Source organism: Sminthopsis crassicaudata, chromosome 3, assembly GCF_048593235.1.
Source record: "Sminthopsis crassicaudata isolate SCR6 chromosome 3, ASM4859323v1, whole genome shotgun sequence".
Classification (NCBI taxonomy): Eukaryota; Metazoa; Chordata; class Mammalia; order Dasyuromorphia; family Dasyuridae; genus Sminthopsis; species Sminthopsis crassicaudata.
The window spans coordinates 608,914,969-609,059,147 of record NC_133619.1 but is presented as its reverse complement, the minus strand read 5'-3'; the positions used below and the strand labels follow the sequence as shown (position 1 = coordinate 609,059,147).

Here is a 144,179-nt window from a genome sequence, read left to right as displayed (position 1 = left end):
GAGGGGGGACTGAACTTGGAACCTAAGGAGCAAAAGGAAGCGTGTGAACTTCCAAGGCAGACAGCTCCTCCACGCCTTCCTGACTGGGAGTCCCGGCAGCAAAGAACTTGACACAAGGTGGCGCCCTTGGAAAGTGAATGCATCAGAGCCCACCAGCTTCTCTGGAAGACCTAAGAGCCGGGAGTTTTCCAGCGAGTTAACTCTGAGAAAGGCTGTCTCTGAATAATCTCTCCCTCTCCCTCTCCTTTTCCCATCCCCTTACCCCCCCCACCTCCCGTGTCTCTGTCTCTCTTTTTGCATATCTCTCTTTGTCTCTGCGTCTCTTTTTTCTGTCTCTGTGTCTTTGTCTCTATGCATCTGTTTCTGTGGGTCTTTGTATCTCCCTTTTTCTGCCCATCTCTGTTTCTGTGTCTCTGTCTCTCTCCTTCACTGTCTCTGTCTGTCTGTCTCTCCCCCCACCTATGTGTGTGTGTCTTTCTGTCTGTCTGTCTCATCTCTCCCTCTCTATGTATCTGCCTCTGTCTCTCAATCTCTCTCTCCATATCTCACTTATCTCAGTGTCTTTTTTCTGTTTCTCTTTGTTTCTGTGTTTTTCTCTCTCTCTTTCTCTCCCTCTCTTTCTTTGTCTCTCTTCTTCTAAATATCTCCTTGCCTCTCCATGTCTCTTTCTCTCTTTATATATTTGTCTCTCTCACACCACTTAACCCAACCTCGACTTTTTTTTGAAAATGAAATGATTGAGATCCAAGAGTCAGAAGGGACTTGGAGACTATCTAGACTTACATCTTAATTTTTCAGATGAGGAAACTGAGACCTAGGGAACTTAAGGACCTTGCTCTGGATCATAGTAAGATCCAGCAGTGGGATATGATCAGTGATCCTCTGATTCCGGAGCCAGTGTTCTTCCCATATGCAAGATTGCCGTGGCATCATAGTCATAGTGCAAAATTCAATGGGATGTGGAGTTAAAAAGAACTGAAGATAAGCCTTGACTCAGCCACATCTCCTCATTGGTTCTCTGAACCTCTCGAAAGACTGTTTCCTTCTTTATAAAAGAGAGGCTTAGACCAAAGAATGTGTTCTAAGCCTCTGACCTCCTGGGTTCTAAGGGCCCTCCCAGCTCTGACCTCCTGGGCTCTAAGGGCCCTCCCAGCTCTGACATCCTGGGCTCTAAGGGCCCTCCCAGCTCTGACCTCCTGGGTTCTAAGGGCTCTCCCAGCTCTGACCTCCTGGGCTCTAAGGGCCCTCCCAGCTCTGACATCCTGGGCTCTAAGGGCCCTCCCAGCTCTGACCTCCTGGGTTCTAAGGGCCCTCCCAGCTCTGACCTCCCGGGTTCTAAGGGCCCTCCCAGCTCTGACCTCCTGGGTTCTAAGGGCCCTCCCAGCTCTGACCTCCCGGGTTCTAAGGGCCCTCCCAGCTCTGACCTCCTGGGTTCTAAGGGCCCTCCCAGCTCTGACCTCCTGGGTTCTAAGAACCTCCCAGCTTTGACATCCTGGGTTCTAAGGGCCCTCCCAGCTCTGACCTCCCGGGTTCTAAGGGCCCTCCCAGCTCTGACCTCCCGGGTTCTAAGGGCCCTCCCAGCTCTGACCTCCTGGATTCTAAGGGGCCTCCCAGCTCTGACCTCCTGGGTTCTAAGGGCCCTCCCAGCTCTGACCTCCTGGGTTCTAAGGGCCCTCCCAGCCCTGACCTCCCGGGTTCTAAGGGCCCCCCCAGCTCTGACATCCTGGGTTCTAAGGGCCCTCCCAGCTCTGACCTCCCATATCATGCCCAACACTTCTTCAGGTCAAACATTCTGCATTCTAAGGCTCTTTCCAGCTCTCACAGTCCAAGTGTATAGGGCCAAGGCAAGAGTGGTGGACTTAGAATCTCAGGACCTGAGTTCCAATCTTATCCTTACCTGTCCTTGACTGAGTAGATCCCCAGTGTCTCAGCGGAAGCTGATTGCCCACTTGTCAGGGATGTTGTAGAGGAGATATTTATTCAGGGGAAGGTTGAAATAGAATGACTTCTGAGATCCCTTCTGATGGAAATCTTGTGAAGCCTTTGGTCAGTGTAGACTCACAAAATCTCAGTGTGGGGATCGGTCCATCCATCTTCTCTTGCCTTTGAGCTAGAAGTGTTCCCTCCCCTGCTTCATAGCATTCCTCTCAGGGCATAGCTCAAGCACATACATGAAAACTTTCTTGATTCTCCCATGTGCTAAAATCCTCCTTTCCTAGCTTGCATTTGACCACCTATATACTTATTTCTACTGATTCATTTTACATTTTATAATTTCATTTAAATGAAGTTGAATTTTGTTTTCATCCACATTGACTTTAAGCTTTTGAAAGTGGTATCAGATACGTGCATAAATAACCAGCATGGCAGCTTGTTTGAGGAATCTTCATCCTCACTGCATTTCCTAAACAAACACACTCAGATTCAGTGGGGGACGTTCCTTTTTCCTTTGTTGAGCCTAGTGTCAATGTCTATGTCTAAAAGTCCCATTTCTTCCATGGCAAATATGAAGATTTTCTTCATAGCTTGAGAAACTTTTTTTGGAAGCTTTCTCCAAGGATTTGTGTGAATATTCATGGTATACTCTGAGCACCATTCACTGATGGAAGAATGTCTCTTTTTCTCTCCACATTTCTTTGTGGGAGCCATCTTTTCCTGGAATTGGGCCAGAAAGGAAGATTGATTCTCTTTATATTTATGTCTTTATATATCTATTTCCATATCTATATCTATCTATACTTTATAAATATATATGTCATTATTTTTTATATTTTTATATATCCATAAATATACTGCATATGTCTTTATATATCCTTATATAGCTACATCTTTCTATATCATATATATATATATATGGTCTTACTTATATTTTTATATCTTAATATATCCATATATATGTATATATATATGGTCTTATTTATATCTTTACATATGTTTATATATATATAAAGATGGGTGCTACAGATTATGAGAGATTATCTCTACCTGTTGGTCATATACTTAGAACCTGCATAGTGGGTTGGTGGGAACTAGTCTAGCAGCCTCTCCAATGCTAACTGGACTCTTCAGCCCAGCTCAAAAAGTCATCCAAAATCACAATCCAAAAGAAAACAAGACAAATGACTTGCAAGACCCGGACAGCTTGCTTTCATGTCACCCCTCAGTCTATTGACTCTGGCTCTGCAGCCAATCAGGGAGCTCCATCACCAGATGGTTGTATTTGAGTTGAGGTGTCCAAGTGGGCAGAAGTCAGGAGGGTCTACCATTAGGAAGGGCAAATCTGCGTACATCTTGTCCCTGGTCAAACTTTTAAAACAAAACTTTTTATTTTTTTTTTTTTTTGTCTTCCCTGTTAGAATAGAAGCTCCCTAAGAGTGGCAAATATTTCCTTCGTTCTTTTTCTTTTTCTTTTTCTTTTTTCTTTTTTCTATTCCCCAAAGCCTAACACAATGCCTGGCACAGAGTAATCACAATAAATGATGGCTAATTCATTAATTCCAACTCTGAAAGGCTATGAATCCACTTTGTGTCAAAAGCTTCATAAGATTTTCACTTATCAGGGCAGGTAGGTGGCCAGTGGATAGAGCACCAGCCCTGAAGTCAGGAGGACTGAGTTCAAATGTGACCTCAGACACTTAACACTTGGGCAAGTCACTTAACTCCAATTGCCTCAGCAAAGATAAAAAATAAACATTCATTTATAGCATCCCTTTGTTTAAATCCTTTAAAAAAGGAACAAAGACAATGTCTTGTCCACCTAGCAGAAGTGAACAGAAACTTAAGGGAGAAAATGAAAAGACCTTAACAGGAAGCTAGCTAGAGACCCAGCTTACTGGTTATGTGATCCTGAGCCCAGAGATCCCACTCTCACCCTCAATCTCCCCATCTACGAAATGGGGTCAAGCATTTCTATGCTTATCTCCCTCCCAAACTATAGAAATTCAAGCTAATTTTTTTGCCACAATAATAATAAATTCACACATGTATATTTTTTTTCCTTTTCCATTCATGTGCCTTCTTTCCTACTAATTAATCTTCTAACCAGTAATAGGCACCCTGAACACAGCCTCGTTTTACCCTGGGTCCAGAGAGAACAGAAATAATGAAGCTGATAGAGGCTCAGGCTTGATCTTGTGTCTTTATCAGTTTCATCTCAGAAAAGCCGATGGAGGTGCTGGCAGAAGAATTCTAATTGCTACCAAGGCGTCCCTGGACGTGCCGCCTTGTTTGTTTGAAGTAGGCTGCGGCGGGCGGCGGCACTGATGCCGGAGCTGGGGGGCGTCTCCAAAACCCTCCAACAGGCCCCAGAAATCTGCTCTGAAGGTCGCCGCCAAGGTCACCGAAATCTTGGGAGCCTTTACTGGTTTGCAGCCGCTCGGTGGATGACATTTTCTTCAGTTTTCTTGGTACAGAAAAGAAATCCCAGTTGTCAGAGCTCTCAGCATTTCTAAAATGCCTGCTCTGCAGAATCTGCAGTGACAACCAAGTCACGGCAAGGGCAGGCCCTAGCTCCTCTTTAAATTGGCATGCTTTTTTTTCTCCTTAGGTAAAGAGATAGAGAGATATATTTAGTATCCTAAAATGTCAGGGGTGGGATGGACCCTGAGGGGGTAGAACATTACAACTAGAAGCAAGCTTAGAGCTTATCTAGGTCTGTCTTTTCATTTTATAGGTGGGGAAACTGAGGCCAAGGGAAGGGAAGTGACTTCACACAGGTCATAGAGGTTTTTAGTGACAGAGGAGGGAGAAACCTAGAACCCAGGAGGTCAGAGCTGGGAGGGCTCTTAGAACAGAGGATGTCAGAGCTGGGAGGCCCTTAGAACAGAGGATGTCAGAGCTGGGAGGGCCCTTAGAACACAGGGTGTCAGAGCTGGGAGGGTCCTTAGAACCCAGGAGGTCAGAGCTGGGAGGGCCCTTAGAACCCAGGAGGTCAGAGCTGGGAGGGCCCTTAGAACCTGGGAGGTCAGAGCTGGGAGGGCCCTTAGAACCCGGGAGGTCAGAGCTGGGAGGGCCCTTAGAACCCAGGAGGTCAGAGCTGGGAGGGCCCTTAGAACCCACGATGTCAGAGCTGGGAGGGCCCTTAGAACCCAGGAGGTCAGAGCTGGGAGGGGCCTTAGAACCCAGGAAGTCAGAGCTGGGAGGACCCTTAAAACACAGAATCTTAAAATTTGATGCACAGCAAATGACCATAACAGTTGGGGCTAGAAAAGATCTCAGAGATCATCAAGTCCAACCTGGTCATATTACATAAGAAACCTAGATTTATGATAGATCTAAAGTCACAAAACTAGTAAGGACGGAGACAGCAATTCAACCCCCAAACTTTGGGCTGCAACTACAATTCTCCTTTTTCTATATCATACACCATCATAGAATATGGAATGTTAGATCTTAAAGGGACTTTTTCCTTGATATTTTTCTTTTTATCTCACTCTGATTCTCAACTATTTCTCTCCTCTCTACACTCATAGCAAATCTTCACTTCAACAAATCATTAAAAAAAGAAAAAAAAAACAGTTTTGCAAAATCAACCATCACTTGACTGGGTTAGCAATGCAACATTCTGCATCCACCATCGCCCACCTCTTCCAATTGAAAAAAGGAAGCTGCGTTTTCTCAGTTCATGAAACCATGGCCAAATTTGGTCATTATAATAACTGCACAGCATTCATGTGTTTTTTTTCTCCTTTAAAATTTATCATTTCTTATTATCTGCATCATTACCTGATTCTTCTTTCTTGAGCTGCCATCAGTTCATGTGAGTCTTCCCAAATTTCTCTCTCAATTCTTCACACTTATTATTTCTCATGATCCCATAATGCTCCATTACATCCTTGCCCCACAATTTGTTTGGCCATTTCCCTCAACTGATTGGTATCTAAATCGTTTTTAGTTCTCTGCTACCACAAACATTTTAAGATTTATAGGACTTTTCTTGTTATCTGATCTAATTGGGGTATACTCCAGCAGTAAAATCTCTGGGTCAAAGAGTGTGGACTTATAGGTACTTTTTAAAGAGAATTCCAAATTGCTTTCCCAAAATGAGTGAACGAATTTGCAGTTTCACCAACAGTGTGTTAATGTGTTTATCTCCCCACAAACCCTCCACCATTAATTCTATTCTATTCTAATTCATTTTTTCATCTTTGCCATTTTTTGGGTGGAAAAGTAAACTGTGGAGTTATTTGGATGTATATTTCTCTTGTCGTTAGTGATATAAAGCAACTTTTAATGTGGCAATTCTTCTTTAGGAACTGATCATTTCCTTTGACTGTTTAATATCTGGGGAATGGTTGTAGGTCTTAACTGGTTGTATTAATTTGATTTATACCATGTATAGCAGAGACTTAGCAGAAATATTTGATGCAAAGATTTTTTTTCTTCAAATAACATTTCTGGAAGGGAATTTAGGAAGCCATATAATCCAGTTCCCTTTCCTTACTAAAGAACATGACATTACGAGAGATTAAGGAATGAACCCAAGTTCACAATGCAGGTGAGCAGTGGAAAGAGGTGGCAAGAGTGTAGAGTGGGGGGATGCAGAACTGCTGACTCCAAGATTTTATACAATTTCTCTTTGGTATCAGGTCTCCTGGCAGCTACTTTGAGGTCCATAGCATCCTTTTCATGGTGGTGGTGAGACTCCTTCCAAATCATGTGCCCTTTCAAATATGGTCACATGTTGCTGAAAGAGTTTAAGCAAATCAGAACAAGAAGGGATCAAATCTAAGTTATAGATTTGGCAGCTAGGTGGTGCAATGGATAGCGTGCTGAGTTTGGAATAAGGAAGACTTTTGTCTTCTCTCTCCCATTGAATTATAAGACCCTTGAGGTAGGAATTGTCTTTTGTCTCTTCATGAGTTCAAGTTCAACCTCTGACACTTACTGCTGTGTGATCTTGAGCTAGTCGCTTAACCCTGTTTGCCTCAGTTTCCTCATCTGTAAAATGAGCTGGAGAAGGAAATGACAAACTACTCCAATGTCTTGTCTAAGAAAACCTCAATGCGGTTATGAAGAGTTGACTCCAACTGAAATAACTAAACATATATTTGCAGCATGTATTAGTTTTCCTCCCAAACTCACTTCCAGGGTTCTAGTGACAACATATAAACATATTGTCTTCCCAGTTAAAATATAACCTCCATTGCTTAGCACAGTGTCTGACTCATTGTAGGCAATTAATAAATGTTTATTAATTGAATGAATGACACTAGTATTCTAAAATGGCACTTCCAACCAAGCTCTAACTTTCTCATCTACTCCCACCCCAAGCTACAACTTAATTGCCTCTCTGACTTTTTTTGTCTTTTTTTTTCTGAATTTGTCCATTGGTCTTGTCAACTTTAATCGCTCTATCCCCATTCTGTCCTTCTCTTTTTGAGTTTGACTTACTTCCTAATTTAACAGTCATTCTTATTTTTCTTTTTTATTCCCTCATTGCACTTCCCTTAAATATAATTCTTATTGCTGCCACATACATATCCTATGCCTAAGCCCAAGTGGACACTATTTCCCAAAGAGACTACATTTTCCTGACTCTCAAATTTTACTTATGCTCTTTAATCTGATTTCTATCTATTGCCATAGAATAAATACAGTCATTTCCAGTCATTTTTTTAGTCACTGACCTTTTGTGACTTTTTTGAGATTTTCTTGGCAGAGATACCAGAGTTTGTCATTTCCTTTTTTCAGCTCATTTTACAAATGAGGAAACTGAGGCAGAGTTACATGACTTGTCCAAAGTCACACAACTAGTAAGTGTTTGAAACCAGACTGGAAACCAGTAAGATGAGCTTTCCTCTAACAGTCACTCTGAATGACTTCCTCCCTTCCTACTCTAGGAAGAAATATACCTCACATTGGCTTTGATGATTTAGTTTCTCTTTTAAGACAACTAGCCCAACAATTATTTGTCAAGTGCCTACTGTGCACCAGGAGCTATGCAAGGCATATAAAGAGACAAAAGAAAATCCCTACCTCAAGGACCTTATAATTTAATGGGGGAGAGAGGACAATTTGCAAACAAATATATGTATGTGTGTGTATATATATATATATATATAAAAACACACAGAGACTGAGAGAGACAAAGACAGATACAGAGAGAAGCAGAGATACAGAGACAGAAAGAGAAGAGACACACACAAAAAGAGATAGAGAGACAAAAACAGAGACAAAGATAGTGACACACAGAGACACACAAAGAGAGAGAGAGACAGAGAGACACATAGAGACAGAGACACAGAGAGCGAGCTATCTACAGATTACATAGGAAATAATTAACAGGAAAAAAACAATGAAATTAAGAGGGTTTGGGGAAGACTTCCTGCAGAAGCTGGGGTTTCAGTTGGAACTTAAAGGCAGACAGACGGATGTCAATAGAGGGAGAGTATTAGCATTAAGGGGATTAAAGGAAGCTTTTCTTGTGGAAGGTGAGATTTTTACCTGGGACAAAAGAAGTCAGAGAAACCAGAGATGGAGGTTACAAGGAATGAATTCCAGGCATGGGGAAACAGCCAATGAAAATACACAGAAATGGCACGTGCTGTTTCCTGTAAATATCTTATTTGGGAAACAATGTGTCACTGGATCTTAGAGTATATAGAAGGGAATAAGATAGAAGAAGACTGGAAACGCAGGAAGAAACCAGTTTATGAAGAACTTTAAAAACCAAATGGAAGGTTTTACATTTAATTGTAGGGGTAATAGGGAGCTACTCGAGTTTATTGAAGGGCAGATAGGTGGAGCCATAGTACATAGGGTGCCAGGCTTGGAATCAGGAGGACTCATCTTCCCGAGTTCAAATCCAGCCTCAGACACTTACTAGCTGTGTGATCCTGGACATGTCACTTTACTTCACTCTGTCTGCCTCAGTTTCCTCACCTGTAAAAGGAATTGAAGAAGGAAAAGGCAAACCACTGTAGTATCTTTGCCAAGAAAACCCCAAATGAGATCATGAAGAGTCAGACATGACTGAACAACAACACAGAGTTTACTGAAAAGAAAAGTGACATGATCAGATCTACCCTTTATGAAAAGCAATTTGACAGTGTTGAAACTGGATGGCACTTTTGAGATAATAGCTAGTTTAAACCCTTCATTTTACAGAGGAGGTAGCTAAGGCACAAAATGGGGAAACAACTCGGCAAACGTCATCTCGCTAGTTGATGGCAGAGCTGGGATTAAAACCTAAATCTTATAACACCAGATGAAGAACTTCCACTATTATCCATTCCCGATGTTCTAAATGGCCCACTCATGAGAAAAATTTTCCACAAACAATTCAATAAACATTTAGCAAGTTGGTGCTAAGTGCTAAACCCCAAGACAGATAAAAAAAAATAAAAACATGAATACTTTGACAACATAAATCTCATTTCAATCCATATAGGAACTTAACATTCAACAAAAACAAGTGAACAAACAGTAGTTAAGCCCCTTGTGTTTTCCAGATACTGTACTAAAAATTGGAGATAAAAAGATGAAAAGAGACACAGTCCCTGTCCTTGAGGACCTTATAGTATGAGTAGAAGGAAGTGGGATTTTTAGAAACAAGTAGGTAAAAAGACAGCTACATAACTAATCCTGATACAAGTTTGAATATGACTGGGCAGCAGAGATCTATATTTGAATGCCCTAGGAAAATAACAGGGCAGCCAGGTGGCAGCAGTGGATAGAACTGGGCCTGGAATCAGGAAGACTCATTTTCCTAAGTTCAAATCTGGCCTCAGTAGCTGTATGACACTGGATATATCACTTAACCCTAGCTGCCTTGGTTTCCTTATCTGTAAAACGATTTGGAGAAGAAAATGGCAAACTACTACAGTATCTCTGCCAAGAAAGCTCCAAATGGGATCATGGAGAGTTGGCCAAACTGAACAACAAGGAAAATAAAAGAGAATGCTTTCATTTGGGAGATAAACATAGAAGGCTTCATGGCAAAAGCCTTCAATTGACCCAAAAGGAAGAGAAGGAATCAATAGGCAGAAGGGAGGGCTTTAGAGGCATGGGAATAGGATTGTGTGATTACACAAGTGGGAGAGAACAGGACCAAAACTGAGCAATAGCTTGCAGTCAGGTTTGGTTATGGGCTTCTCACACATGCCCTCATATTTCTGTGTCTCCTCACTACTTCTCAAGTTGAAAGTGCTTTGGGTAATCTTGCAATGAAGAGAGCCATCTCCACCCAGCGAGAGGACTGTGGGAACAGAGTGTGGGTCACAACATAGCATTTTCACTCTTTCTGTTATTTGCTGGCATTTTGTTTTCTTTCTTAATATTTTTTTCCTTCTTAATCTGATTTTCCTTTATATAGTAAGATAAATGTATACATATATTAGATTTAACATATACTTTAACATATTTAACATGTATTGAATTATCTGCCATCTAGGGGAGAGGGTGGGGAAAAGGAGGGGGAAATTTGGAACACAAAGTTTTTCAAGAGTCAATATTGAAAAATTATCCATGCATATGTTTTGTAAATAAAAAGCTTTCATAAAAAAATAAAAAAGGAATCCCTAACTAAAAAAAAGAATGAATATTGAAAACTCTCTTTGCATGTATTTCAGAAATAAAAAGCTACTATTATTTTTTTAAAGTGCTTTGGGGGAATGATTTATTCAAAATTATACCCTGAGCCCCCACTGATATAGCTCCATGCCAGGTCAGACAAAAGATACATGATTCTGAAAAAAAAAAAAAAAGCATTTTATTAAGATAAAATAGAAAGATAAATAACAAGGAATAGAATAAAATAGCAAACATACTCTTATATCCATGAAGAAAATTACTGCCATCTTCCAGGACCTCAGGGCAAGATTATTCATAATCTTTTTTTTAATCCCTTTGCTTCTCCATTTTAGGAGGGGGAAAGGGCACAGTCATGAAACTTAGCAACTCCATGATGAAGCTTAGATTCTCAAATTTCCTATTTCTTGAGATTCTTTCTGTGAAGTTTTAATGGGCAAACTAAGGGAGTGTTAAAGCTCGTTTAGTACTCAGGGTTACAAAGGACTGTGTTTCCTCTCCCAACACAGACATAGAAGCTCTCCACACTTACTACATGAGCTTTGTAAATTGTTGTACCTAAAACAAGTCATCTGCTCATAGCTCATTCTCTGGCCATGGATCTCATCTGCCATGAATTGGATTGCTCCAAAGAGGTCCTTTGCACAATCTGTCACCAGACTCCCATTGGAAGCTTTTCCAACATGGAGCTTCCGCCTTCAGGAAGCTAAGGTGCTCTCCCTGTACTGTCACCCCTGCTTGATGGAATTCTTCTTTCCTCTGTATTTTCCTTCCATCTTCAGGTACAAGAAATGGGGAAGGAAGATGAACTAAATTATTTTTATAGCTTTTTATTCACAGGATATACACATGGGTAATTTTTCAGCATTGACAATTGCCAAATCTTTTGTTCCAATTTTTCCCCCTCCTTCCCCCCACCCCAGACAGCAGATCGACCAATACATGTTAAATATGTTAAAGTATAAGTTAAATACCATATATATATATAATATATATATATATATATATTATATATATATACATGTACAAACAGTTGTTTAGCTGTGCAAAAAGAATCAGAAATTGAAACAGTGTACAATTAGCCTGTGAAGGAAATCCAAAATGCAGGCGGACAAAATTAGAGGGATTGGTAGTGGTTCATAGTCATCTCCCAGAGTTCTTTCGCTGGGTGTAGCTGAGATGAACTAAATTATTTTGATATTTAGCATTAAAGCAGATGTCCAAGGTTTGGGTGTTCATTTAAAAAGCCAGTCACTGGCTCTCCCTCATATCATTTCTCCTCCTCAGCCAAACTGAAAAGACAATATACCCAACAGGTGGTGATCTAGTTACTATTTGAAGAACTCCAGCAACAAGAAGCAACCCCCTCCCAAAGTAGTCTGTTCCATTTTGGAAAAGGTAGGTAGCATGATGGACAGAGTACTGGTTCTGGAGTCAGAAAGGTCTGAGTTCAAATCTAGCCTTAGATGCTTACTTCCTATGTGACCCTCAGCAAGTCACTTCACTCTGTTTTGAAACTGAGGTAAAAATGGGGATTTTTACAGATTTTTCCACTAGGTTGAATTAGTGAGAATCAAATGAGATAATAATTGCAAAGCACTTAGCACAATGCTTGGCACATAGTAGGAAGTATGTAAATTATTTTTGTTATATTATCTCTGTCTCCTGGCTTTAACTTACTTCAATTCCAAGCTAAAATCCCACGTTCTGCAAAAAGCCTTTCCCAATGCTATTTCATTTTAGTGTCTTCTCTCTAAGGTTATCTATAATTTGACCTATCTCTATGTTATACATACTTAGACTATGGACTCCTTGAGAGAGAACCTATCTTTTACTTTTCTTTATATCCCCAGCACTTATAGTATCTGCCACATAGTAGGGACTTAATAATTGGTTGTTGATTTGACCTGACTCCATCCTTCAATCAACCACCAAAGTCATTTTCCTAAAGCACAGATCTGACCATGTCACTTTTCCCCTACTCAATAAACCTCAGTGGCTCCCTATTGTCTTCAGGATCAAATTCAAAATGTCTTGTTTCACATTCAATGCCTTTCATAACCTAGCTCCTGCCTACCTTTCCAGTCATCTTACTGCTCATTCTTATCTCCTAAGTCACAGGTCGTTTGGGAGATGAGTTGATGGAAGAGGTTCTATAGCAACATAATCACAAATTCTTAATATACTCCCAGAACCCAGACTTGTCAAGTTACAGAGTCCACAGATATCCCCAAACTAGCCAAAGAAATTAGCCTAGAAAACATTCTCTGCTCATCTCTATGAATTGAAATCCTTCCCTTGCTTCAAGGACCTGTTCAAGGACTATCTTCTCTCCTTCCCTGGACTGAAATGGTCTCTCCCTTCTCAAATTTTCTTGGATAAATTTTTCTGCATCTTTCCTTTTTCCCTAATATACTACAATAAATTATGCTTTTGGTAGAGAATATATATTTTCCATCCTTCCGAAGACAGAAGTGGAAGATGGAGTAATGGTTCCTCCCGTATATGCAAAAAAAATCCTCCTATGGAAGTCATGAGAAGCAATCTCAGATAATTTGAATAACTTATCCTTATTAGCCCCAGAGAAATTCCATCCCTGGAGTGAAAATTGGTGTATATTCTTAAGCTTTTAGAGCAGGGGTTCTTAACTTGGGATCTGTAAACTTGGTTCTTTTTTTAAAAATGAATTTTGAGGGGCAGCTAGATGGTGCAGTGGGTAGAGTATCAAATCTGAAGTCAGAAGGACTTGAGTTCAAATGTGACCTCAGACACTTAACATTCCTAGTTGTATGACCTTAGGCAAGTCATTTAACCCCAATTGCCTCAACAACAACAAAATTTTAAAAATAAAATATATATTTTGATAACTATATTTCAGTGTTATAACTCTAAGTATTTTATTTTTTGCACTTAAACTTTTTAGTCTGAAAAGTGATCTTTAGGATTCACCAGATTGCCAAAGGGATCTATGACACTCCCTTCCTCAAAGTTAAGAACTATTCCAAGACCCTGAGAAATTTCCATTCTTGGTGCCATATTTTGCAAAGCCTATCGACCAGCCAGAAACCTTCCATAGAGAAACCAGAATAGTGAGGGGTCTACAGAGCACGCCACATGGGGATCATTTAAATAAACTGAGGATGTTTGTTTTATAAACTTGGCAAAGGGAAGGCTGGGGAGGAAGAAGCAGGGACATGATAACAGTTATCCTGTATTTGAAGAGCTATAATGTGAAAGAAGGATAAACAGACCCAAACCAAACCACACACATGACAATGTAAATGGAAAGGCTAAAGAAACAAAATTGAACACTATGTAATTAAAATGAACAAGAAACTTGGCCTTAGAAAGAGATGGAAAAAAGCACCTCACTCATTCTTTTCAGAGATGGGGGAACGGAGTGTAGAACATTGCACACACTGTCAGACTTTGTTGGTTAGTATTGTTAAATTGATTTTTTCCTGCTTTCTTTTTCCTTTGTTCACAAAGGATGGTTCCCTTGGTAAGGAAGGGGAGAAGGATCTATGCAGAAAGGAGAATCGTGTAAAAATAAAAAGCATCAATAAAATGTTTTAAAAAGAAAATCAATGAGGGAAGTCCCTCACCAATTCATGCTTATATTAACACAATAGCTTCTTATTTATTTTTGAACTTCAATTCTCTTCCCAGTCCAATGCCTCTTCCACTCAACTGCCAAGGTGATTTTCCTGAAGCTCAGGTCTCATCCCCCTACTCAATAAACTCTACAAATACCTGAAGATTGCTATAACATCCCTCCCAACCCAACCCTCTTCTCTAGGCTGAATAGCTTCAGTTCAGAATCACATCATCACAGAATTTGAAGGTACATTAGCAGCCACCTAATCCAATCCATATCTGAAAGGAATCCCTATTATAACAAAGGGAGAAGAAAGGAAACAAGTCAGGCACTATGCTAAGCACCTTGTAACAATTGGGTCCTAGGTGTTGTTATAATCCCCATTTTACAATTGAGGAAACTGAGGCAGACAGCGGTTGTATGATTTATCCAGGGCCACATAGCTAGTGAGAGTCAGAAGTCATATTTGAACTCAAGCCTTCCTGACTCCAGGCCCAGCACACTATCCACTGCCCCATTTAGTAGCCTCCATATATAATAAGTCCAAGTCAGACTAGATAGCAGCTGAGGTCCCTTCTAACTTTCAGAAAAATGAATCAAGAAGATACATTTCCATCTACTTTGCTGCTATACCCCAAGGACCTCTCTAAGCTTTCTGTCTGACACATAACTAAAACATGCATATGTGCTATATCTCCCTACAAAATGTGAGCACCTGGAGAACAAGGCTGTCTTGCTATCTATTTGTATCCATAGTCCTTTGCATGTAGAAAAGTGCTTCATAAATGCTTTGTCATGCATTCCTTTATTTTTCCCTCTATTCAATGTTCCAAAAGTCAGGCTCTTATGAAGAGAAGAAGAAGTTTTGATTTCCTGGAAAGAGCCAGTTTTGACAATTGCCTTGTGGGTAACCCCGAGTTCTACATTTCCTGAGTTTGAGAATTGAAAGGCGGGATAGTACAAGGAGAAAGGTACTAGTCTTGTAGCCAGGACAACCTGGAGTCAGATCCCACTTTAGACTCTTCCTTGATGTTCAATATTGGGCTTAAACTCTCTGTATTTCTATTACATCATCTTTAAAATGAGGAAATTGGATATACTAGCCTCTAAGGGCCCTTAGATGGAATTCATGATGTAGTATGTTCTTGAAGGGGAAAAAAGAATCACTTCTATGGTTCCTGAGACCTATCCTTTAGAGCAAACTCAGTGAATTATCCAGTTCTAGTCCAGTAGGAAGGAGATCACTTGTTCAGAAATCCAAAATGTGTCGGTAAGAAAAATCAAACTAGAAGGTGATAACACAAGTTTGGGGACACTGTGAGAAGCATAGACACTCACCAGAATGTCATAGAGTTGCCCCCTGGATCTCCCAAGCTCATTTCCTCTCAAGGGAAGTGGATGGATAATTTGGTTATTCTCTCTGTGTGTTTCCATGTAAGGGCCCTTTAAATGGGCGGACACAGTGCATCAGGAGATTGAGGCCCAGAAGTAATTTCTGTGGATATTAGGACTGCCTTGTAGGTGGGATCCTGTCCATTTTGAGATAGCTTCGTAATGGGTGACTCTCTCACTGATTGGCTGTGTGTGTGACCTCACAGGCCCTTTATAAGCCCACTGCAGGCAGCAGTCGTTCTCTTTAACCTGGCGCTCTTTACCCTGGCTTCCTAGCCTGGGTGGCCAAGCCAAGATGGATAGCAGAAAGAGGTAAGGATTTTGGTAGTGAACACATGGGTCTTCTGACCAGGTGTTCACTAGGGAACCAACAAGTCAGGGCATCAGTCAGGGCATTATGTGAGTAGGTATAATAAAGGTTTTTAAGATTACACGTGGCTGTTCTTGAGTGTGCTACCGGTTATTAAGCTATAGATTCAAGAGATTGTGGCCAGAGACTTTTGAAGGCTTCAGAGGAGGCGAGCCAGGTAGAGTTGACACTGCAAAGGACAGTGGTCAAAGGTACTCTGTTGGGCCTAGGACAGACTAGTAATTGTAACTGCCAGGAGAGCATATTACAAATGGCGCCCAACGTGGGGCATCAGGAATTATCAGGTTTTGAAAATATTTAATATTCAGAATTAAGATTCTGAAAGATCCAGTAGAAACGCCACTTAGGAGGAAAGGCAGAGAAGTAATATGGACCCAGGTAACTCTGGGATCGGGCTCAAGGACACAGCTGAACATAATGCTTATATAAAGAGGTTAAAGAGCCAGATGGAAGATCTTTTAACAGAGATCACCACTGAAGAACAGCAGGAAGCTTGTAATCAAGCTCCCAGAAGGCTATCCCCACACCCAGTAAATATAGCTTAGAGAGGGAGCAACCTAGAGCTAATGCGTATGTATGACAGTATAGAGTATAAAATGCCACACAGCAAGAGTTGCTGGAATTGCAGGTTAAACTACAGATTGAGATAGAGAAAGAAGAAAAAGCTAGGTTACTACAGATAGAACAGGAAGAGTTCAAACCAGTGGCTGAGGCCAAGGATTTACCTAACATCTGCCCCATCTCAGCTATTAGAGATTGCTGGTTTAGTCTTTAACAAGGTAAGTTCTTTATTTCTATTAGAATACTCACCTAATCTCCTTATCACCAGAAGACTTCGGTGGAAATAAGGTGTCAGCCACACGTTGGACGCCAAATGCTGGAACTCTATCTTCCCAGAAATCAGCAGGAGTCAGGATCACTAAACGTCTTTATTCTAGATCTTTACTGTCGCCTCCAACGCCAGGTCACGAGTGCGAGAGAGCGTGAGTTCCATCACCCAAGTTTCTCCTACTCCTCCCACACAAGTCACTTCCCCCTCTTTGTCCCACCAATCAAGTCAGCCAGAACAGCTGGGGAGGATCAACCTTCAAACAAGTTAATAGGGAACTATCCAATTGGCAATTAGTCTCACATGCTTCATTATCCAAGTGCATTGCTCAGTTCTAGCCCTTTACATTTCCATGCATGTTCATGGGCTCCTCAAAATCATTTGCATTTTCACTGTTGGAAAAATTACCCATGCATATACTTTGTAAATAAATAATTTTTTTTAAAATCATTTGCATTTTCTGCATTATTTTAGGAATGAAATAAAAACTGCCCTATCCAGGTACATTACTGTCATATGGAAGCCAAAGGACCCTATAACCCATGTATATTAAATGTAGAGATTTTCCTAGAATAACTTCAGGGAGTGAAGGAAATAAAGTAAAATAGAGAAAATGAGCTTCTTGGGGTCAGCTTTCAAGATTAGACCTAGTGTGTGGATGATCCCAGAGTCATGGGGACAAAGGAGAGGTGGGAAGGAATATATAACAATGGGCAATGAGGCATGTGTCTATATACAAAATTACACTTAGACACATATCATTTTAACAAAACTAGATAAAAACCTGGGCAATGAGGCATGTGCCTATATACAAAATTACACTTAGACACATATTATTTTAACAAAACTAGATAAAAAGCACCCTAGTTTTTGATCTGGGTTCATCCTTTCCCAGAAACACTCTTTCCTTCACTCTGTCTGTGCACAAATCCCTCAAAGCTCTGAAGATAAGCCCTGCCTCCCTCACTATCTCAGATCATTCTATCCTTTCCTTTTTGACAGATAAGAAAAAAAGGCAACGCCAAGTCTTTAGCCCTCACCCATTTCCCAATTGGTTTCTACAAAACCCAATTTTTATTTCTCCTAAAGAGGTGGTAAGTACCGGACAATGGGCAAACAAACAAATGAAAAACAGCAATGAAGACAGAGGAGGCCTTTAAAGTTCCTTCTGGATCTCTATTGATAATACACTGATGCTAAGACCTGAATTCAAATCCCAGCTCTGCCACCAGTTAGGGGACTCAGTGAATAGAATGCTGGACCCAGTATCAGGAAAACCTAAATTTAGATACTTACTAGCTATGTAACCTTGGGCAGAACACTTAATTTGTTTGCCTCAGTTTCCTCAGTTGTAAAAAGGGGATAATAATAGCACCTACTCAGAAAGATTATTGTTAGAATCAAATAAGACATTTAAGACAATGCTTGGCACATAGTAGGTGCTATATAAGTGATGGCTATAATTATTAATATTATTATTTCTTTCCTGAGTATAGGTGACTAAATAGCAATCCCTAAAAGGAGCAAAATTTAATCAGGACTGAGAGAGTCCCAAACTAGAGTTTATTAAGTTGGGGGGAGGGGAGGAAAGAAGGGGTTATGTGGCCCCAGGTGAGAATTCAAGGATTCATCATGTTAAAAGCTACCACCTGGGAAGCTAGATGATGCAGTGGATAGAGCACCAGCCCTGAAATCATGAGGACCAGAGTTCAAATGTGACCTCAGACACTTAACACTTTCTAGCTGTGTGATCCTAGGCAAGTCACTTAACCTCAATTGCTTCAGCAAAAAATAAAAAACAAACAAACAAACAAAAAACTACCATCCTTCTCCTTAAGGACTAGCCCTCTCTACCTCCACACAGCACACAAAAGCTTATTATCAGCCACCTTCATTAGATTTTCTGGGCAGCCAGGGGGATATTATTCTTTGTGCACGAGGGAAAATGTGTTTTCCGGCAGAAGTCATTCTGAAAGTCTCTGTTTTCCCCAGACTTCTAAGCTTCTAGATGTGTGACAGGCTGAATCTATAGTCTTAAATAGAGGGTCTGCCAGAGAAAACAGGAGAGGTCTCCTTGAACCGAAGCAATGAAGCGAGCAAAACTAAGAGAACGAGTTATGCAATAATAACAACATGACACAGAAAAACAACTTGGAGAGACTTTAGAACTCTGATCAATATAACGATCAACCTTAATTCCATGGGACTAAAGGTACTATGTCCCCCCACCTCCTGCTGGAGAGATGATGCTCTTCAAATAAAGAAAGTAGCATGCATTTCTGTCATGGCCAATGTGGGAATTTGGTTTTTGCTAGACTATATGAATTTATTATGAGATTTCTTCTTTTCATTAGGTTCAGCTGGGATACGGAGAGGAGGAAATAGAGAAAATAATATTTATAAAAATTAAATTAAAATGAAGCAAAAAATAAAATAAAAACCACAAGTTTCCGATCAAAGGATTAGCCATCATGGAAGAGAAAGTGTGAAATAGTGAAGGTTGATTTTTCTTGATGTTATAGCCTTCCTTCTGTAAGGTGACCATAGGGCCTTAGCCCCCCAGATTAAACAATCTACCCCTACTTTATCAGAGCATGAGAAGGAAAAAAAAAATCCCATTATTATAGATCGTATTATAGATCCATCTCCCCACTCTCCCTCCCCTGCAAGGAATGCTGCCCAATTCCCAACTATGCAGCTACCAAGCCTCTTGGTTGAAAGTCAGCACACAGAAGGTTGCCTTGGGGAGAAGCACATGGAAGAAGACCAGACACCATGAGAGGGAGTGCCATGATGAGCCTTTGTCTGGGTTTGACTCCTTTCATCCTGAGCCATATCCCCTCAGATCAATACCGGGCAGTGGCCAAACCAGACTTGTTTTCCTCACCATAACACAATGCTGCTAAGTCCTCACCCTGTGGAAATTAGAGAACAAAGAATGAGAGCTGGAAGAGAAGGAATGTAAGTGCTGGGAAAGGACCTCAGGGGTCCAGTATTCCAACCCTGTCATTACAAAGGGAGTGGAAGCTCAAAGAAAAACAGCAATATGCCTTCAGTTTACCCAGTGAGTTAGCAGCAGAGCCAGAGCCAAAGCTCAGTTCTCTCCATTCCTGATGCAACATCAGATGAATCACTTCTTCTCCCACTCCCACTCTCCAAGTGCTTGGAAACTAGAGTTGATTTTCTCTAGACTTATAACTAGATATTTCTGAGCCAATTGCTTACCTTGTCTCCCCCCGCCCAAAACATCTATCTAGGGTTCAATCCTAGGTTTCTACCCCGGGGAAGGGGGTAGGGCATTCTATCTGATCAAATAATTTACTCCTAGGCTTTAGAGATTCCTTGTATTGCTCTTATCAGAACATTTGTATTTTAAAGAATGCATTAAAAGTATGGTTTTTAATAGGGATAAATATAAATAAATGTAAATAGGATCCAAAAAATCAATTCCACAAAAAAGAAACAGGAAATGTATGGTTAGATAGAAGTTTGGTCTAAAAACCAATGGGATTTAGTAGATTGCAAGCTCAATATGAATAAAAAATCAGATGGTTGCACCACCCCAAAGTAAAAAAAAAAAAAAAAAAAAAGCAACATGATTTGAGGCTTTATTAAAAAAAGCTGAATGTCCAAGACACAAAAGATGTTCACCACCTTGGAAGAGAAGATCCAGCCCAGAAGCTTAATTGAAGGTAGAAAGTTAGGACCTCTTGATGCTCTTGTTTGCACATGGCATTGTACTGCTGCAAAGCCTCATAAATGACTCAATCACTAAAAAGAGTTTTGCCTCACTGTACTGCAAAATTCAAGTGGATGAAGAATTTCTATTGCAGTTAGCTGGACAACCCATAAAGATAACCTCATAGGGCTGTTAATGAAAAATGAGGTAGGTCCAGAACAAACAGAAAAAGGAGAGTTAACTGAGTGGCCTTCCCATTTTCTTCAGAAATGAAAGCCCAATATTCTTCCAGTGATGTTATATGGTTCAGATTCAAGGGAATGCCATAATCTTTGAGTAAGGATTACTCAAAAACCAATGTGGGTGTGAGAAAGCTGTTGTTCAGTCATTTAGATTGTGCTTGACCTAGTTTGGGATTTTCTTGGCAAATACACTGGGGTGGTTTGCTATTTCCTTCTCCAACTCATTTGACAGGTGAAGAAACTGAGGCAAATGGGATGAAGTGACTTGCCCAGAATTACACAGCTAATCAGAGGCTAGCTTTGAAGTCAGGTCAGATCTTTCTGATTTCAGGCCCAGCTCAATTTCCATTGAGCCACCTAGCTGTCCTTAATGTCTCCTAGACTAACAATATTTGGGGAGAGGAAGGGGGAAAATAGAGATCATTCAAATGTGGTACCCTTTCTCCGAGGAGACCAAAGTGGCCAGCCTCTAACACTGATCTCCTGGTTCTCTCTAGATAAAAATCTGAGTTTTCCTTTGAGAACAGCGAGTGGATTTATTATGGGTCTAGTGCCAAATTGAATAGTCCTGGTCCTGATTTGCTATGCAATTGGCATGCATTGCTTAATAAACTGATCTCCTTGGGAGCCCAGGGAAAAAAGAAGGGTAAGTGGAGGAGAATCTAGATTGATTCCTGTCTCCTTCAGTCCACATCTAAACAAAACCAAGTGGCATCTCACCTACGTGGGTAACATGTACATCCTTACTGATAAGAGATCCCATCAAAAGGAGAGAATGATTTAAAAAAAAAGCTGACCAGTTCATGTGGTGATAGTGAGATATTATCTTTGGAAAGTCCATATGTCTCGCAATGTCAAGAGAACAAGAGGAAGGCTACTCACCATGTTGGGTGCATCATGGGAGGATATGAATAGGAATTAAACAGGATGGGCAGGCAATCTGGATCGCAGATGGATTGCAATCTAAATTATTGGAAGGAATACCCATTCTGATAAGAGCACAAATCTCCTATGATTTTAGAGCAATCAAGTCTAGGGACATGACTGTTTTGTATTCTGTCCTCATGATACTATACACAATCTTGGATTCATTTTCTGGGTATCATCTTTCAGAAAGGTCATTGAAAAAATTAGACTTCATCTAGAGGGGGAAGACCCAGATGGTAAAGAGCCTCAGGAGATGGAGATGTGTAACTGAGAGAGAGGAAGACTTAGAAGGGACATGAAATTTGCCTGCAAGTATTTGAAGAGCTGTCACAGAGGAAGAAGGAATAGACTCACTCTGCTTGGCAGAACTAGCATAGACTTAGCAATGATGTGTGGAAACTGCCAAGGCAGTTTCTGTTTAATGCAAGGAAAAATTTCCTCACAATTAAATCTGTCCTTAAGTGAAATAAGCTGTGTTATGAAGTTAAAATTGTGTTTTTTTGTAAAAACAGCTCACATTAATATGGGTTCTTTAAGATTTGCAAAGCATTTTACAGATATTATGTCATTTTTATTCCTATTTTTATCCCTGTTTTACTTGAGGCAGATAGATTAAAGGACTTATCCAGAGTCACATAGATTCAGTTTTTTTTGTCATCAGTAAAATGGCAATATTAAGAGCATAGCTCCCCATATGTGAGGACCAAAAGGGATAATATTTGCAAAGTGTTTTGTAAACTTTAATGTGATACATAAACACAAACTATTTTTATTATTCAGGCCCAAGTTTCCAGGTTCCAGGTCCAATTTCTTTTTCTTATATTATATTGCCTCTCCATGTCCATTAAACAATTTAATGTCTCTAGAATGGCCAATTCTGCCTAAATCTTTGCTTAGGAAAAAAAGCATCCCTTTCCCATATCCCATTGGGGGCCATCTCATTGTCATCTGAGAACAAGACACACTATTTTAAATGTGGAGAGGCTCACCAGAGAGTTGGTTAACAGGAGACTGGTTCAGAAGAACTAGAATCACTCATATAATGATCTCCTAAGGCATTGAAGGTCTTGGCATTGCATGGGCAGAAAGAATGCTCACACAAATCCAATCATCATAGTCTTCAAAGTGGGAAGTTCTGTGGACTCACTCTACCAGAGAGAGTTGGGTTACATCTCCTTCCTAGTATTCAAGGGGTACTCTTTTTGTGGTGAAATTTTTAATTTTTTTCCAAATTACACATAAAAATTATTTTTAACTTTCCCCCAATTTTGAGTACCAAATTCTTTTCCTCCCTCCCCTCTCTCTTCCCTGAGATAGTAAGCAATTAGATAATAGATTATACATATGTAGTCATCCAAAACATATTTCTAGTTAGCCATGTTATAAAGGAAAACAGACTCTCACCAAAAAAACCCCACAATATAAAGTTTTTTTTTTAAATACTTTGATCTATATTCAGACTCCATCAGTTCTTTCTCCAGAGGTGAGTAGCATTTTTTTTAACTTATCTTATTGTCAACAGTAATCCATCAACAACTATTTATTAATTGCCTAATACATACTAGGCACTGAGAATAGAAATACAAGGAATGAAAAAGTCTACTTTCTTTTTTCCAATAGTATTTTATTTTTCTAAATACACGTAAAGATAGTTTTCAACATTCATTTTTGTAGGAACATGTTCTAAATTTTTCTCCCACCCTCCTTCATTGAAACACATCCCAAAGCTGCAAGCAATCTGATAAAGGTCATATATGTATAATCTTTTTAGATATATTTCCATATTCATCATATTGTGCAAGAAAATCAGACCAAAAGGGGAAAGAAAACCATGAGAAAAATGCTACCCACCTCCAGAGAAAGAACTGATGGAGTCTGAATATAGATCAAAGTTTGTTTTTTAAAAACTTTTATCTTGTGGATTTTTTTTTGTGGGAAGGGATATGAATTTTCTTTTGCCATATGGCTAATTGGAAATATTTTTTTAATTTCTGCATATATATAAATCATTTATTGCTTTCTGTCTCAGAGAAGGGGAGGGGAAGGAGTATTTGGAACTCAAAATTGGGAGGGAGAAGTAAAATTGTTTTTACTGTAATTTGAAAAAAAAAAAGGTGAAAATACTATACTTCTAGCCATATTCAGTTTAGAATTCTCTCTCTGGACGTGATTGGTATTTTTCTTCCCAACTCCACTGGAATTGCCTTGAATCACCACATTGTTAAGAAGAGCCAAGTGCAACACAGTTGATCACCTCATAATCTCTCTGATACTGTATAAAATGTTCTCCTGCTTCTACCCACTTCACTCAGCATCAGTTCATGTGAGTCTCTCCAGACTTTTCTGAAATCAACCTTCTCATCATTTCTTATAGAGCAATAATATTCCATTCCATTCATATGTCATAACTTTATTCAGCCAGTTTTCAACCGATGGCCATTAATTCAATTTCCAGTTCCTTGACACTACAAAAATTAAAAAAAAAAAAAAAAGCTACTACACTTTTACATGGGATACAGACCCAGTAGGAGCACTGCTGGATCAAAGGGTATGCACAGTTTTATAGCCCTTTGGGTATTATTTCAAATTGCTCTCCAGAATGGCTGGATCATTTTTTAATTCCCCAAATAAAGCATTAGTTTCCCACATTGAACATGGCATTTTTTTTTATTACAAGTCCTTTGGAGTTGTCTTGGATCAGTTTATCTAATAACACTTTGACAGCTTTTTATCACTCCTTTTCTTTCCTGATCTTTCCCAGGATTATGAGACTGTCAACCAGGCAAATGGTCTTCCTAAGAATGGGACAATGATACTGGCTCAAGCTCTCAAAATTATGGGCTATCTTTTAATCAGCCAGACTTAATGTTGTTTTTGTTGTTGTTATTCAGCCGTGTCTGACTTTTTCTGAACCCATTTGGGATTTACTTATCAATAATACTGGAGTGGTTTGTTCTTTCCTTCTCCAGCTCATTTTACAGATGAGGAAACTGAGGCAAACAGGGGAAAGTGACAAGCACAGGATCACATACATTACAACTCTACTGCAGAGAGCTCAGCTCTGTGGGGCTGACCACATTGTCTGAATGCCAAATGTACACTTGCCAAAAAGATCCTTTTATGGAGAACTCACACAGAGGCATTCAGAAAAAGCAATACAAGGAGACTCTCAAGATCTCTCTTAAGAACTTTAGAATCTCTTACGAGATACTGGCATGGGACCATTCAGCAAGGCGTGCTCTCATCAGAGAAGATGCTAGGCTCTATGAACAAAGCAGAATTGAATTAGCCCAAAGGAAATGAGAGATGCACTAAGTTAGAGAATCCACCCCAGATGTCCCTAGGGATTATTTGTGTCTGACCTGTGGCAGGGCATTCTGAGCTCGTATTGGTCTGATCAGCCACAGTTAGACTCATGGCAACTGGACTCTAACATAACGATGTCCTTTTGGTTCTCTTCAAGAACAATAAGGTGGACACAGTGCATCGGGAGATTGAGGCCCAGAAGTAATTTCTGTGGATATTAGGACTGCCCTTGGGCGGGATCCTGGCCATATTGAGATAGTTTTGTAATGGGTGACTCTCTCGCTGATTGGCTGTGTGTGTGACCTCACAGGCCCTATGTAAGCCCACTGCAGGCAGCAACCGCCCTCTTTAACCTCGTGCTCTTGACCCTGGCTCCCTAGCCTGGGTGGCCAAGCCAAGATGGGTAGCCAAAAGAGGTAAGGGTTTTGGTAGTGAACACATGGGTCTTCTGACCAGGTGTTCACCAGGGAACCAACAAGTCAGGGCATCAGTCAGGGCATTATGTGAGTAGGTATAATAAAGGCTTTTAAGATTACACGTGGTTGTTCTTGAGTGCGCTACCGGTTACTAAGCTATAGATTCAAGAGATTGTGGCCAGAGACCTTAGAAGGCCTCAGAGGAGGCGAGCCGGGTAGAGCTCACACTGCAAAGGACAGTGGTCAAAGGTGCTCTGGTGGGTCTAGGACAGACTAGTAATTGTAACTGCCAGGAGAGCACGTTACAATTTTCCAACAAGTAGATTAAGTGTCTAGAGGAAAGAGGGCCTAGACTAATATAACAAAGGGTTAACTCATGACTTTTGGTTACTAGGAGCCCTTTAACTATTATCTGTGACATAGTACCTGAATTCAGATCTTTACTATCAAGTCTCTTAATCTTGCTCAGTCTCAGTTTCCTCATCTGCAAAATGGAGATAAAAATAGCACCCACCTCCCAAAGTTGTTGTGAGGATCAAATAAGATAATAATTATATGAGAGCTCTATAAGTGTTTATTGTTGTTGTTATTATCTCCTTTATGGTAAACTCAAAAGTTTAATGTAAAGTTTAATTTAAAAGTATAATTTCCTTCTCTCCAGTCTGTCCTTTGCTTCCATTGCCGATTCTATTTTCAGATGACCCGGGGAGGATAGTAGGAGTCTGACGGGGAAGACATGAAATCTGAAATCCTCTGGTTCACAGGGTCTTCTCTGGTCAAAGCCATGGGGGCAATGAGGACCTAGGCCTCTCCTTTTCAGTGGTGTGAGCTGGAGTATTGCACTTGCTCCAAAGTCGGGAATGACCCCAGCGCTAACCTAGCTTGATAATTTAGAGTTGAGTGCTAGGACACGACCAAGTTTCCTCCTCTCAGCCCCATCTAATGTTCCAAATGCTTTTTATATTTCCTTTGTAATGTTCCAAATACTTTTTATATTTAATCTAAAGCCTATGATTATTCCAAAGGACTCATGATGAAAAAGGCTATCCACCTCTAGAGAGAAAACTAATGAACTCAGAGTGCAAACTGAAGTATAATTCTTTCACTTTTTTCATGCTTTTTTGTGATGTGGCCAATATGGAAGTATATTTTGCATAATTTCACATGTATAATTAATGTCATATTCCTTGCCTTCTTAATGGGTGGGGGAAGGGCAGGAGGGAGGAAGAGAATTTAGAACTCAAAATTTAAGGAAAAAATGTTAACAAATAAATAATAATTCTTTTAAAAAGTAAAACTTGAGATTACTTGAAATTTATGCTATAACTGAGGTAGGTTGAGATTTGCCCTTATCTTGTTAAGCTATTAGGGTAGCTTATCACTTTAAGTCAGATAAGGTAACAAGTAAATCATCCAACCCCATCATTCTATTAGCAATGATAAAGAAGCTGTTTGGAGAGGTGAGAAAGTAGCAGATTGTGGAATCCAAATGTTTGGGCTCCAAGTTAGATAGTGCTTTGATTAGAGGACTTTGGCCCTCTCCTAGTTCCATCCCAGCTTGGCTATTTCTGGTAATAAAGAATGCCATCTCCACATGAGCATCTGTCACCCAGCTCTGCAGTGGCTGGAAGGATCTGGGAATTCCTGGGAAGCCACTGATATTCCTTGACTCTTTCTCTGGCCACCAGTCTAGATCAAATCCCTCCAGGAGAGCCCCTCTCTTAGATACTGCTCAATAATTTATGCTCATTATAGAAATCTAGGTTCTTTTTATCCCCAAAACAATTGAGAATGTGGTAGTAGTTATTGTTTGTCCTTTATTCTCAGGAGGACCAATGACATCAGTAAGGTGACGCCGTGACATGCAAGTGAATTGGATTGAAATGAGGGAGGGCTGTGCAAGGTCATCTGCCTCACTTTCCCCTCCAGAGCCATCTGGGTCCAATGGCAAAATATAGATCAGGATAACTGGAGGTGTCCCTAAATGCAATGGGAGTCTTGGCCTTTTTTAAGATCAGATCTTTCTTGGGGAAGGGAAGGGGGGTGTTCAGGAAAAGATTCAGGAAAGGGCTTGAAAAGGAAGATCTGCTACATCTTATCTGTGTGACTTTGAACAAGTCTCACTCTGGCTCTAAATGTCCTTATCTGTAATTTGAAAAAATTTCTGGTTGTTCAGTAGTGTTTGACTCTTTATTATCCCATCTGGGATTTTCTTGACAAAGAAATTGGAGTAGATGACTCTTCCGGATTCCAGGAAACTGGGAGCTCTATCCATTACACCATTTAGCTACTCTACCTGACTTTAAGGCACATCTAAAAGTGAATGGGCCAAATAAGAGAATTTTATGGGCTTCCCACCAATTGTCCAAGATGTTGGAGAGGAGATCTCTGTTCAACTCAGTATTGGACCATTGTTTCCTGAGTTTCCTTCCAAATCTAACTGATTCTGGGACCTGTGAGAAGTCAAGTAGCAATCCTTTATCAAGAAATTGGGGGGGGGGAGATACAGACAGACAGAAAAAGAGACAGACAGATGGACAGAGAGAAGAGACAGAGAGAAGAGACAGAGAGACAAAGAGACAGAAAGATAGAGATAAAGATAGACACAGAGAGAAAGAGAGGAGGGAGAGACAGAGAGACAGAGAGAGAAAGAGGAGGGAGACAGAGAGAGAAGGAGGAGGGAGAGACAGACAGAGAGAGAGAGACATAGAGAGACAGACAGACAGACATAGAGAGAAAGAGGAGGGAGAGACAGACAGAGACATAGAGAGAGACAGACAGATAGACAGACATAGAGAGAAAGAGGAGGGAGAGAGAGACAGTCAGAGGACATAGACAGACAGAAAGACAGAGGGAGAGAGAGATAAGAGCCAGAAACAGAGAGATAGCTCATCAATATCAGTATCAATGGGTATGGATAAGACAAAGGAGACAAAGGAGCAATCAGATAGTAGAACCAGGAGAGAATGGTATGATAAAAACAAAGGAAAGAAAATACTTAGGAGGAAGTCAGCTAGGGAACAAACATTTATTAAATGCATACATTCTAGTGGTAGAAGACAACACATGAAAAAGAGTCAGGGACCAGAGTGAAGTACTCAGTCACAGAGAAAGACCCAAATGGAGTCTGGAGAAGGATAAAGACAAGGCTGGCTTGGGTGTACTCTTCTTAACCTGAGGTCCTGAGAGAAGCCCTCCAATGAGCCTTGCCACAAGCAGCCCAAAAGTCAAAGGGGATAAAAGAACAATTTCATTAGAGAGATTCAGTCATGAGAATGTAAAGAGTTGAGAAGTGAGTGAGTAGTGAGGAAATGAGGGCAGAGAGGAGAGACAGACATTTTTTTCCCTAGAAGTTTGGCAATGAAAGGCAGGAAAAATATAGGACAATGGCTTCAGGGGATGGTAGGGACAAGTGAAGGGTGTGTGTGCATGTGTGTGTGTTGTGTGTATGGGGAGAGCTGGACGTGCTTGGAGACAGCAGGGGAAGATGTCAGTAAAAATGAAAAATCCTGAAGATGAGAGAGAGGGAATGATCAAAAGGCTGAGCTACCTGAGGAGACAGGTGGGGAAGGGAGAGGAGGGGAGAGGGATCAAGGGCCCACCCAGGCAAAGAGGCTGATTCTGACCAGGTGAAAGGCCACCTCATCCTTGGGGATGGCAGCAAAGATTTAGAAGAGAGGCCAAAGCAAAGGAGGTGGATTAGGAGAACAGAGAAAGATAGGATTGGATATCGAGATAAAGAAGAAAAAATAATTAAGGAAGGATGAGGCAAAGGGAACATGGGAAAGCCAGGAAAATATGATTAGGGAAGAAGTTCAGTACCATGAAAGTGGTGCAGTTATGGAGGATGGTGAGATTTAAGCTATGCTGACCCTTGTGAGTGGTGTAGTGAAGGCGAAGAGAGCCGAAGTTAACCATGGGGAGACCAGGGTGGAAGAGGGAGAGCAAATGATGAGGTAGAAGATGTGAACCAGGTGAACTCCTTGAGAAAGGAAGCAGCAGGGTGGTGTAGTGGATGGAGAAGAGACTTGGGTTGACGAAGGGTGAATCCACCTGTGTGACCCTTAGCAAATTGCTCTCCTTCTCTGGACTTCAGGTTCTTCAACCAGAGTGGGGGTTAGACTTGACCTCCATCTGATTGTGGTGCTAGTATCTTATGACCTAATGCAATTGATAGATGACATTGGGAACAAATGATAGAGATTTAATTTAATACACATTAATTAAGAAAGGTGCTGTATGGGAATGAGACTTCAGGAATAGTAGCAAGGAGAAGGGATTTGGTCTCAATACAAAGCACCTCTGAATCACAGAGATTAAGGTGGCAGCAGAAAGTGTCACTTTGTTTTCTTTCTATCGATGAACTACATTATCAGAGTGGCAACACACTGGGAAACTGTAGTGACTGAGGGCACATGAATCAGTCAGCCAGTCAATAAACACTTATGAAGAACCTAATAGGTGCCAGGCACCATAGTACAGTCCCTCCCCTCAAGGAGCTTACAATCTAATGGATAAGACAAGAAGAAAAAGAAAAAAATATATAAGGCACAGTCAGATTGAATAGGAAAAGATGGGAGCAATAGTTTTGTGTCTTTATCTAGCCCTCAGGGAGCGAGGGATCAAGCTGTCAAAGGAAGGGACAGATTGAGTGTGCAGGATAGTAAACACCTGGCAACAAGATTTCTGGCTCAGGATGCTGAATTCACACTCAGCATCGGTTCCAGGATGAAACCCACCCAGAAGACCCATTCATAGAGAATGCACTAGGCTCAGGATAGGGTCAGGAGTCTCTGAAGTGGTTGGGGAACTTGGTAGCAGATCCCCCTCTCTGGGGAAATGACCTTTTACTGCTCCCAGAGCCATATTCAGGTTCGTAAGTAATCCCAGGAGTTAGTTACTTCAATAATACCTAGCAGAAATCCTCTCCCCAATATTCTGGGCCAACGGTGGGGACGCCCACAACATTCTTTAATATAGCCCATTTGCTGTTAGTTGAAGGGAAGCTAGGGATAGGATGCTGGCTGGACTTAGAGAGACTCATGGTCCTGATTTGATCGCCCTCAGATACTTAAAATCTGTGTAATCCTGAGCAAATCACTTAACCCTTTTGGCCTCAGTTTCCTCATCTGTAAAATGAGCTGAAGAAGGAAACAGTAATCTACTCCAGTATCTCTGTCAAGAAATGGGATTAGAAACAATTGAAATAACTAAAGAATAACAACAAAATCAGCAAGTTTTTCCATATATGGAGCTGAAATATTCCTAGCTGCAATTTCTACCCATTGGTTCTGTTTCTACCCTTTGGGGCCAAGTAGAAACAGTCTTATTTTTTTCACATGACAGCCTTCAAATGTTCCCTCCCACGTTTCTAGGTTAAACATCCCTAGTTCTTTCAATTGATCCTTGTATGGCAGAATTCCCAGTTCCCTCATCACTCTATTCACCCTCCTCTGGCTCTTTTCCAGTTTGTTGATGTCCTTCCTAAAATGTGGTTTCCAGAATTGAACATAATACTTGTTAACACGATCAGGAGAACAGACTAGTTGGGCTGTGTATGAAGAGGGAAGGTAGCGGCTGGGTCAATAAGCCTAATGAGACCTTCAGCCTTTCATTCTAAGGCTACCTACAAGCAGCATTTAAAAAAAAAATCTTGAAGAGCCGGCTCTAAGCTGCTTTTCATTAACAGACCCTTCAAAACTATTTTGATGGAATTTAGTGTGTTGATAGGAGACGGTAAGAAAAGGTAATGAAAGCTGCATTAATTACATCACCTACTAAGTGTCATGCATTGTGATAAGCATTTTACAAATATTATCTCATTTGATCATCACAATAACTCTTCCAGATAGATGCTATTTTTATCTTAATTAAAGAAGCTGAGATTAAAAGACTTATTTAGGTTACACAGTTAGGTGACATTTTAACTCAGATCCTCCTGAATCCAGACATCTCTAAAACATGGTGTCTTTATTACAGCAGAGCCCTGTAGTTTTCCTTGGGTGGATCTGTGTGTTTCTATTTATATTTTCCTGGGCTGTGTTCATTCTCAGGGAAAGGTTTGTGCATTTGACCATGCAGTATATTGCCCAAGATCTTGGTTGCATAGTACACTAAAAGGCTGGGCAATGGTAAATATGTTCTTCAAATTCAATGACTCAGATTTCATCCTTGAAAATGCCCTCTGATGATTCAGGTCAGTTCTAGTGGTCTTGTGATGGAGAGAGACATCTGTACCCAGAATAAGGACGGTGGAAAGACTGAATACGGATCACAATGTAATATTTTCACTTTTTATTGTTGTTTGTTTGCATTTTGTTTTTTTTTTCTTATTTTTCCATTTTTGATCTGATTTTTCTTGTGCAACATGATAATTGAGGAAATATATATAGAAAAATTTTACATGTTTAACATATATTGTATTACTTGCTGAATAAGGAAGGGGGTAGGGGGAAAGAAAGGGAAAAAATTGGAACAAAAGGTTTTGCAAGAGTGAATGTTGAAAATTATCTATGTATATGTTTTGAAAATAAAAAGTTTAATTAAAAAATGCCCTCTGGAAGGAAAGGGACCTACATGTGCAAAAATGTTTGTGACAGCCCTTTTCATAGTGGCAAGAAACTGTAAACTGAATGGATGCCCATCAAACGGAGAATGGCTGAATAAATTATGGTATATGAGTGTTATGGAATATTATTGTTCTATAGGAAGTGATGAGCAGGATGATTTCAGAGAGGCCTGGAGAGACTTACAGGAACTGATGCTCAGTGAAATGAGCAGAACCAGGAGATCGTTGTACACAGCAACACCAATATTATACGATGATCAATTCTGATGAACGTGACTCTTTCCAGAGATGAGATGATTCAGGCCAGTTCCAATAGTCTTGTGATGAAGAGAGCCATCTACACCTAAAGAGAGGACCATGAGAAATGAATATGGATCACAACATAACATTCTTACTCTTTCTGTTGTTGTTCACTTGCATTTTGTTTTCTTACTCATTTATTTTCTTTTTTTGATCTGATTTTTCTTGTGCAGCAAGAGAATTGTATAAATATGTTTATATATATATATATATTGGATTTCACATATATTTTAACATGTTTAACATATATTGGATTGCTTGCCATCTAGGGGAAGAGATGGGGGAAGGAGGAGAAAATCTGAAACACAAGGCTATGCAAGGGTCAATGTTGTCAAATTATCTGTGCATATGTTTTGAAAATAAAAATATTTTTTTTAAAAATGGCCTCTGACCTCTAGTGATATAATGGATTAGTATACAATACTTATTAAAAAATACTTTCTAAGATTAAAAAAAAAAAGGAAAAGGACCCACATGTGTAAAGATGTTTGTGGCAGCCCTCTTTGTAGTGGCCAGAAACTAGAAACTGAATAGATGCCCATCAGTTAGAGAATGGCTGAATAAATTGTGGTATATGAATGTTATGGAATATTATTGTTCTGTAAGAAATGACCAGCAGTTGGAAAAAGATGAGCAGTATGCTTTCAGGGAAAAAAAATCCTGGAAAGTGCTCCATGAAAAAAGTGAAATATATTGTATTCAAAGTAGTAGCAACGTTCTGGCATGATGAACTGTAAATGACTTTGTTATTCTCAGTACTATAATCATCCACACCTTCTCTGAAGGACTTATGATGAAAAAAAAACTATTCATACCCAGAAAGGAACTGATTGAGCCTGAATATAGATCAGAGCATTCTCTACTACTCTCTCCATCTTCTATTTCATTTTTAACTTAATTTTTCTTGAGGGTTTTTATTTTCATTAGTGTGGGTCATCTCTGCTTTCTTTTACAACTTGACCTTTATGGAAATATTTTGAATAACTTCACATGTGTTTTCCTAATTGTGGGTGGGGATAAGGGCTGAGAATTTAGAACTCAAAAATCTTAAAAATGAATGTAAAAATTTTGTTTTGAATGTAACTGGGGAAAATATTAAATAAAAAAAATTTTAAAGACAAAAAAAAAAGAAATGATCTGCAGGATGATTTTAGATAGGCCTAGAGAAGCTTACATGAACTGATACTAAATCAGATGAGTAGAACAAAGAGAACATTATACACAGCAACAAGAAGATTAAGTGATGATCAATTCTGATGGACTTGGCTCTTTTCAACAATGAGGTGATTCAGGCCAATCCCGATAGATTTGTGATGGAGAGAGCCATCTGCACTCAGAGGGAGGACTGTGGGGACTGAATGTGGACCAGAGCATAGTATTTTCACCTTTTTGTTGTTTGTTTGTTTGTTTGTTTTTTCTTTCTCATTTTTTTCCTTTTTGATCTAATTGTTTTTGTGCAGCATGATAAATGTGGAAATATGCAAAAAAGAATCACCCATGTTTAACCTATATTGGATTACTTGCTGTCTGGGGAGGGGGTGAGGGGAAGGGAGGGAGAAAAATTTGGAACAAAAGGTTTTGCAAGAGTGAATGTTGGGGCAACTAGGTGGCGCAGTGGATAGAGCATCAGCTCTGAAGTCAGGAGGACCTGAGTTCAAATTTGATCTCAGATATTTAGCGCTTCCTGGCTGTGTGACCCTGGGCAAGTCACTTGACCCCAATTGCCTCAATTAAAAACAAAAAGTGAATGTTGAAAACTATTTTTGCATATATTTTGAAAATAAAAAGTTATTATTAAAAAAAATACCCTCAGTTCTTTTCTATTTTTCCGATTGGGACCTGGAACAACTAACAAAACTGGATGTCTTCAGACAAAGGCTAAGAAACATAGGGGCAATCAGTCCCTTCCCTATGGACATGATGTCTTTATACCTACAACTTAAGATTAGGTGCCTTATAGTTTAATTTCTTGTATGCATGTTTTGGTTCATTTTGAGAGTGGGATTTCCCAGAAGACATCAAACAGGGTCTTGTCCCATATCTTTGTCTCTTGTACACAAAGGATGTTTGCTAATTATCAAATGGTAAGATATATGCAAAAAGTACTGGAACTGGAAGGCAGAGGACCTATCAATCAGTCAACAAATATTTATTAAGCACCTGTTGTGTGCCAGGAACCATCCTAAGTGTTAAGGCTACAATCCCTGCCCTCCACGAGCTCACAGTCCAGTGGAGGATAAATTGGAGATGATCAACCAAGGAAATGCACTAGAATGAAGGAGCATTGGGAATGGCTTTCTGTAGAAGCAGGATTTTATCTAAGCCTAGGAGGAAGCCAGGAGACAGAGGTGAAGAGCAAGAAATTCCTGACTTGAGCACAGCCAAGGAAATTGTCCAAAGTCGGGAGATGGAAAGTCTTATTCCAGCCAGGAAGCTGGAGTCACTGGATCACTGCGTCCCCTTTCTACCTGCCTGACTTTGGGCAAACAACTTAACCTCTCTGAACCTCTGAAAATGAGAGGTTGGACAAGATGATCCCTTCCAAATACAGATGTGTGAACCTGTTTTCAAATATATAAAAGGCCTTCAGAGGGACCTTCCTAACAATTCTGTGGTGCCTCAATGGTCCTACCTTCTACTAAATGTCTGAAGTCCCTCTGCCCAAATGCCTCTAGTAGTGCAGAGGTACTTATTTTGAAAGCACCTGTTGGACAGCTCTGATTTTTAGAAAATCCTATATCTATTGAGCTGAAATCTGTCTCGTGATGGAGACAATATGTTTATTGTCTGAGGACCAGTCATTTCTAAGTTCCAAGTAGTTCATTATCAGGTTGATCACAAGTTGATGAACCTTTCGACCAAAGCAACTCCAAAGACTATCTCCTAAGGCACAGCAAGGCTACACTCTATATCCATGGAAGGAAGACTCAGCAGAAAAATCACCAGTTCTCCTTGTATACCACATGACCCCAGAGGATATAACAAAGACCAATGTGTAAAAGTCAAAGGAGACAGGTTTTAGTTCAACAGATAGGATAATTTTTTTTATTATTTTTAAATCAAACATTTTCTTTCTCTTTCTCTCTCTCTCTCTCTGTCTTTGTCTCTCTCTCTCCTCTCTGTCTCTCTCTCTGTCTCTCTCTGTCTCTCTCTTTGTCCCTGTCTCTATCTCTCTCCTTCTCTCTCTGTCTCTCTCTCTTTCTTTGTCTTTCTCTGTCTCTCTGTCTCTCTCTCTCTCTCTTTGTTCCTGTCTCTGTCTCTCTCCTTCTCTCTCTCTCTCTGTCTCTCTCTCTTTCTTTGTCTCTCTCTGTCTCTCTCTCTCTCTCTCTTTGTTCCTGTCTCTGTCTCTCTCCTTCTCTCTCTCTGTCTCTCTCTCTCTTTCTTTGTCTCTCTCTCTCTGTCTCTCTGTCTCTCTCCTTCTCTCTCTCTCTCTCTCTCTCTCTCTCTCTCTGTCTCTCTCTCTCTCTCTCTCTCTGTCTCTCTCTCACACACACACACACACACACACACACTAAATTGGAAGTCATCAACAGAGGGAATTCTTACATTCAGGAGCCAGTGGGACTAAATGACCTCCAAATTCCTTTCACTAAGCTTAAATGTGGGGGGAAAGAAGCTTCTGCTTCTGCTTTGGCTTCAAGGATGTGTGATTTCTTAGCTGTGAATCCCTTAGACCACTCTGTGATTAGGTGATATGGATAGAAGCCAGGAGATGAAAGTTCATCTCCATCCTCAGATACTCCCTTAGTGTGTGCTCTTGTTCAAGCCTTTTAACCATGCCTACCTCAGTTATCTCAACTGCAAAATGGGGATAATTAATAATAGCACCTAGCTCCCAGGGTTGTCATGAAGATCAAATAAGATAATATTTCTAAAATGCTTAGCATAGTGACTGACAAAAAGTAGGAGTACTTAATAAATGCTTGGTTTTTTCCTTCCTTTCTTCCTTCCTCCCTCCCTCTTTCTTCTTCCTTCCCTCCCTTCTTTACTTTCTTTTTCCTTCTTTCCCTCCCCTCTCTTTCCTTCTTTTTTCTTCCTTCCTTCCTTCCCTCCCTTTCTTCCTCCTTCTCTCCCTCTCCCTTTCCTTTCTACTTCCTTTCCTTCTTCCCTCCCTCCTTTCTCCCTTCCTTCTACCTTCCCTCCCTCCTTTCCTTTCTTTTTCCTTCCTCCCCTCCCCTTTCTTCCTTTCCTTTTTTTCTTCCTTCCTTTTTCCTTCCTTCATTCCCTCCCTTTCTTCCTCCTCCCCTCCCTTATCCCCTTCCCTTTCTTTTTCCTCTCCATCTTCCCTCCTTCCCTTTCTCCTTTCCTTCTTCCTTCCCTCTCTCCTTTCCTTTTCCCCCTTCCCTCCCTCTCTCCTTTCCTTCCTTTTCCTTCCTTCCTTCTTCCTTCTCTCTCTCCCTTTCTTCTTTTCTCCCTTCTTTTCTCCCTCTCTTCTTCCCTCCTTCCCTTCCTTCCTTCCTCTTTTCATTCCCCTCTCCTTTTCTCCCTTCCTTCCTCTTCTTTGCTTTCTTTGATGAACAAATTTCTTGAATCACTATGGTTCCAACAATTCATCATCCTATGGATCAGTTGGATAATAAGCCTGACTTCAGCTAGGAAGTTCCATGTACCACATACATGAGTCTGAGCTTGTGCTCAAAGACTTTTGTAACTTGGTAAAACTTGCCATAGTTTGACCATTGAGAAGGCAGGGTCACCTTCATACCCAGTGAAGCATCATCAGGGGAAACCTATTGCAGTACAAGTTTTTATCATGCTCTAGTGGAAGGCTGGCTAAGTTAGGAGTTAGGAGATGTGTCTAGTCCCAGCTTTGTCATGAATGCTCTTGTGTGACCTTGGGCAACTGGCTTCATTCTGTGGGCTTTGGGATCCTTCTTTTTAAAATGGAGGCATTGGGCCAAATGACCTCTAACTCCCTTTCCATCTCTAAAGTTTTCTGAATCCTAAAAGAAGGCTAGCAGAGTTATTTGAGAGTGTCAGTCTCTTAAGTCTCAGGCTGGCAGCTGCTCTCCTCCCAATCTTTTCGCACCTGAAATGGATGAGAAGCCTACTGACCTTTCTGCCTCATTTAGCAAATTCCTACAGCCTCCGCCACTGAGATTTCCTGGCCTCTGCCAAGCAGGCTCTGAAGAAAGCAATATGAGTCCCAATTCCCTGGGCCTACAGAAAAGTACAGAGCTGGTCTCATAATTAGAATATCAGGGAATGGGACGCCAAGGGCCGGACGCCAGCTCTGATAAATATGTGGCATATGGTGTGCACACGGCAAACCCGACTTTGGCTCCCTACAAATGACACCAGCGACACAGGGAATTACGGGAACATTTGACCAGTCAGCAGTCACTGCAGAAGGTGCTATTTACAGAAGTCAGCTAAGCTGATAGAGATCCTGGAAATGATCTTTGTGGAAGGGGGAGAGAAGGAAGGAAGGAAGCACAAAGGGAAACACACACACACACACACACACACACACACACACACCATTCAAAAGTAGAACTAGATTTTCCTGGGAAAATAACACAGTAGGAATAATGTACAACCTATCAATATACTTTAGGAACATAGGATTTAGAGGTTATCAGGAAGCAGGATCCAGGGGAAACAGAGAAAAGAAGATATTAAATACAATTTCTACTAGCAAGTTTAGAATTAAAAGCTATTTTAGAAAATTTTCTTTAGAACTAAAGATAGTTAAAGGGCCTTAGAATACAGGATGTTTCTTTTTTTCTTTTTTTTTCCTGAGGCTGGGGTTAAGTGACTTGCCCAGGGTCACACAATTAGGAAGTGTTAAGTGTCTGAGATCAGATTTGAACTGGGTCCTCCTGAATTCAGGGCTGGTGCTCTATCCACTGCACCACCTAGCTGCCCCCAGGATATTTCTAAAAGGAACCCAGAAATTTTGGAGTTGGAAGGGGCTTTAGAACAGGCCCCTGTCTTGTCAGAGAGAAGAGGGGCCTTGGGACCCAGACTATCACAGCTGAGAGGACCCTTAGAACCCAAGATGTCAGAGCTGGGAGGGTCCTTAGAACCCAGGATATCAGAGCTGGGAGGGCCCTTAGAACCCAGGATGTCAGAGCTGGGGGGGCCCTTAGAACCCAGGATGTCAGAGCTAGGAGGGCCCTTAGAACCCAGGATGTCAGAGCTGGGAGGGCCCTTAGAACCTGGGAGGTCAGGGCTGGGAGGACCCTTAGAACCCAGGAGGTCAGAGCTGGGAGGGCCCTTAGAACCCAGGAGGTCAGAGCTGGGAGGGCCCTTAGAACCCAGGAGGTCAGAGCTGGGAGGGCCCTTAGAACCCAGGAGGTCAGAGCTGGGAGGGCCCTTAGAACAGAATGTCAGAGCAGACCCTCTGAGCTCTGACAGTCTCTGACCAGCTTCAGCTCTCCCTCTCCTGCAGTCTATTCCTACCTATTATTACCTTCTACTCCCTAGTGAGGAGTATGGATAACCGAAGGAAATTGAAGCAATTGCTCTCTGTTCATGCTGAGCTGAAGAAAGACTGCTGTAAATACACAAAGCAGGCAGAATCAGGGCTAAAGAACCCTGGGCCCAGAGTGTGAAGCGAGGAAGACTAGGTCCCCGGGGAAGAAGGCTGCAGCAGATTACCCTACTAAGTACTCTGACATGCAGCCCTGAGCAGAGGTGGGGTGGGGAAGGCTGTTCAGGATGAGAGAAAGGCAAAGCTTCCCCCATTATATGTAGAAGGGCTCTTGAGACTAGAAGTGCCTGGGAGCAGACAATGCCTGAACTGGGAGGGGCACTGGACTCAGGTCCAGAAACCAGGAGGATTGGGGTGGAATGGGACTCTATCGCCAACTTGAGCAAGGCTCTTCTATTTTCTAGTCCTTAGCTTCCTGCTCTACAAGCCAAAAGACCTGAAAGACCATTCTAGCCATTTCTTCACTAGCTGCCCTACCCCTGAGGCACCTGAGTTCGAACATTTACTAACTCTGTGACCCTAAGAAAGATGCCTCAGTTTCTTCAACTATATATTGGGGATCATAGTAGCACCTGCCTTCCAGAACATAATTACAGAGTGTAGCATAGTGCGCAGCACATAGAAGGCACTTAATGCTTATTTTCTTCTGTTGTATCCCCTCCCAAAGACCCTGGAGAACTTAACACTTTCAGCTCAAGGACTCCCACAGATCCTAATCTGCCAGCACCTCACTTGGCTCTGGATGCTATAGTTCATCTTATGTGCCATCCTGCCAAAGTGTAGGTATCACAGGCTCCCACCCTCCACCTCCCTTTCCATTTCTGGAAACATAATCAAATCAATACTTATTTAGGTCCTGAAAAGGGATTGTATGTATGTATGTATGTGTATTTATAAACATGTATATATTGTGTCATATGTCATATCACATATATGTTGCTCAGTTGCTTTCAGTTATTTCTATCTCTTACCCCATTTGCACATTTCTTGGCAGAGATCCTATAATGGTTTGCTATTTCCTTCTCTAGCCTTTACCAATGAGGAAACTGAGGCAGACAGGGTAAAATGACTTGCCCAGGTCACACAGCTTGTAAATGTCTAAAGCTGGATTTGAACTCAGGAAGATGAGTCTTTCTGACTCCAGACCCAGCACTCTATCTGCTCTGCAATTATATTTATATATACACACAAGCACATATATACATATGTATATATACACATATTTATAAAAGCATAAGTATATGTATGTGTACATATATGGGTATATGTACATGCATATAAACATATATATATGTATATATATACATATACATATATATATATATATAAATACAACACTATTTAATATATAATTATGATATAAATCCTCCCAGGACTGCACATACCATTCCAATGATTTTCTAAACAAAAGACCGCTTCCTGATCACCCTTCCACCACATGTATTGTCTCCAATGGAATATAAGCTCCTTGAGGGCAGGGAATTCTTTTTTTCCTTCTCTTTTTCCATGCTTGGTGCTCCATAAAATACCTAGCACAGAAACAGGACAATCTCCTGTGCTTTCACTGATATTGGGAACTCCTGGAAAGGGAAACTTCTTTCACTGGTACAGATCAGCATCTTTTCTGCAATATCTCATCTCAGATTATTGTCTAGACTACAGTGATGAAGGATGAAGTGACAGTGCCCAGTCACACAACATATTCCTCTGGGATAGGATGTGAGTGCAAGTTCTCCTGATTCCTTATGGCTTCTTACTTAATCATAGCTTTGTCATTCATTCCCATACCCAACTCAATGTGGGCTAGAATCCATTCTACAAATGTATGATTTTGTGCATTTATTACTTGTGTGAGGTGAGACAAATCACGTATATGCCAGTTTCCTTTTATATAAAATAAGTATAAAAAATTACCTGGAAGGGACCTTAGATATCACTTAATGCTAAGGATCATTAACTTAGGGCAGCATTCTCTTCTTGTCCATGCTTTCCTATAAGGCTCATGATAGAGGTTTACTTTTCCCCCTTCCTCTTCAGAGACTGTTACACATTTGCAATCAAAAAAACAAACAAACAAAAAAAACACCACAGGAAGAATATTAATAGTAAGAAGACAACAAACATTTATTAAACACTTACCGGGTTCCAGGCACTGGGGCTAAGTGTTAGGATATGGATAAGAATAAAAAAAAAGAAAGTCTCATGCTCAATGTAGGGCTTGGAAAAGTCACTCAGGAATAAAAAAAACAGGAATAGGTTGTAATCTCCATCACTGGGGGGACAGCAAAGATCCACTGAGGCAATAGTAGTGGCAGTAATAATATTAATAATCAGCATTCTATTATTTAGGGCATGCAAAACCAGTTTACATATTTTGCCTTATTTTATCCTCAGAACAACATTTGGAGGCAGGTATTATTATTACTCCTATCTTGCAGTTGAGGAAACTGAGGCAGACAGTAGTTAAATATCCTAGTCCCATAGCTAATATTTGAGCTAGAATTTAAACTCAGATATTCCTGACTCAAGGTGAAATGCTCTATTGTCTGTGCTATTTGTAATACAGGTAGTGACATTCTAAAAAAGGAAGCAGTGATGACCCAAAGCTACTATAGTCTAGTCATGTCCCACTAACCCAATTTTGTCTTTTAACAAGGTTTCTCTAGTGGTAGATCAAAAGACACTGTAGTAGGTGGATAGGGCATTAGCTTTGAAATCAGGAAAATCTGGGTTCAAATCCAGTCTCCAACTTTTACTGGCTATGTGATTCTGGAAAAGTCATTTCATCTACCAAAGTCTTGGTTCCTTTATCTGTAAAATGGAAAGAATAATACTTGTAGTACATGGGGTTCCCCCACCTTGAGGCTCTAAGGTGATAATGGAAAGAAACTTCAGGACTTCTGGCCAAGATGGCGGCGTGGAGGCAGACAGCTGCTTGAGCTCCATGCTTTCTCTCAAGACTTACTTCATGACAAGCCTCAGAGTTAATGCTTGACCAGAAAAGAAACCCACAAATAATCACCAAGAGAAGACATCCTTGAAATTCGCCAGAGAAGGTCTGTATTTGCTTGGGGGAGGGTTGAACAGACTGGGTGCAGACTGAGGGCAGGCAGCCAGAGTGAGACAGACAGTTCACACAGTTCAGACCAGAGGGGGGAAGGGTAAGATCTCTGCTGTTTCTGTGAAAAGGCTTTTACCCCAGTGTGGATGTTCCGTCTTGGCAGTAAGCCAGGAGCAATGGAGAGGGTGTAAACACCAGAGGTGAAAATTAAAACCCGGGAAAGCTAGCGTCTCTCTCGGAACCCAGCCACCCCCAACCCCCACCTGGACTGACTCAGTTCAAAAGGGCTCTAACCATTGGCAGCTTCTGTATGGAGAGAGAGCAGACTTCAAATACTGAGGAGACTAAAAACAGACTGTCCCCAGAGGAATCCCCTAAGGGGAATATGAGCTGCTCCTCAATACAAAAGAATCTCATGGAGCAGATCAAGAAGGCTCTCACAAGAGAGCTAGAAGAGAAATTGGAAAAGGAAAGGGAGCTTGGAAAGAGAGCCTGGAGAAGTTATCCAGAGTGGATAAAGAGATCAAATCATTGAGAAATAAAATTAGTGAATTAGAAAAGGCAAACAACTCCAAGGAAAACAGGATTAGAGAATTGGAAAAGATAAACAACTCCAAGAAAAACAGGATTAGTGAGCTGGAAAAGGTAAACAACTCCAAGGAAAACAGTATTAGTGAGATGGATAAAGAAATCAGCTCTCTAAAAAATAAAATGGACAAAATGGAAAAAAATTCCATAGAAGAAAAAAACTCACTTAAAAACACAATTGGACAATTACAAAAAGATATAAAAAAAGTGAGTGAAGAAAATACATCATTGAAAATTAGACTCGAACAAGTAGAAATGAATGACTTAAGGAGAAACCAAGAGGGAGTCAAGCAAAACCAGAGAAATGAAACAATTGAAAAGAATGTCAAGTACCTTATTAGAAAGACAACAGACCTGGAAAACAGATCCAGGAGAGACAATTTGAGAATAATCGGACTCCCTGAAAAATGTGAGGAAAAAAAGAGCTTGGACACTATTTTCGGGGAAATTATCAAAGAGAACTGCCTAGACGTTTTGGAAACAGAGGGTAAAATAGACATTGAAAAAATTCATCGATCACCTACTGAAAGGGACCCTAAAATCAAAACGCCAAGAAATATAGTGGCCAAGTTCAAGAACCATCAGACAAAGGAAAAAATATTGGAAGCATCTAGAAAAAATCAATTCAGATATGGAGGAGCCACAATAAGGATAACCCAGGATCTAGTAGCATCTACATTAAAAGAACGAAGGGCCTGGAATATGATATCCCGAAAGGCTAAGGAACTTGGTATGCAGCCAAGAATAACTTACCCAGCAAGAATGAGCATCGTTTTCCAGGGAAGAAGATGGACAGTTAATGAAATAAATGAATTCCATCTATTCTTGATGAAAAAACCAGACCTACATAAAAGGTTTGATCTTCAAATACAGAACTCAAGAGATTTCTAAAAAGGTAAAAATAAATCTTGAGAACTATACTTCTGCCAAAAAAATATGTAAAGAACATATGTACAATTTGTCTTAGAAACTAGAGGTGGAAAGGAAATTATATCATAAAAAAGTGTAAAGTGGTGGTACTACATCTCATGAAGAGGCAAAGGTAACATATTATATCTGAGAGAAAGAAAGGAGGGAGATGAACATAATGTGTATCAATAGACATATTCGATTTATGGTGAAACTTCTTCCACTTCATTGAAAAGTGAAAGGGAAGGAGTAAGCTAAGGGGAAGGGAATACAGAAATTATGAGGAAAAGGGGTAAAATAAGGGGAGGAACTTTAAGGTGGGAGAGGGATCCTAAAAAGGGAGGGCTGTGAAAAGCAAGTGGTGTTCACAAGTTTAATACTGGGTAGGGGGGTAAGAGGGAAGGAAGGGGAAAAGCATAAGCAGGGGTTAATAGGATGGCAAGCAATATAGAATTAGTCCTTCTAACCATAAATGTGAATGGGGCAAACTGCCTCATAAAGAGGAAGCAGTTAGCAGACTGGATTAAAAGTCAGAATCCTACTATATGTTGTTTACAGGAAACACACCTGAAACAGATTGGTACATTCAAACTAAAAGTATTATGCTTCAGGCAAAACCAAAAAAGCAGGAGTAGCCATCCTCATCTCAGATCAAGCAAAAACAAAAATTTATCTAATTAAAAGAGATAAGGAAGGGCATTATATCCTGCTAAAGGGTAGCATCAATAATGAAGCAGTATCAATATTAAACATATATGCACCAAGTGGTGCAGCATCTAAATTCTTAAAAGAGAAATTAAGAGAGCTGCAAGAAGAAATAGACAGCAAAACTGTAATAGTGGGAGATCTCAACCTTGCACTCTCAGAATTAGATAAATCAAACCACAAAATAAATAAGAAAGAAGTCAAAGAGGTAAATAGAATACTAGAAAAGTTTGATATGATAGATCTTTGGTGAAAGCTAAATGGAGACAGAAAGGAGTATACTTTCTTCTCAGCAATTCATGGAACCTATACAAAAATTGATCATGTACTAGGGCATAAAAACCTCAAAATCAAATGCAGTAAGGCAGAAATAGTAAATGTATCCTTTTCAGACCACAATGCAATCAAAATTACACTTAATAAAAAGCCAGGGGAAAATAGACCAAAAAATAATTGGAAACTAAATAATCTTATACTAAAGAATGATTGGGTAAAACAGCAAATCATTGACATAATTAATAACTTCACCCAAGAAAATGACAATAATGAGACATTATACCAAAATGTGTGGGATACAGCCAAAGCAGTAATAAGAGGAAGTTTTATATCTCTACAGGCCTACTTGGATAAAATAGAGAAAGAGAGGGCCAACGAATTGGGCTTACAACTAAAATTGCTAGAAAAGGAACAAATTAAAAACCCCCAGACAAACACAAAACTTGAAATTCAAAAAATAAAAGGTGAGATTAATAAAATTGAAAGTAAAAAAACTATTGAATTAATTAATAAAACAAAGAGTTGGTTCTATGAAAAAACCAACAAAATAGACAAACCCTTAGTAAACCTGATTAAAAAAAAGGAAAGAGAAAAAGCAAATTGTTAGTCTTGAAAATGAAAAGGGTGAACTCACCACTAATGAAGAGGAAATTAGAACAATAGTTAGGAGCTACTTTGCTCAACTTTATGCCAATAAATTCGATAACTTAAATGAAATGGAAGAATACCTTCAAAAATATAGCTTGCCCAGATTAACAGAGGAAGAATTAAGTAGTCTAAATAGTCCCATCTCAGAAAAAGAAATAGAACAAGCTATTAACCAACTTCCTAAGAAAAAGTCCCCAGGACCAGATGGATTTACAGGTGAATTCTACCAAACATTTAAAGAACAACTAACTCCAATGCTATGTAAACTATTTGAAAAAATAGGGATTGAAGGGGTCCTACCAAATTCCTTCTATGACACAGACATGGTACTGATACCTAAACCAGGTAGATCGAAAACTGAGAAAGGAAACTATAGACCAATTTCCTTAATGAATATTGATGCTAAAATCTTAAATAAGATATTAGCAAATAGACTTCAGAAAATCATCCCCAGGATAATACACTATGACCAAGTGGGATTTATACCAGGAATGCAGGGCTGGTTTAATATTAGGAAAACTATTAGTATAATTGACCATATTAATAATCAAATTAATAAAAACCATATGATCATCTCAATAGATGCAGAAAAAGCATTTGATAAAATTCAACATCCATTACTACTAAAAACGCTTGAGAGTATAGGAATAAATGGACTATTCCTTAAAATAATAAGGAGCATATATTTAAAACCTTCAGTAAACATGATATGTAATGGCGATAAACTAGAACCTTTCCCTGTAAGATCAGGAGTGAAACAAGGTTGCCCACTATCACCATTACTATTCAACATAGTACTAGAAACTCTAGCCTCGGCAATAAAAGCCAAGAAAGAGATTCAAGGAATTAGAGTAGGAAACGAGGAAATCAAATTATCACTTTTTGCAGATAACATGATGGTACCCTTAGAGAACCCCAAAGACTCTGCTAAAAAGCTATTAGAAATAATTCAGAATTTTAGCAAAGTTGCAGGTTACAAAATAAATCCACATAAATCCTCAGCATTTTTATACATTACCAACACAATCCAACAGCAAGAGATACAAAGAGAAATTCCATTCAAAATAACGGTCGATGGTATAAAATATTTGGGAATATATCTACCAAAGGAGAGTCAGGAAATATATGAGCAAAATTACAAAACACTTGCCACAAAAATAAAGTCAGATTTAAATAATTGGAAAGACATTGAGTGCTCTTGGATAGGCCAAGCGAATATAATTAAGATGACAATACTCCCTAAACTAATCTATTTATTTAGTGCTATACCAATCAGACTTCCAAGAAACTATTTTAATAACCTAGAAAAAATAACAACAGAATTCATATGGAACAACAAAAGGTCGAGAATTTCAAGGGAAGTAATGAAAAAAAAATTAAATGAAGGTGGTCTGATCTAGAACTGTATTATAAAGCAACAGTCACCAAAACCATTTGGTATTGACTAAGAAATAGACTAGTTGATCAGTGGCATAGGTTAGGTTCACAGGGCAAGATAGTGAATAAAAATAGCAATCTAGTGTTTGACAAACCCAAAGATCCCAAATTTTGGGATAAGAATTCATTATTTGACAAAAACTGCTGGGAAAACTGGAAATTAGTATGGCAGAAACTAGGCATGGACCCACATTTAACACCACATACTAAGATTAGATCAAAATGGGTCCAAGATTTAGGCATAAAGAATGAAATCATAAATAAATTGGAGGAACATGGGATGGTTTACCTCTCAGACTTGTGGAGGAGGAAGGAGTTTGTGTCCAAGGGAGAAGTAGAGACCATTATTGATCACAAAATAGAAAATTTTGATTACACCAAATTAAAAAGTTTCTGTACAAACAAAACTAATGCAAACAAGATTAGAAGGGAAGTAACAAATTGGGAAAACATTTTTTATAGTTAAAGGTTCTGATAAAGGCCTCATCTCCAAAATATACAGAGAATTGACTTTAATTTATAAGAAATCAAGCCATTCTCCAATTGATAAATGGTCAAAGGATATGAACAGACAATTTTCAGATGATGAAATTAAAACTATTTCCACTAAAAATGAATACAAGGGATAATATTATAAAAAATATATATAATAAAAATTATTAAAAAAAAAAAACTATTTCCACTCATATGAAAGAGTGTTCCAAATCACTATTGATCAGAGAAATGCAAATTAAGACAACTCTGAGATATCATTACACACCTGTCAGATTGACTAAGATGACAGGAACAAATAACCATGAATGTTGGAGGGGCTGTGGGGAAACTGGGACACTGATGCATTATTGGTGGAGTTGTGAAAGAATCCAACGATTCTGGAGAGCAATCTGGAATTATGCCCAAAAAGTTATCAAAATGTGCATACCCTTTGTCCCAGCCATACTACTACTGGGCTTATATCCCAAGGAAATACTAAAGAAGGGAAAGGGACCTGTATGTGCCAAAATGTTTGTGGCAGCCCTTTTCATAGTGGCTAGAAGCTGGAAGATGAATGGATGTCCATCAATTGGAGAATGGTTAGATAAATTATGGTATATGAATGTTATGGAATATTATTGTTCTGTAAGAAATGACCAACAGGAGGAATACAGAGAGGCTTGGAGAGACTTACATCAACTGATGCTAAGTGAAACGAGCAGAACCAGAAGATCATTATACACTTCAACAACAATGCTGTACGAGGATGTATTCTGATGGAAGTGGAAATCTTCAACATAGAGAAGAGCTAATCCAATTCCAATTGATCAATGATGGACAGAATCAGCTACATCCAGAAAAGGAACACTGGGAAATGAGTGTAAACTGTTATTTTTACCTTCTGAATCCAATTCTTCCTGTGCAACAAGAAATTCAGTTCTACACACATATATTGTATCTAGAATATATTATAATATATTTAACATGTATAAGACTGCCTGCCATCTGGGGGAGGGGGTTGGGGGAGGAAGGGAAAAAATCTGAACAGAAGTAAGTGCAAGGGTTAATGTAAAAAATTACCCATGCATATGTACGGTCAAAAAAAAAGTTATAATTATAAAATTAAAAAAAAGAAAAAGAAACTTCAGTGCACAGGATTATCCAGGAAAAGTTGTAGATGTCAGCAAAGCATTCAATAAAATCTTTTCATGCTGTTCTTGTTGGATAAAACAGAAAGACTAAGCCTACATCATAGAGAAATTAGGTAGATTCAGAACCAGTTGAATGGCCAGACCCAAGGAATGAACATTAATAGTCATATGCTAACTCTGGCTCCATGCTAGGTCCTTGACTATTTGGCTTGTTCATTTTGTTTCATTTATTTATTTATTTATTTTGACTTTTTCATGTGTGACTTTGCTAAAGGAGTGAAGAACAAGTTCCCCAGAGCTCAGAAGATTTTCCAGGGGAGGTTGAAGAACTATTTACTGGGGATGTTGTTGAGAAGACTTAAGTAGAAGTCAGGACTAGATTATTGCTGTGGCCCCCTTTAGCTCAAGGATTCTGCAATCTGTCATAAATAACCATTTTTAACCTTTCCAGAAAATGGTGGTTGGGACTGATGGAGTCCCTAATGCACTCAGGTATGGCTGTCCCTGTCCACAGGGCTACTTTCCATTGACACAAAGATTTGATATAGTTATCCAGTGACTTCTAAGTGTATAACTGTTCCAGATTAATTCCCCTAGTCCCTTTCAGGTCACTTACAGGATCACGATGTTACACAGCTTTCATCAATATGATCTTTGCCAAGAACCTACTATGCGTACATTTATCCCAATCATTTCTATTTGTCTGTCACACACAGTCTCTGTCCAGCCCACAATTTAAACTTGGCATTTTTGCAGTTCCCATACTGTAAACAGATATCACCTATTCAATCACTTCCACTGTCCCACTCATACAATCATATTCAAAGTCAGCAAATATTTATTAGATGCCTACTGGGTACAGGATAATCTGCTCTGGGAACTTAGAGAAGACACAGTACCTCTAAGATAACATGTATAGGTGGCTAAAGTATACAATATGATAAGAAGGCAGTATAGCATGGTAGAAAGATATTTGGAGTTGGTAATCCTGCTTCTGATGCTATGTACTTTTAGTAAAGTCACTTAATGGAACTCAGTTTCTTCATCTGTTAAATGAGGCCATTGGACTAGCTGACCTCTGAAATCCCTTCCAGCTCTAGCTCTATGATCCTATATAAATTCTAAAAGCTCAAAAGAGGAACAGAATGTTATATGAAGTCAATGGGAAATGTCATTATCCTTACATACAAAATAGCTGGCATTTATGTAACACTTTAAAATTTACAAAAATGATTCATGTTTATTATCTAGCTTGATCTTCACAGCTACTCTATAGGAGTAGGTAAGATTGATGTTATTCATTCCCTTTTTACAGATGAGGAAACATAGGACAGAGACATCGAGTGAATTTGCCTAAAGTCATAACGATGGTAGTGAAATCTACAGTAACTAAGGAAACAAAGATTCGAGCTTCAAAGTATATTGATTTTTTTTTTTGAACAATGCATGCCAATTGCATGACAAATCAAGACCAGGTCTCCTCAATTTAGCACTGGACCCTAAATACAAAGGGAGACATTTTTATGTATTAAAAATAAACAATTAACAAGATATAAACCCGGATACAAGATTAGGTCATCTGATTTCTAATTGGAGGAAAGGTTAGGTAGGGGCTTTCTGAGTAGGGAGGAGGAGAGCCAACAGGTGCAATTCCCTGACATCAGGGGGGAAAAAAGTGTCCTACTCCCCCCAACAAGTGTCTATTCCATCAAAGGAACAAAGAAACAGTGTTGATTGACCTGTACGGAGCCAGTTTTCAGATAAGACATTTGGGTTGAGACGTATAATTGTGAGAAAATTCCTCGTATCAATCTTTGCATCTGACTTGGTTTCTGGTCAGCATAACCTATTTCCTTAGTTAAGGGTCTCTAAGTAACAGGGAGGCGTGGTCCAGCTTCCTAGACATGCAAGGCTGGGTTCAAACAATACAATAAAGTTTTCTCACCATTCCCATAATTCAATAAAGTTTTCTCACAAGGCAAAAATTGGACTAGACCCATAACTAAATAGAAAGGAACTGAGTTAGATCCAGAATTGAATCACAAGATGGAGCCATTGTGGTCCATTCAATTCCCACAATTAACAGTCAATTAGTTTTGTATTTGGACCCAAATTATATCATTTCCCCTCATCAATCATTAGAATTTAGACACAGATGAGTGACTTTCATTGTTGCGTTGGACCCTTGCCTCCCCATCACATATACCCATGTCATTTACATAGTTTTAGCTTCCTTGTCACCTTCATCATGATATAACTGGAGCCAAGATGGATATACTTCTGCTATCTTAAGAATCTATTTCTGTAGGTGTTTGTTTGTATATGACTGAATTGATTACATGTGGCTTGCACTGACTTCTCCTGCCTGTACTTTTACTCATGCCATTCCCTATGCTTTCAAAGCTGATCCTCTTTCCCCATTTACCCAATGAATTTACCCAGCTATTATTCAAAGCTTAACTCCAAGGTTACCCTCCCAAAGTCTTTCCTGATTCTTCAAGAAGTAATGACCCTTGGATCCCCTATAAGACATTGTTTGAACCTTTATAATAAACATACTTATAAGATCATAAACAATAGAAGACCTTGGACTATATTTAGCCAAGTGTTTTTATATGAAGGGCATATAGTTCTAAGAGCTCTTATCCCAGATAGGCTTTGGATCCCATACAAGATTATCTTTCCTACTCAAGTTCTGGGCCTATCTCTAAGGAGTTAGGGGTGATCTTCTAATGCCATTGGCCCAATCTCCATTGGTATGTTTTCTTCCAAGATTTATCAGGTTATTATCAATGTCAGCCAGCCTTGAGTAGCTTTAGAAAGGGACATTTAATAAGGTGCTATAATAACATAATACAAAACATCCCCTTGCCTCCTCCAATGGTTTGTGACATTCTCCCACAAGTACATCCAGGAGAAAATGGGCTTCAGTTTAGAGAGAACACATGGTGGAAATAGATAATTCACAACTTCTGGTTACTGTAAGTCCTTTTCTCCTTAGAAAGTTCCCGTTGTGCATGGTATACTTTCTTTCCTGGGATCCCATGAACCCATGACTCTTCCATGTCCATGACTCCCAATGCAAACACTGAGCTGACCTACTAGAACACAGATGAAGAGATGGGAAATTCAATATCCACTTGATTCCTTAACACTCATAGGGCCCTCGGTGGATAAAATACAGACTGGAATTGGGGTAAAGAATGGTCAATGTTTTTGTCCTTCCACAAGAGACTACTTTTCAGTTGGAATATCCTCCAACTCATTTGCTCCTTTCTGGCTTCTCTATCCCACATTTTAACTAGCTTGATATTTTTATATAGGACCTAGAAAGTATAACAAAAATCTCACCAACTACAATGGACTTTCCATAGCATTTTACCTCATCCCATAACATTAAAATGTATTTCACACTTAATCTAAAATAATCTAGTATTAGGATTGATAGATAAGGCACCTTATTGATTCAGTCCCTATTTAACAGCTGGAAAGCTCTGTTAATTTGGCAAATTGTAGACTCCCCTTTGGTAAAGGATTGTTGCTCTCCTAATTGTGCTGCAGGTTGGGCTACTTGCTAGAACTGGGGCTCTACTGTGCTCCTTTGGACTGAGTCACACTGCTACTACTGGCTTCACAACTTTCTTCTCAGTTTTATAACTTAGGGATTCCCTATATGGAATGTTAGCCCCAGGAAAGATTCCCCTTTGCAGTTTCCTCAGAACATGGGAGTAAATGATAAAACTTCTAGTTAGTACCTCTCCCCCTCCAGGTACCTTGTTATGGATCCAGGAGTATCCCAAGATAGCTCTAGGACTTCCTCTTTCCCTCATGCTTGGAATCATATGGATACTAGAATACTCTCTATGCAGCATGTTCTCCACAGGAGCCTGAACCCATGTCCAGTGTCCATAAATCTGGTTCTCTAAGCCAGACTGAACTGGACAAATGACTCACTGTGATTTCCCCATCAAGATTTTGTCTGGTTCATTGTCTATTTTTGTTTGAAGGAATTTTGTAGTGAGAATCTCAACTGTGAGACTTCTTGCTAATCTTCCACCTTGATTCCACCTCCATTTTCTTCAATTAAAAAATAAACTTTTGATTATTGTTTCTAATATTAATGACTGATGGGATTGCCAAATTCTATTTGACCTATTCTAATTTCAGGAAACCTATTATTTGTAAGATTTTCTACTTCCTATTCCAGATTATTTTCTTTTTTTCTTTCTGTGCTTTCCTATGTCACTTTTATTTCACTTACATGTTTAAACTCTTGCTTCATTCCTTTCCAAGTATTCTTCTATTCCTTGTGGTCAAGACATGTTTTTTTTTTTTTTTTTTTTTTTTTTTTTTTTTTGTTTTGTTTTGTTTTGTTTTTTGTTTTCTTCTTAGGCTCTGCTTGTAGTAAGTACAGAATTACTCTTTTCTCAGGTTTACCTCTATCTTGGGGTGTCTCAATACATAATATTTTTCATCAGTCAGGTGTCTTCTTTTTCTAACCTCATTTTCTTGATTTGAGTTTTTGTGCCCCAGACAAGGCTCTTTCCATCCTCTCAAATGGCATGCTCAAATTCCTTTTGGCCCTGACTTTGATTTCCTTTCCTTTGTCCTTTTTCTTTCCTTCCCTTCCCTTTTCCTTCCTTCCCTCTCCCCCCTCTCTCCCTCTTCCCTCCTTCCCTTCCTCCTTTTTTCTTCTTTCTTCCTTTTTTGTTCTTTCTTCATTCCCTCTTTCTTTCCCCTCTTTTCTTCTCCCTCTTTTCCCCTCTCTTTCTCTTTTCTTTTCTTCCTTCATTTTCATTCTTTCCTCCCTTACTTTCTCTTTCTTCCCTCCCTCCTCTTTTCTTCTTTCTTCTTTTTTTGTTCTTTCTTCATTACCTCTTTCTTTCCCCTCTTTTCTTCTTCCTCTTTTCCCCTTTTTCTTTTCTTTCCTTCCTTCATTTTCATTCTTTCTTCCCTTACTCTCTCTTTCTTCCCTCCTTCCTTTTTTCTTTGTTTTCCTTCTCTGTTTTCCACTTCTGATTAATCTTGCATCTTAGTCTGAATGTGAGTGAGGGCCATGCACACAACAGGGGCTCATCTGAATTTGATACAATGAATGTGGCTGTAACAGTAGCCATGAGTCAATGAAAGTAGCCAAGTAGGTAACTCTACACAGCAGAAGCACAAACAACACTGTAATGAGCATGTGTACCAAGGCAAGAAGTGACAAGTGGGTTGACAGTAACTGTGTGAGTGGTGACTAGAACCGAGAGTGACAGGCCATAGTACATTAGGCTTTTCTCTGAGGAAGAAAATTGGCAGGGTGTAATAGTGACGGAGCAGGGCATATACAGTAGGAGATCAGTAACTTGGTAATTGATGGTGGATGATACAATCATGTGCCTAATAGAAACTTTGTAAATAATGTACAGAGTTTGTGACAGTGACTGAGCATGGCAACACATGATTAGGATGAACGGAGACAGCCATAAACACACATCACCATGTTTTTGTGTAACAGTGATCAGTATATGGTCAGTCACAGACATGCATTGGGACAGCTGTGGAGAAGTTCAGAAAACACTGTCCTGAGGGGCTCCAGGTGACGCAGTAGAGCATTGGTCCTGGCGTCAGGAAGAGCAGCGTTCGGAATCAGCCTCAGATACTTCTTAGCTCTGTGATGGAAAGTCACTTCAACTCTCATTTGCCTCAGTTTCTTTAATTGTAAAATAGGATATTAATAGCACCTGCCTTCCAGGATTGTTGTGAGAGTCAAATGAATTAACACAGTGCTTGGCGCCTGGTGAATACTGCGTCCATGCTTATTCCTCCTTCTTCCCTACTTTATTTATGCCACAGTAAGTGAGCAGGTGACAAGGGGTGGCAGGGATAGCTGGGCACACAGTAGGAGTTCACTAAATACCTTAGTAGGTGACAAATGACAAATGGTAGTAATGGGGTGACTGACGGGGACAGCTGTACACACAACACTATTAATAGTGTGTCGAACTAAAATACCGCACTGAGTAAGTCACAGTGACTGAGTAGGTGACAAGTGACAGGTTATCGGAATGGGGTGAAGGGGACAGCTGTGCACACAGCAGGAGCTCACTAAGTACTGAGCCCGACATATGTCACAGGGACTGAATGGGTGACAAGTGACAAGGCTGGGCTGACAGGGACCTCCATGCATACAGCAGGAGCTCAAGTCTTATCGTAACTAGATTCAGGGCCAGTGACTGACTGACTGACAGATGGCAAGACTGGTTGAGACACGCAGCGGGGAATCTGGCAAACCTAGGATGCGTCAGAGCATGCGCAATGGTGCGAAACTTGGAGCCATTTGAAAGATCCGCGCGCTTGACTGTATTTTGGGCCTGGGGGCGGGGATCAGACGTCTCTGCTCAATGGAGATTGGATACAAATTAGCCGCTCAGCCAATCACACGAGCCTGGAGACCGAGCCATTTCACCAATGGAGCGTTCTATTGCTTACCGACCTGGATGACCCCTGTGATTCCGGGTGTCCCGTAGGCCCAGAGACCGTTTAAGTTAAACTGCCATTTGTCCGCACTGCACCCCAGCGCGACCCTCCCCCTTTCCCCGCAGGTTCTCTCTATAAGTGGCCACAAAGCCCGCAGGGGGTGGGGCCGGGGACTTTTAAAAGAGCGTCAAAGCCGCGCCACCCTCCACTCAGCCCTCCTCCGCACGCGCCCCCCCGCCTCTGGGCGCCGCTCCCCCGGCACGTGACGCTGGAAGTCTCCGACTCCGGCCCAGCCCCCGCCTCCCTCGCCTCGCTTGCGTCCCCTCGCGAGCCTCAAGATGGCGTCGCTCCGGCGGCTCGGGCGCTGTTGAATGGAGAAAGCTTTATTGTTCCCCGCGCCGCCGCCACCATCCCCATCACCTCCTGAAGCCCGAGTGTTCGCGTGTCCTCCGAGCCGCTGTCAATAAAGAACAGTTTGAATCGGCGGCGCCGAGCAGGTAACCATAGAGACTCGGGGCTGGGGCTCGGCCGCTGGGACCACCCTGGTGGCCTGGGGCCCCTAAATGGAGCCGGCCTTGGGGCCCAGCCTCTGGAGGCCTCGCCGGCGGGTGGCCCGGGCCTGGGCCCGGGCTGGATCTGACCTCCGAACTGGACAGCCACCTTCTGGCCCCGGCCCCCGCCCCGACCCAAGTACCCAACGGCACTTCGGGAAGCCCGACTTCGGACCTTCCGCTGGGCCTCCCGGGGCCAGCCCCGGACCTCTCTGTGCCCCTTCCCTCCGGATGGGGTGGGAGGACAACATTTATTTATCACTTTAGGAATACTCTCATTTTATCCCCAAAACAACCTAGGGAGGCACGTCCTGTTACTAACACCCCATTTTACAGTTGAGGAAACTGAGGCAGACAGTTGCCCAAGGGGCTCGTGGAGGTCGCAGGCTACGGAACACGGGCCCGAGGGCGCACAAAACTACAGCTTCCTTTTAGACACACACACACACACATACACACGCACTACTAGACAGACATTAGAGAAACACGTGGCTGATTCTGAATTCGCACCCAGCCCCTCCGACTCCCACATCCCGGGCTTCGTGCGGGCACCTTGAGCCCCGAGGGGTGGGGGATAGTGAGAGAGTGAAAGGCGGCGGGAACTGGAGGAAAGAACCGGATACTGACCCGAGCCGGGACCTCTCTGCCGGCCCGAGGGGAGGGGGCTGAGACAAATCTCCGAGAGTTACTCGAAGCCTTCTCAGTGCTGGAGGCCGAGCAAGCGAGTGCCTGCGCTCCGGGAGCCTGGAGTCTTGTCTTAGGCAGCGGGAGAAGTGCGGAGAGAGGGAGGGCGGGAAGTGCTCCAGCCTGGGAGTGAGGAACGGCCTCCCCTCCCCGAGGGGATCCTGGGAGAAAGGGGCCGCGGGAGCCGAGTGTGGAGGCTGCTGGGGGCGGTGGCCACGCCCGGGGAACCGAGGGGAGTGGCAGGCCACGTTCCGTCTAGTTTTGTGAATGGGGAGGAGGGATCTCAACCACTTCCCTGTTTCCTCATCTGTACCCAAAAATGTGAATTCAGGTAGAAGCTACCTGGGGAGGCAGAGGAGGGGGCGGGCTCTCAGGAACTAGGTAATTGCCAAAGACAGAAAGTATGCAGAAATACCAGCTATCATTTACGTGGCCCCACTCTGGAGTTTACCAAAGCTTCAAACCGCCCTCGCCCTTTATGGCCGCGGTAATTATCTCTCGTTCTAGGGAGAGAAAACTTGGGACGTTGTGGGAAGTGATTTGCCCAAGGCAACATATCTTGAAAGTGTCAGCGGTGGGAATGCGAATTATGGTGGCTCCTGACTAGTAAATCCAGGGCTCTTGCCACAGTTCCTGCCTGCCTGGACTTCAGTTCCCCTTTGTAAGAAGTTAGTAAATATTTATTACACATTTCATATGTGCTAAACCCCGGGGATACAAAGAAAGGTTAAAATTTTTTTTTCTGCTTTCTAGGGAATGTGTCATTCTTTAAAGTCCATTGTGGCTTGGCCATGTCTTGTCTGTCTTTGGATTTACCAAATATTTGATTACTATGGTCATTGACTATTGGTCTTGTGAACCTAACATTCCACTGATATACCAAATGGTGTGGTTTTTTTTTTTTTTTTTTTATAGTTTTTTATATACAAAATATATGCATGGGTAATTTTTCAGCATTGATAATTGCAAAAACTTCTGTTCCAACTTTTCCCCTCCTTCCCCCCACTCCCTCCCCTAGATGCAGGTAGTCCCATATATGTTAAATATGTTAAAGTATATGTTAAATACAATATATGTGTACATACTTATACAATTATCTTGTTGCACAGGAAAGATCGGATTTAGAAAGACGGTAAAATAACCTGAAAAGAAAAATGCAAATAAACAGTAACAGAAAGAGTGGAATTATTATTTTGTGGTCCACACTCATTTCCCAGAGTTCTTTCATTGGGTGTAGCTGGTTCTGTTCATTACAGATCATTTGGAACTGATTTGGTTCATATTGTTGGAGAGGGCCACGTCCATCAGAAGTGATCATCATATAGTATTGTTGTTGAAGTGTACAACGATCTCCTGGTCCTGCTCGTTTCACTCAGCATCAGTTCCTGTAAGTCTCCCCAGGCCTCTCTGTATTCATCCTGATGGTCGTTTCTTACAGAACAATAATATTCCATAACCTTCATATACCATAATTTACCCAACCATTCTCCAATTGATGGACATCCGTTCATCTTCCAGTTTCTGGCCACTACATAAAGGGCTGCCACAAACATTTTGGCACACACGGGTCCCTTTCCCCTCTTTAGTATTTCTTTGGGCTATAAGTCCAATAACAGCAATGCTGGGTCAAAGGGGATGCACAGTTTGATAACTTTTTGGGCATAGTTCCAAATTGTTCTCCAGAATGGTTGGATTCATTCACAACTCCACCAACAATGTATCAGTGTCCCAGTTTTCCCACATCCCCTCCAACATTTGTCATTATCTTTTCCTGTCATTTTAGCCAATCTGACAGGTGTGTAGTGGTATCTCAGAGTTGTCTTAATTTGCATTTCTCTGATCAATAGTGATTTGGAACACCTTTTCATATTAGTAGATATAATTTCAAGATATAGATATAGACGTCATCCAAAAATTATCTGTTCATATCCTTTGACCATTTATCAATTGGAGAATGGCTTGATTTCTTATAAGAGTCAATTCTCTATATATTTTGGAGATGAAGCCTTTATCAGAACCTTTAGCTGTAAAAATGTTTTCCTTGTTTATTGTTTCCCTTCTAATCCCGTCTTCATTAGTTTTATTTGTACAAAAGCTTTCTAACTTAATATAATTGAAATTTTCTATTTTGTAATCAATAATGACCTCTAGTTCTTCTTTGAGTACCAAATGCTACTTTATAATATCGTTTTAGTGCCATGCCTTATCTGAAGGACCTTTCCAACCCTGACAGTCTTAAGCAGGGATGGCAATTTTAAAAACAAAACAAAACAAAAAAAAAAACCCTTATTTTCCCAAATACATGCAAAGATAATTTTCAGCAGTTACTCTTGCAAAACCTTGTGTTCCAAATTATTTCTCTTCCTTCATCCCCTCCCCTAGATAGCAAGTAATCCAATATATTTTAACCATGCAATTCTTCCATATGTAGTTCCACAATTAGCATGTTGCACAAGAAAAATCTGATCAAAGAGGAAAAAAAACAAGAAAGAAAACAAAAAGCAAAAAAACTTCAAAAAAGGCGAAAATACTGTGTTATGATCACATTCAATCCCCACAGTCCTCCCTTTTGGTGCAGATGACTCATCACAAATCTATTGGAATTGGCCTGAATCACCTCATTGTTGAAAAGAGCTATGCCCATCAGAATCTATTGTTACATAAATTTGTTGTTGCTGTGTACAGTGTTCTCTTGCTTCTACTGTCTTTGCTTAGTATCAGTTCCTATAAGTTTCTCCTAACCTTTCTGAAATCATCCTGCTGATCATTTCTTATAGAACAATAATATTCCATTATATTCATACACTATAGCATGTTCAGCCATTCTCCAACTGATGGGCATCCACTCATTTTCCAATTACTTGTCACTACAAAAAAGTCTGCTACAAACATTTTTTGCACATGTGAGTCCTTTTTCCAAAGATAGTTTTCAACATTCACCTTTGCAAAACCTTGTGTTCCAAATTTTTCTCTCTGCCTCCTTCTCTAAACAGCAAGCAGTCCAATATTGGTTAAACATGCCCAAGTCTTCCAAACATATTTATGTATTCATCATGCTGCTCAAGAAAAATCAGGCCAAAGAGGGAAAAACATGAGAAAGAAAGAAAAAAACAACTAAAATGATGAAAATATTATGCTTTGATCCACATTCAGTGTCTATAATTCTCTTTCTAAATGTGGATGGCTCTCTCCATCACAAGTCTTGGAATTGTCTTAATCATCTCATTGTTGAAAAGAGCCAAGTCCATCAGAATTAATCATTACATAATCTTCTTGTTGATGTGTATAATGTTCTCTTGGTTCTACTCACTTCACTTAGCATCAATTCATGTAAGTCTAGGCCTTTCTGAAATCAGCCTACTGATTGTTTCTTATAGAATAGTAATATCCCATAACATTCATGTACAATAACTTATTTAGCCATTTCCCACTTGTTGGGCATCCACTCAATTTCCAATTCCTTGCCACTACAAAAATGGCTGCTACAAACATTTTTTGCATATATGGGTCCTTTTCCCTTTTTTGTAATCTCTTTAGGATACAGGTTCAGTAGAGACACTGCTGGATCAAAGGGTATATACAGTTTAATAATAGTCCTTTGGGCATAGTTCCAAATTGCTCTCCAGAGTGAATGGATCAGTTCACAATTCCACTAACGAAAGTGTTAGTGTCCCAGTTTCCCCACAGCCCCTCCAGCATTTATTAATCATCTTTTCCTGTCATCTTAGCCAATCTGAGAAGTATGAAGTAGTAACTCAGAGTTGTCTTAATTTGCATTTCTCTAATCATTAGTGATTTAGAGCATTTTTTCATATGACTAGAAATGACTTTAATTTCTTCTTCTGAAAATTATCTGTTCATATTTTTTGACCATTTATCAATTGGAAAATAGCTTAAATTCTTATAAATTTGAGTCAACTTTCTATATATTTTAGAAATGAAGCTTTTTATCAGAAACACTGGATGTAAAAAAAAATTGATGGCAGTCTTTTCTATTTGTTTTCAAAGTTATATTAAGTCAATTTTTTTCAATCCTATTGGAACATAAATTTTTAAAGCTATTTATGTATCCATTTACATTCTTTTCTGATTTTTTTTCTGGGAGTATTCTCCTTCAGCCATGTGCTTCAAGATCTCTCCAGGTCTTTCTTCCTGTGCCTCTCTTTCTACAAACTTTTCAGAGAGGATCACCATAATTGGATGCTTCATTCTGAACCTGTTAGTATTGGGAGAGCTATCAGGATAAGCCTCTAACTGTCTACCAGCCAGTTTCTCATTCTTAAGATTGCCTTAGTTTAGAGCTCAAAGCATTGGTGGAGGTCCCCTAGTCCCCTCATTTTTACAGATGTGTCTATAGGCCTAGATGGGTAAAATGATTTACCTAAAGATTATCCCTATGTGGCTTTCCATTGTCCTTTGGCTTACTTATAATGCTGATTATTCTGAGGTTGTGGTATTGCATGAATCATAGCCATATATACATACATACTTTTTTTTATTCATGCCAGAGAGATTGAACATTTTCACACACTACTGGCATATAGTTAGCACTTCAAAAGTACTTGGTTACTGAAACCACATTTGAACAGGGTTAAACATCTTATTAATTTCTATAACAAGAGAAACACCAAATAATTATTTTTCATCTACAGAAGACCCTTATTTTAATGCATGTTTGGCCTTGGACCTGTATGGAATATTCAAAGGGAATTTTCTCTCATTGTCTCATTTGTACAACGAGTTTATTATTTGTTGTTGTATAAAGCAGGGAGAGGTTTGGAAGCATAAGGAGCAAAACTCAGAGGAGAGCATTGGGGGAAACAGAAGAGAGATGATTTGTACAAAGAAACAGAAAGGATGATAGATAAAAGGGGATGGGGGGACTGTCTGGATGCATTTACACACCTCAAATCTCCCCTTTAAAGCTATCATTTTACTCTAGTGGTTCTCAGCGTGGTCTGGGCACTCCTAGGGGCTTCTTAAACACTTTCAGGGATCCCAAAGTCAAAACTATATTCCTTACAATACTTAAGATGTTTTCATTTCTAATATGCTAGAGATGGTTAGATGTAAGCCACATAAACAGAAAAGGCAGAAAACTTGAGTGCTCTGTAGTCCAGCACCCTCCGAGGAGGGAACATGACCAGAGGGTAGTACCCTGGAACACACAGGTAAGAAGTTGCAAAGTTGAGATTTGAATCTGAATTCTCTGATTTTTTTTGCCCCGCCACAGATGCTTTCATTCTTAGGGCTTCAAGATCATTCCTTCCAGGATCCTCCCCACCTCCAAAAAATTATGTCAACACATAGTTCTAGGTCTGTTACTTTATTTGGCTTTAAAAGCCATTGGTATATAGTGATTCAACAAGTTAGTCATATATTAAGCTTCTACAGCATGTAAAATATTATGCTAGGCAAGAGAGAAGATACAAAGTTTAAATATATTTCCTGTGGTCATGGAGTGCTTATAGGGGACATAAAACACACAGATGAAACTTGCAAACATTAAATAAGCTACTATGTGCTAAATCCTGAGCCAAGTATTGGGAATGTAAAAGCAAGTGGTTCCCTGTGCCCAGATTGCCGCCCTCCCTCACTGCCTCCCAGAATCATTGTTATCTTTTAAGGCTCCATTTGGAGCCCTGATCTTTGCAGCTGATAGTAAGTGCCCCTCCTTCCTTAATTTTCCTCATACTGTATGTTTGTGAATGTTATATTTGTTTCCTGTCTCCAGCATCTTTTTAGCAGAATGTAACCTCCTCAAGGGCGTTGACTTTCATTTTTAACTTTGTATCCCAGCACCTCACATCATTCGGGGCAAAACATTGTTCAGTCTTTTTCAGTCCTGCCCAATCTTTGTGATACCATTTGGGCTTTTCTTGGCAAAGGTACTGGAATGGGTTGTCATTTCCTTCTCCAGCTCATTTTACAGATGAGGAAGTTGAGGCAGATAGAAGTGACTTGTCCAGGATCATCCAATCAGTACGTGTCTGAGGAGATTTGAACTTGGGAAGAGTTCCTGATTCCTGCCTCCAGGTCTGGCACCACCTAGCTGCTCTGCTTGGCATATACTATCATGCCAAATGTTGAAAACAAGAACCAAAAGAATCCCTCCTCCTTGAGGAGATTGGGAAATGCTATACTTTCAGGAGCAAATACAAAATATTCTGTTTGACATTCAAGGTCTTTTTTAACCAGGCCCCCTCCTTCCCTTTCCAGTCTTCTTTCACCTTTTTTTTCCATGCAGTAACACCGGCATCCTGCCTGTTCCTCCAATAAGCTGCTCCAGCTTTCATTCCCATTATTTTCTCTGACTTTCCCCCATGCTTGGGACTAGCAGCCTCTCTGGCTTCAAGTCCCACCTAAAATCTTACCTTCCACAGGAAGCCTTTCCTAGCCACTTTTAATTCCAATGCCTTTGTTGTATATGGCTTGTTTGTATGTATTTGTTTTAGGAACATCTAAGTGGTGCAGTGGGTAGAACACCAGACCTGGAGTCAGAGAAACTCAACTTTTTAAATTCAAATCCAACCTTAGACATTTCCTAGCTGTGTCATCCTGGGCTGGTCACTTCATACTGCCTGCTTCAGTTTCCTCAACTGTAAAATGAGCTAGAAAATGAAATGGCCAAGCATTTTAGTATCCTTGCTAAGAAAACCTCAAATGGAATCACAAAGAGTCAGACACAAGAAAAAAAGACCCATAACAACAACCAATGTCTGTGTGCACATTGTCTCCTCGTCAGACTTTACATTTGTTTCAAAAGCAGAGGACCTAGCTTTGCCTCTAATTCTAATACTTCTAGTAAGACTGGGCAAATCATGTCATCTCCAGAGGTTCCTCATCTGTCAAATGAAGAGATTGGACTGGATGGCCTCTTGAGATAATTTCCAATTTGAGACTTATGCAGTGTCCTCTCCTTCCTCCACCCATCCTTCTTCTTCCTTCCCCCTCCTCCCTCCACTATGTAGAGTACTTTATCTCCGAAGGGAGAGAAGTGTATTCTGTAGCTCTTTTTTGAGGACAGGAATAATCATTATAATTACACAGAGTTCAGTTTTAATTGTTTCCTTTCAATTTATAGTGTTATTTTTGTGCATAATGTTCTAGTGTCCAGTCACTTTTTATTAGTTCATGTCTCTCTTTGCTTCTCTGAAGTCTTCATATTCATGTTTATTACAATGCAGTAATATTTCTTTATATTTATTCACCACAATTTGTTTTGCCATTTGTTTTGATGGGTATTCATTTTGTTTTATGCTCTTAGCTACACAAAGTATTACTATAAGTATTTTAATGTCTATAACAACTTTTAAATCTTTGACCTTAACTTTTAAGCTTTGCAGTGAGTCAGATCTGGGTCATATTGCTTTACTGGATAGTTAGATGAAGTTTGCAAAGTATTTAACCCAAGACCTTGGTGAACTAGGTAACCAAAATATTATCTTCACTTAACAGATGAAGAAATGAAGTCTTAGGAACATCCAGTCTAATCCCATCTTACAAAATGATGCCCAGAGAGAGTAAATGACTTAGCAGGGCCATGTCATTGAGAAGTCATCTGATTTCAAACCTTGCACTGTACCATGCTGACTTAGGGCTTTGCTCATAGCTGTATAACTAATAAAGGTTCAGAACTTGTTAAGGAATTTAGGTCTCCTGAGAATTACACAGAATTTCTGTGTTTGAAGGTACTTGGGCAATCATCAAGCTGATAAGAATTCCCATTTCAACAGCCTTGACAAAAGAGAAAAGAAAGAAAAGAGGATCTTGGAAGTATTTTAAAGAAATATTCAGAAGAGGCCAGAAGGAACACAGACAAGTAGGATAGCTTTGAAAGTTACATGTTAAATTTGTTATATGTTATCATGGAAAAACAAGTTATAGATAATAGAGATTCATAGTTTTATGTGTAATCTTCTTTTTCTATATTACTTTATATATAGAAATCCTTATTTTGCATGGCATTTGCCAAGTTCCAGATTATTTTTCAGAATCCTGGCCAAAGGTCCTCTTGTTTCTGCTAAAAGTTTAGCTTTTCTAAGTAAGGGGGAACCACAATACAGTCTGTGTATTCCATCTTTGGATGGTTGTTTGGGAGAGAGGACCAGGCCTAGGATTTCCTGGCATAAGGAGACTCCTTGTAAGGAAATCCTCAACACGAGGGTATATCAGCATTGTAAAATTACTAACTAAAACAGAGACTGATTTAAATATAAGGGCTCACCTAAAGCTAAAATAACAAGGACATTCTGGGCTCACTTTTTGCTTTATGGTAAGAGTCTCACAGAGTGCCTTTGGGGCAGAGAAAGGATCAAGGATTTGCCTGGAGTTAGTCAGCCATGTGTCAGAAGACCAGAATTGTAGCTTTGAGGCCACACCATCTCTCTTGTTATTTTAGCAATTCTATACTTTTACATTCTTCCTTAGATTCAGCCCAAATATGCCTCTGACGTGCTCCCCTGGGCCCAAGAAGGACAAATTTGACCTCTCTTCCATTTGACTATCCTTCAGATGTATAAAGACAGCAGCCCTGTTTCTTGAGGTTTCTCTTCTCTAGGTCAGAACCCCTCCCCCATCCTTTCAGCTGGTCCTCATGGAGCATGAACTTGAGGCCCTTTACCATCCTGGTCTGTCTCCTCTGGAGGCTCTCTGGTTTGTAAATCCCTTCCACTCTTTGAAGAGGCAGTTCAGACAGACATCTGTGGGATGCTATTAAGGGAATGAAGGATGGTAGGAGCAACGGCACTAAGATGGGAATGGATGGAGAGGCTGGAATAGAGAGTAGCTCTGTTTAGCTACTAGAGTGTGTGCCTCCAATAATGAGAGCTAACTGCACAGGTTAGGTTTGTCAGGTAATGGAGGACATTAAATGCCAGACTCAAGAATTTATGCTTGAAATGGTTTCTTCCTGGACATTTAGGGACATGCTTTATTTTAGGTTTGTGCTAAATGTGGACTGTGTTTAGGATCAAATGAGAGAATATTTTTAAAGTATTTTGCAAATCTTAAAATACTCTGTAAATATCAGCTAGGAAAATGGTAGCAGAGGCAGTACCATACGTGAATAGAGATCTGGCTTCAAAATCAGGGTGTTAGGGGCTCAAATTCTGCCTCTGAAACATCCTGGGCAAGGCAATTAATCTCCTTGCTCTAAGCAGCATTCTAAGACTATAAATCAGTTGGAGAATGGGTGCTGACCTACATTGATAGAGGGAGTTTCCTTAACTTGAGGGGAGTTCCCTCTTTTTGTGATAGATATAATTTAAAGTAGCACAATCTATTGTAAAGTGATAGATAGGGTCTCAAAAGGTATAAGTTTGATTTCTAGCTCTACCTTTTACTTTCCCCTTTTTGTATCTCTTTTTCTTTGTCAGCTTCTCTCTCTCTCCTTCCTCTTCCTCGATCCATCCATTTCATTTAACAAATCAAGAAACTGAGACACAAGGTAATTAAGTAACTCTCCAAGGTCACATAGGTAGTAAAAATCAAAGGAGAAATTTGAACCCAGTTCCTCAGCAGAATCAATTGCCTTTCCCCTGTACCAAGCTGTCTTCTTTCGATAACCTCCTTCATAACTCCAAATTTATGATTCTGTAATTGTATGTAGGCAGAGAAGTAACAGGTTTTTTGAATTGTCCAAAATGGGATGCTGGGGTGGTTTTTTTTTTTTTTTTTTTTTTTTAAGCCACTATGAAAAATTATGCTGAGGCAGTAATAGATCAAGAGTACTATGGGAAAAAAAAAAGAAATTTAAAGTTTTGACTTGAACTGCATCCAGAAACCATCTTGCAAATGTCATCAGAAGCTATAATCCAACCTAGCAAATGGAGCAAGAAACTGAACACAAAGTGGCCTGTTAACACAAAGTAAAAGCAAGCCTTGAATTTCTTTGCTATTTTGGGTTTGGGTGGGCCCTTCACATTCAGATCAGTACAGTGTGTCTTGGTGATTTGGGTTGACTAGGTTTGAGCCAGAGAGTAGGTGATGACCCTTGCTTGGCAGGATGATGGAAGCCCTGGAGGAAGAGCCAGGGCAGCCAATGGCTTTTTCAATCTATTTTATTTCAGTTCAAAGCGACATTGCAAAGGGACAACCCAGGAAAACAAGCCGTACCTTGGCAATCTCAGCTGCTTTTGGAGATTGAGGAGGGTTGTGTATAACCAGAATGTGGCTTGTTTTCGCAGGCTCTCTGTCTGCAATGATGCTTTGAACTGAAATAAAATAGATTGAAAAACAAATTGGTATGCCCTGGTGCTTCATGCTGAGTATTTACATTATGCTTCTAGAGCACTGCCTGTACCAGCAGCACCCTGGGGGAAGGCAGGGACCTCTTGGCCTCTCTCAACTCTTCAAGAGAGTAAGCACTTTGATTTTGGGGAAGGAAATTGAATTGGGATATATGGCTTCCTGGATCTCCAATAACCTGCTTTTCAAAGGCATCATCTTGGATAATGAGGAGAAAAGCAAGCTGCTAAGCACATTGAGAAAAGTATTAAAATAATGTTAAGGGCATTTAAATTCAGAGATAAGATTGTCACTCTCTTTAACTTGGTGGATTGGTTTACAGTGAATATGAAGGATCATGCTCGGTTTTAGCTCTTCTCTGGCCTTTAAGGTGAATGGCTGAGCTAGAGAAAACTAACTTTCACTGCATTTCCCTCTTATTTATGATTTAAATCAAAATCAGGACACCAAGCATGTAATTTAATGAGATTAATAAAATTTTAGTATGTTTTTGATGTGACTTGTGCATTGACATCCCTGAAGATTCATTTTGTTATCACAGAAATGTGGCTGGAACTGCATTATTGAAATTTATAGGATTATTGAATTTAAGGCTTTGCAATACCTTAGAACTAATTTGGTCCAAACTTCTCATTTTACAGGTAGGAAGACTAAGGTACAGAACAGCTGTGATGTGCCTGAAATCAGACTCCAACACAGGATGCTAAATTTCTTTCTAGTGATTTCTATGTTAAGTATGTGAGGGCTCCATGATCCTATCAGCCAGTGAGGGAACTTTTTCTATTGACAGATTTTGCCTATTCTATACCTTCTCATCCAGCTCCTCTTGTTTGCTATCATATACACATACACATGCATATACACTTACATATTTACCATATTGTCTTACCAGCCATGCATCTTTTCATTCTCCTTTGGGCTGTTTATATTTTTAATTCTTCCAAGATTCACAACCCTGTTGAATCACAAATACAGAATTGTATAGATCTTAAGAGATCACCAAATCTAACCTTCTGATTTTATAGATGAGAAAATTCAAGCCCAGAGAAGTTATGACTTGCCCAAACTTGCCAGTGGACAGAACTGGGATTTGAACTCAAAATTAAGAGATCACCTAACTAGCTGCCTTTGGTGAATTTAGGTTATCTAATCCGAATGATCTATAGCCTTTGAAAATGAAAGAGCTAGCAAATATGGCTACTCAGCCACCATCAGTGATCTTTGAAAGAGGGGAAAGAGTTTACTGGATTGATTGGTTTTGCTGATTCAAAATTTCTTTTTCTTTTCTTAAAAAAAAAAAAAATTATCATAAGCACCATAAGATATTATCTCATTTGATCTTCACAATAACACTGGGATAGAGGCACTGTTATTATTCTTTATTTATCAAGGAGAAAACTGAGGCAGATAGAGGCTGGCTTGGACAGTTAGTAAATATCTGATGCTGGATTTGACCTAAGGTCTTTCTGGCTCCAGATCCAGGGCTCTGTTGTTGAGGAGTGAGGTACTGGGAAAAATCTAGACAATAGAAGGTGGCAGCATATTTAGTCCACTATTAGGATCCAACGAAGCTGGAACATTGGGCTGACTTGACCTAAGTGAAATTTAGTAGGGATAAATGTGAAGTTTTCTATTTGGGTTAAAAAGATTAAATTTTTATGTGCAAGATGGAATTTGTGTGAAGAAGACCTGGGGTTTTTGTGACTTGCAAGCTCAGTATGAGTCACCAGTATTGTGGCGGTCCAAAAGTGCATGTACTTTTAGATTGGGTGAAGGGAGCCATGACTTCCAGGGATAAACAGTCATCATCCCAATTTAGTCTGACCTGGTCAGACATCACCTAGAATATTATATTTGGTTCTGGGCAGCCCAGTTCTCACCAAAAGAAGGCACTTGGAGGATGGAGACTTTGAATCTGGGTTCTCGGGGGATCATTTGAAGCAACTGACGTATAGAGATTCATGCATCTTGATGTCTGTTTTCAAGTGTTTGGAATCTTGTCCCATGGGGGGCTTGTTCTGTCTGTCACAGAGACTAGATCTCAGAACAACCCATGGAACTTGGAATTCTCCCACAGCTGTATGGGCTGCCTCAAAGGTGGTGGTTTCTCCCTCACTGGAAGTCTTCAAGCAGGGATTTAATGACCACTTGTTACCATATTTTATGGTTGGCACCTGCTCACTGCTGCGGTCCTCTCATGCTTAAAATTCTGTGGATCTGTTATCTGATTCAAAGTCCATTTCACTGTTTTTTACTTAGAAAAAGCAACATCCAGCTGGAATCTTATGGCTTATTTATATTTTGATTTAATTTTAATGCATTGAAGGTCAGAGCTGAAAGGACCTTGGAATTTACTCTTGACTCATTTGATAGATGAGGAAACTGAGTTCTAGAAAGATTAATTTGGGCCAATCCTCAGAGCTGAGACTTCTGCCCAGACCTTTGTGATAAAGGCCAGGCTTCTCAGCTCTTTTAGTCACTGAGATAAAGGGATCACAATAATTTATAAACTCTTGAAAAATAATTCAAAATTTTATGCTGGTCTTATTTTGTTCAGGCTTAATATAAGACAAAGAGGGGAAGTTGGTGCTCTTGTGTGTACCACTATTTGTACCACACTGGCCCTGTATCTCCTTCACTTAGCACGGTGTCTAGCACATAGTAGGTTCTTTTTTTTTTTAATATCTTATATAAATACAATTATTTATTTTACTTATTGTGATAATCTATTTCTTGTCTGGCAAACCATCTCCCTCTCTCCAGGCATTGATGTTAAATGTACTTGGTTTTGTTATTTTCTCATTTTTGTGACATGATCTCTTACATTCATTTATTATATGAAGTACATATTCATTTTGAGCTTAATGTGATATTTGGTGCAAGATGTTTGTCTATATCTAATTTCTGCCAAACTGCTGAGTAGTTTTTCCAGAAATTTTAGTCAAAAAGTCAATCTTGCATTTAAAAAACTCATTGTGTTGTGTTTTTTTTTAATTCAGTTTCTTGTTTATCTATGTCCTTTTCCAATTTAGAATTTTAAAAGATACATATGGAATATGAAAACAAATATAGGTAACTAAAGATAAATAGAAAACTAAGGTAAGAAAAGTTTCAGATGTGTTAAATTTTAGAATGAGCTAAGGCTGACAAATCATGCCAAAGAATGGGACTGCTATTCAGACAGGATGGGGATGATAGTAACATATGACTAAGAAAGGCAGAACTGCTCAAGTTTCACTTTGCCAAAAAGAATGCAAATTTGGATTGGGGGAGACAGGTGTATTAATAATTTAAGAAAAGGCAGGTGGGGAGGCAATGAGAAATATATAGGGGATAGATAGCACATGGCTGCCCTTGGAGAATTCAAGTCACAAGCTCCAGATACACTGTATCCCACAGTATTGAAGAAAAAATCAACTAGTAGCACTTCATAAGGAAAATTTAAAACAATATGAGAGGCAATGAGTAGGGGTAGAGAAAACTGCAAGTATGGAGACCAGCAACTCTTGTCTCTGTTTGCGAAGGAGTTAGGAGAGTTGACCTTGTAAATGATAGGCCAGTGAGTTTTAGTTTTATTTATGTTAAAATCTATATTATACCACTGAAAGAATGGGTAATGAACACCTCAAAAAAATAGGAACCATTCATCAAAATGTGGCTTCATCACAAACAGATCATAACAGTGTTATGTAATTTACCTTTTTGACAAAATTCCTAGACTGGTAGATCAAATGATGAGATAGATAAATTTCCCTCAGATTTCAATAAGACATTTGGTAAAATTTATCAAACTATTCCTAAATAAAATACAGAGAAATGTGGTGAAGACAACAGTACCATTAGGTAAACTTTTGAATGACCAAACAGAAATAATGCCTGTTTTACATGATTTTTCTTATCATTTTAAAAATGGTTAACATATTTGTTGATAAATAAAGGCACAGTCAGTGAACATTAATTTAGATAACACGATCAAGATCTATTCCTAAAAGAAATGGTGAGCTCCTAATCCCTTGTCTCTTCAAGTAGGGAATGTTGAAAAAAAAAAAAAAGATTTCTTATTATATGGCTTGCTCTAGATAACTGAAGTCTACCAATTCTGAGATTTTCATTTTCTTGAATCCCATTTTACCTTTTCTTTCTTCAAAGACCTCAGTTTAATACTATGGTCACCAAATGCTGAATTGCTATGTATAATTAATACAGCATAAAACTTAGAGGTAAAGGTTTAGTGGAAAGATCACCTGATTGGAAATTCAAATTTAACTAATATTTATCACCTAAGAATCAGAATATCCAAGTTTTAGTTCGAGCTTTGATACATCTCAATTATGTAGTCTTAATGTAAAAAAAATTATTTAACTTTTTTTAATCCACAAAAGTTTTTAATCCACATACCTTTTTTGCTTATTCAACTGAGTCATCAGGATTAAATGAATTCAGTTTATGAAGATAGGCTATATAATTTTAACATAATATTGTTATCAGTCCTTGAGAGTCCATTTATCAGCTGTGTGGACTTGGGACAATCTCCTCTGGGATTGGGTTTTCTCATTTATAAAATTAGAGAATAGGATTAGAGGATCCCCAAAATCCCTTCCAACTGTCATTCTGTGATTCTAAAAGCTAATTAGGTGATGAGATAAAGTGCCCCCTAGAATTTTTTTTTCTTTTCTTTTTTTTTTTTATTTATAATATTATCCCTTGTATTCATTTTTCCAAATTATTCCCCCCCCCCTCTACTCCCTCCCTCCAATGACAGGCAATCCCATACATTTTACAGCACATAGTAGGTTCTTGATAAATACTTGCCAATTTGTGGACAGTTTGTATTTGAGGGAACATAATTTGCTGCCAAGAATATGGATAGAATTGAAGTAGTCAGGTTAGTAGATTGGCTAGGTGAAGAGAGTAGAGAGAAGGATGGATTGAGAGAAACTGAACTAGAAACAGACCAGAGGGGAGTAGACAGGTCTTAAAGAGGGCACTGGTTTTAGACATTCAAAGATACCTTCATTGTGACACTCAAAACATCTGGCTCTGGAAACCCAGGGGTAGCTAGCATCAAGAAACAATCCAATGCATAAATTGTCCTTTCTGGTTTTACTAGAAGTGGAAAAGAAAGGAGAGAGTGAGGGATAAGGGACATTTTCATAAATCTTTTAGCATATATATATCTGCTTGAGTACTTGGTTATTTGGGAGCCGATAGAAGGTCTAGAGTCTTTTTGTTCATAATTGCCTGTTCATATTCCAAGGCATTCAAAAATTGAACTGGGAGCCCCAAAGAAATGTTTGAAAGTATGTGTTTTTGTTTTTGTTTTTTTAATAACCTACCCCAGTATTAACCCAGCATACTCTTGAGTTTATGACAATTATTACATACAACTCAGAAAGTAAGTTTGGCCATAAGCACTCAGCCAATGTGTATAACTGCTAGCATGTCACTAAGGTTTTGGGGTTTTTTGTTTTTGTTTTTTTAATCTTGGCTAAAACTCTAGGGAAAGCTTTTCAAGGGCAGGGTCCATGACAGTAGAATAATTGGCCCCCAGAGTTCTGGCTATTTCTGAGCAACAAAATGTTGGAAAAATTTTTTGACAGATTTCTCCATGTCTGTCTGAATAGTTTTGAGCCAATCATGGAATCCCAGAGGCTTGGTCCTGAAGTTTAAAGAAATAGAAGTTCATCAACACGTGTGTGTGTGTGTGTGTTTGTGTGTGTGTGTGTGTGTGTGTGTGTATGTGTGTGTGTGTGTTTAATCTAACTCCTTGTCAGATTCCCTAGTGATGGGTACTAGAGAAATATGCATATCAAAATAATCCTCAAATGTTCAAAGACAAAAATCTTGCCAAATTTTGCAGTGTAGGAAGTGAGAAGAGTGGGAATATCTTTTAACTATTAGCCATGCTAGAGAAGGATAATCTATTTAGAATGATAGTTAGACAAAGAATGAAGATGATTGAGTTATTCATGTTCTAGGTCTTTATTGCCACTAGCAATACAGGGAGAAAGACCATTTCACCTGCTATGTGTCTTTGGAAAGTTCAAGCAGTAAGAAATACATGCGATCCCGATCCCTTCCTCCCAGAGGCTTTTCTGCTTCTAACTTCCTCCTTTGCCAGGATGATAGAGTGAGAGTACTGGATGCCTGGGCTGGAATCCCCTCTCCCAGCATCTGCTAGCTCTGTGACCATGGCTTAGTCCCTTCACTTAGGACAGAGCTTTTTAAACTTTTTCCACTCATGATCTCTTTTCACCAGAACATATATAGATATTTGAAATAGGTAATAGATCAAATATTTGCTGATAATCATAATTTTGCAATCCCTGCATTCAATTACAAGACCATATATAAGGTCACAAACTACAAATTTAGGAGATTGCAGAGTGAGGGTAATCACCCCTGTACTACATAACTCTTGGGGTAGTTGTGAGCAGATCTTCTAGGGAATTGATTGTGTTCCCTGAAAAGGCCAGTCTCTTTTTTTCTACTTCTCAAAGTAGAAATCTCACTATTCCTCATTTCTTGCTAGACACACAATAATAACAGCTAACATTTGTAATTTTCAGCATGCTAACAAGAGACTAGTTATTTTATTCACATGGCAACCCTGTGAGAAAAGACGGCTATTATCTCTATTTAATAGATGAGGAAACTGAGGCAGACAGGAGAAGTGATGTGTCTAAAGTCATGCTGCTCATGTCTAAAGTAGAATTGGAAATGTCTTTAGGATTGCTTTAGATCCAGCACTTTGTTCATCATGCTACAGTTTTCTCAGTATCAAAATTTTGGGGATTTTACAACACCCCACCTATCTTCCTCTTTCCCCTCCTTTACTACCTTATTCATTTTTAAAACTAACCCTTTCTGAAGTATGCTATTCAACTTTCCATTTGACTTGTGATGCAGAATGAGACATAGTTTTTGAACATGGCCAATATGGGAATTTGTTTTGCTTGACAGTGTTTATGAGAAAGGTTTCTTCCTATCCTCAGTTGCTGAGGTGTGGGGCGTGGGGAATGGATGGGAGAGAACATCGATTTTTCTCAATTGTAAAAAGTATACATGTAACATATAAAATTAAAAAGAATAAACTTTTTTTAAATATTTGGGGATGGGCTTTAAAATTTCAAAGTTGTTACTGATTTTTAAGAGCCTTGATTGTAACAGATGAAAGATTAGAATTAAGTGAAATTTAACAGTAATTTTAGTTATTTATATGGTGGTGTTTTGCAAGATTTTTCATTTTCATTTCAAGAGATGGAGAGTTCTTGGAGGCTAAATTCTTTTTAAGGCTAATTCCATTATGAGGTTACTCTCTCTCCCTCCTCATTTCTTTCCTTTCGTGGGGTCTTTCTCCTTACTCTAGCTAATTCTGGTTAGTCTTAACTATATGCTCTCCCACCTCTGTTTCATATTCATCATTTCTGGTATCTATTGTATCCTTTCATTTTGTCTGTAACCTCTTCCCTTAGATAAATAGAAATCCAATGAATTGTATCATGTATCAACCCAATAAAGGCAGGAAATGAGGCTTATTTTAAAACTTTCCATTTTTAACAGTCTTTAAAAGTTGTGAGGCTCTATGAATTAGCCAGAAAGCACAAGAATTACAAGAGATTTATCATGTTGAAAATACTGGTGGTGTGCCTCATAGTGTCACATAGATATTCTCACAAGAACATTTCTATCAGAAATAGAGCACTTAGAAAAGAAACCAGTTGACTCAGATAGTAATTACTGACCTTTCAGGAATACAATTTTAAGATGTATTGCTTTCTCTTAGGTGAAGGTTAGTAAGGAAATAGTTATGGACAAGAGGATTTTGTCTGTAAATATTAAGCTTTGTATCATTTCTGGGGGGAGGTAACCATTGTGAGGAAAGCAGGGAGGTTAAACATGCTGTAGTATTTGAGCTAGAACAGAGATAACATAGATGGTGGAGCCGGGTTCTTGGTGCTGCCCACCTGCTCGGTGTATGGGAGAAGCAGCTAAGTTTTTTCAGTCCTAAAACTGGCTTCTTATTGTCGTCTTATAAAAGGAATTGGAAACTTTTGATAATTAATGCTTTGAATTTGCAGGGAGAAAGCATAGTGACACTGCCACATTTTTATTACTGGATTTCATGGTTTCAGTGTTTCTTCCACAACTGGGCATTCATGCTCATGTTAGGGTGCTTAGGCAAGTACTGACCTATTTACAAATGGGATGGACCACCTGCAGCTGCACTTACTACTGGAAAGCTTGAGGTTTAAGAAATAGTGAAGCTATTTTTTTTCAAGATAAGGCCAACAGAATATTTTTACTGGCTTAAAAAATTTTTTTGAGCTTTTTATTAAAAGATTGTTTATTCAAAGATGTTTTATTTGAATTCAGCATTTTAAATATTATTTTACTTGTTTAGTTTATGATAATTGGTTTAGTTACTGCCTTTGAGTCTTAGAATTGTAAAATTTAGGGAACCATTTTCCTACCTTTGAGATAAGGAGAGAAAATGTCATCCATGGATCTGAGTCTCCTTCATGTTCTCCAGTCTCTCAGAATAAAAGAAGAAACACCATTCCTCCCTTCTTGGGAAGAGAAGAAAGGCTATTCTATCAAGTCTGCTTGGTCTTCTGCCTTAGGGATGCTGAATATAACACCATTCCTTCTGCTCCAAAAACCCGTTCCTTCACTTAAACTGTCTAGGGCCTTAAGAGGACTCTACATGAAAGTAAACTCCTTTGAACATGTATAGCTTCTTGAATTCATTCCTCCAATCCATTCTCTCTCCATTTCACTTTGAGGGATGGTGTGATAAGTGATCAATAAATAAATAAACTCCCCAGAGTGAAGTGAAAGATAGTGGAACTGAGGAACAAAGTTGGATCCAGATCTCCTAAGAATAAAACTGTGTGGAGTCCAACTTGATTAAGCTTACTGATTGAGATCAATTTTTTTTTTTTTTTTTTTTGGCAATTGTTCTTTTTCAGTAATTGGGGAAATCCACAGTTTATTGCTAGGTTTTCCAGAGACCACTGTGACCTCAGAACCATCCCCTGCCTGGAATAAGTCACAAGGCAGCCCTAGACTAAAGGGTCTGTGAATCCCAGGGGTTTGGGCAGAATCATACATCCATTCAGCATGGTCAAAATGGGGTTAATAGGACCAAATGATCTTTTCTTTAGAATCAGAGAAATCTGTCATGCCAGAAATCAGTATTCATCCTTTCTAACCTTACCAGTCTTTTTTTAGTTTTCTGAAATAAATTCCAGTGATTCCATACCAACTTAAGCCCAGTTCCTTAGGGACCTTCACTTAAGCTCTCCTTTTTAAGCAGTGCCTCAGTTGCTTGTGTTCTTTTGTCATCTATTGTCATAAGAAGGTTTTTTTCGGTTTTTTTTTGTTTGTTTGTTTTTTTCCCTTTTAACAGGCCAAAGAAATTGATTGTAGAAGACTAAGTGGCTGTGGGCTTAATGGAGAATGTAATGAGAGCTGAACCATAAGTGATGTGTAGTGTATCTTCTGGGCCTCTTGCTCAACCTTCACTTGGGTACAGATCTTGACTAGCCACTCTTCCCTCTAATGCCACAGCCAGTCACATGTTGGTATGCTTCTTTGGTTGATTGTCACTTTCTGTCATTTAGGCAGCCAGACTTAATGAGCTTTTGTAGGTTGGGATGAACATTCCCTAACCAGGGCTTACTCTCTTACAAGTACAAGAGCATACAGAGGTCAGGAGACAGCGGGCTCAAGTGTAGATGGCACGTGCAGCAAAGACAGTAATGTTCTTGGAAGCTCTTGGATAGGAATCCCTCTTCTCCTTTCACGGAGCCCTCATGGAATCTCTCGTGGGTATGTTATTGCTTCCTGTTGGGCTTCTGGCCTCTAATCTTCCCTCAACATGTCTAATTTTTCCATGACTTTTGATACAGACTGTTAACCACAGCTGTTCTGGGGACAGTACTAAGATGCTGAAGACAAATTCAGGTCTTTTGACCCCATTCTTTGCTAAAAGGCACAAGGGAAGAGACTGAGGCTTTTCCCACTAAACCCCATCTTCTCCCCTTTGCTCAAGTAAGTCATAGCCAAATTAGCCCCGTGAAAGTGGCTTACTCTCCTCAACCAATTGCAATCATTTTCATTTTAGCCAGTGTTATTTCAGTGTTTCCAAACACTGTAACGAGTTTAATGCCTTTGATGGATGAGTTCAACTCACAACCCTTTTCCTTAACCCTTAACACCCTGACCTTAACACTTATATGATGTTTTTATTCTTTATAAGTTACCTTTATTCTGTTTGATTCTGCAGCAACCCTGTGAGGTAGGTAGTGCAGATGACATGATTTTTCTGAGCCTCAATTTCCTCATCTGTAAGATGAAGATAGCAATAGCACCTAACTCACAGGGTTATCATGAGGATTCAATGAGCTACTGTCTTATCGAGTGCTTTGTGACCCTTGAAAGTCTGTTTTTATTCCTGTTGCATAAAGGAAGAAACTGAGAAGCCCAAGGTTCCGGGATTCATTGTCACACAGCTGATAAGCAGCAGAGCTGGCATTCAGTCCAGGCCCTCTGATACCAAATCACATGCTTTTCCTCATTCTGTTTCTGCTTTTACTCTGAGGTCCTTCCTTCTCTGAGAAAGAAGCAGTAATCTTGCTGGAAAGACGGTGGCTGGAGTCAGAAACCTTTCTTCCAGAGACTCAGTTTCTTAATCTGGAAAGTGATATTCCAGCTTTCTAGCTCCTACAGAACTTAAGCATTATGAAATAAAGACTAAAGATTTTACTTCAGAAAGAGCCCAGGGCTAACAAAAAGAAAGATGTCTGGTGTTTGTAGGAAGGTGGTTCAGTTCTGCACAGCCTGAGATAACACTGTTTGGGTGGGGGTAGGGAGGGGCAGAGTTTGGGTAGAAGTCTGGAAGTAAGAACTGGAGAAAAAAGCTTCAATCTCCCTTCTCCTGTGGAGAAAGCCAATATGGGGAGCTAGCAGCCAGCTGGCTGTTCTACCTCACACCTGGGTTTGTAAATGTGATAACATTCAGTTTATTCAATAAAACACTAGTGTCTTCAGGTAGACCTTTCCATTTTTCTAGTGTGGCATCTTGCCCTTCCAGCTAAGGCATTCATCACTCCAGCTGACCTTTTTCTTTTGTAAAAGTCCATGGGGGGTGGGAGGGAGATGGCAGCAGCAGCAGGAGGAGGAGTATTTCAAGTCTGTGTTTTCAGTGTCATTTTCTTCCCTATCCATTAAAGAGACCTCATGTCTCTTGTAAATTGTAACTTGGTTCTCACTTGTGTTTTTCTGAGTTTACTCCTCTAAGCACCTGCTATTTCTTTGTACTTCTCTTCATCAAGTTGGCCTAGTTTCCACTTGGTGTCCAATTCCCATTCGCATTTCAGGGCTTTATGCTGCACTTGGTTCTACCAATTAAGTGTCTTACCCCTCCTATCTTGATTCTATATCGGGACAGTCTTTTCTTATGCCTTTAATATTGTTCCTTTGAGGAACATCCGGATTTCCTCTGCTCTTTTGTTGCTTAAATGTTCTTCCCCTGGGACCCTTGACAATTTTCCCAAGCCTAGCAATTTCAGTAAATGCTTAATAACGTAATTTCAGTTGCTTCTATACAGGCATCTCCAGGACTCCACTTAAAGATCCCAACGTGCAGTATTTTTTTTTTTTTTTTTTTTTTGCTTTTCTAGAAAGTTCAGTTCAGTTACTCATTACATGAAACCCATAACCTCCCCACAAGAGAACAAGGAAAAAACCCACAGCTACATGTATTTACCTTAGCAAGAAAACACATAGTGAAACCAGCAGTTTAGATTGCATTATACCCTTACACAGCCTGTTTAACTCTCTATTGTTCCCTTGAGTAGAAATGAAAGATCCTATAGTTTGGGATTATTGATAAGACTGCAACATTTCAGGGGATCCCTGTCACTGAGTGTAGGTACTCCCTCTAGCAGTGCAAATAGCAGTCTTCTTCCTGTGAAGTTATTTGTGCCATCTTGGAAATCCTCTCTACAATATCCAAGTAGTCTTTGCTGCTTCACAGACCTTCACCAGCCCCTTTGCATTTCTGGTACTTTTTACATCACAGATTATATATTTCAGCCTATTCATGCCCACCATGCATCTTGGGTGCCATGATTTACAGCCATAGAGTATTGGAATGAGTGATGGGCCTGGAATTAGAAAGACTCATCTTCCTGAGTTCACATCTAGCCTCAGATTCTAGGTTATGTCAACCTAGGTGAGTCAATTAACCTTCTTTGCCTCAGTTTTCTAATCTGTAAAATGATCAGGAGGAGGAAATGAAAAATCACTCTGGTATCTTTGCCAAGAAAACCCCAAATGGGGACATAAAGAGTCAAATATGACAGACTAAAGAACAATAGATGCCCAACAAATAGATGTTTTCCTATTAACAGACCTTTTTCAGGCTTTCCCAAATTAGACACAATGATTGTAAGTTCTTTCTTAGCACATAATACTAAAAGAAAATAATACTTCACAGGGCAAAATGTTGGACTTGGGACCAGAAAGGCCTGGGTTCAAGAATATTGGCTCAAATTTACTAGCTGTGTGACTGTGGGCAAGTCACTGTATCTCTCTGAGATGAATTTTATCCATTTGTAAAAGGGAATAATAATAGTACCTACTTCACAGAGCTATTAAAGGGACCGACATGTAAAGAGATGATGTCATGTAAAGAGATGATGTATATAAATCCTTAGATCAGCATTAGTTATTACCATCAGGAATTCTTCCTAGTTGAATGTCTTATTGCCATTAATAAATACTTCCCAGCACTAATACATTATTGATGGAGTTGTGAACTGATCCACCCCATTCTGGAGAGCAATATGGAACTATGTCCAAAGGGTACATACCCTTTGATTGAGCCTGTATCCCCAAGAGATCATAAAAAAGGGAAAAGGACCCACATGTGCAGAAATGTTTGTGGCAGCTTTTTTTATAGTGGTAAGGAATTGGAAACTGAGTGGATACCCATCAATTGGAGAATGACTGCATAAGTTATGGTATATGAATGTTATGGAATACTACTGTTCTGTAAGAAATGACCAGCAGGATGATTTCAAAGAGGCTTAGAGAGACCTATATGAACTGATGCTGAGAGAAATGAGCAAAACTAGGAGATCATTATACACAGCAACAACAAGATTATACAATGATCAATTCTGATGGATGTGGCTCTTTTCAGTAGCAAGGTGATTCAGGCCAATTCCAATGATCTTTTCATGAAGAGAGCCATCTTGCACCCAGAGAGAGGACTGTGGGAACTGAATGTGGATCACAATGTAGCATTTTCACTCTTTTCATTGTTATTTGCTTGCATTTTGTTTTCTTTCTCATTTTTTTCCTTTTTGATCTGATTTTTCTTGTTCAGCAACATAATTGTGTGTGTGTGTGTGTGTGTGTGTGTGTGTGTAGCATTTAACATATAATTTTAACATGTTTAACATATGTTCTATGAGAAATGATGAACAGGCTGATTTCAGAAAGGCCTAGAGAGATTTCCATGAATTGATGCTAAGTGAAGTATACAACAGTAAGATTATACGGTATCAGTTCTTTGAACATAACTCTTTTCAACAGTGAGGTAATTCAGGCCAGTTCCAGTGGTCTTGTGATGGAGAGAGCTATCTGCACTCAGAGAGAGACCCGTGGGGATTGATCCACAGATCACAACATAGTATTTTCACTTTTTTTGTAGTTGTTGTTTGCTTGCATTTTCTTTTCTTTCTCATTTCTCCTCCCCCCTTTTGATCTGATTTTTCTTGTATGGCATGATAATTGTGGAAATATGTATAGAAGATTTGCCTATTTTTAACATATATTGGATTACTTGCTATTTAATTTGGATGATAAGAAGGGAGGGAGAAAAAAATTTTGGAGCATAAGATTTTGCAAGGGTGAATGTTGAAAACTATGCATATGTTTTGAATCATGTTTTTTTCCCCATAGGTTGACCTTTGTTTCTTCATGTTTGTTGGCTTCACTTTAAATTCTATTGCTGTTGTAATTATAGTTTGGTAGTAAACTTGTTTGACTGAATTCTGTGGTCTGGCTAAGCTATTTAATACAAATGTATATGATACTAGACTCCTTCCAGCACAGCCCATTTTCCATCTGCCCTTTAGTGAACTGGTGATCACTATGCTTTGGGCGTATAATTTTTTGGTCATCTGATTATACAGAGTATACACTATATGTTCCTGGTTTTTATGGGTTAAAATCACAAGTGTGATGCAAATCTAAATACATTATGTATGTTATTTTTCCTTTATCTCAAATCCGTATTCTTATCTTAGAAGACAATTAAATCAGGCTGAGAGTTTGTTTTTAAACCTTATTGGTGCTTTTCCAGTCACTGTCATATTCTTCTGGCCATTTGCATGTTGAATACTAGATCTTTGACTATTAGTTTTCCAAGCTTTATGATATCAAAGGAGATATTCTCCTAAAGCATCAGAGTGACAAAAGTTTATATCCCACACTTGTATGTGTATATGTCTCTCTCTCCCTTATTGAGGAAAATATTTTGGCATTTCTTTTGTCCTCCATGAATATTGAATCAAAATTTGAGGAACAGGGATTCCAGGACCTAACTCTGCTATACTAGCATTATACTACTGACTTCTTAGTACCTTTATTCTCTCATTTGTCAACTGAAAGTTTGAACTACATGATATTTAAGGTCCTTTCCAAGTCAAAAATTATAAGTTTCAAAAGTTCCTTAATTCACTAAATCCTGTTAGACTTGAATGATTGAGACAGCAAGTGGCTAGTGAGTGCTAGACCTGCAATCAGAAAGGCCTAAGTTTGAATCCAGCCTCAGATACTTAGTAGCTCTATGACCCTGGACAGATCACTTAACTCTGATCTGCCTATTTTTTGTTTGTAAAATGAGGATAATTATAGTGCCTGCCTCAGAAGATTGTTATATAGGAACTGAGTGAACCAATCTTATGACTCAATCTTGTATCTAGCTTATTCCCTTTCTATTCAGTTGTGGGCCTAATCCAGTTTTTGTCTTGGGGGGGGAAAAAAAAAAACCACAACTTTTTATTCATGGGAATTGTGGGAAAACTTTATTGCATTGTTTGAACCCAGCCCTGCATGGCTGAAAGCTGGATTACCATTACCTATTGCTTAGAGATCCCTAAAACCCAGTCAGATTTAAAGATTGATATGAAAGGTTTTCTCACAATTATATATCTTAAGCAGTCCAGATGTCTTATCTGAAAACTAGCTCTGTACTATTTCCTTATTCCTTTGATTGAATACAGGCACTTCTAGGGAGTGGGAGATCTCTTTTTCTGATTTCAGGGAATTGTGCCTGTTAAGCTCTCCCCCTCTCAACTTGGAAAACCCTTATCTTTCCTCCAATTAAAAATCAGATGATCTAATCTTGTATCCTGATTTATATTCTATTAGTTGTTTTCTTTTGATGCATAAAAATCTGCATCTCCTTGTATTTGGGGTACAGTACCAAGCTGAGAAGGCCTGGTCTCAATTTGTTATGCACCTTTGGCATGCATTGCTTACTAAATCATTATGCTTGGAAGCTTGAACCTTTGTTTCCTCAATCATTTCAGATTTCACTGATCACAGTTGTGACATTTGCTAACATATTAAGAACTGTGCAAATTTCAGTTTAAGTGGTGGTGGTAATAGTGGTTTATACTTTTGACTTGTAGAAACCGCGATACATTAAATCCTGATAAAATACTAACCTAACATTTCTCTGGTTCTCTTTAGCTTGTGCTGATCAGAGGCATTTTGGCAGGAGGGCTAACCAGTGCTCTTCTTGCCCCCAGCTGGAGCAATGGAACTTCCCAACTATAGCCGCCAGTTGCTTCAGCAGCTGTATACACTCTGCAAGGAGAGACAGTTCTGTGACTGCACCATTTCTATTGGGACAGTTTATTTCAGGGCCCATAAACTGGTCTTGGCTGCTGCCAGCCTCCTCTTTAAAACATTACTGGATAATACAGATACTATCTCTATTGATGCATCTGTTGTGAGTCCAGATGAGTTTGCTCTCCTGTTAGAAATGATGTACACTGGCAAGCTCCCTGTGGGAAAACACAACTTCTCCAAGATTATCTCCTTAGCTGACAGCCTGCAGATGTTTGATGTGGCAGTTAGCTGTAAGAATCTGCTCACCAGCCTTGTGGGCTGCTCTGGTCCAAGTCAAGTACTAAGAGATGCTTCCCCTCAGACAGTGGAGCCATGCAAAAATGACGCTGATTCTGATAGACGTCTGGTCGAGAATCCTTCCCCAAAGAATGTGATCGTGTCTTCCCATTCAGCAGAGGTTCCATCTCCTCCTGTGGCTCTGAAGGCTGACACTGTGGTGGTGGTTAGTGCAATGACACAAGAAGCCGAGGAGGTGAATCCCACCATGGAGCAGCAGGAGCTTGATGCGACTTCTGCTGCTGCCCAGGAAGAGACTCTGGAGATTAAAATGAAGGAGCTAGCTTCACCAGGGGAAGCTTCCACCATCTTCCAAATGCCTTCTCTTTCTCCTGGGAAAGAAGCAGTAAATGAAGAGGTGGAGGAAGAGGAAGCGGCACTAGCAGTATGTACATCTCAGAAAGTGACAGAGACCACCACAGAGCCAGGTGATTGTCCTTAAAGGCAATCTTGAAGTCTGGGTTACCTTCTTATTACTTAATGGTTTTGGTGCTATTTTTTATTTATATCTTTAGAATCACCCTTTAAATATCAACTTTATGGTGTCACAAATTTTTCTAAGAGCCCATTTCTCCTCCATATGCTTGCCTTTTTTCCCCCCCCACTTTTTATTATTGGAATTGTGTACATAAATATTAGTTGTTGCCCTTTCATAACAGTGGGAGAGAAGTGAAGTGGTTATGTGGCGATCGCTCTTCTCAGCAGATACCTTTCTGGGCGTTCAGAGTGGCTCATTATGGGCACTCACCATAAGGGGAACAGCCAACTAAAGAAATGTTTGGGCCGTTACAGCTCCTGAAGACCCCCTCCATGGTCATGAAGGGAGCGCCTGCAGTTTGGCTTGGTGAAGGAACACCCACGCCAGCAATGTCTCTTTTGAAGTGCTGAAGTACAGCAGCTGATGGTTTTCAATAACCCCTGCTCTGTTAGCAGCCTTCTAGGGGTCTGGCTTAGTCATGTTAACATGACTGACATCAGTTTCATTCAGTGTAAAGTGCTCAGAGCCTTTGTACCAGGCTGAATTCTCTTTCTCTTGGCGTACTTCTGTAAGATTCTTAGATTTGTCTTGTTGGCGCAGTTTGCGTCTCATAGAAGCAGCCATTCTCACTCTGTAGGAAGAGGGCCTGTCAGCAGTCTGAAGACAAAAGACAAACAGGAGAACAGAAACATTAGTAAGACCAACAACAATGTACCATTTTGGATTGATGCTCATTGTTTTAACCATGCTGAGTGTGGTACAGAAGAGGAAGCTGTGAGTGACATTCTGGTCCTTATTATACTGACACACTAGATAACAGTTAAAAGATGTGTCTGACCTAGAGACCTGCAGGCAGCTTAAACTTCCACTTAGTCCCTTCAATTAATGACTGACTGATCTTGTTTCTTACATGCAGAGCATGAAAGGAGAAGGTATAATCTGGATTTTCTTCTGCAAAACGAAAGTATCTTTTCTGAAGCGCTCTCTGTTGCCCAGGATGTACCGAAAAGACTAGATGAATGTAGAGACATTAAAAGTCCCCATAAGAAGGTATGTATCATTTTCTTCCTATCTTGTTGTACTCAGCAATTTATAAGAATTCAACAAGCAAGTACAAAGTGTATTTCATGTGCAAGATATAGTATCCTGCATCTGCAGGATAGAAGAACAAAACAAAACCAAAAAAAAAAAAAATAGTCTCTGCCCTCAAGGAGTTTATATTCTACTTAGCAATTTTCCCTTTGCTTGCCATAAAGCCTGGCAAAATGGGTATGCAGAATATTCTAATAGTACAGATTTTTTCTTAAAGTTAAATTTCATTTTCTTAGCTTTTATTTTTATAGGATCATAGAAGGGTTCTTTATAATATATTATGTATACTAAATATAGTGTGTCTGAAAATAAATATATATAATATATTCTATATTTATTTAAAGATAGGCCATCCTTCTAAAGTGTGGGTTCTTTGGAAGAAAAAAAAATACAAGCATACAATGAAAAGAATTCCATAAAATTACTGTATATTGAACATGTTTTTGCCAATTAAAAAGTTTTTTTTTAATTTTTTTCAATTCAAATAGAGACTCTTAATTTTTATAGCTTTTTATTTTTCCAAATACATACATAGTTTTCAACATTCACCTTTACAAAACCTTGTATTCCAAATATTTTTCCCCAGCTTCCTTTCTCCTCCCACTCCTAGACAGTAAGCAATCCAATATAGATTAAATATATATACTTCTAAATTCTTCTAAATATTTCAATATTCATCATGCTGTGCAAGAAAAACCAGATCAAAAGGGAGGGAAAAAACATGGGGGGGGAAAAAAAGCAAACAAACATCAACAACAACAAAGTGAAAATACTATGCTTTGATTCACATTCAGTTCCCATAGTTCTCTCTCTGAATGTGGATGGCTCTCTCCATCACAAGTCTATTGGAACTGCCTTGAATCATCTCATTGTTGAGAGCCACGTCCATCTCAGTTGATTATCCCAATTTTTAAAAATCGTTACTTTTAGCTGTTATTTTTATTGTTACAGACCATATTCAGGTTTTGTATGCACCAGATTTTGAGAGCAGCCCGAGGCTTGCTTATGCTTTGACCGATATGGTATATCACCAGATAAATCCCTGGTGATGAAAACCGTGTGTTCTCATTGCTGGAATGATGTAGGTAATTAAATCAATGGAATCAGTTTTGTTTTTTATTTCCCTGAATATAAATTATAGCTTTCTCTGGAAAAATAACTAAGCTTAATGGTTTCTTCATTAAAAGGAATATCCAGAGTCCCACTTTGCTGGGACTCTTTGGGTTGTATCTATTATTTGAAAGGCCCTTTGAGTTGTTCTTTTTCCTTGGCTGGTTAGTCCAGAATATCTCTTTTATTAGCATATGTTGACTTAAGTGTTTTATAGTCTTTTAACAAATGTTTTACAGTTAAAAAAAAAAAATTCATTTGAAGTTTCTTTATTTACTGTCCAAACATAGGGGAGGGTCCCCAGCCCTGGGATTCTTGATTACTTGATACTACTAACTACTCAGAGTAAAGTCATTGTATTTGAGGGAAAGGCAGAAGGGAGGCCCAGATTTAGAAAGGCCATGCCCTGTACAAAAGATGGCAAATATCACCATGTCTTCTCCAGCTATTTCAGGAGAAAGTTTGAGCCATCATTTCTCTTTAATATTACTATTGTCTGTCTTTCTCAAGAGAGCAGAAATCTTGCCTTTTTGTTTACATGTTCTTTTTTGTAGAAAGGATTCTAGAGCATGGTGTCAGAAAGATGATTATTAGATGATTGTTGCTTGACTTAGTTCTTTGTTATTTTCCTAGACTTTGTTTATCTTCCAAAGAAGTTAGCTTGTTTCATTGTTACCTTGTTAATTGTAAAAGTATTTATTAATCTTACAGATTTCAATGATTTCAACCTTACTCTTTTTGAGGCTTGTGTTTTGACACATTGTTCTGAAGGAAAGGAAGCAGAAGTTGGGTCTCTGCTAGTTGTTATAGTTTTGTGTATTTCTTCACTGAAATTAGTTTGTAAAACAATCCTGTGCTTAGTTTGAGGAGGATACCGGGCACTGATGTCCTCCTGATTTTATTTCCTAGGGATAGATGATGAAAAGTGGCAAATCTATTCTCTAAGCAGTGATTGCAGCCACATGAGCAAAGGTTGGCTTGCTGAAGATGGTGTAAGATCAAACCCAGACTGATTAAGAAGTCTCTGAGGCCTTGAATTGGAAGGTGTCTTTATTTCAGGATAATATCACTGTCAGTTAGACAGAGATTGTCTTTGCAGCATTTGTTCTGGGAGTAAATTCACATTTTTCTCTTGTTTTAGGGGCTATAGTTTATATTGATTTTTCCTGTTTTTCTGATCATTGTCATTTTCTTAGTGAATTAGATACACACAGTAATATTGGATCTTTGACTAGAGTTAAGAGAGAGCTTTCCCTCTTTTTGCTGGTGATTTCTGAGCTTTTGCATTTTTTTCCTAATTTTCCCACAAAGTTCTAGAGAGGTTCTGAGGTCATAAGATCATAGGTTACAGCCAGAAAACCTAAGATTCAGTCATTTTTTCCTTTACAGTTTTATTTAGAAGGCAGTCAAGTTTTCTCTTCTCCTGTGTAAATCTTAAGATGTTCTTCAGCAAGTAAGTATATTTGTTTGTTCCCTATCATGACAGTGTAGAATCAGATTTGTTGTGAAATGATTATGGGGAGCTAGATTTCTTGTATGAGGCCTAGAGGAATGAGGAAAAAAGCTCAATTGTGCTTTCTTTCTGAGTCCCTACATTGTCAGGATGAGAAACACATCCAGAAGGAACATAGAAGTATTGATAGATATCTAGAAACGAAAAATAGATCGACTTACTGATATCCATCAAATAACTGGAGACAAATCCTCTTGGAAAGGCCAGCAGAAGCTGGGATGATCTGATTCCTAATCATACTTAGTGCTAGGGAGGCAGAACCTAGAGAAAGGGTGAGGGATCCTTCACAGTGAGGTCAGTGACTCTTTAGAGCACCCAAGAAAAAGGGAAATGAAGATGTGATCTATGTGATCACAAACTATTAAAAGTCCGCAGGTAGGGCAGGCAGAAAGTCTAGGATTTGAGGAAGGAAATAATCCTGGTTGAGTCCCAGATGATGAAATAAAGTGACTTTTCACATGACGGAGTGGAAGGAGAACATGGAGAACGCAACCTTTTTTAATATAAGGGTCTAATTCTAGAGATGGATGTCACCTTAGTGCCCATTGGTTTAATATACTGCCTTTATAAAAGGGCAAATCTATTGTTTAAATCATTTTTCATATGCAAGAAAACTTAATATTTAAAGCTCTTAACCCTTTTGGAAAAGCTTTGTGTGTTGAGCTGAACAGTTGGGACTTTTATATCACATGGTACTTAACCCCTAAGCCTCCGGCATATTTTAACATGTGACAGATAGCCTTCCAGATCCTCTATTTTAGAAGAGGATTGGCCAGCAGGAAGTCTGAGCCCAGTTTATTTGTGCTAGAGAACCCTGAGCATCTTAGATGGCTGATGGAGCCACAACCATTACTGGCTTTCTGTGGTGCAACTTCTCACTGGGGATTAGTAGGGAGAGCCAGGAGCAGGCTGTCCAGGCAGCTGGCTCCTGCCTCCCGGCTCTTCCCTGAGTCTGCCCCTGCTACTCTTCCCAGATGGCCACCTTGTCTTCACTGCTGAGCAATGAAGTTAACAAATGTTTTAATTTCACTGCTGAGTAGCTTTGCAAAGGGAGAGGAAAGAGGGAGGATAATGAGCTGAGTCAGATGCCATTGCTGATAAAAGCTTCTCTTAGCCACCAGCTCAAATCAGAAAGCCAGAGGGAGTTAGGACAATATGAGGAGAGCTGGATTTCCAGAAGCTTCAGAGCAGAAGAAAAAAAAAAACACTTTGGCATATATTGCCAGTAAGAAAAAGGCAGGATAGAAACAGACAGCTGAACCTGCTTCACTTAAGGTGCCCAAATGAAAGCAAATGGAAGTAAAGATAGAAAAAGTGGTTAGCTAGGTATATTGTTGAGAAGCCAGTGGATATCATCAGAATGTCCTGGCCCCCAATCAGGCCTGGGACCTTTCCCCTAGAGATCCTGTCATAATTAAGGGTATTAAAGAATTCCTTGAAACCCAGAGAAATTAAGTAACTTGTTCTTGTTCATATAGCAAGACTTGTTAGAGCTGGAATTTAACTCAAGTCTTTTCTACAAAATGGTAGAATGCCATTAAAATGAATTTGTTTAAAAAGGATGAAATTTTGAAATGATTCATTCATTCTTTAAAAACATACACAGTTATTTCAGATTTACAGCCTCCTAGATATTTTGTGAACTAATAAACATTTATTATCTCTCCCTTTCACTGTCCCTTCCTCACGAAAACCCAAATTCAATGCTCTTATGAGTCCACAAACAAATTCCCATGTTGGCTGCGCCCAAAGATGTGTGTCTCATTCTGGAGTTTAAGTCCATCATCTCCATGGCTGGAGATGGGTGGGGTGATGTATCCTTTCTGATTTAGAGTTTATCATTGTGTTAATCTGGAACTTGTCCAAGACAATTCTTAGAACTGACCTAGAAGGATTATGGGATTTGGAGGACTGGGCTCAGTGCTCAGCTCTTCCTCTGCCAACAAGGATCATGAAAACCCCATTTTGGAGCTTGGGATAGAGGAGGCCAGGAAACTTTAGGAACTCCTTCCTTAGAAACCTCAGAACCTTAGAAACTCAAACTTTCTTTATACTGTTGAGAAAACTGAAGTCCTAAAAGGACAAGGAATCTGCCCAAAGTCATATCAACAGTTAATGGCAGAGCAGGGCTTTAAGCCCAGATCTTCTTACTTCCTATCCAATTTATTTTCCTGTTTCCATTGAAATAAGACAATCTTGGCAGTGAACGATGATCAAAGCCTGGTGTATGATAAATGCCAGTTTACAGTATAAACTCCATCATATACAAAAATCACGTATTCTTTCTGCACAAATTGGTTTTCCATGATGCAGAGAGTAGAGTATAAACCCAGCCCTTGCCTGAAGGGAGCTTATTGTCGGGATTTGGAAAGTGAACATGGATTGCCGATGAGATGGGACTTGAATTGGGCCTTGAAGGTCAGGTAAAATAATGTGGAGAATGAAAATGAGAGCAAGAAAGATGTTACAGAATTGTAGCCAATGGTCCCCAATATAGAGGGTCTTTCTGAATTTTGAAGCCTCATCTAACTCAAGAAAACACTGATTTGGATCATTTATCTAGATTTCACAAATATGAACCATCGTTACCTATAGTTCACAATGGCACATGAGTGTAAAAGGAGACTGTTTCCAGGCTTGTAGACTTAGGGTTTATCTATAAAGTTTTTTCCCTACTAATTTCTCTGTCCAATAAATTAGAAATGAAGATTGCAAAGTCAGATGTTTACATAAAACAAGTTCAATCTGTCAGATTAGGATAAAATAAATAAATATAGTTTTATTTATTTTTTATTGTCTTGAGGAGAGATTATCTAAAACTTAAATATATATACTTTTGTCATGCTTGAGTTAAGTCTGGCCAAGTTGCTAGTTTTTGTTGTTGTTGTTGTTTTTTTAATTCCTTGCCAAATAACATGAATTAACATTGTTGTTAAAGTTATTTCACTAGCATTAAAACTGCCTTCAGCGTGTACAAGTGACTGCCTTGTTAGGCACCTTGGGTCTTTATATGTATCCTGCTTTGGGGCTAGATAGTGTTTGATCACAAAACTGTGGCAGTAGAAATTCCATGGTGGCTTTTGCTCCAATTTCAGTGAGCCCTTGAATTGGTTCTTGGCATCTCTCAGCCCCTATCCCCAGCCCCACATAGGACAGGCCCTTCAGAAATGTTTGTTGTTTGAAATCCAAAGTACATGTTTCCTCCTCCCAGTAGCCCTCAAGAGGGAGTTTTGGTTAAAATGAGATAATGGCTGTCAAGCATTTTGAACTTACTAAAGGAAAGGTGCTTGAGGATTTAGTGTAGTTTAGCAGTCAAATGACATCAATCATTAATCAGTGAGTTAAAAACTGAGATAATCCTTACAGAGTGTGCTGAAAATTTACTGTTGCCTAACCAGGTTTTTATTTGTTGTTCAATCGCTTCAGTGCTAACTCTTCATGCCCCCATTTGGGGTTTTTTTGGTGGAGATACTGGAGTGGTTTGTTATTTCCTTCTCCAGCTCATTTTATATATGAGGAAACTGAAGCACCCAGGCTGATGTGACTTGTCCAGGATCACAGTTAAGAAGTGTCTGAGGCTGGGTTTGAACTCAGGAAAATAAGTCTTCTTGTGCATTGTGGCGCCCCCTAGCCACACTTATTTGTAACTAAGGCAAATATGTGGAGTAACCTTAGTTGACTGTGGTGAAACAGTTTAGGAGGCAGGGCCCTGGAACGCTGGGGCTATCACTAATGGGCTGGAAGTTGGCCCGCAATGGAACATTGCGGCAGTCTTTCCCAGGCACTGTCAGGCCCAGACAAAATAGAGAATGAGGGGCAGCTAGGTGGCGCAGTGGAGAGAGCACCAGCCTTGAATTCAGGAGGACCTGAGTTCAAATGTGGTCATAGACACTTAACACTTCCTGGCTGTGTGACCCTGGGCAAGTCACTTAACCCCAGCCTCAGGGAGGAAAAAAAATAGAGAACGAAGGAAGGGAAGACAGCCTTGTACCATGAAAAGAACATTGTCCCTAGGTTCAAATCCTGTGCTACATGTGTCACCTTGGCCAGATCACTGAAGTTCCTTATCTTTTCCTTTCCTTCTGGAGTCCAGAAGCTCGGAGGTCCCCTTTAGCCCCAGATCTATGGTCCTGTAGTTGTTGGAGGGAATCACATCTAGGGGTGGCGATGAGATCCCAGTGGTGTTTGAGCCAGACCTAGAGAGTGAAGGTAAGAAGGAGGAGGAGTCTAGGTGGAGAGGTCTCTGCAGAGGCAGCCAGAAGGTGAAGGAAGGTATGTGAAGTCTTACTGGGGGGCCCAGTTTGCTGTTTTAATAGAGTAGGATAAGGGCAGATGTGTAATGGAGCTGGAAAAGTAGGTTGGAGCCAGGGTGCGAAGGGATTTAAATGACAAACAGAGGAGTATGTCTCTGAGCTTTGAAGTAATTGGGAACCATTGGGGTTTATTGAGCAAGAGAGTGTCACGGTCCTTTTGGCAGCTTGATGGAGGATAGATTAGAATAGAGAGAGATGAAGTAATGAGATCAATTCTAAAGCTACTTCAGTAGAATGGGCAAAAAGTATAAACAGAGGTTTGACCTATAAGAGTGACTACCTAAATGGAGAGAAGGGTATGGATATAAAAGATTTAGAAATTGGAATAACAAGATATGGCAACCAATTGTTTGGGGTGGTAGATATTTTCAGAGACCCCTTATATGGTTTATACCACGGATACACACACATACCCATAGTTTCATATTGATCTTATAATACTTCTATTCTTGTCTTGATTTCTAAGATGTTTGTGTAATATCACATGTGTTATATACACACACATACATATATACACACATAGTATATGTGTATGTATATATCATATATATACACACACGGATAAGTAATGTGTGTTATTGTAATATTGTAATGTATAATATTACATTATAAATATTCTCGTTGGGGTTTTCTTGGGGTCTCTGGAGGCAGCTGCCATTTCAGTTCAGTAATCACCACACGAGTGGCCAGGGTTGTTAAAGTCCAAATCCTTTATTGTCTCCTTCCAAGACTTGTCTCCTTTCCTGTGGCCCACTTAGCTTTCTTATAGTTCTGATTCTTTATTATCTCCTTCCTGGGGCTGGGCAGCTTTCTGGAGAGCCTTTCAGTCTGGCCTTGGTTCGAGAGCTTGAGCTCCCGCCTGCCTTCTCTGGCTTCTGAATCTCCCCCACTTCCAAAGGTTTGTGCTTCAGCCTCCAGCCACAACAAACGTGGAAGATGGAATGAATCTGTCTCAGCCTCCAAAAGCTTCTAGTGTGCTTGTCCCTTTTGACCCTGAGAGCTTCTTGCTTATATACTCCACACTGAGTATACTCCAATCATGACATCACTAGGAGACCATTATTTGTTGTAGGATTAAATCAATGCTAAACTAGATTTAACTATTGTCTCCTCAATTCCACTCAGTGTCTTCTTTCAAGTTTTGGCCCATAACATCTCCTTGTAGGATCAGATCAATCATACTGAACCATGCTAAATTAGATAATTATTATCTCTATCAATTCCACTGACTTACTACCTTGTAAGAATCCTTTGTTTCAAATTCAGAGTTCTGGCCCATAACATGTTATAGCAGATATATCTGAAGAGCCTACTAATTAATATGTGCATGAATATTTATCAAATGCCTACTATGGCAAGTGCTGGGGATACAAAGAGAAGCAAAAGGCAATTCCTGCCTCCAAGGAACTTATAGTCTAATAAGGGAAACTGTAATGTTCTCTTCTCTATAATATAATCATTCTCTGGGAGCAGATTTCTTGGGGAGCTTTGGGAGGCAGCCTTAGTTTCAGTTCAAAGTACTCACTCCAAATGCAGCCAGGAGTTAAAGTCCAAATTCTTTATTTCTCCTTCAAAGTCTTGTCTCTTTTCCTGGAGCCCGGTTAGCTTTCTTAGAGGTCTATCTTTCTCCTTGGTTCTAAGAGCTCTCACCAAATGTCCATCCAGCACAAAGGTGGAATCTGGAATGAATCTTCTGTGTCTGGCCCTAAGAACTTCTTGCTTATAGTTCTGCCCGATTTGTGAATCTCCTTGACTGGTGAACCTCCTCATTATATGTCCTCTCAAAAGGCATGAACCAAGTACATAAGCATTGTCTCTATCAGTGACTTAGCACCTTGTTTCAAGTTCTGCCCCATAACATCTCCTGATTTCTTTTGATTTAGAACATAAGATGGTCATGACCTCCCTGACTTCTCAAGGTGAGAACCCCCAAAAAGAAGGGGATCATGCCTTCCCTGACTGCTCAAAAAAGAAGTGAAAACACCATAAAAAGGTGGTGATCATGCCCTCCCTGACTTCTCGGAAGGGAGATGAAAACACCAAAGGAAATGGGAAATCAAATCAGATTAGCGGGTTTCTGAAGGGGCTCACTCTTAAAATAGGTATACATAAATCTATCAATCTGGGAGGTATTACACATAATTACATAAATTACATAAGCACATAGCACTATAACACAGGCTAGAAATGATGTAATAAATAACATGAATCAACATGAGGAATTATACATGTCCATAAGTCCCAGGAATAGTCCAAAAGGAATCTATTGTTCATTAGTTCGTGTGCCAGGAATCCAATGATTCCTGCTAGTTTTCAAGTCCTGCAACAATCTTATCTTGTGTTAGGGAATCCAATGACTCCTGATGGTTTTCAAGTCCTGCAACAGTCTTTGTCAGCAATTTTTCATCTCAAGGAATCCAATGATTCCTGCTGGTTTTCAAGTCCTGCAACAGTCTTATCTTGTGTTAGGGAATCCAATGATTCCTGCAGATTTTGTTCTTAGGTCTTTGTTTTGAGGTTTTTCTCCTTTTCTGTCTCTCTCCAGGTACTCATTGCCACCCATCTGTTTCCTTCTCCATCTACAGGAATACAAGCAAACCCTCTCTCCCAGGCAGTTAACCTATCGAGTCCCTTCTATTTACCACTTTGGGGATTTCTCCTCGTTACCTGGCAATTAAATTGGAGCTGGTTGCACTGGACACTGCCCTGTATTCTCCCCATTTGTAATCTCTTTCAGCTATCTGACTGCTTTTTGGCTGACTGATCATATAATCCCTTTCTGCCATGTGATTGCGTTTTTGGCTGATAGATTACATCAGAGTCCTGAACTTCTAAAGACTCTCTGATGTAAACTCAGCTTCCATCATGCCCCACCTGTCTTTTGTATGATATCTTGGAGCTGGGCCCCACCTCTCATTTCCCTAGGTCAATCTACATTCTGAGGCCCAGTGGAAGCCCTTGTGGCATTTTGGACATGGGGTTTTGGGTTTTATTTTCTCACCCTGTTTTTTTACTCTATCTCCATATCTACACTGAGCTCTAAGATGTCCTAGTTTTCCACATTGAAAACATCGACGATTTTCTTTAGAAGTTCCTTGCCAAGAGGGACTCTGTCTTCCCATGTCCAGCATGGTCTGGGTATAATAAGCATTTGTGCCCACTGTAGCACAGTCTTATGATCTCCTCTAAAGGAGCATCTTTGTGTAGTCCCCATATAATTCTTCTGTAAACCTCATTGGCATTTTCCTTAGCCGGATGTCTGGTCATTATTTCTGTAGCTGCATTTTCTCCAATGGTCCTTGTGTTTCCAAACGTCCCACAAAATCTGCAAAGGGTTCGTTGGGACTATTTTTGTGAAGGCTTCCCCTTGATGTTTTTTTCTGGGGAGGGAACCCCAAGCTTTTCTTATAGCATTTGTGATCTGCTCATAAGCTGTGATGGAGTAATTAATCTGTTCTGAATTCTCTCCATACTGACCCTCACCTGGTAGCTGGTCAAAAGTGACTTGTATATTAACTCTTGTTTGCCTGTTTCATTGGGCTTGAATCCAACATAATTCATGATACTCCGAAAGCCACAACAAGTTTTGTTCAGGTTCTAAACATGTCCTTGCTATGGATTTCCAATCACTGGGGGTTAGCATTTCATAAGCCAAACTATCTAGTAACAGCTTAACTTAAGATGATGTAGCCCCATAAAGAGTGCAACCCTTTTTCAAATCCTTAATTTTTTCCAGATCAAAAAGGAGTGTATCTTCTCTTTTGTTTATCTGAAGAGTCAAGCTCTCCAGTCACAGGATATGCATTTATGAAATCAGATACATCCTGTCCTTCATTTTTTGCCTTAATCAATGTTTTTTCTAATCTTGTCATAGGCTGCTTAATAGGTGGTTCTGTTTGTGTCACTTCTCTGCCCCTCCCCCCTTCTCCTTCCTCCACCCATGAAAGATTAATTGTGGGAGGAAGATATGGGAAATGCTCCTTAACTCCATTCTTAACTGATTCTTCATCCTTTTCACTTAGTTTAGTTGGATACTCCCCCTCTTGCTCTTTCTTCTTTTTCCTTAGTCTAACACATATAATTTCTTAAGGTCAATTGTATTAAATTGTATGTATTAAGGTGTCTTTGGAAATTGAGTCAGGTCCATTTTTACTGTAGTATTGACAAAGTTGCTCTCCTACTAATTTCCACTCCTCTAGATCCAATTTTTTTCCATAGAGAACCAAGGAGATATGTGCTCTACAGTTTCTAAAAGTTCAGTGATCTGCTCCCAAATTATAATCAAACTTTGGCTTTTCATAACCCTGACAATGCTCTTTACACATTTTCCTTGAAGAGAAACAGAAGGCTATTTTCTAAACATCTGTCCATTTTAGCTGAAATACTATTTTAGTCCTTTAACAAAGTTTCCTTGTTGTACTCACCCTAATTTCTGGGTCACAGATGAAGGTTCTTGGTTCCTATTCAGGCACCAAAATGTAATGTTCTCTTGTCTAAAGTGTAATGTTCTCTGGGAACAGGTTTCTTGGGGAACTTTTGGAGGCAGCCTTAGTTTCAGTTCAAAGTAATCACTCCAAATGCAGCCAGGAATTAAAGTCCAAATCCTTTATTGTCTCCTTCAAAGTCTTGTCTCTTTTCCTGGGGCCCAGTTAGCTTTCTTAGAGGTCTTTCTCCTTGATTCCAAGAGCTCTCGCCAAATATCCAGCCAGCACAAAGGAGGAATCTGGAATGAATCTTCTGTGTCTGGCCTTATGAACTTCTTGCTTATAGTTCTGCCCAATTTGTGAATCTCCTTGACTTGTGAACCTCCTTGTTATATATGCTCTCAAAAGGTGTGAACTAAGTACATAAGCATTGTCTTTATCAGTGACTTAGCACCTTGTTTCAAGTTCTGGCCCATAACAGGAGACATCATACAAACAAATATATACAAAGTGTATATGCAAGATAAATCAGAAATCATTAACAAAAGGAAGACATTGGAATTGAAAGGAGTTAGGGAAGGCTGCCTGTAGAAGGTGGGATTTTAATGGGGATTTAAGGGAAGCCAGGAAGTTAGTAGTCAGAGTGGAAGTGTTCCAAGTATGGATGATAATCTGAGAAAATGCCTGGTACCGAGAGATGGATTGTCTTGTTTTGTGGAACAGTCAGGAAGCCAGTATGACCCGATGGAATAATACATATGGAGGAGTAAGGTATAAGAAGACTGAAAAGGTAGGAGGGAGCTAGGTTAGGAAAGGTTTTAAATACCAGACAGAGCATTTTGCATTTGCTTTTGGAGATAACAGGGAGCTGCTGGAGTTTATTCAGGGAGTGGTGGAATGGTAGAGTCATGATTGGACCTGAATTTTAGGAAAAGTATTTTAGTAGCTGAATGGAGGATGGACTGAGAGCTGAGATAGGCAGACCCATCAATAGTCAATTGCAGCAGCCAGATGCGAGGTGAGGAGGGTCTGCACCAGACCATTTACAGTGGTACAGGACAAAAGGGGGCCTGTTAGATATCTTGGCAACAGCTTGGATATGGGGAGAGTTGAAAGGTGGGGAGGAGTCCAGGTTGACTCTTAGAGTGAACCTGGAGGGCCTGGAAGGATGGTGGTACCCTGGGCAGCAATAGGGTAGGTCAGAGGACTTAGGAGGTAGATAATGAGTTCCATTTGGGCCATGTTCAAGATGTGTGAAGGGCAGTTAGAGGTGTGAGCAGAGAGGCTAGGGCAGGAGAGGTAGATGGGAGATTGTAGAGCAGCAGGCAGTGGACAGAATGTGAATGCAAGAGAATATTAGTGCACAACAGATGTAGGAAACACAGAAACAGAGTGAATTTAGCAGAGCTAGAATAATGTATGCAGTAACTAAGATGAAGCCAAATGTTGCATAATTATGATGACTGATTGTGACCCTGGATGAGCTGAGGGAATTTGCTACCTTCCTTCACTAAAGAGATGGGGGATCAAAGGTGTGGAATATCTACTCCTATCCATGGATTTTGTTTAAAACTTATTTTTATTTCCTACAAGGGAAGGAATTTAGAGATAAAATTCCAAGTGGTCTATCTAGAAATGATGGGTTTTTGTTTGTTTTTAGGAATCAATAAAATTTGAGGGGTATTTTAATGGTTTCTTTTTTAATTAATGGCTTAGATTAAATTATTTCTAAGATTCTTTCTGGCATTAATACTTTATAATTATGTGATATGTTAAGGATGATAAATTTAGACTTAGAAGGAATCCTAGAGATTTTCTAATCCAATCTCTCGTTTTTTCAATGAAAAACCTTGGGTCCCAGTGAAGTTGATGGGACTTGGACCAAGATCTTCTGACTCTAAGCCCAAGGATCTTTGCACCATACTGTGCAAGATCAGAAAATAATAAAATTAGCTTCCTTTTGAAATAGGCTATAATTTAGAAATTTCACTGACTCAGATTTATTTGCTCCTCCATATAAGTCCAAATTAGCAAGGCTTAACTCAAATTGAATAATGAGACACTTTCCAGAGTTTAGAATCATTTAGACTATTCTATTAGCACTGTGTTTTTGTTATACTCTCTGACTGAAGAGGCAATACAGGAGGAGCCTTGGGGGTCTACAAGCTAATGGTGGATGATCTGTGGGTGTAGATGACTAGGTGATAGTAAACTGAATCCTAAACTGATAACTAGGATCAGCCCATAAATTTATAGCAGGTGGTTGGCAGAGTGGGGCCCAAAGGCTGGAGCTCTAATGATGAATGGATTAACTTCTCCAAAGACCAGAAGCATGGATTCCAGAAGCCCTGGGTATGGAGGTCAAAGTCTCAGGATACAGAAAGCCACAAGGCAGAGCATAGGGAAATTAAATATGGTTGCTGATTACTCTTCCTGGAATCTTTTGTTTAAAAGGCTATCTTGGAGTGTCTTGAAGCTAAAGAAGGAATCTCAGCATTCAAAAGAATCCTCAGTAAAGTAAGAAACAATGAGTGCCTCGATGTTGAGACTGTGGTGTCTTTGTTGGAGCTATTCCAGGACACCCATCCTGAAATAAAAGCGGCACTGCAAAAGCAAGATGCAGAAGATGGAGAAAACATGCAGCTGAAAAGTAGGAAAAATCCCATCTACTTGACTCAGTCTGTTATGTTCATTGAAGGGGTTTTCAGAGTTCAGCTTTAATTATCCCCATAGGCCTGGTTATCTGTTCATATGATTTTCATTTGAGTTCTGCTGTGTACAATTCTCATAGCTGTATGATGTATCTATAAAAGCAAAATTAGCTTTTCCATTGCTAGAATAACTGGTCTTGTACCTTAAATTGAGAGAGTACCAGCAGTGTTCTCATGCCCTTCAGAAAAAAAATAAAATAAAAAGGCCTATCAGATCGATGGGTTGGGCATCCAAGGTGAATTGGCTCTCTAACTGAGCTGAAGGGCTAGAGTTTCTTCTTCATTTGGGTTAGACACAAAGCAGTGGCCTTGCCAACTCGAAGTTAACCTCTGGCTGGCTTTGCAGCTTTGTGATCCATCAGAAAAATGAAACGTTTTCCTTTTATAAAGTTTAAACAGAATAATAAAGTGTTTTCCTTTGCTAAAAGAGTATCTGCATTCCGGTGCTCAGAATAAGCAGTGGATTGCTTTACTATTCTGTTAGATCTCTCTCGACAAACCAAGCTGTCATTTTTCTTCAAATTGACTAGTCTCTCTTGTGTGTTTCTAACACTTTCTTTCCCCCAGGGAATATAGAGGAGGGAAAGACCTTGTCCATTCTGTTACTAGAACACAAAGAAGACCTGATCCAGAGCATAACCCAGATGAAACCCATTAGGGAATTCCTAGAGATGGCCCCTGGGGAGCTCTTGACCAATGTGGAAAAAGAGGTGAGTGAATGGGGCAAGATGGGAGATTACTTAAGATGACCCCCTGCTCTGAGTGCCTTAACCTCATACCTTGAGGGTTTTTTCATACATTAATTTAAAATTTAGATTTTTAGAATGGTTTTATTAATAGAGAGGTAGTATTTGATTCTTTAAAAAAGAAGTTTGTAGTTTTTTATTTTTTTATTATTATTTTTTTTTTTTGCCAACAGCTCTTTTAAAGACATTTTAGTTGTTAGATACTCCTCTTACCACGTTTCTCCTCTTCCTCATACTAAGGGGAAAAGTAGAACTCTTGACATGACTTAATGGTCTCACCAAATTTGGAGTAAATTGTTGATTTCACCTATTTGTACTGGATAGGGATTTTAGTAGTATAAGGAAAGAATTAGAATATTGATGGGAGTTTTTTGAGTACCAATCTATCAGATTATAATACACCTATTCAATGTATTGAAGGAGAGATTGGGGAAACATTTTCCTTAATGCATAATACTTTGGATTGGTCGTAAAAATGAGGCCCTAAATTAGATTTTGGAGTATGTATTGGGTATAAGATATCATGGTGAATGTTTTAGGATAATTAGAAGAGTTTGGAAGCCTCAACAAATGTACAAATCGAGCTTTTTAAAAAAAACATTAATTAGATCCCCCAAGGTCCTAGGACAAATTGATTCTGTTCTGGGTGCTTAAAGAGTTAAAAGAGAAAGAAGAATAAAAGGACTGCATTTGTGCAGAAAAAAGGAAGAAGGAGATAGAAGGAACTTGTACATAGACATGGAGGAATTTGTGGAGGGAGTGATGAACCACATTCTTATTAGAAGGAACAAAGGAATGGGATACACAGAATTTGGTATAGAATTACATCAGACTTAACAAGGAAACATGTGACATGTTAAGTGGAAGGATAATCCCAGGAAGAGAATAGAAAACACCAAATGGTGAAAAAGGGCAGCTCTAAAAACTTAAGGATTAGCTATGTCTCTTAAGCACTTGGGACACAGTCCATGACCTCCTCCAAACAGGATACAAGGCTGCAATGAAATTGTGGCCAATACCTGGGGTTCCTCTTGCTTGTTTGTTACAGGAGTTGCTTTTTTTTTTTTTTTTTTTTTTTTTTTCATTTCTCCAAGTGGAGGAAAAAACAGAAAGAAGCACAGGTAAGCAGTACCATTTTGAAAGTATAATCTATAAAATTTCACATATTTACTTTTAAGAGCAAGCATGAAATGGAAAATTGTAGTTTTGTGTGGAGTCCCTCTTTTGTAGTTTGCTATATGTATGGAAATACTCTTTGGGGATCAGAATAAAAACAATTAGTACTAGGAGTACTTACAGTGAGTGAAGGCTGGCAAGAAAGGTCCAGAAAAAATAAAGGGGCTTGTTTTTGTGTTGGCTATGCTTGTGAGAAAATTGTTTTGTTTTAGCAGGCCAGTGACAAAGGCTAGTGAGCTTCACTGTGGTTTCTTCATAAGTCTAAAAGATTTAATAAAAGGAGTGGTAAGGGGCCTGCTAGACAAAGAAGTGTGATCAAAAGCAGCTGGCAGGCTCCACCGAGAAGAAACCAGGCCTCCCAAAACCCCATGAAAGGGAAGGCTCTCTGCTTGCTGGGTTCAGCTTTTGCCCTAGAGAGCAAGTAGGGCAGTGTACCTCCCTTCTTTCATTGAAGAGGTGGGGACATATAGAGGGGAAATGTGGCACCCACTGGCAAGTATTAACTGTATATTGGCTTTGCCTTACTGTTTCCAAGTTGAAGAGGGGCAGGAAGAAAGGTTATTGGATTATAAAAACAAGAGGTCTCAATAAAAGTTTAAAAAGTAAAATAAACAAGGTTAATTCATGTATTTTTTCAAGACAGTTACTATTAGAATGGTCAATTTAAGGAATGTCCTAAAGAAGTTTACCTAGATTTTAGGAAGGTATTTGATATCATTTATCATATTTTTCTTGTTGACAAGGAGGAGAAATCTGGAATGGATAATAATCTAGAGGGATGTGGATCTGAAGTTGAATTAGTGATCATTCCCTGAAGTTAGTTAGTCTTTTGGGGTTTATTGCCGGACTGTGCCTCATGTGCTAGTTAATATTTTTTATTAATGACCTAGTTAAAGGCATAGATGATATACTTATCAAGTTTGCAGATGATACAAAGCTAGAAAAGCTAAGTTAACATACTGGATGGTCAAGTATGAGTGGAGAAATTTGGCTAGATAATAGTTTAACTGAAAGAGGTCTTTGGACACAAAAACCCGTGTGGTACGGCAATCAAGAAAATTAATATAATTTTGGGATACATTAAGAGGTGCATAGAATACAGGGTTAAGGTGGTGATCACAGTTCTTTAGTATGTTGTTATCAGCCAAATAAATAAGTAGTAAATAAAAATAAATAGCTTCTTCAACACTGTTTCTTATTAGCTTTGTAACCTTTGCCAGTCACTTTCTCTCTCTGGGCCTTAGTTCCTCAACTAGCAAAAATGAGGGAAATAGATTAGATCATCTTTAGAATCTTATACAGTTCTAAGTCCTGTGATCCTGTGATTAAAGAAGCTACTATGGCTAGAGGGATGAGACTAGGAGATGAGAAGGAAACTAGAAGAAATAACAGTGCATTAAAAATGAAAAAAAATAAAAAAAGCTTGCTAATAAAAGGCCTGGAGATTGATACTCAAATATCATGGTTGAAAGGAAATAAAGAGGCAGGATAATAAAGTTAATCCTACTTTATAATCTATTCCAGGAGTTACTCACTGCATAACAACCACAGAGCATGTCGCATTTTCTGTGATAGACTGGTCTTTGTCTTGACCTCCTAAGCTCCCTGTAACTTGGAATGAAAGGGTTCATGTCAGGAAATTTACATCTAATAGGTTCTGTCAGTGCTCAGGTAAACATATTCTCCCCAAATGCAAGCTAATGGAGAAAAAAAGATTTGTATATAATTATATCTATGTACTTAGGATGGAAAAAAGATTTCATGGGATTGTTTCAAAATAATTTATCCAGAACTTCAAATATCAGTCTGATTATATATACATTAAGTGTGTGTGTGAATGTGTGTGTGTATGTGTGTGTTTATGTGCGTGTACATTTGTATTACAAAGTAATTTCAACATTGGACATTGGAACCTCTAGTGTATAAAAATATACTTACACCATGTCCCTTCTAATTATTGTCTTTCATCCTTTTTTTTTAATGGACCATTTTCCCTTTAATACAACTAAAGCCAAAGCCAATTATTTTCCTTGCCTTGCTTTCTGTATTAACTTTTGTATAAGTCTTTCCATGTGATAAAAGATCAGGAATCTGTTATTTCACCAATGTGAGAATTTGTAAGGTTTTCTTAAAGAGCTGACTTAAGATTCAAAGACATTAAGTGTCCTTCCCATGATCACACAGCTAACATCAAAAACAAGATTTAAGCATAGTTTCCTGGATTTCAGGTTCAGTGCTCTGTCCCCTACAACATTGTTTCTTCTTTTCATATTTTCTTATGTGGCCTCTATTCTTACTTACATTAAAAGCATTGTATTACATTGATCATTCACAGTTAATCTTTCTCACTAAATTGTTTTCCAGAAACAATTCTACCAATGTGCAGTGCTGTGTATATAAGAAGCATCCCTGCTTCTCCAAATTTGCACCAAAGTTAAATTTTGTCACCAATTCCACAAGGTTCTAATTTGTACTTCCTTGATCATTAGGTGTAATTTTATTTAGTTTGCAAATCTACTTCTGTAAATAGTGTATCCAAATCCTTTGATGATTTATCTTTTGTGGAGTGTGGTAGTAGGTTATCGGTTTCTTGTCAACTTTGGATGTTAAGTTTTTATAGGATAGATTTACTGCAAATATTCCTCCCTTTTCTTTTTCTCCCCTCTCCCCTCAATTTTTTTTTTTTAATTTCTGCTGTTTTATAGAATTCCTCTTCTTTTTCTGTAATTAGCTTCTTCCCTTTCTTTTCCATTGGGAGGGAAAAAGCATTTTTGTTTCTCTTCTTCATGAGACAGAATAAGTATTGATGAGAAGTGAAGAAGGAGGGGGGAGCCAAGAGAAGCAGAAGCAGATCAGTGCATCTTGTAATGCAGAATTGTAATGCAGCCTTGCTGGGGTTTGCAGTTGTGTGTCAGATAAATTTAGCATTGCCAGTGACTGGTGTCTGCTTGATTGCTCGCCACTGCAGGTGATTTTGAATTGCTGTGAGGGCGGAACACCCAAGGAGACAATAGAAAATTTGTTGCACAGAGTGACTGAAGAGAAAACATTGACTGCTGAGAGTTTGGTTAAACTCCTTCAGGCTGCGAAGATCACATTTCCCAACTTGGACCTTCTGCTGAAAGATTTACAGAAACAAGCAAGTGTGTCAAGCACTACAGGTAGCAATTCATCATTAGACCTTGGGGCGAGAGTCCCAGTAGATAAAAATATGCTCCATGCAGTCTTTGGAGAGAGTGTAGATGTAGGGGTTGGAGGCAGGGACATAAGGGCAGGGGCTGCTAAAAAAGGTCCTTGTTAACAGAAACTAGAAGGGGACACAACCAAAGTGGGCCTTCCTGAAAGTTCCTCTGTCCCTCTCAAATTTCCCTGCAGAGTTCAATGTATGTGTGTGCAGACAGAGTGTGTTTTAGAGTTTGGACACACTGAGCTGCCAGCTGTCCCTCTGCTTAGCCTCTGGACCTTTTTGGCCAGCCCTGGCTGATGAGGCAGCACCAGGATTCCAGTCCCTTCCCATAAGCCCAGAGTAGCTCCAGCAAGCTCCAACAAGCACATATTAAGCATCTCCTATTGTGCAGGCATGGTGCCAAGCATTGGGGTTACCATGACAAGATGGGAACAGTCCCTGCCTTCAGGGAGCTTCCATTGTCCTGGGGGGCACAAGTAAATCTAGGAACTTAATAAATAGATACAGAGTAAAAGCCAAGTGATTTGGAAGGAGAGGAGTTATAACAAGGAAAGTCAAGAAGGACCTCTGGGAGGAGGTGAGCCAGGGAGACAAAGGTCAAGGCCTCAGTTAAATCAAGGCTCACAACTGGTCAGTGGTAGAGGTTGAATCCAAGTGCTGCAACTTCTACCCTCACTCTTTATTCTTCCTTGATGATAACCTTGATACAATAGCATAGCTTCAAAATCTATATTCTTAGTTTGGGTGCCTTCTCCAGCTCACACAGGAAAAATGCTTGTACTTTTCAAACAAAACTGATCCTGGTTCCTGACCCAGAACAGTTCAGCCTATTTTAAACTTTTATAAATTATTTAGATCTTTTAGTGGGCAATTTTAAAGACACATAAGTTTAAGTCTAACATGTTTTTGCTTTCTTAATTTTTTAAATTATGGCCAAACTTAGTACTCTTGAAAGTGCTCTCGTGACAATAAGACAGCTTAAATTAGGAGTATAACAGACTATTCCTGGGTCAATTTCTGCACCTCAAAGGAGTGAAGGCTTAATGTCAACAACCAGCTTTGAAAGTATTATTTTCTCTAAAAGACATTGTGGAATAATGGAAAGAGCTCCTTGCTATGTTACTGTGCAGAAATTATTTAATCTTTGTTTTGTTTTTTTTCTCTGTTAAAGTGGAAGGTGGGAAGCGTCACTCCTTCTGGATATATCCTACTTTCTAGGTTGTTGGGGAAAAAAAAGCTCTTTGTAAACTGTAGAGTGCAGCATGTGCATGAACAGTTATTAGTGGGCTCTGAAGTCTTACAGAAGATGGATAAATAAGGACCCAGGGACATTTGGCCAAGATTGTTAATGCGTTTTCACTCTGTCCCAAGATGAGAGTTGAATCCAACTCTGAAGATGATGAAACATTTTGCATTGACTCCCTCTCCCTCTTCTCATTTGTAATCCCCCTCAGTCTCTACAGGAGAAACCCTTAAGGAGGTCATGTTGCATCAAACATTATTGTTTTGATAATATCCTTACAGTCCAACCAAGCCCTGATGATTATGGGACTGAGCTCTTGAGACGATACCATGAAAACCTCTCTGAAATTTTCACTGATGATGAGATGATACTAAAGGTAATCTCATCTGCAAGCAGTTTAACTTCTGGAGAAAGAGAGGTAAGAAGGGTGTGGTGGAGTGTTTGTGAGTCTGTTTTCTGATATGATGTCATTATTAGCCTCTCACTTAATATTTTATTTTTCCCAACTCCATATAAAAACAATTTTAACCTTTTTTTTTTTTTCTCAAATTTTGAGTTCCAAATGTTCTCTTTTCCTTCACACACACCCTTTGAGAAGGCAAGCAATTTAACATAGGTTATACATACATAACTATGCAAAACACATTTCCATGTAAGTCATTCTATGGGAAAAAAAGGTAGACCAAAAAGTCCCAAGAAAATTAAAGAAAAAAGTATCTTTGATCCACATTCAGGCTCTGTGGTTGATAATTATCAATCTCAATAAGTATTCATTAAAGACCTACTATGCACTAGGCACTGATCACTGTGTATACAAAGAAAGGACAATGCCAAATTTCACAAAGCTCACAATCCAATGGGGAAACAATGTGTATCCAGCTGGCTATGTGTAAGACATATATAGTAGAGATGGGCTATGGGAGAGACCAGGAAAAACCTCCTGATGAAGGTGGCATTTGAGCTGATGATGATTGAGGACTGCAGAAGATCAGGAGGCAGAGGTGAGGAGAGAGATCATTCATCTCAGGCAGAGCAAGGCAAAGGCCCAAAGAACCTAATATGGAGCAGCACAGTACCTGGTACATAGTAGGTACTTAATTAATATTTACTGCCTCTCCTCAATAATTGATAGATGCAGAAGGAGAACTATGGAGAAGGAGAATTCTGTCTGCAAACCAGAGAATGGGAAGGGAAGAAACATTTATTTATTTATCTACAAGATGGAACATATTATCTCATTTCATTCAACATTCTTTGGGAGATAGGTGCTGTTATTATTTCAGTTATACAGTTAAAAAAACTGAGGAAGACAGTGACTTCCCAAAGATCACACAGCAAATAAGGGTCTGAAGCCATATTTGAACTTGGGGCTTTTTGATTCAGGCCCAGACAAGGAGGATGGCATGGTAGGAGTTTTCACAGTGATGATGAAAGGATAGAAGGCAAAAAGAGGCCTTAGAAATCATTTGGCATAGAGATTTTTAACCTAGGGCGAATAGGTTCCCTGAATTTGGATAGAGAAAAAATTCCATCTTTTTTTTTTTCCACTAACCTTTAACTGAAATTTAGCATTCCCTTCGATTATGAACATAGACAACAAACCATCTGGAAAAGCAAGTTCCAGGGCTTTATCAGATTATCTTTGGGGGTCTAAGACACAGCAAAGCTTAAAATCTCCTCCTTTGGTCAAAAAGCCTGTAATTTTACAGATGAAGAATTTGAGTCACCTAAAATCTGATGTTTAAACCCAGATTATACAATCAGAGATGTAGCGAAATGCAAATATGACCATTTTCATCCTACACCTATTGTATGCTCTGATCCAAGGGGGAGATGATGCAAAGTCCTTGTCTCCGTGGAAACCAGAGGAGTGGGATGTCTTCCCCTGCCTTCCTCAGTGACCCAAGCGTGCATTTGATTGAATGTCAGTGCTGCATCAGAACATCAGAGGATCTAGGGCTAGAAGCCGTTTTAGAGGTCACCTAGTCGAAGGTTTCTTCCCTGGAGACTGTGAAGAACTTATTTTCTAAAATTATTTTGATAACTGCATTCTAGTATAATCAGTTTTCTTTGTAACCCTGTGGGTTTTATTTTATGTATTAAAACCTCCTTTTGAGTCAGTCCATGAGCTAAGCCAGATGGGCTCCCAAGGGAGGGTCTATGTCACCAAGCAAGGCTGAGAAGTTCTGCTTTTATCCTAGCCTGTGGTTTTTCACACGAAGCAACTGAGGCCCAGAGAAGGGGATGACATAATCTGTGACGCACAAATGCCCAATAGCAAAGTTGGGGGCGGGGGGGAGGAGACAGAATGAGTGTCCCCTTTGCCCAGCATCCTTTTGCCTTTGCATTACTCAACTGAGAACTTGCCTTGATAGGGGGCTCTAGATGGAGGCTTATCTAGACCTTGGACGCTGGCTCCTTCCCCACTGCCTTCTTGTCACCTTCTGCTGGGAACCTCCTCTCCTTGGGATGTCTCCTGAGGCTTCCTCCCTGTTCAGCCTAGCTTGTGTGTATATGCTGAGTCTCCCTAGGAACTCCTAGGAGAGAAAGGCTGCTCAGGCTCTGGTGATTGTGCCCCGGTGTCAGTCCATTTAGCACGGTGTCTTGAAAATAGTCAGCACTTCATAAACGCTTGTCAAATTCACTGGAATTGAGTGTATTGTCCCTGATCTTTGCGCTCGGCACCTGTTTTGAAGGCCCTGGAACAGCTTGTGAAAAGCGACAGTGGGCGAGGTGGCTTCGGCTCCCTGGTTTCTGCAGTGCTGGAAGGACAGCCTCTGTTAGGGAGGGCCATTTGGAAGGTGCTGCTGGGGGCCCAGACAGCTGAGCCATGCCCTTTGAACCTGCTCATGGAGGAGATGCACAAAGAGCCCGGCGCTGACTATTTCTTCCAAGCAGGTAAATGTTGAGCTCTGCCGCCTGCTGCTCCATGCTGGAGAATCTTGCCAAGTGGGGCCTGGGAGCAGGGAATGACCCTCTTGGGTTAGGGATTCAGACACCAGCAGCATCAAACAGGAAAAAGGGCACAGTCATTTGCTGGAGTTGTAATGCCCAGTTAGCTAGTTTCCCCATAAACTGGAGCTCTTTGTTATTCTCTTGATTAGTGGAGTTTGTCACGTTCCAATTCCAGTTGGAGGCGGGAGATGGAGGCTTGTTCTCAGTGCAAAGAGTAGATTTTTAGAAAAGGTGAAGGGTAAATATGGTGTTCGTGGTTGTGCTATTGATTTTCTTAATCCCCTTTACTTTCTTTAGTGGCCACCCCAGAAAATGCTGCTATAGAAATCATCTTGAGACATGGCAAGCTAATCACTGAGGCCATTCAGCCGAGAGCTGAGCTAAAGTGCCTCACTCCAGGAGAGGAGAAACTGGCGGAGGCTGTGAAGGAGGTAACCGGGCGAAGAACAAAGGGAGCCCAAGCCATCCTCTCTGCTGAGCCGTGGGGAGGGAAAGGCAGCCCTGTGCTCCACAGGGCCAGCTCTTTTCAGCAGGAGGATGATCAAATTGGATGTAGCATCTCGGGCAGATGACATGCTCTGTTCTGGCTTCTAGTAAGAGCCGGGTTAGCTGTAGAATGAACAGATGTTGGATGCCCATATGGGATGCCATGCAGTGCCAGCCACAACATGGCCAGCCTCCCGGAAAAACCAGGTGGGGAAAGGCCACTTCATGGGGGGTCAGCCCAAGACCACATATGTCCTGAATGGAAAGCCTTCACAGACACAGAATTGGAACGGAGGCTCCCCTGTAGTTCATTTTCATTTGAGAGGCTGTGGGGATCACTCTGGTTTTTAGCACTCTCAAATTTCAGTCCTTGTCATCTTTCACCCCTGAGTGAGGAAGGGAAGCGTGTGTGGGGCACAAGCATGTGTAGAGTTCTAAGAGAAGAAAACAGCTGTCTGCAGGTGATCTGTTTTTTCTCTATCCTAATTGGTCTCATGCCTGTCTCCAGGAGCACCAGGTTTATCTAGACAGACTTGAAAAGAGTAGAAAGGAAATATCTCCAATATGAAACTTCCATGTGGCCATCTGTGAGCGGTTTATCCTGCTTTTCTGAGTCACTGGCTCTTTCCACTGCAAGGCCCAACATCTGAAACAGGGATGCTTTGAAAGAATAGTTGGCCCCAATTTAAGCCTTGTGCAATATTTGGGTTTCTTCTAATAATGTTTAAACCAGTGTACTTCATAAAGTGACTAAAAATGTGAAGCCATCCCTAATAGTAAGGAGTTACATGCAGCCTAATACCATGGAGACAATTGTCCTGTGAGAAGTTTCTTGATGTTCTGGATAGGAGTTACCATTCACAGAGCCCGTGCCTTGAGCTGCCTTTCTGAGGCTCTGGAGCAGACACCTGAGGGGCCTCTCCAGGCTCCCTGTCCATGGAAAGGTTTCTCATGGAGAGCTCCTGATGCTTGCTCAATTGCTTCCAAGCACCAGGACAGCGTCCCTCCCCTAATCCACCCTTGGCTCCTTTCTTTGCTTATGCCTTCTGAAAGACATAAAGGACTTTACTATGCTAATCACATGGAATTTAGTCTTCTCTGAGAGGAGTCCTGCCTTCCTAAGAGACATAAAACCAAATTGAAACAGGGCAGACCCACCGGTGTTCACCAAGAACTTCTGTCCCTTGGTACTCATTTAGATTCTAAGTGTTTCCTGTGAGCCAGCCAGCCCTGAAGCTTCCCTGAAAGTGGCTCTCAGCAGAGCGCAGGAAAAGTCACTCCCCACCATGGAGATCTGCCGCCTTCTCTGCACCATTCATGAGGTCTTTCCAGGCCTGCAGGCAGTCCTGCAAGAGCTGGGGAGCCTGGGTAAGAGACCTGGGGCAGGGGCTGTCCTGAGGTGAGATGGGCTTCCCCTCCTCCCCTTGTGTCCTTATGGGAGACAGGAGCTGGCCTCCCAGAGATGGGCCACCTGGTTCCTGAAGTTATTTACTGGAGTTTACAAGCTTTCGATACTTGAGGGAGGCTTGGGATGCCCCATGGATAAAAAAGAGGCACAATTCATGTTTGTTAGAAGATAAAACTAGTGATGACATTTTAATAGAATTTATTAAAAAACAAGTAGTCTCCACTCTCCCCCAAGACGTCACGGGACTTTTAAAAGTCATAATGAAAGTCGGCTCCTCAAGAGATCCCCACACAATGACCATTTTCTCCCAATGCAGGTCTCCTTACTAAGGACAAGGAACAGGGCACTCCCCAGCGGTGGAAAGTGCTGGAGGGGAAGGGAGAAGCCTCCGGGGGTCCTGATGAGCCCATGGAAGGGAGTGATAAGGAGAAGGGGGCAGCCTTGGCGGAGGAGCTGGAGAGCAGTGCCGCCCCCTCCCCTAAGAAGAGCTTCATCTGTACAGCCTGTGACAAGAGCTTCCATTTCTACTGCCGCCTCAAGGTGCATGTAAAGCGCTGCCGTGCGGCCCAGGGGAAGCAGGTGCCGTGCAAAGAATGTGGCGAGATGAAGGCCTCCAAGAAAGAGCTGGAGAAGCACCTGCAGGAAGCTCATGGTGGAGCCGGAGTGCCAGGCACCCCAAAGAAGAAGAAGAGGAGGCTCCCCGTGACCTGTGACATCTGCGGGAGGGAGTTTGCTCACGCCTCTGGTAGAGTTTGCTCTCCCCTCCCGGAGTTCAGGGCTTCGTCTCTTGGGTGCAGGCCGTTGGACACTTTCCAGAGGGGCGACCTGGGCACAGGGGAGCTTCACCAGGGCCTTCTCCTTGGGATTCACAGGTTCATTGCAGAGGCTGGGTGGAGGTGGGGAGGGTGGGTGAAGCCTTACACTACCTGGGCTCCAGCCTTCTCTTGACATTTACGAGCACGGTGAGCAGGAAGCCTCTTCTCTGTGGGACTTGGGCTCCGCAGGCAGCAGCTCTCTAGGGCCTCTCACACCAGTATTGTACAAGAGAGTTCTGTCTGCGGATGAAATGACAGGCCTTTACCTAGAAAGAGTGATGTTCTTTCATTAACAAGTATTCATAATTTTAAGCAGCTGCCATGGATTATTCAGGGCCACGGAGATAATGGCAGCCCTCATCGTGCCTTCAGGTCTACAGAGTGCCCGGCACAGATTATCTCACCCCATCCAGCTTCCATGAACAAGGACAAACACATCTAAAATAAAAAAAACAAAACCAGGGCCTGAACTCGGTCAGGCGCTGGGGGCGGGAGACACAAGACGGAGGCTAGGGAGGGAGGATGGACCCGTCACACCTAGTGGTCTCTGACGGAGGATCTGAGTTAAGGGATCTAATTCACATGGTCACATGACCAGTTTGTATTAGAGGGGAGACTCGAACCCCTGTCCTGGTTTTGAGGTGTGCTCTCTCTCTGCTTACTCTGCTGCCTTCAACAGATAAGTGTGAAATGCACAGTAAACAAGTACAAAGTGATATTGGAGAGGGGGGCGACTGACAAGGGGGAGTGAGTCTTGTGTAGGGGGGGGCTGAGGTTTGAAGGAAGCTGGGGATTCTGAGCAATGAGACGGGGACAGACTTCATCTGGCCTGAGAGCAAATGAGCCCCTTTGGCTGGATGGTATGGAGGAGGAATATCACACGCTGGGAGAGGGAGACTGAGGACTTCAGGTGCTTGCATTTCAGAGAGAGTGGGAGCCCTGGCCCCCGTGAGCAGGATCTGACGTGAGCCATCCGGGGCTCTGTAACTGGCCGTTTGGTGGTGGCGGCCATAGGCATTCCAGTGAACAGAGACCCCAAGGAAGCACGAAAGCTGTGACCATAGAGCCCAGTGAGGGACACTAGGTTGGGGGAGGGATCTCGGGAGATGACTTTGGGAATGCCAGCTGGTGGGCAGGGAAGGACCAGCAGCCACAGAGGGTTTGGAGCCATTATCCAGGGCTGCCCCGCTCTGGTGACTTGGTCTTGGCTGGGACAGCCATTCACAGGGCGCTTCTGCTAGTGACTAATCACCTCCATCTCTTGGTCTCTGGCATGGCTCTCCTAGGGATGCAGTACCACAAGCTGACGGAACACTTTGATGAGAAGCCTTTTTCATGTGAAGAATGTGGGGCCAAGTTTGCGGCCAATTCGACCCTGAAGAACCATCTCCGGCTTCACACGGGGGATCGCCCTTTTATGTGCAAGCACTGCCTCATGACGTTCACCCAGGCGTCTGCCCTGGCCTATCACACCAAGAAGAAGCACGCTGAAGGTAAAGCTTTCCCTCACAGACAGAGCTGAAGTCCGGGCCCGGGTCCTGGCTCAGCTGCTGCAGAGCGAGCGTCTCCTTCTGGGCACCTTCGTTTTGTTGTCTGCAAAATTCGTGCAAAATCCACTCATTTTGTGGATGAGGAAACTGAGTCCTGGAGAGGTAAAGGGCCTTGCCCCAAACTGCCCAGCTGGGCATAAGTAGCAGCTTGTGATGGAATAGAAATGGCCTCAAAAGGACCTGTTAGCTCTACCGTTCTTCAATCTTAATAATGATAGTGGCTCCTTGGCACGTGCTCGGATGATTGAGAATATGCCATGTGTTTGGGTAAAAGGGCAGGGCCAAGGATGCTAGTTATGAAATTTTTGAAAATTAAATAATATCCTGATTCTTTTGGCATTTTATTTTATACTGTATTTCAGAATTGCCATGGGTTATTGTGATTTACTGCTACAGTTTGCAATAATCTTTGCCATGTTTGGCTCTGTAATGATACCCTTTCCATCTTTACTCCTCTATAATCTAGCATTTCAATAGTGTATTATTTTCTCCAAGAACTTTTATATGAAGCTTCTTTTTCTTAACAGTCATTTGCTTTGTTAGTGCTTAAAGGCAATTTGCTTAAATTGTGTCATAAGTTTCCAAAAGACCCAAAAGGTGTTCCTTCTTCCTGCCAAGTTTCTTGTTTGGTGTTTCTCACCCCTGAACGAGGTTGTCCCTGTGCACAGCCTCCATCTTATGCCGGTCCTTCCTGTGTGCTCTCGGGCCAGTCCCATCTCTGGCTGAGGAGATGGTCCCTGAGGTTCCCCTCCCGTGCTCTAGAATCCCTTCCAGCTGGCACCGTCAGGGCAGCTCAGAGTCAGAAAGTTCTATCACTCACTGGCGTCCATTGTGCAGAACCTATCAGACCTGTAAGGGCTCTTGCCCATGACTGGTGTTAGAGGGCCTGACGTTAGCCCTCAGGACTCCTTTCTGTGGTCCTGTCACCAGTAACGTGACTCCCCAGAGGTCACACGCTGGCTCCACGGCACGTAGTTTATAACTTGTGCCTGTTGTTTTCAGGGAAGATGTACGCGTGCCAGTACTGCGATGCTGTGTTTGCCCAGTCGATCGAGCTGTCCCGGCACGTGCGGACTCACACTGGAGACAAGCCGTACGTCTGCCGCGAGTGTGGCAAAGGCTTCCGACAGGCCAACGGCCTCTCCATCCACCTGCGGACTTTTCACAGTACGTGTGTCGGGGCCCTCCAGCCAAGGGGGGGGGTTGAACGGGGAGAAGCGGGCCATACAGCCAATGTCTGTCATCCTGTTCTTAGAACAACCCGGGGTTCATCTCCACATTACAGAGAAAATCAAACCAAATGTCTTGTGAGACTTGTTTTTTAGAAACTAAGCTTAATTCTGTGTCTAACGGCTCAAGCATAGGGCGAGGAAATGGTCTGGACTCAGAGTCAGGAAGACCCAAATTCCCTTTGGACATCTGGTAGCCATGTGCCCATGGACAGAGCGCCTCGGCTCAGCCTCGGCTCTCTCATCTGTTAAAGAAGAAGAAATCTGCAGTTCTTCCTTCCTGTGGGCCAGGCATTATGTAAATAACAACTGTTGTTGCTGGCTGACCTAGATACAAGTTTTGCTTGAAGGAAAAACCCTCGACCTTCTCACAGACCCGGGCTCATTCAGGCATCAGTCTGCCGGCCAAGGGGGAGCCTTTGGCTCAATAATGAGGGCTCCAATGACCTCTGCCATCACTTGCTCTGGACATAGGGTTAGAGTGAGTCCTCGGCAGCATAACACCAATGAGGACATAAGCCGAAGCAGTCACAGCCATAGCAACGGCGTGGTCCAAGAAGTGGATGTTCGGAAAAGGAGGAGGATCAGCGAGGGTGCAGCTCAGGGCCTGAGATGGCCCCTCGGACCCAGAGGATGAAGAGGGCCAGAGGAGGTCCTACAGGGAAGTGGGTAAATCGGGCCTCCATGGGACACTTAGAGAAAACAGGGATCACAGCTGAGAGTGTATGGCTGGGACAGGCTCTCTCCTGTACCCAGAGTGGTGAGAGAGCCTGGTGAGAGACAGCTGCAGGACAAATGAGAGACTGCCAAGAGAACCCTCCACTCAGGCCTGCACCCCACCTCGAAAAAGTGAGGGTCAGATCTGTGACACACAGGCCCCACCCCTCCAGGTGAAAGGAGAGGTTCCTCTTCAGAGTCGCACGTACCTTCGGCCCTTTCACATGTGGTTACAGCCAAAGGGGAACCAAGTAGCCACATTCCCCACTGGTCCTTTTGCAGGCCCAGGCTTCCATCTGCCATTTATAGTTTGCTTGCTTGCTTGACCTTGTCTTTCACAGAAGGACAGAGGTCAGTATCTGATCCCACTAATACCTGAATAAGAAACCCCTCTACGATGTAAGCCGACAAATGACCCGTCAGCCTTTACTTAAGGCCTGCATTGAGGAGGACCCCAACTCACAACTGCTTCTGCAGTCTATTCCTTTGGAGGAGAGCTTGAACAGTCACTAAGATTTTCTGAGCCTATATTTGCTTCTTTAAAACTAGGATTCAATACTTCCAGTCCAAACAAAGCAAAGCTAATCTTTCTTCTTCCCCACCTACAACCCGCCCCCAAATTTGTTATTGTAACAGAATGCTTCAAACATTTTATTTCAGTCCATTCACAGATACTTATGTATTAAGGATTCTGCAAGATTCTATGAGAAATAGAGTTAACAGCACAAGCTTAAGGAGCTCATTATCTCATTGCAATAAAAGCAGTAAATTTGCAGGACATGGTAATAGCCTGTTGTTGTGATAGTTTGATGTCCCATCTTCTTACTTGAAAAGATCTGTGTTTTCATTGATGTGAGCATTCCTTCCACCTGCTGAGACCGTCATCCCTCCAGTCATTTTGAGTTGCTGTGGCCAGAAATATTTCTCCTCTAATGTGCATCCTTCCGATGATGACCTCTCCACTCTCATCTTCAGAAGGTCCGGGTCCGTCCTGACGACTTGCCAGTATGGGGAGCCTGGGGGAGCTTTTGGAACCCAAGAGTCACCAGGCCAAAAAGAAGCACCAGAGGCGGCCCGGGCTGGGCCACCAAACCCTTCAAATAGATTCTGCCTGTATTTCGTTGACTGTAAAAGAAAGAAAGATAACGTGGCTTCCTTTTTGCCTCAGAAGAAAGCCCATGTTTTCTCAAACCTATATCAGTCATTTGAATTCGACAAGCACTTGGGAAAGGCCTGCTAGGTGCACAGCTTTGCAGTAGGCAGTGGAAATGAACAGCAGATGCACCTTAGGCCTTCCTCTCAAAGAGTTAGAAGCTTATTGAGAAGCAGGACCAATGGATAAATAACCTTGGACAAGGGAGAGTGGGCTGATGCAAAGGAGGATCCCAGGTAAAATGAGAGAGGGGGTGCTCAGGGGATGCAGAAGGCCAGCTCGCTCCTCCCCCCAGAGCCCAGACTGGCTGCATTCCCCTTCTCGCTCTCTCTTCTTCCCAGATGTGAAGTTCCACAGAATAGCAAAGGCAACTTACCATCGTCCCCCTGGCTCCTGAATATCCTAAGGTTTATAAAGGCTTTTTTCCTCACTCCCCTGGAGCACTCCTAGCCCCTTTCCAGGAGAGGAGGCCTGAATTCTGAGAAGGCAGGAGACTTAGCCAGTGCTGTCAGAGCTAAGGCTCAGACCCCTGCTTCTGATCACAAGACTCATACCATACCATGTGTTTTTCCAAATAGTATTTTTAAATGCCTCTGGAATGCTTAATTGAGACTATACAATGAATTTCTTTATCTTTAGTAATCAGGCACAATGCCTGGCACCTATAAGCATTTGGTAAGTGCTTATTGATTGATTGATTTGAATATTGATCTTTACGTAAGTAGAGAGAAAGGCACCTTTGTCAAGTTAGCTGTGGCTATAAGTTTTGTAATTTTTCTAATGTTATTCAAGGAGGCTTTCTCAAGGGCATGGACTTCAAAGGACAGAGGAATGTAGGCACGTGGATCACGAGAGCACGAGTCTGATTGGAACAGAGCTTTGGAAGCCCAAGTGGAGGCTCAACTCTATAGTATATGTGCAAAGGAAGATTGTGGATTTGGAGGTCATGGAGAGAGGCTGGCCAGACTGGCAACAGCTTGGGAATTTATGATCACATTGAATAGGAGGACAGAATTAAACTGCAGCCTGAGGAGTTTAGATCCATTGTTTAATGCCAGGAGAGCTAATGGACAGTACAGTAGACTATTGTAAGGGAGCTTATAAGAAATACTTTTGGGAATCATCTTTGCATGGGTAGAAGGGTTGGATCATCCCTGTGGAGGGACTTGCTATTATCCTACCTGGAGGCAAGGGAATAGATGTGAAGATCTCTGGGTTCCCACCATCACCTTGGGATTTGGGTTTATATGGGATGCATGAACAGGTATTTTTCTGTGGAGAAGTGATATAGATTGCTAAGAGTTGTGTTTCCTTACTGTTCAATACCTGTGGCTTTTCTTCTTTTCACTCACTTTCCGCCTTCCTGTTCTACGGCATCAGATATAGATGATCCCTATGACTGCAAGAAGTGTAGGATGAGTTTTCCCACTCTGCAAGATCATCGAAATCATATCCACGAAGTCCATTCAAAGGAGTACCATCCCTGCCCCACCTGTGGGAAAATCTTCAGCGCCCCATCCCTGTTGGAGCGGCACATGGTGACGCACGTCCGAGGGAAGCCTTTCAGCTGTGGCATCTGTGACAAGGCCTATCAGGTGAGGGCACCTTCTCCTGGCTGCTAGACTGTGGCTTCTTGGCACGGGTCCATGTTCATCCGTCTGAAGTCTGATGCTTGTGTCATCCTATTCAGCTATGGACAGGTGATGGGTCATTTAGAGATACCCACTTACTCTGAGGAGAAGCCCAGGACAGGGGAAGCTAAACTTAACAGGAGCAGAAAATCTGTCAGTTCTGCTCCTCCCATCTCTGAGAATTCAGCCAAGCTTTCTTGTTATGAAATCACAATGAAAAACCTGTTTTCTTCCTTGAATGTTTATGTTCTGTAAAATAGAATGACTGGATGCAGAGTTTGGAGGTGAAAGGAGCGAAGGAATTGGATGCCTTTGGTCCAAGGCTAAGATCAGTGTCAGAACATGGAAGAGAAGGGAGCAAGCTTTTATGTAGCGCCTGCATACAATATGTCAGACACTGCACCAAACACTTTTAGAGCTGTTATTTTATTCAAACCTATCAACAATGCTTCAGAGTGGGTGCTGTTATTATTCCCATTTTACAGAGGAGGAAACCGTGGGAAACAGGTCAAATGACTTGCCCAGAGTCACACAGCAAACAAATCCTTGAAGCCACACTTGATTGTGGGGAATTTCAAATAATCTAGAACTAATATGAGTGGGAAAATTATCATAAGGCATTAGCTCAGTTGTGAGTCTGCCTTTTTGATAAAACTATTAACCAAATAAATAGCACATCAGTCTAAATTAAGATGCCCTTTAGACACTCACAAACCTTGTTAGGGTAAATGGGCCCTAAGGACCTGGAGAAAAAGCTGCTCGAGAGGCTGAGATGGGGGATGGACAATCGAGTCCCTCTCCCTCTGCCTCCAGTTCCCCTTTCTGATCCTTGGCACAATGAGCCAGCTTCTGCTGGAGTCCTGGAATTCTTTCCTCCTGACACATTTTGAAATCAAGCCTCCTCTACTTATTCACAGCAATTGTCTGGTTTGTGGTATCACAACCGGACCCACCACCCAGATGTGTTTGCTGCCCAAAACCACCGGTCCTCCCGGTTCTCCTCCCTGCAGTGCAGCTCCTGCGACAAGACCTTTGCCAGCACGGCTGCTCACAAGAAGCATGTCAAGGCAGAGCACGCAGGTAAGGGGGTGCTCAGGGGATGCAGAGGAGCAGCCCACTCTTCCCCCCCGGGGCCCAGACTGGCTGCATCCCCCTTCTTGCTCTTTCTTCTTCCCAGATGTGAAGTTCCACGAATGTGAGACCTGCCAGGAACTCTTTCCCACCCTGGCTTTGCTCCAGGTTCACGCCAAATGCCGGCATTCAGGTCAGTGTGTTAATCTCCCCTAGGGAACCTGTCTGCCCATTCCTCTCCCCTACCCGTTCTTCCTTTGTCTCCAGGGTGAAATGGTGGCTCCGTAGTGGGCTCTTTCTGTGGCCACCATCACTTCTCCCCTTTCCGCCCTCAGCCCTTCTCCCTCCTTGTCCCCAGGTTCCCAACCCTTCAGGTGTCTCTACTGCGCAGCCTCTTTCCGCTTCCCTGGAGCCCTGCAGCACCATGTGGCCACCGAGCACTTTCGGCAGACAGAGAGCACATTTCCCTGCGAGGCATGCGGCGAGCTCTTCACCTCCCAGGCCCAGCTCGAGGCACACTTCGAGTCCGACCACGCCAAGGTAGTGGTCACGGAAGCCCAGGTGGCAGCAGCTACCACCCAAATGGTGCAGGTAATTCCCACAGCCACGGGCAGGCCCACGGGAGACAACAAACGTGTAAGCGGACTGTCCAAGAAATGACAGTGCACAAGTACTTTTTCAGCGCCTCCTGTGTCTCACCTTTGTGAAAGGCAGACATAAAAAGCCCTAGATCTCAAGTAGCTCATAGCCCTTTGGGGGAGGCCATATGTCCACCTACAAGTGCACACAGAATTCACAATAGAAGATGGATGGAGGGGAAGGGTAGCAGCAATAGTGGGGAGGGGAGGGGTACATGAGCTCAGCCTTGAAGGAAGAGGCAAGGAAGGAGTGCATCTTAGCCACGGGGCAACCCAAGAAGGCTCAGAGGCAAGAGGGGAGGCTTGTTTGGGGCTAAATTAAGTGTGAGAAGCACTAAATAGGTGAGGAACAATTTAGAAAGCCTAAAAACCTGAGAGGAGTTTATTTTTATCCCGAGGGAATAGAGAGCCCCTGGGGTTCCATGATAGGGCAGTGATATGAACAGATCTGCTTTAGCCAAGCCTCTTTGCCAGCTGTCAGAGGCACAGAGTCCAGCAAGGAGGCCAGAGCTAAGGCGGTAACTGTGGGAGAGATAGCCTCGAGGTTGCTGATGTAGGAGACTTGAGAGAGCTCCATGGTGAATATAGGCAAGTTTGAAAGAGGCCAGTATTTGGAGGGGAAAGATGTGATTCCTTTTCTGAATATGTTGAGTTTGAGAGTCCATGAGACATCCGGAAGTGTCCAGTTGGTGTTACAGACCTGAGACTTGGGAGAGGCCTGTGGGCTGAGTAGATGCTCTTGAGACGAGCAACCCGTGTGCTGTGGTGCAGTCTGGAGTGAGGAGCCAGTGCTGGGAAGGGAAGCTCTATCATCAGGAGAGAGCCAGTCTTGTCTCTGAGTGCAGGAATATAAAGGGAGTGAGGGGAAAAAAGACCAAAGCCCACTTGTCACCTAAGCACCAGGGATTCCAGAGAGCACAGCTTTTGAGAGGAGTCATACCAAACGAAGAGTGTGGGAAACAGTGTGAGATGGAAAATGGGGTGGCTAAGGGTTTGGAATCGTGGCAATGGGATGGGGGTGTTCACCATGTGGGACAGGCCGTGTGAAAGCCCAGAACCTCACAATGAGGTGTCATGAGTGAGGGACAGAGAATCACAGATTACAGGCTGGGAGGCCATGTCCAAAAGCTAAAGTGAGAAGTTTTCTATTGAATTCTAGAGGAAATAAGAAGCTCCTAGAAGTGAGTATGTGGGGTCAGAACAGTCTTGGGATACACCTGCAGATGAGAAGCCCTTACAGAATACTGGGAAGATGTGGTCCCTTAAGTAGAAAGAGAACCAGCAGAAGTAAGTGTCATGAAGACTCAGGGAAGGGAGGATATCCAGGAGAGAGATCGTCAGCTTTGAATCAAATGGTACTGGTTTTAGAAGCCAGATTGCCCAGGCTGGACTAGAGAAATGTCACAGACTTTAAAGGAGTTCCCGGAACCAATTCCCAGTGTTTGATCATAGGCTTCCTATTCTCTTATTCCAAGCTTGTTAAGAGCCTGAGCCCCACCACACACTGCTAGGTGGTTGTCACGTTCTCCACCCTTCCTCACTCCATGATCAACTTAGACTTCCACTGTCCCACACTTACCTATACTTGGAGACCTTTAAATACAAAGCTGAGGAGTTCCTGTGCCTTTGCATCCTACTTCTAAGAGTGCCAAAGGCCCCTTTGGCCAATGAACATGCACTCCAGAGGATCCTGGTCAAGTAATGAGGGTTTCTTTGGCCCTGGAAGGCAACTGCCTACTGCAGAGTAGGCGGCCACTGCCCCAGTCTTGCCTTTTTGTCGGGGAATATCGCAGTCTCTACAAGTGGGTGACTCCATTCTGCAGCCTCCCGGGCCATCCATAACAACTGAGGAAATCTGACCATTTAGCAAAGATGAACTGTGGGCTGGAGGGATAATATTAAGAGACAGCCTGGGAGTGAGTGAGATAGGGCCGGAGGAGAGTAGGGTCAGAGGACAAGTGGGGTGTAAAGTGACTGTCTGTGGATAGGGTAAAGGAGCTGAGCATGTTTAGCTTAGAGAAGGGAAGACTGAGGTAGCAGCTGATAGTTGTTTTCAAGTATTTTCTGGGAGAGTTTAGACTTCTTCTCCTTAGTTCCAGACGCAGGCAAGACTGAGAGCAGAGACACAGACTTTGGATTGATGTAAGAAAAACCTTTGTAACAATGAGCAGGGTCCAGAAGCGGTGCAGCCCTACTTAGCAGGTGGACGAGGCCAGGACCACTTGTGAGGGAAAGTCTAAAAGAGATTCCGGGACTGACTGGCCTGCGTGTCCGCTGAGGTCCTTTCCGCTTTAGAAGGGAGATGACCTGACCTGTGGTCCTCGGCATATCTTCAGAGCATCTAGACCCCACCATTGTCGAGGGTAGAGGGGTATGGCACAGTGTATGGACAGCATTTGATTCAGAGCCAGGAAGGCCTTGGTTCAGACTCTGGCACTTATCCTGGACAATCACTTAATCCCTCTGAGCCTCCATTTCCTCATTTGTAAACAGGAGAACATCTCCATTATAGGCTTGTTGTGAAGATCAAATGAAAATGCATAGAAAGAAAAGATCTCACCAACTTTAAAGTGATAAACATGACTGTTATTGTAATCGCTGCATTTCTGTGGTGGTTTAGAATCTTCCAAGTGCTTTCAATTCTTATTTCACTTGAGCCTCCCAATGACCTGGTGAAGAGCTACCCTGATACTCCTACTTTCCCTTCACACATGAGGAAATGGAAGCTCAGAGAATAACAGCTCGGGGTCACATGTTTGCCACCAGACCTGTCAGTGGTAGGTGGGGCTTGTCTTCCTGACCTCTTTCCTTGTGCTTCTGCCTCGAGGGTATGGTTTCTGTTAGCATTCCCTGCCACATCCTCTCCAGCCCCAAACACCCAAGCAGGGTCAGGAAACAGAATTGGAGAGACCTGGGTCGCTTCTGTTTTCACTTGGCTCACACAGTCAGGAAGGGTCCCAGGAAGATGAGTTTCTGGATTCAGAGTTGGTGCTCTGTCCACCCACTGCCCTCAAGGCTTAATGTGCCCTTATTGGTAGTGCTCGGTGGAGGGACCATCACCCCTTTGGAAAAGCAGGGAAGTAAGTAATGCACACAGGCCGGGGTGAGGCTGACACTGTTTGTTGCACACCTTTCTTGTTGCAAAAACAGCTGTGCCCTGGCCCTTCAGAAAACCCGGGTGCAGGTCCTCCCTGGCACGTAATCCCAGAGTCAGCTACTCCAAGGTGGCGCACAAAGCCGAGTGAGAGCAATCTGGTGTGCAAAGTTATTTAATTGTGTGCTGCCTTCCCAGGTGCATCACTGGTGTATTAGGCTCGGAGTTTCTCATTGGGCCCGGGCATTTTGTAATTACTCTCCTCAGGTGAGAGAACAAATATGATCATTCCAGTGTGGAGTGGGAATGAGACAGAGCCCGAGCAACAATAGAGAGAGCTGCCTGCAGGCCTCCCAGAACCCTGGTTCTTGTCTCCCTTACAGGTGATCCAGGCCCCGGAGCCAGGAGCCTCTGCCGAGCAGGTGATCACTTTGGAGGAGACCCCTCTGGCTGGCTCCCAGGTGTTTGTGACACTGCCAGATGCCCAGGCTCCCCAGGCCAGCTCGGAGCTGGTGGCAGTGACAGTGGAGGACCTGTTGGATGGAACTGTGACCCTCATCTGTGGAGAGGCAAAGTAAAAGCCACTCGGGAGCCTCTGAGCGGTGCTGGACGTGAGCCAGGAGAGCCGTGTGGTGACCGAGCCTTCAGACAGCATTCCGGCCATGCTGGCCAGGGAATTTTGCCCTCAGGGTCTGGGACGCTGACCCAGGCCTCTTGCGAAGGCACCAAGGCAGCTGACCCCGCACACAGCTCAGCTGCAGTAGTGCTTGTGCTACATTTCAGCCTGAAATCAAGTGTTGCTTCCACAGCCGTGCCTCATGAGCACTGGAGAAAGGGAGCTGGGGACTGAAGCGCCGTTCCATTGCTGGCAGTCCCCATGGGCAGAATGGACATGGCCAGTAGAGGAGGGCCGAACAAATAGTTTTTAATCTTTACATGAAATTCCTTAGCAAGGCATGGGGCGGTTCCACCCAGCCTTGCTGACACCACCAGTCCCAGGCTCTCTCTGTTGCTCCTTTCCCTGTTCCTGCCCTGGTAAGTGGCTATGGGGAAGCCATCAGCAGCCCCCCACCTTCTCATTACGCCGATGCCCAAGGGCCAGCCCTTAGCACCTTTCCCTAATCCGGCCCATGGTGATGACCCAAGCTGACCTTTTGTTTTAATCGGGTCCTCAATATGGACTCTCTCCCCCCCAGGTCTTAGCTTGCATGGCACAGTAATCTCTCTCCTAAAACAAAGAGTTTGGAGGGTCTTCTCTCGAGAACATGAGACATGCCAGCTGCCAGGGCAGCCCTGGCTGGCTCTGTCCTGCCCTGCGGGACGTGCTTCAGAAGGTGCCTCTTCCTTTTGTGCCAGCTTCCCCTCTCCCTAACAGAAAGCCTGAAGTCACTATTGGAGGAGCCCAGCAGTCACCCAAGAGTCGGGCTGCTTCATTATAGCATCTGATAGAATTATGGTCACTAAATTGGCGGGAGCACAGTCACTTCTGCCCGGTGCAGCCACGGCTGCCCACGGATCCCCGGCTCCTCAGGAAGGGCTCTCGGAGGCCCTGGGGCTCAGGCTGCTGTCGGAGCCCATGCCTCTCTTGTTGCTGGGCCGTGGCCCCTCAACGACTACATTTCCCAAAGCCTTTTATCTGCCGTTTCCTAAAATATAATCTGATAATTAATGGTTTGTTGACTCCATTATGAAGTGCAATTAGATGGATGTAGGTTCCTGCAGTTTGGAGGGAGCGCCTAGCATTTATCTTCTCCTCCTTGTGCCAAAAGGTCGGGCTCTGCCCGCGTGGTGTTTACACGCTGAGCCGTGGTCCCTGCCCCAGCCTGGGTCTCGAGCCCCTCTGGAGAGCCGTGCCCACCTCATCACTCTTCCAGGAACCAGCTCCAGCAGGAGATAGAGCCACCCTTCCCCCCTCCCCATGCAGTAGCACACAGCTGTGCCCAGAAGCAGGAGCTCGTTCTGTTTGGACTGAGGCTCTTTGTGCCGCTGCCTCCCAGCCTGTGGCTGTGCCTGGGAAAGGAGGGGGGTTGCTGCCTGCCCAAGCGGGCCGGCTCTTGGAGGGGAATCTAGACCCCTTTTGGAGGGGCAGCACCTCAACCGCCAGGTCTATGCCTTAGTCTGAGGGCCAGCGGCTCGGACGCTGAGAACGTGGTAGACGAAGGACTCCCCATCAGTGTGAGGCCCCCACAGGTCTCTCCAGCAAACCTGAAATAAATGAAGCTCTCAGTGGGGACCGCCTTAAACACAGATAATGACCAGAAGATGGTGCTCAAGCCTTTAAGACTTTTAGCGTTAGCCTTGGTGAGAAGGCTCCATGGTGGCTTTCCCTTGGATTCTTGGCAGTCATTTCAGCTTCCTCAGGCCCCCTCCCCAGGCTCTCAAGCTTGGAGAGTCCTTGGCCCACGGGGAGTGACCTGGAACGTCAGCCTCGTGCCAGGAGAAAGTCCTGGTGCCAGACCCAGGGAACCCACCGGCAGCCACTCTGTGTAAGCGCAGGGGCCACGAACTGCTGCCTACAATTAGCAGGAGGGAAAGAACGAAAGACAAAGGACACGGAGTGGAGGCGCAGGAGTTGTGCCTGGCAGGAAGGCTTTTCTGACTTACATTTCAGCTCCATGTGAGCTTTTGGAGAAAGTCCTGCCCAGATTTCTGGCAGCGAGGCGGTCAGATAGGAGCAGGAGAGCCTTCCGCAGAACTGTCGGCCTGTGGGGCGCCGAGCGGGGACGGTCTGAGAGGCCAAGTTGCTGAGCGGGCCCACCCAGGGAGCCCGCTGCTCTGGCAGTGGCAAATGGTAGCTGCAGAATGCATTATCGGCTCCCCACATTCCGCTTCATTCTGAAACCAGATTTGCCGAGCAGAGACAGTAGAACCTGCTTTTCCCACAGAGGGTTCTGAGTCCGGATACAGCTACACAGTGCCCAGGGGGTCTTGCCCCTTCCTCCCAGCCAGACTAGCATCCTCCCGTCTCCCTGAGATGCAGTCCAAGTAATCCATTTTCATTATGGCCTCCTTGTGTCCCCCAGCCAAGGGAGAGACTGGCTATTTGCTCAAGAAGCTTGTGGCATTCCAGGGAGGCGGATTACAGACTCGTTCAGTCCAGGCTCCCCCTGTAGTTAACTTACGTAGAAGCAGCCATGAGGAGGAAGCAGCGTGGGGAGTCTCCTTTGGGACAGTAGCAGGGAGCAGTTATGGAGCCCTTGGAGATGGGGGTTGATCATCACAGGAAACTACTTCAGGGAGAAGGCAATTAGGTGATTGGGAAGCAGGGATCAGTGTGGGAGGGTGAGTCATTCTTTCTAAGCATGGTGTACATGGCAGGAGGACCAGGAGGTCAGCGGAGCAGCCAGGAGACTAAGGCAGCTTTATTCTCTTCTTGAAAATAGTCTGTCTCATCTGCCTCAGAAGCCCCAGATTCTACAACCTTCTTAAAGCTTTTAGCTCTGCATGGACCAGAGGCTGGAATATGGATGTTGTGTTCCCATGGTGATTAAAATCCTCTCAGAGGAATAAAGTGCTTTCCTTCATGGAGCACCCCCAGGGCCATGAGAAAGTCAGATGACTTCTGGCTAACCGAGGCAGACGAGCCTTGCTGCCCCTCGAGTGGGCGATGGAGTGCTGCTGGGTGCCTCAGACACAGGAGGGCATGTGAGGGCCCTGCCCTCCACTCACCACACTCAGGTGCAAGCACAGAGACGGGAGGAAGAAAGGGACCTTAAAAAAGCCTCTTTCCCCCGGCCTGGCCTCCTCCATAAGACACCAGCGGGACCATGTTGGAAGGAAGACTAATTTGTCATTTATCCATCGAGGGCTATGTGGCGTCCCTTCCCGGTGAAGGCAGTTGCCAGCCAGCCTTTCTCGCCCCGCCCCGCCCCCCCATAGAGCAAGGTGGTTACGGGAGACAGTGAGAGTGTGGGGAAAGGCCCAGGACTTCTCCTGTGCCAGGGATCTGCTCAGCACCGTTTGGGTCCCTAGAACATTCAGAAGAAAGGGAGGGTTTGACTTAGAGGGAGGCATTAGCTGGATTTGGGATTAGGGAATTGTCAGAGAGTGAGGTGGTTAATTATCTGTCATATTGTGATAGAATATCCAGAGCTGGTCAGACTTGGGCCGAGTTCAGAGAGAGGAGGAGAGCAAACTCCAGACACTTGCTCTGCATGCGCCTTCGCACACGAGGAAGAAAGAGACCGTCCCTGCTTTAGATGACAGCAGGGGCCAGGGGAGTTCCCAAGGCTAAATCAGGCTGCTTCTAAATGGTTCAAATATAAAATTGTCAGCTACCATGCCAAGGATGACTGGGCTGGTTCCCTTCCACTTGTACCTGGAACAGCCATATCATTGACGATATAAATTGTACAGACTTGATGACGGCCTCTTGGGCTGTCCCACCACCACGTCTCATCCCCCTGCAGAGCCGGGGCCCCCAGCCCCCCCTCCGAGCAGCCCAGGTTTCCTAGGATGGGTAAGATCCTGGCCGCTGCTGGTTGGTTTTTTTTTTTTTGTTTTGTTTTTGTTTTTTTCATGAAACTGGTTCCCAAACGCCTTTGTTTGGATGGTACCTCAGTGTCCCCTCTAGTTCATCCTTGCCTTTGTATAGGATGACCTGAGATCTTCTCTCCTAGATTCCCTGCGCCACATCTATACAATCCAACAACCCTTAATTACATAGCGCCCGTGTATCAGTGGTTATTTCATGTGTCTGACCATGTGCCCCAAGAATAACACGCTGCAAAACAACAAGGTGGGGAAGGGAACCTTGGCAAACAGATGGGGGGCGGGGGAGGGAGCAGGAGCTGAACTGAGCAGGGCTCCCGGCATTCCCCGGGAGGTGAGATAGAGGCTTATGGAGGAGGGCCCCTGCACGTGCCTACCCCAGCCTCAGAAGCGCACCGAGGACACACTCAGGAGGGACTGCTGACATGGATCTCTCTGCTCAGACCCTTCTGCCCAAATGGCTGTCAGTGTAGCCAAGAATGGGAGTTTTCACACAGTAGGCTCTTTAAAAAGAAACAAATATAAAATTGAACATTGCTGCTTCTTGGCCATATCCCACCCATGAGCACCAGTTCTGGCTCCATCAGAAGCTTGGCTTGTCCTTTTTATCCCCCTTAAAAGAGATTAGCAGGGGATTCAGAGCTGCACTCATGGGCCGAGGACTTCCTCCCTCCCCCCCCCCAATCAAATACTGTTTGCTTGGGCTCCTAACAAGCCCTTCCTGCTGGTTCTTTTCACACCAAGTACTCCCTGGTGATGCCGAGAACATTGAACATAGCAGGACAAGGGGACTGCAGAAACCCACCGTGCCCCTCCAGGGAAGATCACACAGGTCCATCGTTAGGGGATCCCGAGCAAAATAGAGTGGAAGTGGCTAAGCTGAGCAGGGGGGCTCTGGCGCTGACAAGCAGAGAGACCTTCCCACTCTTGCACCCCATGAAGGATCCGGGCAGAATCTAACATTCCCGTTAGAAAGAGATACCTTCAGAGATGCCTTTCTTGACACAAATAAGTTGAATAAAAGTCACCGGGGTAGGAATGAGATTTGGGCTAGTGGCCCATTGACAGGTGCGCATTCAACCGAGCAAACCGTTACTAGGTCCCTACTTTGTTCAAGGCCTTGTCCCAGGCTGGGCGGGGGAGGGGGGAAGGGGTTACCAGAACAAAACAAAGCAAAAGCCAGCCCCAGCTCTGCCTTCAGAGCGCTTGTGGTCAGTCTCCTGGGAGGGGATGGCGTGTGTAACACTAAGTGGGAAAACAAGGTGGAGGACAGTGGGGCAGAGCAGCGGCCAGGAGGGCAGTGCTTCAGGAACGCGGTTCAGGGGAGAGTGTTTTCAGCTCAGGGTACCAGACAAGGATGATGGAGGGAGGTGCACCTGGGTTAAACCTTGGCAGGAGTGAGGAAGCACTGCCAGGTGAGCAGGTGTGCAGAGAATCACAAAGGCATCCATTCTGTACCAGGGACCACCAGGTGTAAGCATGGTGCTGAGGAGGATGCAACAAGAGGCGGGATGGAGCAGTACCCGAAAAGCCCTCTGACACATGACTTTGGATAAGTCCTTTCTTCCTGGGTCCCAACTGCCTCTGGAAAATCCGATATTCCCCAAGCCATCTTCTGGTTCCAATGTTCTGAGTCCTGAAACTAGGGGATCCTGAGAAAAAGGAGCGACATGGCAGAGCTGAGAAGTGGGGTTCTGGTGCAGTGAGGTGCATGAAACGGTGAGGGAGCCTTGAATGGTGCAGTGCAGACTTCAAGGAAGAACAGTGTGACCTGTACTCTAGTCACTGAACCATAGATCGGAAGCTGCTGATCCATTGTGCTAAACTCAGAAGTGGATATTAACTCGGAAAACCACAAATTAACCTTCCTAACCTTGTATTTTTATTTTGTTAAACTTTCCTGGTTACATTTTAATCTGGTTCCTCTGGCACTGTGGAGTTGGGGGGGGCAGCAAGTTTAACATCTCTGGCTAGCCCAGCACGTGTTTCACAAGGGAGGAAACTGAGGCCCAAAGAGGTCAGAATGGAGATTTTCACTAAATAAGTCCTCTTGACTCCAACCTCTCACTGCCTTTCTCATTATCCCACACTCCCACAAGTCAAGAAATGACTACCACATTTTAGCAAGATTTTTCAACAAAGATTGAGGCAAAAAAAAAAAAAGGATTTTCTGCTTTAATCCTCAGCTAATCCGAAAATTCAGCTCACCACAGTTCTGTTCCTTGAACATTCCAGTTAGCCCAGACCCTCACTGCCATGTGCCTGGTTTACTGGGACCACCTTCTAGCTAATCCCTCTGCTTTCCATCTTTCTTCCCTCCCATCTGTCCTGCATCCTTAGCCAGACTAATTTTTTTTTCTAAAATGATGCTTTCATCATGTTACTTCTCAGCGCAAGACCTTCATTCCCCCCTTTTTCCCCCCAACAAAACTGCTGACATCCCAGGTTCCACACTCCGATTTCAGGTCCAGCGTCCTGTTCAACCCAACAGTCGGCTTCCTTCCACAGACATAGGTCACATGGAGCGGATTCTAATACAGAGATGTGCTGTGAGATAGAGACCATATCTCTAGTCAGAAGGATCAAGGGGAAGTACCATTTCCTTCTCTGCCAGGGCTAGAGTTAAAACAAAAGTAAAACAAGAAATTGAGCATTTGAGAGGTAACAATGGAATCTAGGCCTGGCTTCCCCTCCCTTCCACAGGCTTTTGAGATGCCTCTTATTACTCCAAGTGCTGCTGGAAAACAAACTGGGGCCCGAGCAGCTGTAGCTGTTGGGTCTCACCATCAGCCCCGGCTCCCGGATTCGGCTATGACTTATTGTGATGAATATTTTATCGGACAATGGTTTGCCTTAATTAAACCTCAGTTTTTTAAAGCTCTCAAATGTGTTTTTTTTATTTTGACTTGGGGCCAAAAGTCTTTCAAAATGTGGGAACACATCTGCAAAATTGGGTAGAGGTCTGTAGGAAAATAAGATCGGAAAATCTCCATTCTTAGATTTGCACGCTGCTTTCCAGGAAGGCACCCGTTTGTGTGCACTTGGGCCTCTGCCATCATGTTCAGTCGGAGCTATTTGGAAAGCCCAGAGTACCTGAGAGGGGAGGGGAATGTGCCCAGTAGTGGCACTGATCCCAGCACAGGTGGTGAGAAGAACATCAAAGAGAACCGCTTGAGTCCTTTGAGGCTTCCCTGCAGCTTTGATCCGAGTCCAAGGGCAGCTTCCCTTCACCCCAACATATTTGCCACCATTCATCACCTTAGGGAGGGCACCTCAGGGACTGTCCCCCTTAGATTACTCTGAAATCTCTTCCCACCGAAGTTTTGCCCCTGACTCTCAAGGTCTGTGGCAGGTGGATTTGGGTGGGAAAGGGGCTATGGAGAAGCAACTGGGAGGGGGTAGAGATTGGAGTGGGGGTGGGGATGCTTGCAGTTGGTAACGGGAGAAGCTAGACCACATTGGAGCAAATGAATTGGGATCTCGGGAGAAATCCAAGATGAGAAATGACAAGGATCCGAATGAAGGGCTTAGGGCCTGGGAAGCAGGCAGAAGCAAGAAGCCTGAAGCTCCATCTGGGCTCCTTCCAGCACCTAAGCAAGCTTCATGACCACCATATTCAGAGCTGCAGAGTGGAAGCAAAGTGGGCGCCAGTTGGTACAGGAATGGCTAAAACCAGAATGCACAAATATCACGGGGCATAATTGTGCGGAAAGAAAAGACAATAAAGGATTCAGAGAAAGGAAAATGGGATACACAGCAAAATGAGAAGCAGGAAGCTGCATAATGCTCAAGACAATGAATCTAGACATAGAGGACAATAGATAAGCGTCATTGCAAAGAGCAAGAGAAAAGTTGGGAAAATACACTTCTATAAGAAGTCACATTTCCTGCCCTAGGGTTTTTGCTTATTGCCTCTTCTTCCCCCCACACCCACTCTTTAAATCTTTATCATAAAGAATAGAAGTATGGGAAAGGGGTATGTCTGAAAATGAAAATATTTTTTAAAGGCATCAATAAAAATTTTTAAAAGGGCTACAAGCAAGTGAACTGTGACAGAGGAGGAAGGGCAGAGGGACTCCTTGAGAGGAACCATGCTGCATAAATCCACAGCAGTATTAGTCCAACCACAACCTTGAAGTGACGCAGCCCCTGATCTGGGGATTAGCCTAACACGGAAATGAGCCTGACTTCAGTTACCTCTGAACTTGAGAGAGCAGAGTGTGGTGTGATGGGAGTTGGTGGACTTGGAGTCATGAGATCTGTTCGAATCCTGGATCTTACTGTGTGACCTTGAGCAAACTGTCCTCTCTGGCTCATCTTCTCATCTGTAAGACAGTAGGACTAGGTAATCGCTAAAATCTCTGGTTCTGATCAGCTCTAATCCCATGATTTGTCTAGCCTGGCCTCCAGATATAGACTTGGCAGGGTTGGATCACAGGGGTTCTACTTTAGAGAAACCTCAAATGTTGGTAGGATCCTGCATGGGGGAAAGGGGATAGAGGGGCTGCTAGGTGGGAGATTTGAGAGTCGAAGGCACTGAAATATTGAAATGCTTGGCTATAGGATCAAGACTGGTAATAGGGGACTAAGAGTCCTTAAGCTTAAAGGTTCTGAGCAGTAGAAGTCATAGTGAAGATGAAATATAGATCTTAGAGGGAGAAGGTATAGGGAAAGAGGGAATAATAGGAACTTATGATCAGGCAGAGGAATTTTAGAACCCTTGGCAATGGAAGTGGACTACCTATGGGTAATGGGGAGATTCGGGGGAAACGAAGTCATGAGGAAATGATGGGGCAGCTAGGTAGTGCAGTGGATACAGTGCCAGTCCTGAGGTCAGGAAGATTCATCTTTGGGAGTTCAAATCCAGCATCAGATATTTACTAGCAGAGTGACTCTGGGCAGATCACTTAACCCTGCTTGCCTCAGATCCCCCATCTGTAAAATGGACTGGAGAAGAAAACGGCAGTATGTTTACTAAGAATACCCCAGATGGGCACAACTGAAACTATTGAACAAGAACTTATAAATGCTGCATGAGTACAAGAACACATCTAGGGCACAACTTCTGGATCTATATATCCATCCATCTCTAGTTTCTCTCCTGAGTTTGCTCCTTCATCACCAATGGCTTACCCACTCCTCTTGCAAACTGGCCAGTTCCCATTGAGGGCACCACCATCCTTCCAGTCACCCAGATTCCCATTCTCTCTCTACTCCTCATTCTCCCTTTTCCAATTCTTGGCCAAGTCTTTCAGGCTCTTCCTGCACACATCTCACAGCCCTCTCTTCTCTGTTCTCAGCCACTAGCCTAGCATGACCCTTCTCACTTCTCACCTGGACTTGGTCTCCCTGTCTCAAGTTTTTCTCCTTCCTCAATCCATCCTTCCCACAACTGTAGATGGACATCCCTCTGCTAAAAATACGATAATGACACTCTCCTATTAAAAAAGCTCTTCTTGTCTCTAGGATCAAATACAGGTTGTGTCATTTGGCATTTAAAATCCCATCACAGCCTGCCCCACCAGCCTTGTCACACATTACTCCCTCCTTCCCCCCTCCCTGTCTCTCACTCTTTCTTCTGGCCAAACTGATCTACTTGTCACCCCCCACCTTTCATCTTTGTGCTTTTGCAGGATCTGTGTCCAGCACCTCTTCCCCTACATCTCTAGTATCTCGTTTTCTTTCAGACCTCAGATTAAGCACTACTTCCTATATGGGGCCTTTTCTGATCCTTTCAGTTTCTAGTGTCCCCCCATTACCCTGTATTTACACTGTGTGTATGTTTACTTAATGCTGTTTTCCCTAAATAGAATGTAAGCTCCTTGAGGGCAGGGAATGTCTCATTTGTGTCTTCCTGTTCTTAATCTTGGTGCAGTGTCTGGCATATAGTAGGAGCTTAATGAATGCTTATTGATTGACTGCATTCCACCTGTACTTCCTAGCAGAAGAACTCTTTAGGGATTTAGTTATCTTATTTGTAAAAGGAAGAGTTAGGCTGTGGGATGTCCAAGTTCCTGGAAAACACTGACACTCTTCCTATAGCCTCTTTCCTGAGTCCCTGCAGTGCTGTTATTCAATGATTTTTATCTCTACTGTCTCATTACCTCTCCTGACTTATGGAGAGAGATGGAGAGAATGTGGCCTTGTGCACCTTGAGGTAAGGATCGGGGGGGGGGGGGGGTATTGTACTCTACCATGATCTTACCTCTCTTTAGACCCTCACACCCAAGACTCCTTCCTCTTCTCCTTCCTACTCTTTCCTCTCTTAGTTTTCAGGACATTTTTTTAATTCTCTCCTGGCTCTCCCGTACTTCTCTGACCACTCCTTCTCAGTTTTATTTGCTGAATCCTTCTTCAGATCACACATCCTATAGGGTTCTGTCAAGGGCCCTTTCTCCTTCTATGGCACTTCACTTAGGGAGCCTATCAGATCTCATGGATTTAATTATCATCTCTATGCTTTATGCTTTTCAGATTGAACTATCCTGCCCTAATCTCTCTGCTGACCTCCAGTCTTGCATCTCCCTGTCTTTCAGACATCTCAAACAGAGATGTTCCATCGCTGTTTTGAACTCTCTCTATCCAAAATCAAACTAAAAAAAATGATCTTTCCCCCTAAACCCTACTCCTCCTACCTTCTGTATTACTGCCTAGAGTGCCGCCATCTTTCCAGAGCCTCAGGCTCACAAGCTAGGAATATCCTGTGTTCTTGGCCATTCACCACCATCTCCCAGGTACCCAATCTGTTTCTAAGGCCTGCTGACCTCACCTTTGCATCATCTCCCTTCTCTCTTTTGACGCTGCCATCGTCCTGGTCACCTTACACCTGGATTACAATAGCTAGTAGGGCTGCCTGCCTCACGGGTCTCCTCATTTAACAATCAAATTTTTATGAAAGCTCCAGTCTGACCTTCCCCAACCCCACTTCATCAACTAGCTCTTTATTGCCTCCAGGATCACTGTTAGACACTCAAAGTCCTTCCTAACCTCACCCCCTCCTACCTTTCCAGTCTTCTTACCCCTTATTCCTCACCATGCACTCTCCCATCCAATGGCTCTACTGACCATTCCATGAACAAGACACTCCATTTCTTGGCTCTGGGCATTTTCTCTGATTGTCCCCTCTGTCTCTTCCATTTCATCTCTGCCCACTGATTTCCCTGGCTTCCTTCAACTCCTAATTAAAATCCCACTTTTCCATGAAACCCTTTTCAACCTTTCTTAGTAGTAGTGCCTTCTTTCTATTATTTCCTATTCTCATAACACTTGTATACGTCTTGTTTTTTATGTATTTGTTTGCTTCTGTCTATTAAATGTTTTCTGTCTTTTAAACTAAGCTCTTTAAAGTGTGGGCTGTCTACTCCCTTATCCGTGAAGAACTGGGAGTGAGCAGAGAGAGAGGAAGCACTTTAGAGATGGACTCCCTTCCTTCTCTCCATTCATCCCTTTATTCCCACCCACTCTCTTTTGAGGGGACAGATGCAGGGCGGGGTGATGTTTTGACAGTGCATGCAGCCTGCCAGTTGTGGAATGCTTTCAAGCTACTGAAGGGAAGGACAGAATGATGAGGGTCAGCAGGGCCCTACTCTGGTTCCGATTAGACTCAGAGAAGATGGACTGGCATCCCCTCAGCCTTGGACTTAAGACAGCTTGAGTGTGCGAGTTCTTTGGGGAGCAAGGGGCTCTTCTGTCTTCCCTCCCCCACTGCATGCAGCTCAAGACTTTTTCTTCTTGTTCTCTCACTCCTTCCTATTTCTCTGTCTCTCTTGGTATCTCTCTGCTCCTTCCCATCTTCATTCCCTCTTGGTCTTCCTGTGTTTCTCTGTCTCTGTCTCCTTCCATTTTTACTGAATTTATCTTATAAATATGATTCCCCCTTGGCCCCACACACACATTAGAATGTGAGCTCCTTGAGGATCATGGACTGCACTTTTTCCTTATCTTTGCACTTCTAATTCATAATACAGTCCCTGACATAGCAAGTGCTTAATAAATGTTTATTAACCAGTTTTCTGTCTCTCCCTTGCTTGGACTCACTCGGTCTTTGTCTCTGTGTGTACTTCTCTCCTCTCTGTCCTGGAACTTTCTTAACCTGGTTTTTCTTCCTCCTCCCACTCAGTGTCTCCCTCCGGATGCCCCTTTCTCAGAGGTCTCCTCTGTTATCTCTTTGTCTCTGTCCCTCTTACTCTGACATCTTGTTATGTGCCTCACTGGCTCAACATTTCCTTTCCCCATTTTTCTTTTCCTATGATGGAGTGCCGAGAAAGAGGGGAGAGGTATGGCTCAATGACAGCCCCAGCCTGAGCCAGCCCCTCTGAGCTGTCACCGAGGAAAGAAATCACATAGCAGCCCCTGAAATTCAAATGAGAGTTTTGCTGAAGCTGCTAAAAAGTCATCAAACGCTATCTTTGAAGTCCTCTGGCAAGCTGGTCATTTCTTTTCAATGAGTCCCTGGTGGAAAGGAGATTGCAGGGCTGGGGGTGTGGGGGAGGGTGGGTCTGAGCACACAGACACCCCAGGGGGCGGGCCCCGGGTCTCCCTGCTAGCTTGCCTGTCAACAATCAAATTCAGAGAATGTCAAAGCGAAAAGGTACCTGGGAGCCATCTAGTCCAACCCTATCATTTTACACATGAGGAAACTGAGTCTCAAAAAGGAAAAAATAGGTCCACTCGCAGTCACTCCGGGAGCTGGTGGAAGAGTCAGGATCCAGAAGCAAACCACGGGCTCTGACCGTGGTGCTAGGAAACAAGAACAAACCACAGGCTTCTGTCCATGGTGCTAGGAAGTACAAGCAGCGCATCCTCACCAGAGTCAGAGGGTTGGAAGCAGACAACTCTGCAGGTAGTTAGGGAGGATGGTGAAGAGAGGATGAGAACTAAACTCCAAGGTCATCTGGGTCCCCGATACTGTCCCTCCTGGTAAAGGATGGGGGATGGCTTGGTGCACCCACTCCCAAAGCTGGAAACAAAACTGTGGATCCCAGAAGAGAGAAAAAGGAGAACAGTGTTGTTCATCTTGCCATGAAGTCCACAGCACTGGCAGCCTCTGTGCCTCTGTGAGGGCATGGAATAGGGGAGGGTGTGGAAATACCAGGAGCGTGCTCCTAGGACTGGCCTTACTCTGGCTCCTTCTGTGGCCAACTTCTGAGTCCAGCTTGGTCTCCACCATCAAACGAGTCCTCAGCCAACCCTTCAGTGCAGATGGACAAGGACAGATTGGCACAGCATAAACTCCTTTCCCAGGATCACACAATGACTTAGTATTGGTGACAAGATTCTAGCCTGGCGACAAGGTGGCGGCTCAGTAGAGCTGGAGTCAGGAAAACCTGAATTCAAATCCAGCTTCATCTAAAGAGGTAAATTAGTTAAGCCCTGTCTGACTCAGTTTCCTCATCTTTAAAAATGATAATAGTAATGACACCACGGTTCTTGTGAGGCTCAAAGGAGATGTTGTTAAAGTGCAGCATAAATACTAGCCGTTATCTCCCTGATTTCTAGTCCGGCACAATCTTTGCTATAATGTACCATTCCTTGGGTGTAATTCATATAGAAAGGATGAGGAAATATGGGGTTGTATGGAGTGTAAGCCCAAGGAGTTATGGGACATAAATGTATGAATTCAATTATGCCAAAGGCTTTGAGACAGAAAGCAGACAGGAGCCTTGGACTTGAGATTGAGCTGGATTTGTCATCCGAGAACTCACATTCAAAAACCTCTTCCTTGTTTAAATCCCATTACCTCTCAGACCCTCAGTTTCTTCCTCTATAAAAATGGAATAAGACCAGAATACTCTTTACGGTCCCTTCCAGTTCTAAATCCCACGACCTTCTGCCACTGAATCACTAAGAGTGTGACCTTGGGCTTACGGCCGACCCTCTCAAGGCCTCCCTTTTTAAATTGAAAGAATTGGATTTGCTGGTCTCAAAAGTCTCTCCCAGCTTTGATATCCTGAAAGTCTATCTTTGAGGGACTGTGTGTGTGTGTGTGTGTGTGTGTGTGTGTGCGCGCACGCTTGTGCATGCATGTGTGTGTGCCTCAGCGTATGTGCGTGTGATGTTAAGAAAGATTTATACAAGTGCCCCAGGTGTATTTTCTGTGCAGTTAAAACTCCATATTTAATGGTTGGAGCCAGAGTGGTCACGGCTGTCACCCGGGATTTCATGCTCCCGTTTACATCTTTAGTTTCCCCTGTCAGAGACAGCTTCATCCTCTACTCCACAGGGCTTCTGCGTATTGGGAGGAGGCGGGGCTGGAGCTGGAGCCCCCCGCTGTAGGGTTTGGAGACAGATGTGCGATCTGTCAAGGGACAATATGAGAAAAAGAACGGAACGTCAGCACCCTGGGGAGGGTGGGAAAGAAGACAAGGAGTGAGACTAACCGGGGAGTGGAGGCAGGTGGTAGTCAGAATCCGGGCAGTTCAGGGGCGTATTAGCAGCCAGCCCTTCAACAAAGAGAGCCATCAGGCAAAGGACCAAGTTTACTGAAGGAGGAAGTTTGCCGGGCAGAGAGGTGGGGTGGGAGGGAAATGAAGTCAGGAGGCCAGGAGGTCGACACCAGATCAGGGCCAGGTTTACAAAGCCCAGGTCGAGATGCCTGAAGGTCAGAGCCACGTTTGATGATTAGGTCAAGATTAGGACCACCAGCCATGAATCATGAGAATTGAAAAAAGCCCCAGACATAAAGCTCTGAGGCTGTGCCCTGGCAGGGCCAGAGAAGCCAAGAAGGAGGTCCAGCTTCCCAAGGCTGGCATCTGGTGGATCCAAAGAATTGTGAAGAGCTGTAAACTCTAGGACTGAAGGAAGCCAGGAAGTTTTGCCTAAAGACTCCTCCTCCTGAAAGGAGACCAATCTAGAGAGTGGGATGACATTTCCAGCTGCAAAGCTATTTAATCTCTTGGGTAAAATTTTTCACTTTCTCAAATCGCTCTCCAAAAATCACTTTCTCATCCATGATCGCCTTCCATCCCCATAGCTCTCCTGTTCAGTAGTCAGGACGGAATTATTATTCCATTTTACAGATAAAGAAAGTGAGGCCCAGGAAGACTTGCTAAGATTCTCACGTATTAATTAATTAGTTTTCTGTATCAAACACTAGGTCAAGTGCTATGGAGTCAAAGACAAAAATAAAAACTTCTGTCCTCAAGTAGCTATCATCATATCATGCGACATATAGACTTGTAAGCATATGCAAAATGCACACAAAGCACAACCATGGTAATCTTGGTTCTTAGGCACTAGCACTTGGCGGGGGAAAAGCGGACTTCGGGGAGGAAAGGCAGCAAGATGGGAGATCAGAGTCTAAAAGTAAAAGGGACCTCGGAGGTCATGTTAGTCCATCACCCTCCATTTACAGGAGAGGAAAACGAAGCCCTGAGATTAAGTGATTTGCTCCAGATCCCCGGGGATCTGTAAGTGTTCCAAATAGAATGACATACGTGAGGAATAGTGGAAAAACCAGTGTATTGGACCATAGATTATGTGGCAATAAGTGAACTATAAATCCAGAAGAGACACGCAAGGACATCCAGCTTCCAACCCAGGTCTTGCTCTGCACTGTTCTCTGGGAAGGAGGTTTCATTGGATTTCAATCTCTCTCTTGATCGGGAGTTCTTAGCCTTTTTTATATCCCTTCGATGAATCCTTTTTCAGAATAATGTTGGGGGTTTTTTAATTCACTGAAAGAAAACTAAATATCAGAGGTTAGTGAAAATAATGTAATTTCTTCCCCACCCAAATTCACAGATCCCTTTAAATTGATCGCAGGATTCTGGGTTCAGGTCTGAGGCTCTCTCTGTCTTATAAGCCCCCCTCCAAAGATGGGCACCAGGTCTGTCCCCAAGCAGACCCCTGTGGGAATCTCCCTAAGTTCAGACCCCAAAGATCTGTCACCAGCTCTCTAGGACTTCTTTCTTTGCTTCACGGGATAATGGTCTTTCCCAGATCCATTGTCCCTCGCTCCCTCTCCTGAATGGGAGGCAGGAGATATTCAGAACCCAGAAAACGATCTCTGAATAAGAATTGCAGCAAGAACAGCTCAGGTTTTTGGTCCTGGTTCCCACAACAATCCCAGGGATTCAACAGAGGCAAAAATAATGACTCTTCCCATGCTCTCTACATACATCACTTCTAGCTTCCCTTTTCCCTAACTCTTCTCTTTCCTGGCTTTTTTCTCTTCTTTTCTTTTCCATTTTCCAATCAAATTTTTCCATTTCCAAACTGGATCCTAAACTCACCCAGCTAGTACTGAGGGTAAAGCTATTCTTCCTCCTCCATGAAGCCCTCTGTGGTTACTCCCACATACAAATGGGATCTTTGCCTCATTCCTGCTCCCTTCTCATATCTTCCATTGTCTCTCTGGATTTAGCTTAGCAACACAAACAAACTGACCTAATTTCTGTCCCCCTTCTGCCACATCTCATCTTCTTCCTCTGTACCTTTGTATAGACTGTGCTCCCTGCCTGAAGTGCTATCCCCTTACTTTGCCTTTTGGCCACCCATTCTTTCTTCAGGACTCAGCTTTAATGAGTCACTTCTTACAAGAGGCCTTTCCTTTCCCCAGTCTCAAATGCCCCTCCTCCCCAATTACATTGTTGAATATCTTGCACATAGTAGGTGCTTAAGAAGCAGGGGTAAAGAGAGTCAGTCAATCATCCCACTTCACTTTGTCCAGTGAGAGAACATCTCAATGGAATCAATCAGCTGGGGGGGGGCAGAGAGAAGGGGATGCTGAGGGATGGCAGTGGTGATGGTAAACTAGGTAACCAAGGGAAGTTTGGTTGAATTGAGTAAGGAAATTCATTGTGCCCACTGGAACCTGTTTAAGACCAGGAAACTAATTTGGAGTGCGGCATTAGACTAGTAGCAATCCAAGAAGGGCCATTTTAGCCATTCCCCCAAGAAAGAATCACTTGACCAGGGCCAGAAGAAGAAGAGCCTTGACCTTGATCTCAGTTTCCCCATCCTTGACTTGTAAACTTGGAGGGTCAGTGCTTTGAGGTATTTTTATTGACACCTTAATTGTAAAAGTGATGGCATGTGAGCATATGGAGAGGACAAATTAGACACAATGAGGATTCCTCAGGATTCTATAAGATCCCAGTAAACAAGCTACGCAATAGCTATGGGGAACATTGGGAATAGTCCATAAAGGAGACTTGAAAAGGACTTCCAGCAGCCAGGAGTGTGAACTACTCCTTTGCTACATCTCTTCTCTAACTAGAACCCATATTTCCCTGGATTCTGTAAATAGTTATGAGAAAGTATAGCATAGGCTTTTAGGGGACTTTTTGGGGTGCCAACTATTATTATTCTACTTTAGTAAATAATGTTAACTAAAAATATGGCTGATTCATTGATATCAACTGAGTATCTTTGGGATTCTTTGGGGGAAACACACTACAGGGACTCCCAAGCTATAATACTTTACCCCTCTCCCTACCCCCAACCCCCAAGGCTATGCTTAGAACCTTCTTGGTCTTGTTTCATGACCCCATTTGGGTTTTCTTGCCAGAGATACTGGAGTGGTTTGCCATTTCCTTCTCCAGCTCATGTTATAGGTGAGAAAACTGAGGCAAACAGGGTTAAGTGACCTGCCCAGAGTCACTAAAGAACCTGAAGTGTCTGAGACCAGATTTGAACTCAGGAAGATGAGCTTTCCTGAGTCCAGGCCTGGAACTGTCTCCTCTTTGCCATCTAGCTGCCCCTTAGAACCTTGAGGGAGAGATATTGGGACAACTTTTTCAAGACCAAGCCTCTCAGCATGAGTAGGGATTGGAAGAGTACATCCCCACAGAATGGGGTCTCCGTTCTCAGAACATCTGCAAGACGTGGGGGGATTTAAGCACTTGAACCACTTGGATTGAATTGTCACCCATTCTGGAATTTCCAATCATCGGGAAACTCTGATAATCCCCCATCTTACCATTACCATCTTGGTCAACTAAGCATCTTCCCTTCTGCCATTACCTTTTTTCTCCAAAACTAAAAGAGACAAGAGGCAAAAAATTAAGTTCATGGGATCTAGAATGGACAACCTCTTTATGACCAATTAGTCCAGCTACCCCATGTGACTAATGAAGACATGAAGCCCTAGCGAGGTGAAGAAATTACTTCACACAGCTAGAAAGGGGCAGAAAAAAATCCAGGGTCTTCTGACTTGGAATCCATTCCTTTTCATGTCACCAAGGTAGTCTCTATTACCTCAAATATGGAACACAACAACCCTGGGAAATACCTAAAGATGAATCTCTCCCAGGAGCCAGCTGGCCCTTCTCGTGAGCAGCAGGGCTCAGTGCCAACCATCATGCCATCTGAGTAGACCTCCATGCCAGCTTCAGCCCCGAAGAGAAAGGTTACCAACTCCCCCTCTGGCACCTCTGCCACTTTGACTCAAGTTACCCCCAGAATTCCTAGCAGGATCCCAAGATACTAGATCCTCAGACTAACAAATAATCTCCATTCTGCCTGGATACTGCACCTCGGGGAGGTCTCCTTCACATTGCCGCCAGTGCTAGGCAAGAGCTGCTCTGGCTCCCTGTCCTGTTCTCCACCAGCTGGTCACATGCATATCCTAGGCTTGTCTTAAGGCTGATAAGGGTCAGTGGTCAGACACAACCCTGAGGGCTTTTCCCTTCCAGCTGCCATCCCGGCCTGTTGTCTTCAGCCTGACAGCCCCCCAAGCTCCCGCTTGTGCCATTTCTCCAGCCCACAGGGCCTTGCCCCTTGACAGGCAGCTGGCTTCTGGCGATAGTCAGGCCCCCACCTCTCCAGGCCTCCCAAGGGAACTGTGGAGGCCAGAGGCCCTGTCTGCTCCAGCAGCCGGGCACTGCTGACCTGGCAGAGAAGGGGAAGCGGTCCTGTCAGGAGGCTGTCAGTGGGGAAGGCAGAGGCCCGGCTTTGTTGACAGGCCAGGGAGCTTCGGCCCTTCCTAGCCAGGACTCCTGGGAGTTGCCGCAGTGTGAGAGACCATGCTAGGACCTGGCTCGTCCTCAGCCAGCCTGAGCCTGGGAATGCTGATGGCACTGCAGGCGCCCCCTCTCAAGGCTGGCCTTGCCCAGAGGCAGGAGAAAGAGTTCTTTCACCTGAGGGGACTTGAGGGCCACATGGCTTGCTACGAACTTGTTGTGTGAGCTTGGGTCGGTCACCTTCCCTCTCTCTGCCTAATTTTCCTCCTCTGCTAACTTAGTATGCTACAGCAGAAGCAGTCTTGGACTCAGAAGTCTCAAAGCCCACTTATCGAGTATGTCGCGTATGACTTCTATTTTCAAAAATATTTATTCATTCATTTAAAAAAAAAAAAAGGTTTTTTGGAGGCAATCAGGATTAAGTGACTTGCCTATCTTTTAAACAATGAGATGATTCAGGCCAGTTCCAAGAGTCTTGTGATGGAGAGAGCCATCTGCACCCAAGGAGAGGACTATGGGAACTGAGGATGGACCACAATGTAGCATTTTCACGATTTCTGTTGATGTTTGCTTGCTTTTTTTTTTCTTTTTCATTTTTCCCCTTTAGATCTGATTTGTCTTGTGCTGCAAGATAATTGTAGAAATATGTAGAGAAGAATTGTACATGTTTAACATATATTGGATTACTTGCCATCTGGGGAAAGGAGGGAGAAAAAAATTTGGAACACAAGGTTTTGCAAGATGAATATTGAAAATTATCAATGCATAAGTTTTGAAAAATAAAAAGCTTTAATAAAAAAAATAACCTGCCTAGGGTCACATAACAGTTCTGAACTCAAGTCCTCCTGGTTCCCAGGCTGGTGCTTTATCCACTGAGTCACCTCGCTGCCCCCATTCATTCATTCTCTCAAATTCTTCAATAATAATGTACTTTACTGTGCAGAGAAGCACATTTTTGATTTACAAGATGTTAACAAAAGTCCAATTCCAGGGTTTCTTGCAGAGCAATGCAGGCAGTTCCCAATGATCATCCGTGGCTCAGCTTAAAACAGTCCCCTTTTACTTCTGAAAGAATGTAGATAAAGACAATGTCAAACACTGACGGGCACGTGGCAATGTGACTTGATAGTTATACATTTCATTTCACTGCTAAGTCTGATACTACCTATAGCGGGATTTCACTGTGTGCATAATGAAAATGCACCCCTCCAGGACTTTTCTTTTTTACCTTGTAGTTCTAAGGAATAAGAATTTCATATATTCAACCTCTGTTTCCAAGAAATAATGCTTGATTACATTTCACATAGATTTCAAAGTAACAATCATTCATTCCTTTTTTAACATTCACTCTTTAAAAGAAAATTTTCTCCTTCTTTTTTTCCTTCCATGCAAATTTTCTCCCTCCTTTTGTCCCTCCCTCCAAACTCTCTCCCTTCCTCCCTCCAGTTCTCTCCCTCCCTCCAATTCTCTCCTTCCTTTTCTTCCTCCCTCCAAATTATCTTCCTTCTTTCCTCCCTCCCTCCAAAGTCTCTCATTTTTTCCCTCCCTCCAAATTCTCATTCTCCCTTCAACCCCTCTCCCACTTACTGAGAAGATAAGCAATATGATACTCATTCTAGATGTGAAGTCAGGAAAAACACATTTCCATGTTAGAATGTGACTTTAGGACAGCTTGATGGTGCAGTGGATAACGTACTGGCCCTGGATTCAAGAGGAACTGAGTTCAAATTCAGCTTTAGACACTTAACATTTACTAGCTGCGTGACCCTGGGCCAGCCATTTAACCCCAATTGCCTTGCCCCCCCCAAAAAAAAAGAAAGAAAGAAAAGAATGTTTGGAGGTACTTTTAGATCACTGAAGTTGTTCCTGCCATCTCTGACAGTCCATGATTCTGTGCCTTAGACCTTAGATTCATACTCTAGTTCTGATGCTTACTAATTGTATAAAGAATGAGCAATTTCATTAAGATTCAATTTCTACCTATAAAATGTGAATAATAATAATAATCCTTGCATTCCCTGTCCCCAGAATTCTCCCGAGGAAAATAGGAAGGAAAAATCATTTATTAAATCCCTACTATGTACAAGGTTATATATAGCATCTAATTGGATCTATTCAACAACCTTGGGAAGTAGGTTTTATTATTATCTGTACTTTACAGCTAAGGAAACTGAGGCAGATGGAGGTGAAGTGACTTGCCCAGCTCACACAGCCAGTATGTGACAGAGGAGAAATGGACTCAGACTCAGCCCCTCTATCCACTGAACCAAATAGCTGCCTCCAAAAGACTAGAAAGGTGAACTGGAGTCAGGTTCTAAAGTATGTACATTGGGGGCTAGGTGGCGCAGTGGATAGAGCACCAGCCTTGAATTCAGGAGGACCCAAGTTCAAATCTGGTCTGGGACACTTAACAAGTGTCTAGCTGTGTGATCCTGGGCAAGTCACTTAACCCCAGCCTCAGAAAAAATAAATAAATAAATAAAAAATAAAGTATATGTACATTGGAAACATCTTTGGCTTATGTTGCTAGGACTATAGGGACATGGACACTGTTGTTAAACTTATATACTACATACATACATATATGTATAACTGAATTAGTTCAACTGTTTTTGGGGGGATGCAATTATGAGAGAAATTATTTCACCCAGTAAATTCATTAGCTAACATTCCCAAGGAAGTAAAAAACAGAAAGAAAAGGTCCCATATACATCAAGAGATTCAATTCAAGCTTCTTCTGTGGCATCAAGGAAATAGAAATAAAATGGAGGAAGGGATGGCTGGTCAGTAGCGTTTAAATGTGATGAAATATCCTTAAGCAGTGAGAGTAACAAACGTGAAAAACCAAAGGAAATGAAAAAGGTGAAATGGATGGATGCTACAGAGGAAAATAATCAGAAGTAAAAGAACAAAAATAATAAATGTAAAGAAAAGAAACAATAAATAAACATAAAATATCATCTCATTTGATCCTTACAACAACTCTGGTATTATTATCTTTCTCTCTTTTTTACAGATGAGAGAAACAGAATCAGAATTTGACTTGACCAGGGTCACATAGCTAGTTAGTATTTGAAACTGCAGTTGAACTAATGTCCTTCTGTCTCCAGATTCAGTACTCTCTCCATAGCACCACCCAGATGCCTCACATTTGCCAAAAACTACTAAATATTTTTGTAAATCTTGAGAGGCAGTGTGGTATGATGGATAGACTGCTGGACTAGGAATCAATAAGACCTGCATTCAGATGGTGCCTCTGGTATGTACTAGCTGTGTGTTTCTGGACAAATCATTCCACCTCAGTCTGCCTCAATTTACTCTTCTATAAAATGAAGGGGTTGGATTATATCAGAAGTGTCAGACCTGTAGACCAGCAAATTTTGGTCTGCACCACATTAAAATGTAATTGGGACATATTTAACAAAATAAATGAATGAATATAACAACAATAATAGCTAAGCTAGCATAACACAGTTCTTACAATCTGGCAGGTACTGTGCTAAGCATTTTACAATTATTATCTCATTTGATCTTCACAACTCTAAGAGGCATTATTATCCCCATTTTATAGATGAAGAAACCAAGGCAAATAGAGTTTAAGTAACTTGCCCAGTCACATACCATTATTCCAAGTCTGCTGCTAAATATGAACTCAGAGCTTTCTGGCTCCAGATCCAGCAGTCTTTATCCACTAAACTACAACACAGATAATGTTATCTTGTGGGGTTTTCGTTTTTTGTCTTTGTTTTGTTTTTGCTGAAGCAATAGGGGATTAAGTGACTTGCCCAGGGTCACACAGCTAGGAAGTGTGCAGTGTCTGAGGTCACATTTGAACTCACGTCCTCCTGATTTCAGGGCTGGTGCTCCATCCAGTGCTCCATCCACTGCCCCACCTTGTGGTTTTCTAAATCGATATTGGGCCAGCAGGAATCTATTTCTATTTGAGTTTCTATACCTCTGGACTAATGACCTCTTGGGTTCCTTCCATCTCTGCATCCGTGGTCCTTAAAGCTCCCCAATAATGTTAACACAATTTCTATTACAAA

General features: G+C 41.9%; 1 protein-coding gene across 2 annotated transcripts; it reads left to right on the top strand.

Moving 5' to 3' along the window:
* The first annotated feature begins 54,514 nt into the window (after positions 1–54,514).
* ZBTB40 (zinc finger and BTB domain containing 40) lies at positions 54,515–122,408 on the top strand. 2 transcript variants are annotated; one of them, XM_074305930.1, is made up of 19 exons: positions 54,515–54,801; positions 56,796–56,926; positions 81,562–82,427; positions 83,394–83,527; positions 97,384–97,579; positions 98,208–98,350; positions 102,531–102,723; positions 104,274–104,410; positions 106,689–106,890; positions 107,245–107,378; positions 108,633–108,801; positions 109,158–109,586; positions 110,943–111,149; positions 112,209–112,373; positions 115,686–115,900; positions 116,854–117,016; positions 117,114–117,200; positions 117,366–117,598; positions 121,123–122,408. In XM_074305930.1, the coding sequence occupies exons 3-19, from the start codon at positions 81,629–81,631 to the stop codon at positions 121,315–121,317; spliced, it is 3,801 nt and encodes a 1,266-aa protein (XP_074162031.1). In that variant the 5' UTR covers positions 54,515–54,801; positions 56,796–56,926; positions 81,562–81,628; the 3' UTR covers positions 121,318–122,408. The 2 variants fall into 2 exon arrangements, with proteins under 2 accessions (XP_074162031.1, XP_074162030.1); XM_074305929.1 differs by lacking the exon at positions 56,796–56,926 and having other exon boundaries at positions 54,516–54,801.
* The last annotated feature ends 21,771 nt before the right edge of the window (positions 122,409–144,179 follow it).

Bases quoted from the DNA above. Each gene is read 5' to 3' on its own strand.
- ZBTB40 (XM_074305930.1), top strand. From the start codon at position 81,629: ATGGAACTTCCCAACTATAGCCGCCAGTTGCTTCAGCAGCTGTATACA. The intron at 108,802-109,157 runs GTAAGAGACCTG...CTCCCAATGCAG, and splicing joins GCAAGAGCTGGGGAGCCTGG to GTCTCCTTACTAAGGACAAG. The intron at 111,150-112,208 runs GTAAAGCTTTCC...TGTTGTTTTCAG, and splicing joins CAAGAAGAAGCACGCTGAAG to GGAAGATGTACGCGTGCCAG.